Raw genomic sequence first — 144179 nt, forward strand, 5'->3', positions numbered from 1 at the left:
ACAGCTTAAATGACTTACTTCATTACAATTGCCTTGAGGGTAACCAAGTGAGGGGTGTTTAGGAAAAGATCTTTACAGTTTGAATGCATTCCTGGTATATGACAGGCATTGCTGTAAGAAGTTTATATTTTTTCTCTTAAATCCTACATATTTATTATTCCTATCTGAGCCCAACTTTGCCATGTTAAAAAAAAATGGGGTAACACTTCAAAATCCTGAGAATTAAATAAGACTTATAGTTGTTTTAAGTGGCTAATATCTGACTCTTTGAAATTCCATGGGACTGCAGCATGCCAGACTTCCTTGTCCTTCACTATTTCCCAGAGTTTGCTCAAACTCATGTCTACTGAGTTGGTGATGCCATGCAACTGCCTCATCCTCTTGCCCTTTTCTCCTGCCCTCAATCTTTCACAGCAACAGAGTCTTTCCCAATGAGTCAGCTCTTTGAATTAGGTGGCCATAAGTGTTGGAGCTTCAGCTTCAGCATCGGTCCTTGCAATGAATATTCAGGGTTGATTTCCTTTAGGATTGACTGGTTTGATTTCCTTTCTGTCCAAGGGACTCTTCAGAGTCTTCTCCAACACCACAGTTCAATAGCATCAATTCTTTGGCGCTCAGCCTTCTATATGGTCCAACTCTCACATCTGCACATGGACATCTATAAGACATTTGTTGACAAAGTGATGTCTCCTCTTTTTAATATGCTGTCTAAGGGTGAGCGCCAAAGAATTGATGCTTTTGAACTGTGGTGTTGGAGAAGACTCTTGAGAGTCCCTTGGACTGCAAGGAGATCCAACCAGTCCATTCTAAAGGAGATCAACCCTGGGATTTCTCTGGAAGGAATGATGCTAAAGCTGAAACTCCAGTACTTCGGCCACCTCATGAGAAGAGTTGACTCATTGGAAAAGACTCTGATGCTGGGAGGGATTGGGGGCAGGAGGAGAAGGGGACGACAGAGGATGAGATGGCTGGATGGCATCACGGACTCAGTGGACGTGAGTCTGAGTGAACTCCGGGAGTTGCTGATGGACAGGGAGGCCTGGCGTGTTGCGATTCATGGGGTCGCAAAGAGTCAGAGACGACTGAGCAACTGAACTGAACTGAACTGAGGTTTGTCATAGCTTTCTTCCCAAGGATGAAGCGTCTTACAGAAAGGAGGGTAATTTGGGACTTCCCTGGTGGTCTAGTGGCTAAAACTCTGTGCTCCCAATGCAGGGATCTGGGTTTGATCACTGGTCAGGAAACTAGATCCCACACGCCACAACAAAAGATGCCACGTGCCACAACTAAGACCGAATGCAGTCGATTGAATAAATATTTTTTTAAATGAGGGTAATAGATATTGCCCAAAAAGTTCATTTGAGATTTTCCATACAATGTTACAGAAAAACCTGAGTGAACTTTTTGGCCAACCTTTTCCTATGGGTCGAGCCCTGCGGTTTGTTCCATCACGTACTTCATCTCGCTCTTCAGCTCCATTTTAATGAGGAAAATGAGGTTAAACAGAAGTGACCAAAACTATTTCTCCCCAGTGGAAGAATCTTCACCAAGAACCAAGAGTACCAATATATATGGAGTGCTTACAATGGTCAGGCATTTTTCTTGGTTGCAGTGAACAAGACCGGTCTGTCTCAAAGAACTTTTTGGTGTAACTATCCAGAAACTGTTTGGAGGTGGGGGTGGGGCAACAGCTCACATAGAAGAAAATTCTATGGCACCGTTTTGGGCTATATATGGAAAGTTTAAGAGGCCTATTAGACATCCAAGGTGTTCAGTGGAGGAAGTGGGGAGATACTTCTGGAATGTAAGGCAGACATCTGGGCCAGAGATAAAATACTGTGTCATCAGCCTATAGGTAATATTTCAAAGCTACGGTGCCGAATGAGATTTCCTGAGAAAAAAATGGTAGGTGGAGAAGACTGTTAAGGGCAGAGAACCCCGAGGCCCTCCAGCATTTAGACATCTGACAGAAGAGAAATATTCAAGAACCGCAGAAGTGACCAATGAGGTAAGTAGAAAATCACATGAGTCCGGGGTCATGGAAGCCTAGAGAAAACTGTTTCAAGGAGGGAGTCATCACCAGCAAAGTTATTGTAAATTCAAATAAAATTTAGAGAACTGACCACCAGTTTTGGCACAAAAGTGGTCTTTCATTGAGCAGATATGTATTGAGTACCAACTCCACACTAGATACTGTTCAAGGGACTAGAGCTACACCTGTGAACAAAACGGGAAAATCCTTGTCTTCATGGGATCTACAATCTGTGAGGGGGGGAAAAGATAAATTATAGTATGCTAGCTGATTCTGAGCACTTAAAAGAAAACTAAATAAGCTGTGCTTAGTCGTTCAGTCATGTCTGACTCTTTGTGACCCCATGGACCATAGCCCACCAGGCTCCTCTGTCCATGGGGATTCTCAAGGCAAGAATACTGGAGTGGGTTGCCATGCCCTCCTCCAGAGGATCTTTCCAACCCAGGGATTGAACCCAGATCTCCCACACTGCAAGTGGATTCTTTATCATCTGAGCCACCACAGAAGCCCAAGAATACTGGAGTGAGCAGTCTATCCTTTCTCCAGTGGAACTTCCCCACCTAAGAATCGAATTGGGGTCTCCTGCATTGCAGGTGGATTCTTTACCAGCTGAGCTACCAGGGATGCCCAAGCAGGGCTTTTTCATTCTCAGAGTTGGGCACAACTTAGCGACTGAACAACAGCAAAGAATAGCAGGAGAGAGAGCTCCAGGCGTGGAGGGCAGGGTTGCAATTTAAATAAGAGTAATCAGGCTCTAGACCCGGAGCCTGTCCATTATTCCATTAATAACGAAGCTTTCCTTTGCTTCTGAACCTGACTTGGTCTTGTTCAACTGATATGAAGGACACTGGGACAAAAGACCTTGCTGAAGCCCTACTCGAAGATTCAGCCTCAGCAAATAGAATCTTCCCTATAGTGTTGGGAGAACTAGCCCTCCTAGTTGTCCATTGCTGGCAGTCGGACGAGGAGTGCACACAAGGAAGACCTTCAGAAGACAGCTGGGGAGCTGCACATGGGAAGGGCATCCCAGGAAGAGGATGCAGGAAGGACAGCGGCTCTGAGAATAGAGCTGGCAAGGATTAAAGAAATAAATAAAAATAAAGTAAAATAACAGCACAGAGGTGACTTGTGAAACCCTGAATGAGCAGAGGGAATGAGCGATGCATGTGGCTGGAGGAAGAGCATTTAAAGAGGGAAGAACGCGTGTGAAAGTGCCTGGCAACTTTAAAGACTCAGAAGGAGGCCAGAGTGGCTGCAGCAGAGTAAGTGAGGAAGAGGGTGACTGAATGGGGTAAGAGGGGAGTGGAGCCTTCATTGTGAGACAGGAAGCCCGGGTTTTGGGCTGAGGAGCACTTCAACTTCACAGCTGCTTCCATATTGAGCAGACACTATGGGGGCCGGGAAGAGGTGCGGAGCAAAGTCAAAAGCAAGGAAACTAGTTAGGAGGCAATTGCTGTAATTTAGCAGTGGGTAAAGAATCTGTTTGCAATGCAGGAGACATAAGAGACACGGGTTCGATCCCTGGGTAGGGAAGATCCCCTGGAGAAGGAAATGGCAATGCACTCCAGTATTCTTGCCTAGAAGATTCCATGGACAGAGGAGCCTAGTGGGTTATAGCCCATAGGGTCACAAAGAATCGGACGTAACTGAGAGACTAAGCATACAAGTGAAGAATAGCGGGGCTTGGGCCAGGAGGTATCGATAACTGAATGCAGTGAGAAGTGTAGAGACTGTTCACAAGGTAAAGCTGATGGGATTTGCTGATTAGCTGGATGAAGGCAATGGCAACCCACTCCAGTACTCTTGCCTGGCAAATCCCATGGACGGAGGAGCCTGGTAGGCTGCAGTCCATGGGGTCCCTAAGAGTCAGACATGACTGAGTGACTTCACTTTCACTTTTCACTTTCATGCATTGGAGAAGGAAATGGCAACCCACTCCAGTGTTCTTGCCTGGAGAATCCCAGGGACGGAAGAGCCTGGTGGGCTGCCGTCTATGGGGTCGCACAGAGTCGGACACGACTGAAACGACTTAGCAAGCCTGCAAATAAACTCAAGCAGGATGCTGCAATTATCTGCCTGAGTTACTGGAAGGATGGAGTTACCGTTGAGCTGGGGAGACACCAGGAAATTCTGGTTTTGGAACTGGGAGATCTACTGCTGGGAGGAAGAGGCTGGCCTTAGCGGAGGCACAGACAGTTCATCGCAAGTACGTGCGGGCAGGGGGAAGCAAGATCTCTCCTGGTAGTTCCTAATTTTTTTTTTCTTCCAGTGAAATAGCAATCAAGGTCATCAGCCAAGAAAGAATATGCAGGGAGGTGTTTGAAGTGTGAAGAGAGAAGCAGTTGTCAAGGGGAGGAAGGGAATGAAGAGACAGACCACTGTAATAAATTTAAAATTCATAGGCAGTATTAAGGGCCCACTTGACCTCAGCAGAGTTTTCTTCAGCCACATTAAGGTGCTCAAGTACAGGTCTGGAGTCAGAAGAGAGCTGGAATGACTGTGATTGATGGATTGAAGAGTACAGTGGAACAGGAGGGGAAGGACATTGAGTGTTCAAGGAATTCACTCCCTGCAATGCTTGGGTAAGAGCGGAAGTGAAAACAGTCACTGAGAGCTTCAGGGGAAATTGTGTCCCCAGGGGAGAGAGACAGGTTTCACTTAGAGCAAAACAAGCAAACGAAGCTTTCGAAAGGATGAGTATTGGGGGGATTTCTTACTCTTGCTAAATAAAGCTGTTTCAGTGGCTGTGGTGCAACTGGATTGGAGTGGGTGGGTCAAGGAGCAAGTGAGAAAACAGAAGTTGACAGAAAAGTGGATAACGCTTTCAAAAAGCTCTGTTGGAAAGGTGCTGTGAGTGTGCTTAGTTGCTCAGTCATGACCCAACTCTTTGAGACCCCATGGACTGCAACCCACCAGGCTCCTTTGTCCTTAAGGATTCTTCAGGCAAGAATACTGCAGTAGGTAGCCTATCCCTTCTCCAGGGTATCTTCCCAACCCAGGAATCGAACTGGAGTCTCATGCATTGCAGGCAGATTCTTTACCAGCTGAGCTACCAGTAAAGGTGCTGGAGTTAGCCAAATGATTGAAGGCAAAGTTTGTGTGTTTGAGATGAAGGGTATCACAGTGTACTTTTATACCAATGAAAGAAGGTAAAAATTAACAATGCAAGAAATAAATGGAGTAAAATGTGGGGATCTTTACAGCGGCAAAGCCCTTGAGGTCAGCAGGTGCTGGGATCCAAGGCATAAGTGGAAGAACTGACCTTAGAATTCAGTAAAGTGACAAAGAGGTAGGAGGTAGGAAGGCTGGCAGAAATTTGAAATGGGGAGATTAGTTAGCTCTTTCAATCTATTTATCTCTAAAAGTCTGGGGAGGTTATCATCTGAGAGGTAATGTGGGAAGGTTGGGTATTTGATGTCAGATAAGTAACACTATGAGAAATAGTCACGAGAGAGAGAAAGTGAACTTAACTAGGGAATTACAGGGCATCTCAGGTGGTTTTGCGGTAAAAGTATCTGCCTGCAATGCAGGAGACACAGGAGACGAGGGTTCGATCCCTGGAGTAGGAAATGGCAACTGGCTCCAGTAGTCTTGCCTGGGAAATCCCATGGAAAGAGTCTGACGGGCTACTGTTCATGGGGTCGCGAAAGAGTTGAATACGACTCAGCAACTAAACTAGCACCAGGGAATTAGAGGTTTGTTTGGCAGCAACAAGTGCCCGCCTGAGAGGTGTGGTCAAAAATCTGCAGTGAGATCAGTCAACATACTTGTGCACATCTTCCCATCAGGCCTTGCTGCTTGGGTACAGGTGCCAAGAAAGTGGGTCTCAAAGACCGAGGGCTGACAGGTAGGACGGAGGGGACAAGACACACAGGTTAGGGTGTGTCCAATAATGTGGTGCAAAACGCCATCATCTATGCTTCATAAGGAAGGAAGCGAGGATAAGAAAGGAGTCACGGACACTGATAAATGGTAGGGGAAAGGGACTGGAAGTCTAGATGAGGCTAAAGACTTGCTGGAGAGAAAGGACTGGGGTAAATGAATTCGAATGGTTGAAGATGATCAACTGAGGGGCTGGAGGATGAGATGATGATTTTGGAGATGGTGCATTATTTTCTCTCCCAGTTCAATAATAGTATTAACCAAATAAAACCTTATGATCAAGATGCTGCTGCTTTTGGCTACATTAAAAAAAGCATTTTCTGATTACATCTCTGTGTTGGTCATGGTTTATCTCATCAGGAGAGTTTGAGTATACTTGATTTGAACTTTACAACTGATCCCACTATAACATGACTGCTCTACCTCACAATACAGGGAAATCTGTACAGCATAAAGAGGAAATCTATAAAATTGACTCAACATTAGCATTGAGTGGCACATCTGTCTTAACTTTTCAAGCAAATTTATGTTACCAATATTAAAATAAGAAAATGCTCATTCTATAATTTAGTGGAAATTTTCCAATGGGTTCTATAATCACCAACAACTTTGAAGAGTAATAGGAATTTTCTGGGAGTATATACAAAAAAAGATTAATTCAAAGGGAAATATGTTGCCATTAGGGGTTTAGAAATAAACATAAAAAACATTCATGGGATTCTTGTGTGGTTCAGATTCCTTGCTTCCACTCTAGGAAGCGAGGATTCGATCCATGGATTTGATCCCTGAACTAGGACCCCATATGCAGGATAGCATAGCCAAAAAACCCAAAACACATTCATTATAAAATTTTTATTCCATTGCATTGTCATTTAAGATTATAAGAATACAAGCAAATATCACCCAGTGTCAGAAGATCTGCATTGTTTAGTGACAAATCAATATCTTCATGGACATTTTCAATTCATTTAGAAAAGGTCATGTCATTTATGTAATAATTAAGATAAGCTTTATCTCTCTATGGCTCAGATGATAAAGCGTCTGTCTACAATGCGGGAGACCTGGGTTCGATCCCTGGGTTGGGAAGATCCCCTGGAGAAGGAAATGGCAATCCACTCCAGTACTATTGCCTGGAAAATCCCATGGACAGAGGAGCTTCATAGGCTACAGTCCATGGGGTCGCAAAGAGTCGGACACAACTGAGCGACTTCACTTTCCTCTTTCCTTTATCTCTCTATACAGTAAATTTCCATTTACTTATACAATTCCATTTTCTCCAGCGGGAAGCTGTGCTGGGTCCAGCCCTACTTGCTTCATTGATACAGCAACATCAAACAAATAGTCATAACACTCACACCTGTTTAAAAAAATAAAAAGCAAAAAGCATTAAAAGCGTTTAGTCAGAGTTCTCCACTTCTAATAATCACATTTTTCCTCTGCATCACATGAACCCTGTTCCTAGTAATTTCACCCCCCTCAATTCTATGCAAAGGGTTTCTTATTTTGTCTCTAACATTATTAAAAAAAGGAATCACACCGTATCATGCCACCATACCATACACTTCTCAGGAAATAAAAGAGTTTAAAATATACTACTTACCTAAATTTAAATTTTTTATTATGTGCCATTTTCGTAAATAAATGTAGCAAATCATCCTAGCCCTCAACTGAGAGAACAAGAGCTGTTGCTCCTTCTTTATATCAGAGGGCACAGTAACTTGCCAAAAACCAGGAGGCCTGAAAATTATGTCTTAACAAAAGAATATATAATACAAAGAAAATGTCTAGAAATAATAATGATAAACTGTGAAGTTGGTTTAAAGTCAGATTAAACCAATTTGACCAGTGACACACCAAAAAAAGTCATACCAGTAAAAGAAGACCTGAAAGCTAATGCAGTCCGGTCTACTCTTTCACAGGAGCAGAGCCAGGGGTAGTCCTCCAACTAAAGGGTGACTGGCCCTGACGTTCCTTGGTTTACACTTACATGGTTTTAGCCTTCTCCCATGTCTCGCCCCAGACGTAGACTCCATGCCGTCTGACTAGCACTGCACAGGAGTCTGGGTAATCATTCATTGCCCGAGCCATGCGCTCTTTGAGGTCTTTCTCCTCAGGTGTGTTTTCAATAATAGGTACTACTAACATATCATCGTATCTGTAAGACAAAACATGCTCCTTTTTAAAACAAACGTATTCATATATAAAACTGGTCACTTTTTCAAATAATAAGCTAGACATTCTCTTTACATCCGAGAAGCCACTCCAAATTATGAACAAGATGTTGCATGTCAGTCTGTGTATCCTGCATGAACAACTATATCAAAAGACGCCTTGGGAATCTGGCAGGCATTGTTCTAATCTTAAGTAGAAGTGGCAGAAATTTGTACAGGACACCAAAACCTAACAAAGAAATAATCAAGATCATACAAGTATTTCCATGAAGCACAGAGAATCATAGTGTTTTGAACACAGGAAGGATTAACAACTGAACTACTTAAAGCAGGAATTTCCCAACAGTTCGCAACCATTTTATTCTATCTCTGCAGGACCTGAAAGTGTCTTGGATAGGCAAATAAATACATGTGTGGTTTATGGTCCTGGGATAGCAAAAACCTTTTGAGTGAACCATTAAGGGTATGATAACATTTTTAGAACGTTCTCACATCTGTGATGTTAGAACTTATTTTTACCTTATTTTTACTAAGTACATGTGATGAAATCAAAATACGCATTTTTCATTTTTTGTTTCTGTAATAATACTCAAGAAGTAATTTGTCACTGGTAAAGTTACCACTATTTCTGAGGTCATTTACAACCAATCAAAACTCCGACATATTTTCCTTGTAACATGAACTTCTCTTGCCTTGTTAATGTATCATCTGCTTTTTCACCTCCTTTGTAATGGCTACAGTTAACCAAAATAAGTTCTATCAATAAACTATCAGAAATTACTACTTTAGGGAAGGTACAGAATAAATAGCAGTCATGTGATAAAGAACTTGGCCAATCATTACCATTAACTGAACGAGGTTGCCCATTATTTCACTTAAGTAAAACAGAGGTAATTATAAAATATCCTTAAACATGGAAGGAAAAATTGCTAGTCCCAAGTCTTTCCTAGTATTGGCCATGAAAACCACAAACTTATATTTTTCTCTACCATACACCAAACAGTCAGAAATAGCTCCAGGTGCAAAATAATTCCACAGTAAAAGAAGACCTGAAAGCTAATCCAGTCCGATCTCCTCCTTTTACAGGAGCAGAGCCAGGGGTAGTCCTCCAACTAAACAGCGTTCTTTTCACCCTTCCACAGGCATTTGCCTTCAAAAGGGAGGACAGTTACATTTAACATGGTTACCTCACCAATAAGAATTAGGCATTTGAAAGTTATCATTATTTTTAAGATGCACTTAAAATTTTTAAAAAGTAGAGTAGAAAATGTAAAAACTCCATCCTTTTTCCGACTTCATCCACCTTTTTTTGCCCCTTCTTTTGACTGGATACTTAGGATTCTACCCAAAACCTGATTAAGTACCACTGCCCAGGAGCTGTGATAATGACCCTGTTACTGATTTCCCAGCCAGCCAGGCTCAAACAGAACTGCAAAAACATCTCAAAAAACTTTGTACTCTTTAAGTTCTGAAACATTCAACATAATATATAAAAAGTATATACACTGTGATGCATAACAAATGGCATCTTTGCATTCACGTCATTCTTTTTTCCACAAATTCCAAAGACTTTCTGCTGGGCTTTGCTCCTAAGCCTACCGTTTCACATGTTCTTCTGACCTATTTTTATTTCTTCACTGAAGCAATCAAATGCCGATGAAATTGGTAACACACAAATGCCTCACCTTCAAGACCCAGACGTGGAAAAGGTAGTACGCGGCTATGCTTTACTATGTACACTTTCATAATTTAAATATTTAACTTCTGTAAGTAGGTGTTTCTCAGTGCTGAGGAATGCTTTAGGCACACAATAAATATTAAGTAAAATCAAGTCAAATGAACTTCTCAGCACACTAGTTTAAACACGTACTGTCTATTACGTGCAGTAACAGTAACATACTGGCGTAAGAACACTTAAGTGAAACTGGCACCCTTTTCTTCTCAACAAGCCAAAGTGGATTCAGCCCCTTTAGGAAATTAAGAAGGGTGAAGGTTCAGGAACAAGAATGCCCAAACATTTAGATGAAATGCTGAGCCTGTCCCTGAGTCCCAGGAACATATTTCTTTGTGTCACTATATTCTAGATTGGTGAATAATGGCCACATTTTTGTGGGCTGGTAGATTTAGCTGATTTTGTCTGAAGGGCCTCTGTTCTATATTATCTATGCCCCTTTCCACACTGAAAAATATAAGCATATAGAGATCTACATTAAAATAATTATAAAATTTTTTTAAATGAAAATTTTACAGAAATACTACATGAAATCCAAGCGAAGCATAAACTTTAGTCAGAGCTGAAACTTCCTGAAGACAAAGTGAAGGTGAGGAGCGCTTATTCTCGGGTTGTTTCAATAGAGGAACACAGTCTTTCCATCTCTACAGAAATCTCAGCCCAGTCCTTTTCTTTTCACTCCAACAAACATTTCGTTATTCACGTTGGCAATAATTTACCAAGGCTGGGTTGGGAATGGGGAGAAGGAAGGGAGGCATCTAATTGGTGTCACTGAGAATAGATCTGGAAGTATAATATTAAGTAGGGTAATAACATCATATTAAATACATAAAAATATCAGGATCCCGTTTATCACAAGAAGGAGAAATACTGTTCAAATTATTTAAGCACACAAAAAAAGAGGGGGGGGGGCAGAAATACCTGTAATACCCTCCCGAGGTACATTTCTTTATTCCTTTGATCATCTCTTGATGTGTAATTTTAAACTCCTTTCCTGGGAAGACAAGGGTGGCCATGACAGCGGCTTTAGAATGGGTATGGATCACAGCGCCTGCTTCTGGGGTGCGGTGGGGGGAAGAATACAGTCACATGCTCAGTGAAAAGTAAATTATGCTTTTTAAAGAGTTTATATATATATATACACACACATATACACACATACACACACATATATTTATATATGGTTATAGACTTGTTTTTTTTGGCATCGAATAAAACGTTGGCAGTGGGTAGGAGAGGAGGAAGGGAGGTAGGAAAGAGAAGAGTCAGAAAGAAAAAAGAAGAAACATTAAACTTTATCCAGCAAGTGGACAATGTGCACAATACTTCATATATGCTCAAAAACATGTTTTAGATGGTCTAAAGTACAGCTATTATAATAATAGAGATCATTATCACAATACTATGACCACTCAATTAGGGATTCCTATGTCTCCTTTAAAGATGTTTTCTCTTTATATCATCACAACAACCATCTCTCCCATTTAATGGTCAAGGCTCAGAGACTGTTAAATAACTTATTCACAGTTATTTAACTACACTGTCCAACTCTAACAGTAGCTGAAAACTTGGGATTTGAACCCAGGTCAGTCTGACCCTTGATCAAGATAGGCTTTATGGTGTAGGCCACATCTTGGTGACATAAGGAATGATTGGGATTTTAAGATATAGATGCAATGGGTTTACCTAAAAAAGAATTTGTATACTATAAAACTCAGTAATGGCTATTTTTGCAACTGGAAGTTTATTTAGCTTTTTTTGCTAGGAAAGATTCTCCAGGCTGGCAGAATCTGCTGTTGAAGTTTCATCCTGTCAATAGTAGCTGGTAATGTCTGGGAACAGAACATAGCATGATTATTCACTGTGTACTGATTTCATTCAGGGGCTATACTAAAGCATGGTCTTTATGACTTCATTGCAATGGCTAAGTCAGTACTTCAGTTATACTTTCTTATTTTTACATTGTCCTTTAGGTTCAATCTTTCTAGGTTAGTTTTCTACCACAATTTCTGGGAATTAGTAATAAAATGTTTATTAATAATAAAATGTCATATAGTAAATTTTTCAGAAAAGAGAGGACCACTCCCACTGAAGTGAATAAAAGACCATGATTTTCCCTCCTTTGCAGTTTGATTAATTTCTACTACAAATTTGCAGAGGTATAGCTCTAAACTAAGAGTAGGAATTGGATTGTATATATAATAGTTAGTTGGTTAATCTGACAATCTAGTGGAGTCATACTCATCTACATTGTAATTCTGGCCCCCCCAATACTCACTAGCTGTTTATTTGGGGAAAACCTTCCCACAGCCTCTGTCCTTTCATGTATAAACTGAAGTACTAATGGACCTTCCACAGAGACGATGTGAGGACTAAATCAGTGAACACGTTTATAATTCTTGCACATAGCAGGCATTTAAGAAATATGAATTACAACAATAATTGCCATTATTTAGGGGGGAGTTTTATTGTTTAGCCACTGAGTCATGTCTGACTCTTTTACAGTCCCATGGAGTATAGCCTGCCAGGACTATAGTCCATGGGATTTTCCAGGGAAGAATACTGGAGTGGGTTGCCATTTCCCTCTCCAGGGGATCTTCCCTACCCATGGATTGAACTTGTATCTCCTGCATAAGCAGGAGGATTCTTTATCACTGAGCCAAACAGGAGAGCCCATTTAGGGGAGCCTACTCTGCAAATATTCGTTATGCTGAGCACATTTTCTACCGACCTCTCATTGTGTAAGCATTCATGAAAAGAGGAGTACACTGGCTTTTCTTAAGATTCTTAGATGGTGGAGGTCCGCTTATGTCCTTTTCATTGATGTCACAAACAAACATGTCTTCAGGCTATTTAGAGAAGGAAAAAGAAAAGGTTCATAAATATCAATGAGAAATGTCTTTTTTCTTGTCTATAGTATATACATACAGTGCTAATATATGTGTGCTGCTGCTGCTGCTACTAAGTCGCTTCAGTCATGTCTGACTCTGTGCGACCTCAAAGACGGCAGCCCACCAGGCTCCCCCGTCCCTGGGATTCTCCAGGCAAGAACACTGGAGTGGGTTGCCATTGCCTTCTCCAAGGCATGAAAGTGAAAAGTGAAAGTGAAGTCGCCCAGTCGTGTCCAACTCTTTGCAACCCCATGGACTGCAGCCTACCAAGGCTCCTCCGTCCATGGGATTTTCCAGGAAAGAGTACTGGAGTGGGGTGCCATTGCTTTCTCCATAATATATGTGCAACTCATTTTAAATATTTATATAGTTTCTCACTCAAAAATATATAACCATTTTGAGAAATAAAAAAATGTTTTCTACTAACCAAAATAATCTCAAGAGTTAAAAAAATCCACCTTTAGAATTTGAAGAAAAAAATTGATATGGAAAATTGAATATGCAAGTATAAGGTTATTTCATTAATTTCTCAGTTTTGCCATGTAATTTCACAACTATATTTCAGAGAGACTATATAATCACTATTTTAGGATGGGTATTATAATTTTTTTCATATTTCATAATATAAGAGGAAAAACAGAGAATAAAATTTTCTTATTCCTTGAGAATCTTACCTGGTACTCAGAAATGCTAATCTCGACGAGGCACATTATTTTTTAAGTTCTAAGGAATTATGTAGATCCACAGGTTTCTCCTACTAACACATGCATATTTCTGACTTGTAACTTTCATTTGCCAGGGTTTATTGTAAACTACCATATAAATTCTTTATTAATGAAGCATTATGCCTTAGAGAGAATTAAGTATGTACTTGTTTTAACTCTATTCTGGGTATTATTCTAGCGTTAATACAGAAGGGGTCCTCTCAAAATTTTGAAACAAAGTTTTATAACTTTGGAAGATATTTGCCATTATTAAATATGAGTCAATTTGGTCCATTTGGTCCAATCTGATTAACCTATTAGCCGACAAAGATGGTGTTATAATGCTGCAGTTATAATCATCTTTTATTATGATTTAAGACTGTACTATTCACTTTTGCCCTGTAGAGGCAGAAAGAAAGTTTAGAACACCTGGTGATATGCAGGATCATTACCACCTTAAAAAAATTTAGTAGTTACTTAACAAATGTTTGTTGATTAGTTATTTAAATTATCACAATATAATTTCCCTTCAAAACTAACATTTCTTTTAATATTAATTCCATTTCACAAAACAATAATCAGGTAGAGAAGAGCAGACATTTAGGTTTAAGAAGGATCCCTTTACCATACCTGTATCCGTTCCTTTTGCACTCCTGAAGGAGCAATGTAGATTTCATTGCTGGTGATACAAAATATAGAAATTGGTATTTATTTAACTCTATTGTTCTGCTTTTGCAAAAAAGAAAAGTGTATCCTTGAAGTCCAATCATTAATCATCTTTATAAATCAAGTCATACAAATAGCAGCTTTATTCAATTAATGGAACAGGTTGTAGAGAAAGAACAGCAAGAAAGAACAGCAAGCTACTTTAATGTCTTTATAATGCTGGTGACACAGTGAAATGTTGATAGTTCCTTCTGTCTTCTACATTTTCATATAAAGTTCTTTATTTCTTTTTATGGTGCAAAATTAATGGTAACCAGACTTTCATCTAGTTAGGATAAATACAAATCTGAAAACACAAGTCGTTAGCATCTTTAAGCGTCAATAAGCAGAGTTGATCTTGCTAGACATGGAACACAGTAATTCTAAAATCCAATCAGAGGAAAACATGCTCACTCAAAGTCTTGCAAGGAATCGGGTTTCATTTTGTTTGAAATGCTCTTATTACAAAACATGAAGTTCAGAGACCTCTGCTGGATGGCTGGTTAAATTACAGCTTTAACTCTGGGCTACTTTTTTGGGTGGAACAGTATGCTTCCTAGTTGAAAAACACTTCTATCTCGTGAAAATACATGGTAACAAAGCTAAAAAATTGCAGAAAGTTAAAAATGTAAAAGGCATGGTTACATCTGGAGATCTCTGTTATACAACACCTGTGCTAAGGGAGGATGCTACAGCATTACCACAAGGTGCTTTCAAATTTGATTTGGAAATTAATTTCAAAATCTCTAAATTCTCTCCACCCTCAACAAAGATCCTCTGGCTCATGTGTCAGTTTCAGTTGCTGCCAGAGGGTGTTGAAGAGCTGCCACATAATGCAAATGAAGGAAATATCAGCACCTGCATGCTCTAGCTTCCGCCACTGAGGCATGGACTAGGGGCACTAAATCAATATTAACTGTTTCTGAAGGAGACGCCCAGGGCTTCCTAGGTGACGCTAGTGGTAAACAACCTGCCTGCCAATGCAGGAGATGTATGAGACATGGGTTCAACCCCTGGGTAGGGAAGATCCCCTGGAGGAGGGCATGGCAACCCACTCCAGTATTCTTACCTACAGAATCGCATGGAGAGAGGAGCCTGGCGGGCTACAGCCCACAGGGTTGCAAAGGATCGGACAGGACTGAAGCAACTTAGCATGAACACACAAAAGAGACTCACAGACTTAAGAGAATGAACTTATGGTTGCTGGGGGTAAGGATGAGGGAAAGGATAGTTAGAGAGTTTGGACATGTACACACTACTGTATTTGAAATGGATAACCGACAAGAACCTACTGTATAGCACATGGATCTCTGCTCAACGCTATGTGGCAGCCTGGAGGGGAGGGGAGTTTGAAGGAGAATGGATACATGTATACTTATGGATGAGCCTATCTGCTGTCCACCTGAAACTATTACAACATTGTCAATTGGCTATACTCCAATATAAAATAGAGTTAAAAAAATATCAACCCTTTCCCACAGAAAATGAGGATGACTGGCTATATTGCATCAAGCTGCCAAAGTAGGGGTTACAAATAAACCTATAGACTTAGAATTGACAAAATGTAAGGAAGTTGCTTTAAGGTCTACTCATAAATTAAGGTCTAGAAAATAAATGCTGGATATGAAAGTGAAAGTGTTAGTTGATCAGTCGTGTCCGACTCTTTGTGATCCCACAAAACCGTAGCCCACCAGGCTCCTCTGTCCATGTAATTCTCCAGACAAGAATACTGGAGTGGGTAGCCATTCCCTTCTCCAGGGGACTCTTCTCAACCCAGGGATCAAATCCAGGTCTTTAGCATTGCAGGCTAACTCTTTACTATCTGAGTCACCAGGGAAGCCCAAAACGCCTGATAAAGGGAGTGAAATCCAAAGCACAGTAAGCTTTGTTCAAGCATTCATTTTCACAAAGTAGTCACTGCTTTAGAACTTTGTTGCCTAAGAAAATCATAGAGTGGCACTCCTCTGGAACCAGTGGCAATGCACAGGGATCGTACTGTCAAAAAGGACCCCTTATAAATACCAGAGATCCAAATCTTTTGTCCTCATGTAACATGAAGAACATGAAAGAGACTCTGGAATCATGTGTGGTACATAGTCTAATCACCTCTGCTGGTAAGTGGACTTGTAGGTCTTCTCATGCGGGAAGATATTTATGCAGCCCTGGGAAAAGACCCAGATAAAGTTCCCAACAGTCTGCTGTAAATAAGCCCTCAGTAGTGAAATGGTAACCCACTCCAGTGTTCTTGCCTGGAGAATCCTAGGGACGGGGGAGCCTGGTGAGCTGCTGTCTATGGGGTCGCTAGGAGTCGGACACGACTGAAGTGACTTAGCAGCAGCAGCAGCAGCAGTGAAAGCATGGAATCCTAACCACTGGACCGCCAGGGAATTCCCTGGTATGCTAAATCTGTTTTTATTACTACTTTTGTAAAATAGAAATCAGTTTAGATTTTGGTCAATTTTGATTAAACGATTAGCTAATAGATTTTAGAAAAAAATATATTTACACCTACAAGGAAGGAGATATCTGGATAAAAATACAGAGATGATAGAGCTTTTATTTTGGGAAGGACAAATGCTAAAGACTAAAAGTAAAGTATTTCTTGGGACTGTAAGCCACAAACAGAAAACATGTTGAGTTTCCAGGTACTACGTTTGGGAATTTATTTTCTCCACACTCTCTGCTCTTTCACTCTGTGGTGAGCAGGGGGACAAACCGCAAGGGTTCATAATGCATGTACATGTACTGCTTCTACTCGTATTTACTTAAAAAAATCCTTTAAATCTTACTATGCTTCAATTATCTTGTCTACAATATGGGACAATTAATTTTAATTTTAGTATCATACAACAGGATTAGTGTTTCTGACACATAAAAACATCATGCTGTGAAAATAGGAAATGTTAAATGTGAAAGGCAGGAGCCCAACCTAAACACAACGGCTGCTAAGTATCCTGGAATAGCCGTGACTATTGTTATTTTCTTGGTCCTCCATTTCTTCCTTCTGATTTAACACTCCTGTGTCTTTAGCTGTCTTCTCTTGTTTGGTACCACACGTCAGGAGCATATAAATTGGACTGATAGCAGCCAAACCTTGGAAATGTAAATAATTTCATTTTCTCCAAAGGCTTACGGCCACACTTACTGTGGAAACATAATCTATTGGGTTTGTCCTTCATGCCAAATATATCTGCTCTGAAGCATCAGAAAAAAACTTTCATTAACATGAGAATATTAATACCATTGATAAAATTATTGATATGGGTCTACAAAGTCTTTTAAATATTAGGGAGAAAATTCAACATTTTACTACAAATTACCCATTTTACTCTATGAAGCACAAATTTAGTAAGATCCCAAATGCAGTGACATACAATCGTGGCTGTTTTCACCTGTGACCTCTAGGCGGCGCTCCTCACCAATTAAGAATCTAATAACAGACATTTTACAAATACAATGCAACGTCCCCACAAATTGACTGTAATGCTACAAAGTCAATTAATTTTAAAATGTGCCCCTCAGGGCTTTAGCATAACCATACACAATTTTAGAGAATGGTTCTACATTTTAATTACAGTCTCTTATATCTTTATGATGAAAATATTTCTTCCTGAGATCTGCAATGGCCCCTTGCTTACATTCTATTTTTAATTTTGCTATTTTTTTTTAAAAGAGCCAATTGGAAAAAGTTATTTTAATTCAGTTAGGTAGAAAGCTCTGTTTCTTACATATGTATGTGTGTGTACGTGTTGTGTCTGACTCTTTGTGACCCCATGGACTGTAGCCCACCAAGCTCCTCTGTCCATGAAATTTTCCAGGAAAGAATACTGGAATGGGTTGCCATTTCCTATTAGTGGGGATCTTCCTGATCCAGGGATCTAACCCATATCTACTGTGTCTCCTGAATTGGCAGGCGGATTTTTTTTTTTACCACTGCACTGCCTCTTTGTGTGTGTGCACTTAGTCACGTCCACCTCTTTGTGGCCCCATGGACTGTAGGCTGCCAGGCTCCTCTGTCCATGGAATTTGTGGAATGCAATCTGCCAGGCTCTTCTGTCTATGGAATCTTCAGGCAAGAAATACTGGAGTGGGTTGCCATTTCCTACTCCAGGGGATCTTCTCGACCCAGGGATCGAACCTGAGTCTCATGCATTGGCAAGTGGATTCTTCACCACTGTGCCCACCTGGGAAGCCCTTATTCATACATGCACAAACTAGTATTTCTGACAATGCAATTAAAAAGCAGGTTACTAAAGGCAAGGTTTAGAATATGATTTATTATAAATAATACAGCTCAAAAACAAAATTACTAGGACTCAACTCCTAAATGAAAAAATGAAACAATTATAATAACAACAGATGTTGTTCTAGGACGTTGTTGTGAACAGGTCAACTTGAAAGTTTTGGCAAAATACTCTGAAAACCTGTGAAATACCGATTGACACATTAGCACTGGGTTGATGGTAGGAGGACCCATGTAATGGAGGTACCACGTACTACGTGGAACAGGACCTTTGCAGACCAAGAGCCTCCCTACATATGAACTCTGACAGCTGTTGAGTAAGGCCTCTCCTGCCATTTCCCACAGTTTAATTATATTTTATGAGTTTCTTGGTAATTTGAAGCAGATGAAGTTTCAATGGCATCATCTTGTGGGATGCCACAAAGTCCCTTTAGTCCAAAATGTTCTGATTATAGAAATTCCCCTGGTGGTTCAGTGATTAGGAAGGCATGCTTCCAACGCAAGGGGCCAGACTTCAATTCCTAGTTGGGGAACTAAGATAATTGCATGTTGTGAAGCCAAAAAAAAAAAAAAAAGAAAGTTTACTGATTACATTTTACATTCCATTCTTTTCCAAACAATGCAGCCTCCTTGGAGGTGTTACTCTATATATTCAATATCATATAAATATTGTAGTAGTCCAATTTTGTTAAAGAAAGTGAATTAGGATAAAGAAATAAATCAAGTTACTCAATTTAATATTCAGCCTCCAGACAATTAATATTCCTAAAACATTTCAGGAGGAAAAATATTAATCCTGTCCCAGAAACAATTAAGGGAATGAGATTCTACAACCTTTATTTTCATTGTAAGTAAGTTACTTATTTTTTCATCCTCTTAAAGGAATGACACTGAATAAATCTAATGAACAATTAAATACTATTTATTCCTTCTACTTCAAGTCAAATACCTCTTTGTTTTGTCCTGTGAGCACCATGGACCCGCAGGTATTAAGTCCATTAATAACGATACATGTAGTTGGAAAGGCATATTGCTATTTTTTACTCAAAATGTAATTTTTAGGATTTTTGGATGGTTAACAATCTGTATCTAAGTGACTCTGAAATATGTATCTGAACCTTTGTAACAAATCCTGTCTACCCAGAAGGGATCCTTTATAGTTCCAGACACGAACATATCCAGCAGCATGTTAGTTAACTTTGGTACTCCAAACACTGGGACCAAATTATCTGGATTACAAATTGTGGTTCTTAAGTCCACAGGTATTTATTATATATGCAACATCTAGAGAACACTTACTCCATTCAGTTATGCAAACACCTATTTCTCTATTTAGAAACTGAGAAACTGATCATCAGCTGTTCTTTGACATAATACATGTTAGGCTCTTGGTGGTCTACTTATATGGAGAATCAGCCAGAAACTTACCCATGCTTCAAGCTAATTCCTCCTCCAGTCCCAGTGACCCAGCCCAAATGGTAGAACTGCTTGCAAAGCTCTGGGATCAGGTATCTTGGATGTTCCTTGTCCTTAAAAAGAAGATAATGATTTCTAAATAGACATTATTTTATCAAGTAACTATTATAGTAAGTTACTTGATATCTTACTATAATATATATAATATATACTTACATACTTACTATAGTATATACTATATAATATATACTTACTATAATATATACTGCTGCTGCTACTGCTAAGTCACTTCAGTCGTGTCTGACTTTGTGCAACCCCATATCTGGCAGCCCACCAGGCTCCCCCATCCCTGGGATTCTCCAGGCAAGAACACGGGAGTGGGATGCCATTTCCTTCTCCAATGCATTAAAGGGAAAAGTGAAAGTGAAGTCGCTCAGTCGTGTCTGACTCTTAGCGAACCCATGGACTGCAGCCCACCAGGCTCATCTGTCCATGGGATTTTCCAGGCAAGAGTACCGGAGTGGGGTGCCATTGCCTTCTCTGATAATATATACTAGATATCTCTAGTAAAAAAAACAATTTAAGGAAGTTTAAGAAAATCTACCATAGAGAGGATACTGTGAGAGAGAAAATTATTACAAAATATACTTTGTTTTTAATGTTTGGAAAGTGGATCTGCCATATTGTTTGGCCACCTAGAATCATTCAGTTAAGGGCCACATAGTCCAATACTATGGAACAAGTTATAACAATGAGGTGGGGAAATACCATATTATATTGCAAAGTGTCTTACTGAAATGGTTGAAGTAAAATAAAATCTAGTGCTGAAAGAGGCACACTTCAGTCTACCCAGAAGATTTCTTTAAACAAAACATCGTATTTAAAACACCTCATTAAGGCATGATGTACATGATATATACTATGATAGTTATTTTTTCATCTTCTCTGTCTTGGTTCAATCTTTTTTTTTTCCTAAAAAAAAATGTCCTTTTTCCATAGTAATTATACTGTTTTCTATTATTACAAAATCCATGTATACTCATTATGGAATATAAGTCAAGAAAATGACATAAAAAGCACACAGAAGCAATCATAATTAATATTTTCTAGGCCCCATTCTATGAAGATATTTGGGATAACATCTTACTGTTTAAGATGTTATAGAAGTAATATATGAGATATAATTGACATATAACATTATGCTTCAGATGTACAACATGATGATCCCACATTTATACAGCTGGTGAAATTATCAGTACAATAAATCTAGCTGAAATAAAAGCCCCACTTTTATATATGTCTGGTGATTATTTGTTTAGAAAAAGAAAATAAAGCATTTCCCCCCTTTTGGTAAAGCTAAAATGCATGCAAACAAAAACAATAATAAAGAAATACCATGAATTCCATTTTGGCAGTAATGATTTACAACCCTTACCTTGAAAACAACTAAAACAGCTGAATTATTTTAAAAAACATTTCAAAATATATTGCTTAGCTGGCTGGAAAATAAGGTTTCACAGGGGCCACTGAAGAAAAGAGTGAGTCTACCTGGGAGGGAAGTGAGCTCCTATAACTTCCTTGAAAGCATCTGCAAAACTCTGGTGACCTAAGTGCTTCAATTTTGATAGCTATGCAAGTCACTAGAAGCACAAGATAAAACCTCAGGTATGCTCCAAACGGGGCATCCAATAAAAAATCCCAGCATACACATGGGACCCCAAGGGACTATACTCTCCAGATTAAAGTGAACAAGAAATAGACGCACTGTGCAGCAAAGCACAGTTAGCATATCTGCCTATAGAAATCTCAGCACTGGGAAAAGGGGAAAGAACATCTTTGAGTCCAAAGAGGGGTTATTATTGAACAGACTACATTTTTAGCTACTTATATGGGTATTTGAAATTATGGTATTTTCCCATATTCACTGTTAATATTATACATACTATTTTATTTTAGGTAAGTATTGCTAGTGATAATTTGATGGAGCAGACTTAAGAATATAAAATTAAGGATATGGGAAAGCTGACGTTTTTTAAAGTTCTGATTCAGCACAGGCTTCGGGGTTAATTGCTTACATGACCCGGGGCCTCAGTTTTGTTGTTGTTTAGTTGCTCAGTCATGTCTGGCTCTTTGGTGACCCCATGCACTGTAGCCCACCGGGCTCCTCTGTCCATGGGATTCTCCAGGCAAGAGTACTGGAGTAGGTTGCCATTTCCTTCTCTAGGGGATCGTCCCTACACAGAGATCAAACTGGTGTCTCCTGCATTGGCAGATGGATTTTTTACCACTGAGCCACCAGGGAAGCCCAGGCCTCAGTTTACTCATCCATTAAATGAGAACATGCTGAGGATTAAAATGACATATAATGGATATATCCAATCCCAAAGAAAGACAATGCCAAACACTGTTCAAACTACCACACAATTGCACTCATCTCACATGCTAGCAAAGTAATGTTCAAAATTCTCCAAACCAGGCTTCAACAGTACATGAACCGTAAACTTCCAGATGTTCAAGCTGGATTTAGAAAAGCCAGAGGAACACAAGATCAAATTGCCAACATCTGCTGGATCATAGAAAAAGCAAGGGAGTTCCAGAAAAACATCTACTTCTGCTTTATTGACTACGCCAAAGCCTTTGACTGCATAGAGCACAACAAACTATGGAAAATTCTTAAAGAGATGGAAATACCAGACCACCTGACCTGCCTCTTGAGAAATCTATATGCAGGTCAAGAAGCAACAGCTAGAACTAGACATGGAAGAACAGACTGGTTCCAAAAAGGGAAAGGAGTATATCAAGGCTGTATACTGTCATCCTGCTTATTTAACTTACATGCAGAGTATATCATGCAAAATGCTGGGCTGGGTGAAGCACAAGCTGGATTCAAGACTGCCAGGAGAAATATCAATAACCTCAGATATGCAGATGACACCACCCTTATGGCAGAAAGTGAAGAGGAACTAAAAGCCTCTTGATGAAAGTGAAAGAGGAGAGTGAAAAAGTTGGCTTAAAGCTCAACATTCAAAAAACGAAGATCATGGCATCCAGTCCCATCACTTCATGGCAAATAGATGGGGAAACAATGGAAACAGTGAGAGACTTTATTTTGGGGGGCTCCAAAATCACTGCAGATGGTGACTGCAGCCATGAAAGTAACAGACACTTGGTCCTTGCAAGAAAAGTTATGACCAACCTAGACAGCATATTAAAAAGCTGAGACATTACTTTGCCAACAAAGGTCCATCTGGTCAAAACTGAAAGAGTCAATTCCTAGGCAGATTGATAAGATCCAGGGGTCCTCAAGGAGAGAGGGGTCTGGAATTCTCAAGGAGAAGGAAAGGACAAACTTTGTGGGTTTTTTTTTCCCCCTCTACATTCCTTAGTCACATAAAAAAAATTTTTTTCTTTAAGCCGGGAACTGATGACTTCACAACTCAGTTTAAACTCTGTCAGTTCAGTTCATTCGCTCAGTCGTGTCCAACTCTTTGCGACCCCATGAATTGCAGCACGCCAGGCCTCCCTGTTCACCAACTCCTGGAGTTCTAGGAGTTCTCTGTACTAGGGATTATATAACCACAATGTATCCTGCTTGAGGACAGTTTCTCCTTCCTGAAAACCTTCTGGCTAATCCTGTTATCTTAAAATGTAAATTACGGAAGTGGGTCTAGTAAGATCTTTATAACCTTGAGACATTCTTTTGATTTATAAAAGTTATGACCAACCTAGATAGCATATTCAAAAGCAGAGATATTACTTTGCCGCCTAAGGTCCATCTAGTCAAGGCTATGGTTTTTCCAGTAGTCATGTATGGATGTGAGAGTTGGACTGTGAAAAAGGCTGAGCACTGAAGAATTGATGCTTTTGAAGTGTGGTGTTGGAGAAGACTCTTGAGAGTCCCTTGGACTGCAAGGAGATCCAACCAGTCCATTCTGAAGGAGATCAGCCCTGGGATTTCTTTGGAAGAAATGATGCTAAAGCTGAAACTCCAGTACTTTGGCCACCTCATGCGAAGAGTTGACTCATTGGAAAAAGACTTTGATGCTGGGAGGGATTGGGGCCAGGAGGAGAAGGGGACGACTGAGGATGAGATGGCTGGATGGCATCACTGACTTGATGAACATCAATCTGAGTGAACTCCAGAAGTTGGTGATGGACAGGGAGGCCTGGCATGGTGCGATTCATGGGGTCGCAAAGAGTTGGACACAACTGAGCGACTGAACTGAAATGAACAACTCATCAAAGTATATAATTCCCTCACTAACACTAACAAGGGGGGCACTCTCTGTCCCCCTTCTGATGTCTATGTCAGAAGCTTTCTTGGACCCTTTTCTTACTTTAATAAAACTCTGCTACACAAAAGCTCTTGAGTGATCAAGCCTGGTCCCTAGTCCCGAAGCTAAATCTTCTTCAGAGATCACAAATCCGATATCATTCACCATAAGCTATCAAAGCTATGGTTTTTCCAGTGGTCATGTGAGAGTTGGACTATAAAGAAAGCTGAACACCAAAGAATTGATGCTTTTGAACTGTGATATTGGAGAAGACTCTTGAGAGTCTCTTGGACTGCAAGGAGATCCAACCAGTCCATCCTAAAGGAAATCAGGCCTGAATATTCATTGGAAGGACTGACGCTGAAGCTGAAACTCCAATACTTTGGCCACCTGATATGGAAAACTGACTCACTGGAAAAAGACCCTGATGCTAGGTAAGATTGAAGGTGTGATGAGAAGGGAATGACAGAGGATGAGATGGTTGGATGTCATCACCAACTCTATGGACGAGTTTGAGTAAACTCCGGGAGTTGGTGATGGACAGGGAGGCCTGGCGTGCTGCAGTCCATGGGGTCACAGTGTCGGACATGATTGACTGAACTGAACTGAACAATGGACACAGCAGGCAGCACAATGTGTGTCACAATGTTCATTTCCTTTCCACTTTAATAAATGAAAAATTTCTGAATTAAAATATTAATAAAGCTATGTTGGTTTTTCTTATTTTTTCCTTTTTAAATCTAGCTAAAATTACTGAAGCCTTGTATAATTTGCTATTTCTTTTTTTAGGAATATAAATGATGTTTTAATTACATATTAAAATACAGCCAATGAGAAGACTCCTGCAGTTTTCAATCTTTAAAACCATCCATTTCCACAGCAAGTTGCAAACATTATAGGAAATAGACTGTTCTTAAGCCCTGCTCCCCACCCCCCACCCCCTTTTCCCTTTTGTCTTTCCAGTACTGAGGTATCAGAACCATTAGCCAGCTTTCTGCTACAGGAGTAACAATGATAAGGCCGCTGTTGTTAGTAAGGTTTCATTCAAATCCACAAAATTACAATTTCAAAAAAATAATCAGCAGCAGGAACCAAGAGAGGTATATTTACTAAATATGCAGTCATTTAAGTTGCCCAGAATGGTAAGAAAAGTAAAAACCAGAATACATATTTTAATAAGAATTGATAAGAAAGAAAAGATTTAGTTAGTATTTAGCTTTCCCCTGAATGTCAATAGTATCTTGTTTGTTATTGTCTGATTTTTCACTTAGAATAAGGGTTCTGAAAGATATATCTAAAGGTAGGTTGCAATCAACTTCTTTTAGTAGAGGTTCCATACAGTTAGGGGGCAACATTTAACAGTATTTTATATATATATATATATATATATATATATACACACACACACACATTTTAAATTATTTAATTGGAGGCTAATGATTTTACAATATTGTGGTGGTTTTTGCCATACTGTATGAATCAACCATGGGTGTACATGTGTCCCTCCGTCCTAAACTCCCCTCTCACCTCCCTCCCAACCCCACCCATCTGGGTTGTTTTGTATATATTAAAAACTAAGGCCTGAATAGTTTTTGAATCAATATTTCATTTCCCCAATTTTTCAATCTATTTATTGTTGTGACCCAAGAACGAAAGAGCAGATAAAACCATCAAGGGGCTTGGAATGCAGGAACAGAAAAGCCAGACCCTTATCATCCTTCCCTCCCCTGTGTTTTAACTATTAATGGATTTCAGGTCCTCCTGAGCAGTATAGCCTGTCTCCCCGACACCCCATAGGGAGAAGGTATTTGCCTTACTTTTAACCCCACCCAGTATAAGTGCCTAATCCAATCAGCAAATGACCTGCAAGTCCCCTATCCCACTCCTTGTACCCTGGGTATAAAAGTGGACTAAGGACCCTGTTCAACATCGGTTCTCCCTTGAGCTGGCCCGCTGTTCTAAGAGCGTCTCCCACTCTAATAAACTTTATTTAGCCCTCATGCTGTCTCATGTCTGGAAATTCTTTTCCAACCCAAGCCCAGACAATGATGGTTATTTTAAGGAAATCATCCTCGAATGTCACTGAGGTACCTGCTCACAGCCAGCCATGGCTCTAATCTCCTCCACTTTTTCTTTCAATTTAAGCATAATAGAGGCATGTATTTCTCAGGGGTTTTCCTCGGGGGGAGACTCTCTTACAATCATAAAATGAATACCTGTCAAAGGCATTTTAGCCCATCAACTAATGAGGGAATCAAAAAGATGGTAAAACTGTGTGTACAAAAGAGAATTCAAAACACAAATACATGAAATAATCAGGAATCCTGGATTTACAAATAAATAATAAAGAGAAACAGGACAATATCTACTAGAGCAATTAAGCTGAATCTCTATCAGTTCAGTTCAGTCGCTCAGTCGTGTCTGATTCTTTGCGACCTCACTGACTGCAGCACGCCAGGCCTCCCTGTCCATCACCAACTCCTGGAGCTTACTCAAACTCATGTCCATTGAGTTGGTGATGCCATCCAACCATCTCATCCTCTATCATCCCCTTCTTTTCCTGCCTTCAATCTTTCCCAGCATCAGGGTCTTTTCAAATGAGTCAGTTCTTCACATCGTGGCCAAAGTATTGGAGTTTCAACTTCAGCATTAGTCCTTCCAATGAATATTCAGGACTGATTTCCTTCAGCATGGACTGGTTGGATCTCCTTGCAGTCCAAGAGACTCTCAAGAGTCTTCTCCAACACCACAGTTCAGAAACATCAATTCTTCAGTGCTCAGCCTTCTGTATGGTCCAACTCTCACACCCATACATGACTATTGGAAAAAGCATAGCTCTGACCAGATGGAACTTTGTAGGCAAAGTAATGTCTGCTTTTTAATATGCTGTCTAGGTTGGTCATAGCTTTTCTTCCAAGGAGCAAACATCTTTTAATTTATGGGCTGCAGTCACCATCTGCAGTGATTTTGGAGCACAAGAAAATAAAGTCTCTCACTGTTTCCACTGTTTCCCCATCTATTTGCCATGAAGTGATGGGACTGGATGCCATGATCTTCGTTTTCTGAATATTGAGTTTTAAGCCAGCTTTTTCACTCTCCTCTTCACTTTCATCAAGAGGTTCTTTAGTTGCTCTTTGCTTTCTGCCATAAGGGTGGTGTCATCTGCATATCTGAGGTTATTGATATTTCTCCTGGCAATCTTGATTCCAGCTTGTGCTTCATCCAGCCCAGCATTTTGCATGATGTACTCTAAATATAAGTTAAATAAGCAAGGTGACAATATACAGCCTTGATGTACTCCTTTCCCAATTTGGAGCCAGTCCACTGTTTCGTGTCTGGTTCTAACTGTCGCTTCTTAACTTGCATACAGATTTCTCAGGAGGCAGGTAAGGCTGTCTGGTATTTCCATCTCTTGAAGAATTTTCCAGTTTGTTGTGACCCACCCAGTCAAATGCTCTGACATAGTGAATAAAGAAGTAGTAGATGCTTTTCTGAAACTCTCTTGCCTTTTCCATGACCCAACAGATGTTGGCAATTTGATCTCACCTTCCTCTGCCTTTTCTAAACCTGGCTTGAACATCCGGAAGTTATCGGTTCACTTACTGTTTAAGCGTCTCACTGAAGAGATTCACACACTCCTTCTGAAGGCTGGACATTCCCTTGGAGATTTTTGCAAGACTGAAGACCCATTCACTTTACTTCCCCACTGCATCTCCCTCTCCATTCTGCCTTTCAACTTTAGTTCCTCCTGGCTTCTTTTTCTCCAAACTATAAAATTGGGGCATCCAGACCCCAATAAGATGGTTATTTTGAGGTGCAAGCATGCCATCTTCTCAGGCTGCCGGCTCCCAAACTGAAGTCTCTTCCTTGCCTCAACACCTTGTCTCTCAATTCATTGGCCTATTGTGCAGCAAACAGAGTGAGCTTGAACACATTAACACAAGGAGCCTGGCTTTAACTCTGATATCCTCTAGCTGATTGCCCTATGTGAGTCAGTGACTCTTTCTGGGTATTGAGTTCCTTATATTAATAACCTGGATGAGTGATTCCTAGACTTCTGAATTTCAAGACCAATAGCTTTCGTTGCTGTTGTTCTTTAAATTTTAGGGACTGACATAAGATTGCCAAGTTACAACGTTAGTTATATTTAATCATCATCACATTCTTCAAAAAAGAAAGTGCATGTTTAACATAAAAACAGTAGGAAGGATAATGTCAGGATAAAAGGTAGTCCTTTCAATTGAATGCAGTTAATTTTGTAGAATTCACTTTTCCATCATCCTAGCTTTTCTTACTTTATAATAGTGAAGTTACTCAGTTGTGTCCAACTCTTTGTGACCCCATGGACACCAGGCTCTTCCATCCATGGGATTTTCTAGGCAAGAGTACTAGAGTAGGTTGCCATTTCCTTCTCCAAGGGATTTCTCGACCCAGGGATCGAACCCAGGTCTCCCACATTGTAGACAGATGCTTTACCGTCTGAGCCACCAGGGAAGTCCAATATAATAGTAGAGTGTAAAGCTCTCATGGACTCATATTTGGCCAGGATGAAGGTAATTTTTCCTTATTTGGCTTCTTTGCCTACAACTTCTCCATTTCCCTCCAGCTTACCCTTCACTCTATTTTTAGTACTAATACACTACTTTGATCACTTAAACTCCCTTCCTCAAATCATTTAATGCTCAGATACCATGTCCTGGGTCTGTTAATTAAGTCCTTCTGCTTTTTTTGCTCCCATTTAACTTTCAAATATTTTCATTTTTTTACATAAATCTCTCAGTTCTAGTCCACCTACATAGTAATCAACCTCCAGGATGGCCCTTAATGATGACCCCAGTTTCCTGGTTTCCACATCCTGGTGTAAAGTTCCATTCCAAAATTGTATGGGGCTGGTCTGTGTGAAGACCCACTGAGAAGTGACAGTCTGTCACTTCCGATATCAGGTTACTGAAGACTACAGCTTCCATCTTCTCTGCTCTCCTTTGGATCAGCAGCTGCCATGTTATAGGGTATCAGCTATGCAGCAGGCCATACAAGGAAGAACTGAGGCTTGGGCCAATAAAATGGGAGGAACAGAGGCCTGCCAGTAACTTTGTGAGCCCGGAAGCACATCCCGGCTGCAGTCAAGGTTTGAATGCCTGCAGCTCTAGTTGACAGCTTGACTGCCGTCTCATGAGAAACTTTAAGCCAGAACCCTGAGCTAAATTCTCTTGCATTCCTAATTGTCAGAAACTATGTGAGACAATGATTGTGTGTTAAGTTTTGGGATACTTGCTATGCAGCAATAGATGACTCAAGACACATTATCTTGACAGCCAAGAATACATCTTTTTCTCTTTGCACTGTTATTGTTCATGCTGGATCTCCAATTATCCCAACTCTAGCTGTCAAATTCTTGCTTATCAGCCTTCATACCCACTTCCCCTATGATTCCTTCTTTCATCTTCTCAGGCAGAAGTGATCTTTCCTCAAACTCTGTGTCATGGCAACTGCCCTTTGTACCTTTTTTGTGTACCTATTGAATAGCCCTCTCATTCATTCACTTCACAAACCTTTACTGAAGGCTCCATAGAAATAAATAGGAGTAAGATGAAATCCTTCCCCTTGAGGGCTCAAACTCTAGTAAAAGTTGCAAAATCACAAAACAACGTATAAAACAAGATGGTCCAGGGCATTATGCGAGTAGAAGCTACTGCTGGGAGGGAGCAGGAGTTGGGAAAGACCAGAGAGGAAGGGATGCTGAGCTAAGTTTTAATAAAGGATGTGGCGGAGTATGCAGGTATGTGAAGAGGAGAAAGAGTGTTTCAGTCAGAGAGAACTCTTAAGCACCAGCAACCAGAATTAGGTTCTGCAGGATGGAGGCAGGTAGGGATCAAGACTGTAAGGGTCTTTCATGCCATGCACTGGGGTTTGGACTTTATGTTACAGATGGTTGCTAACTGCTGAGTCATTTTAAGTAGAAGATGACTGGATCACATCTTGTTTTTGAAACATTTCTATAGCGGTAATACAGAAGAAAGGCTGAAGGATGACCAAGGTAGCAAAAGACCAGACCAGACCAGAAGGCTGTGCGAAAGTTTCAAAATGAAATTTTAATGTGTGATGGTGGAGATGGATTTGGAAGATAAAGAGTTAAAAAGGATAGGCTTTGGGTAAGAAAACCTGAAAAAAAAGAGGCTTCAAGGAATTCTAAGTTTTCAGTTGGCTGAGTTGCTAAGTGGATAGTGATACCAGCTTTAAGTATTCCTTGCCTGTCTACCACACATGAAGCACTTCTGGGAATTCAGCCCTGAACAAAACACAGTCATTGCATTAATGGAATTTATACCCCAGAGACAGTTTTTTAAAAAGCTATGTTGACTGAAGAAAAAAAAAAAGGCACAACCTCAAAGTTAAGTTTCAGTTCAGTTCAGCGGCTCAGTCGCGTTTGCGACCCCAGGAACCGCAGCACACCAGACCTCCCCATCATCAACTGCCAGTCTACCCAAACCCATGTCCATTGAGTCGGTGATGCCATCCACCAACCATCTCATCCTCTGTCGTCCCCTTCTCCTCCTGCCCTCAATCCTTCTCAGCTTAGCATAAAGTTAAGTTTAACTGGGGGCAAAATGAGGACTATAGGCAGGGAGACAGCCTCTCAGTTCTGAGGAACTGATCCAAAGTGGTGAGAAGGGAGGTCAGTAGATAATTTTAGTGAAGGAGAGTTACATGGAATCAAGCCCACATTTTGGCCAAGGGTTGATGTTAATCACCCGGTTGACGCTAGTCACGCGGCACAGATGTTTCAATTATTTTAGTGCTTTTCTAGATAGGAGAAAAATGCAAGAAACTAATACTTATAAAATGTTCTCTTGAAAACAACTGTCTGACAGCCTGCTCTGCCAGGTTTTCCTACAGTATCTCATTCCTGATCTCTCTCTACTCCTTTCAGGGTGTGTTGAAAGTCAGTAACTCCAGCAGGTATTAATCTAATCTTTGTAGAAGCAGGCAGGGGGCGAGTTTCTAAATGGCAGTGAAATGAGGAATAAACAAACTGTAGTACGTGGGAAGAAGAAAACAAATAAGAGACTTTGCTAATCTGTGTTATGTTACTTATTCACACAAGAATAGTGGTTGCCAAGAATTTCCCAATAAAACCTGCTAGGCTGTGACCCACGTTACTACTTTTTAATTGGGCCCTTCAGCCCCAGGAGAAATAAAGGAGCGAGTTTCGGGGGGGGGGGGGTGCTTTCCCTCTCTGCCTCTTAATTAAGCAAGGCTTCTCACGTTGCAATTGTTTATTCCTCTAGATTTCCTCCGTAACCAAGGCCAAGCCCTTAATTATCACCCTGAGCACGTGGGTGTTCCAGAATAAAAGGTATGCGCAGCCCGAGGGTGGATTTTCCTCTTCTGTTTAAGGAAAAACCCTTTTTAAGATCATTCCATAATCAATCTAATCCGAGGCAGTCAAAGAGCAACTGCGCAGAGTAAAAGTGCTGGCTACAGTCCGAAGACCTGGCTCCGCGGACGTTTTCCCACTGCCTACTGAGCGGCAAACGAAGAGCGCAGGAAAACAGCTGCAGAGGACAGTCCTAGCTCCAGTTCCACTCCAGAGCTTCGAGTTTCCCCGAAGGTCTTTTATGTTAAATGGTTTTGAAAAACACATTAAAGACGCCCAATGCTCCCCCTCAGTTATTTTTCCCTTTTCAACGTTTGGTGCCCAGCCCTCGCCGCCGAAAAATCCCAGCGCTGGAAGCAAAGCTCGCCGAGTAGGCAGGGGCCTCAGGTCCACACGCGGGGAGCAAGGGGCGGCGCACGGTGGTCGCGTCCGGTCCGGCGCAAAGCCCCACCAGGCGGGCGCCTCGCTTCCTGGGAATAGAGGGCACCGGCGGCCCCGCCCCTACCTGCACGCGGCACTGCCGTGAGCAACAGTCTCCCTCTGGAGCGTGAGAGCCAGACATGGCCGGGACTAGCACTACCCGCGCCTGGTAACCTTCGCACGGCTCGAGTGCTCCTGGCGCTTCGCCTGGGCCAACGCAACGAGGCCCGAACTAAAATCAGGCGGCTCTGAGGGCAGCCTGGGGGCGGGGCGGACAAGATGAAAGGCGGGTCTTAGAGGGCCTCTCTGACCCAACCGCGCAGCCGCTTGGTTGGGAGGCGGGGCCAACCAGGTTGGAGGAGGGGCTAGAACTCGACTCAGAGGCGCGCAGGCCTCTAGGGGGGCGTGTCCCCGGGTGGGAGGCGGGGTATGGGCGGGCCTTGATGACTGGGCGATCAGGCTGTGCTGAGGGCAGCCCAGGAGAAGGCCGGGAAGATGGCGGCCTCCTGGAGGCTAGGCTGTGACCCGCGCCTGCTGCGTTGCCTTTTGGGCTTTGGCAGTCGCAGAAGCCCAGAGCTGGTTAAGGGGGCTGCTAGGTGGTCTGTCGGCCGTGGAGCTAGTTGGAGATGGTTTCACAGTACGCAGTGGCTGCGGGGTGAGTGGCCGGGGCTTGCTCAGCTTCTCTGTACCTGAGCAATGGGCCTGGGGCAGGGGCTTTTTGATCGAAGGCCTGCATCTGGGTGTGGAGGCGCCCGGAGCTCACCGTTCCCTAATCCTTTTTGTGGGAGAGGGTCTGCTGGCGTGGTCTAGTGCATGCCGCAAAGGGTTTTTTTGGAAGCTAGGAGAACTTGACTCCATCTCTGGCCGCCTGGCTTCTTCGTGACCTTGCCTTGGAATTTGGGTTCTGAGGCCTGTCTCAGGCCCCTTCCCAGTCATATTTCAGGTGTCTTTAGAGTTGGCTAATTGCCCAAGTTTGCTGACATTCAGACGTCATCGTTAGCTGCTTTTATTCATTTTCCTGACCTGTCTCAGTTAGGAGACCTTCGAGGCCCCTGGGATTGCTCTACGCCAGGACTGATAAAGGACCCCATTTGTTAATGTCTAGACATCATCAGACATAGGTCCGGAAGAATGTTTTAAGCAAAACATGAGCTTGAAAGAGTGAAAATTTAGGAGGGGAATCTTACGAAGGTGTCGACTTAAAGACACAACGAAAGAGTTGTGAGTTTTAAGTTTTATTCTAGGTCTTACTGAGTTTTATAGCCCGGGAGACAGCCACTCAGCCCTGAGGAACTACTCTGCAGAGGTGGGAGTTGAGGGGGGGTGGGGGGTAAGCCAGATTGCATATGAGTCTTTTTGGTTAGGAAATGCATGCAGTCAAGCGTATACCTTAGCAAAGATTACCGCCAATCATAACAGATATGTCGTTAATGATTTTAATATTTATTATCTTAGTGTTTTTCTATGGATGGGGAGATGTAAGAATCTAGGGTTATTTAAATTCTTCCTGAGATGTGCTTTGAACCATCCTAGAGCCTGTTTATCCAAAGCATAGTGCTTCATCTTGAATTCCTCTCAGGTCTCACTGTTGCTGGGCAACTGCAGTGAGTTGTGAATTAACCCCTGTGGAACTGGGCAGTCGTTGAAATTCCTTAAATTTATTATAGAAAGTTGTCATTAAATAAAACACAATTCTCCCAGTATGTAATAGTTTGCAATGTAGTGTGCCAGGCATTATTTTTCTTGACAAAAGGGGCGAGTGCATACTGAGCCTGATGTATAATTATTACCTGCTGATCATTCAGTCCCTCCATACCATGAATTGTAATATAAAAAATTTGGCGTAGGCATTTGCCTACATATTCTGAGCTACTTGAGGCCCAAGGAAAAAAAAAAAAGTTACATGAAGTTAATGGCATGGTGAGTGCACTGAGACTTTAAGATTTAAGGGAACAATTAAACTCCTTCAGCTTAATGTTTCATAAAATCCCTCTTGTAGCAGTGGCTTTTTTAAACTGTGTTTTAGCATTCCCTGTCCTCTCTTCCCCCAGTTTGTTAAATAATGAACTTTCCTACAGCTGCCAGAGATTCTGTCTGGGGTAGAGCTCAGCAATCTACATTTTACAAACAACCTTTGGTGAATTTTCGTGTACAAAACATCAACGTTTGGTGTTTGATGGGCTACACTTTGAGATTTGCTGTCTTAGAAAATCATGGAACATTAAAAGCTCACTCTTAGGAATAACTGAGAAAGAATGTTCTTATTAAACAGATACTTTTGAGAATCTTTGAATATTTCAAACTCTCTACTGAGAAAGGGGGCAAGTGTTGCATACTCAAAAATGTGCATGCCGTTTCAGGGATTTTGCTTAGACCCAACTTGACAGTGCTTATTTGAGGCGTCATGAAATTTTACCTACCCCCCAACACACTGCGAACAACTTGTCTAGATATCTGCTTGAACTTCATCTGTAAAGAATCCTAGGAAAGCTGTCTTAGCTTCCTGGTGCCTCCTTCTTTGATGGATACAGGGCCCGCCTCAGTGATCTAGGATTCTTTCCCTATTTCAAGATCAGTTGTTCAGTGGTGGTCCTCAGGTGTTTACCTGGTGAGCCAGTGGTTAAAGGACTTCCCCCATGGCTCAGAGGCAAAGAATCCACCTGCAGTGCAGGAGCTGCAGAAGACAGATTCGATCCCTGGGTCGGGAAGATCCTCTGGAGGAGGTCATGGCAACCCATTCTAGTATTCTTGCCTGGAGAATCCCATGGATAGAGGAGCCTAGTGGGCTACAGTCCATAGGGTCACAAAGAGTTGGACACGACTGAAGCGACTTAGCATCTACACACATACACTCACCAGTGGTTTAGACTACGCTTCCACTGCACGAGGTGTGGGTTCGATCCCTAGTAAGGGAACTAAGATCCCACATTCTGTGCAGTGTGGCCAAAAAAATAAATGAATTTTAAAAAATGCCAAAGTCATTTAAATTTTTTTGAAAAAAGGTCAGGTGTTTAGCAATTCTGATCTCTTTTTCAACCTTAATTCCCACTTGCCATGCAACAACATATTCACAGGTTCTGGGGTTAGGACATCTTGGGGGTGGTGGGGCACAGGCATTATTACTGTATGTTATTGGATAGCCGTAGGTTATTTGGAAATCTTATATATTTTTCCTAATGCTAAGTCAAAATTTGTCTCCTGACTTTTCACATATTTTTGTTTTGCCATGATAAATATACATGACAATCCTTGAACTATTTGCTTTACAGAGCATGGATTACGAGGTGTTTGTTGGTTTTTCTCGAGCTTGATAGAAATTATAGTTTCATAAAACTAAACAACTATTTGGTAGTCTATAGAGTATGAATTTGACACAATTATTGAATTATTTCCTCTTTCACTTAACTGTCAAGGATTTAAAAATCAGTCGGTTGTGAAGTCACTTGGCGTTTTGGTTTCTTTAAAAGGTGTTTGTTGGTAGCATATTTATGAACTATAGCATATGCTGTGTGCTTGGCCCTTCTTAGAATTCCTTATTCACTTCTCACAACTACCTAGTAAAGTTCGCATTATCTGCATTTTTATTGGGCAGAAGATACTAAGGCTCAGAGGAACTCAGTGGTACTCCCAAAGCCACCCAGCTATACTGGTAATGACCTGAACAGGAGCCATGTATTTTTTCACTTCTGTTTAACAAATCCTTAACTGTTTCAGTCTCTGAACTGCAGTGTGTACTGAGAGGGCAGAGACTTATTCACCACACTATTACTGAGTGAAGAAATGAGCCCTAGTTGCAAGGTACCTGGTAGCTGCTAAGAAAGCAGTTGTCCTGCTGAAGGAACAGGTTCTGTGTATTCAGGCACATGGCCCATCTAGTCATGCTTCTGGAGATGGAATCCTGTGTTCCGTGTAGGCTTTATCCTTAAAGTATGGGGAGGTAAACAACAGCAGCATGGTTTCAGGAGTGTGTGTAGGGAGCCCAGAGGGGCTAAGTTCAGGATGATAAGGGAGAACATAAGAAGGCTTCCTGGAGGTGGCAGTCCTTCCAGGCTGGAAGAGCTGCAGACATAAAGACCCAGAGGCTAACTGTGATATTTACAGAAGTGGCAAAGCATTTGTAAACCATTTTTCATCACACCCTAGGCGTTTAACTTTGAAGAGTTTCCATTGCTGCCCTTTCAGAGAAAATGGCTTAGTTTGGAATTAATTAATAATTAGTAAGATGTTAATATTGTTGGTTTTAAGTTGTCTCTGAGGAATGACGTGTTGAATGTAAAATAACATGAGAGGAGGAAAATAAATGAGCTTCGGTCTTTGTCGTGCTTCGCCCAATATCTGACTATAGGCCTTGCGTATATAGATGTTAAATAAACATATCTGGGGAAGCTAAAAATCTCAGAAGTTATATTTTAAAAAAAACAGCTCTACAGTACTGCACATTTGCAGCTAGTGAACCAGTCTGTGTCATTTTAGGAGAAAATTAAATTTATTGACAACATTTAAAAACTAGAAACCTCAGATAAACAGTCTAAGTTTTTGTCTTCCTTTGAAAATTTAAAGTTAGGACCTGTATGGTGACAGACGATTGAGACTGAGTAATGACTGTTCTCTTCAGGTAGGAAATTACATACTTTCTAGTTGACCGTTTTCTCTTCTCTGTTACGTCTCAGCCAGCAAGACTGAATGTCCTTTGAAATTTGTCATCACCTCTAGTTGTTGTTCTTTTCTTGCACTCTTATCTCTATGGAAAGCGGAAAACGAGAGATAGGTTAGGAAAAATGGGAGAGGGCTCTGTGTGTGTGTGTGTGTGTGTGTGTGTGTGTGTGTGTGTATAAAGGAGGAAATTTATCATTATTTAATATGAAAATGAAGCATGACTGGAGCTGTAGAAACTTACAAGATACTGATGGTAGTAGTTAGTTTAGTCGCTAAGTCGTGTCTGACTCTTGCGACCCCATGGTCAGGCTCCTCTGTCCATGGGATTCTCCAGGCATGAATACTGGAATGGGTTGCCATTTCCTTCTCCAGGGGGTTTTCCCAACCCAGGAATCGAACCCAGGTCTCCTGCATTGCAGGCAGATTCTTTACCGACTGAGATATGAGGGAAGCCCAAGGTACTGATAACCCACTTCTTTCTCCTGTTTCCTCTAAGCATCTGAGTTTTTGATGGTGGTTCTATAATAAGGGAGAGGACTTCTTTGTTAAGAGTCAATGGTGTGGCATGTTGACCTATAACAGACTACCAGACATTTCTTGACCAAAGATGGGTTTATTCGGGATCTGCAGAGAAGAGCAGTTTGGGGTCTGCAACCATGGGGAGCCACATTCTAATCCCCACAAGCTCAGGAAGGAGAACACTTAATACAGAGGGACAGAGGAGGTAGGAGGCTACAGTAAGCAAAGAGTCCACGGCTTTTCATTGGCTGAGTCCTCGCCAGGAAAGAAGAGGAATCAGTCTTCTTCCTTTTGGGCTTTGCAGTTATCACAGCGTGTGAGACATCCCCCTTCTGGTCTCCCAGCTCTATTTCATTGAAGTTTCTGTTTATTAATTTTTACAGTTATTTTTGCCAAAGTATAAATACTGTTTTAGGCCGGGCTCTAAGTAGATCTTTCTACACTGATATTGATGAGACTGTTACTGTTCTTTGAGTTCTTTAAGCATGGAAACAGAAACATACAAACTTGCTGAACTATAGGATTTCTTAGAAGGGTGCAACACCAGAGTGCCTGGGCCATATCCATTTCTTGTAGGGCTCCCATTGTCTGCTCTCTTTCTCTGATTTACGTTGGTTTTCTCCACACACTTGTCAATCTACTTACTCATGGTTTTTCTTTTTCTATCATGTCAACTTGCCTTGCCTTAACGCCGATGCAGGTCCTTAGATTCGTTGCTCTTTCAGTTTAGTTCAAGCACACACCACCATTTTTGTGATCTAACTCCAGATTCCCTGGGCAGAGAAGCTGATGACCCAATGTAGGTCAGTTGTAGTATAGAACACAGGGTTGATTCCATCAAAGACTGCAGTTTGGACATTTCCTTTAAAAGGGAAGTGTGAGTTGGGAATCAATGATGTCTGTTATTCTGACCACTTGATTAGAGTAGAGTAGTGAAGTCCCTCATTTTAATTGTTTTGGGTTTAAGTATTGACTAGAGAAAATGGATGATCAATTAAACAAGGCAGAATAGGCTACTCAATAGTTGAGATCTGTGGTCATCTAAGGTGAACTCCGGGAGTTAGTGATGGACAGGGAGGCCTGGCATGCTGCGATTCGTGGGGTTGCAAAGAGTCGGACATAACTGAGCGAGTGAACTAACTAACTAAGGAAAATAGAAAGGGGATGAATGAGATCTTAGTAGAAGCAGCAGCAGGATAATCTGGTAAGATTTGAATTATCAGGAAGTACTTAGTATGCATTGCTTTAAAACTTTTCATTCACGATATTAAAGTGGGATATTCCAAGGAGCCATTACATACTGAACATTCACTATTTGCTGGGCTTCATTTTAGATTCTTTTTGAATTTCCCTGGTGGTTTGGTGGTTAACGCTCTGCACACCAGTATAGGGAGCACAGGTTCAATCCCTGGTTGGAGAAGTAAGATCCTGCAGGCCACACAGTGCGGCCTGAAAAAAGATTCTATACCTCTGTCACTTCTAATCATAAGACCCATGCAAAGGTTAGTTGTTTTTTATGGGTGAAGAGATAGTCCATGAGGTTTAGTGGTTTGTCCAAGGTTGGTAAGTGAATGAATGCTTTGGAACTATGCACGTAATAATATACAGAGGAAGAAAAGAGGTCCTTGCTTGTTGGATATCTTGGAGTAGACTGACTTTGACTAATCATGAAGTTGGGAACTGAATATTTGTGTCCTCCCCAAATTCATACATTGTAACCTAATGGGCAATGAGAGGGTAATTAGGAGGTGGGGGCCTTTGGCAGGGGCCTGGGTCAGAGTGAGAGGAGCCTTCATGAATGGGGTCTAGTGCCCTTATAAAAGAGACTCCAGAGAGCAGCCTTGCCTCTCCCACCATGTGAAGACACCACAGGAAGATGCTCTCTGTGAACCGGGAAGTGGGCCCTCATCAGCCACCATCCCGGATTGGCCAGCATCATGATCTTGGACTCTCCAGCCTCCAGAATCGTCAGAAATAAATGTTGTTTATAAGCCACCAGCCTCAGGTATTTTCTCATAGCAGTCCAAATGGACTAGGGCAGTGGGCTCATCAACTCAGGGCACGTGTTCACAAAAAAGGGTTACAGCCGAACAGAATCGGGTCTCTGCCAGCCAGAAAAAAGTTGGAAAAGTGGGTTTGGGAATAAAACGTAGCATTTATTGAGAGCTTGCCATGTACCATTCCCCTTTTTCAGCCCTTTATGTGAATTCACTCAGAACTTATGACAGCTAATGCTGTGCTCTGGTGATAAAAATCTAGTTTAACCCAGGCTGCCTGACACCAAAGCTGGTTCTTTCCCTAACCACAGCCTTCTTCAGTGCCAAGTAATAACTTGACTAGACATCAGCAGAACAGTGGCAACATGCTGAAGTTCTGTTCACTCTGTATGTTTTAGCGAACACCTGCTTTTTTCTTTTTTTTAAATAAGTGAGGCATTTGAGTAATATCTACATTGTGAAATGTTTTGTCAGGAACAGGTGTGATGTCTTAAGTTTTTTATTTTAAATAACTTAAGATACTAACATTCTAGACTTATAAAGGATATTAGGACCATTCAAGAGTTAAAAAGTATATGTCAGTGTCCTCTCTGTAAGTTTCTAAGATGGTCCACTCTTGAATATATACCTTGTTGTTGTCTTGAGCATCAATTTGCCTTTATGACAAAATGTGTAAATCCCCAAACTGTTAGTCATATGTTCATTCTTCCACTACACTCTGGAGTGGTGATTTCTTTTTGCCTTTGTTCCAAGATTGCAAAATTAACTGGGATTCATGTAGAATTTAAAATTTCTAGTTTAATCCCAGAAAGACCAGTGCTGCAAGCTGAAACCTCTTCTGAGGTGTTTGGTTTATTTCACTCAGGAAATGGTTCTTCAGCCACACTGACATACGTTCAAATCACTGGGTGGGTACTAAGTATATGAAGGAATCAGCAGGTTCTGTAAACAAAGTGGACTGTATTGTGCCTCTTTATTTTTTGTACTTGGTAAGCAGTCCATTTACTGTAGCTGGTAGTCTACCAGATATTTTCCTGCAATCACGGTCTTTCTTGTATTAGCAAAACATTTCTAGGGAAGAATTAAGGTTGGTGAATATATAATTCAGGAGCATTTCTTTATAATTCAGGGAATCTGTTGGCATTGAATTTTTCTAGAGGGGCATAAATCTATTTGAAAACTGAAAAACTCTATCAAACTTCTTCAGAAAAAAGCAAAATTTTGTATGTGATTCCAGGGAACTTGTAGATCTCCCTGTAATTTATCTATAATGCCACCTGGTCTCCAACCTGTTACCATGAACATTTTGGTTAATTCCTATAGAAAATAATTGTGCTACTTTGCAAGGGTATTTGCCATATCTGAGAACAAGAAAGCTGGTAGGCAAGAATATTGGAGTGGGTTGCCATGCTCTCCTCCTGGGCATCTTCATGACCCAGGGATCGAACCCAGGTCCCCTGCATTGCAGGCTGATTGATTGTTTACTGACTAAGCCCCCACGGAAACCCAAGAATACTGGAGTGGGTAGCCTATCCCTTCTCCAGGGCATCTTCCCAATCCAGGAATCAAACTGCGGTCTCTTGCATTGCAGGCAGATTCTTAACCAGCTGAGCTACCAGGAAAGCCCCTCTCTGCTCATAACTGTTCGTTCAAATGGAGTGACCTGCCTGTGGTTTGAAATTTTTCTTGTTACTTAATGCCACCCTCCTAAATCTTCTTAATACGGTCCTGTCAGGGAATGGATAACACTCTAAAAATGGGTAATTTGAGTGGAGTTTAGTAAGTGACCATTTTTGTGAACTTAGGGTATAGAGATGGCACGGTACTAAGGGGCTTTTTGAATAAGGTGCTGTGATCACCCTTAGCTTGAAGAGGCATGGGCAGGGAGCACTTCTGGAACTGGGAAGTGGGGAGCCTTTGTGATCTCTGATGGAGCTGTGCCCTTTGGTTAAAGGATCCAGCCAGGTCAGGCGACCCTGCAAGGAGGGAGCTGAGGAAATAACCTGACCTCACTCTCCTCTCTCCTTTTCAGTCTCCTTATGCTGCCTGTTGGTGGAACCCAGCTGGTGGCCAAAGCAAGGAAGCCTGTTAGTGTAGCCTGTTTAGTAGTGCTGGGGAGGGTTGATGAGTAGATCTGTAAGGGCAGATGGGAGACACCTTGCAGGCCCACCTGACTGACACCCACTAGTCGTTACACTTTATGCCTCAGGTTTAACACTGATGCCATCAAGTACTGGCTCGTGTGTATGTGTGTGGCAGGTCTTATGCTAAGAGGGGAAGAGAGTGAGTGTAGTTTCTACACTTGGAAGAACCAAACAAGGTTTCCCTGGACTGTTTCCCTGGGCCAATGCTTTGCCAAGAGCAAGCACAGGCTCTTCATAACTGACCTGATTTTTAATAGGATTTTTCTGTCTATATTTGAATAGCTGAATAGGAATCAAGGCTATGTAAGCTTTTAGGGCACTTTTTATAGGAAGAAGAATGTTGTTTTTGGAGCAGAGGCATCTAATTTGGATTTCTGTTTTGTTTTGTTTTGTTTTTTTTAAGCTGGTACTCCTAAATCAAGTCATCCTTGATTCCTGACTTTCCCATGCCACATCTGAAAACCAGAAACTCTCATTGGCTCTACTTTTTAAATGTAATCTGACCACTCCTCACCACTTGTTCCACCAACTAGCCTGGCCAGGCTTCTACCACCTCTATTCCAGTTTATTGCAGGAGTCCCAGTAGATGTCCCCACCACACCCTTGGCCCAGTACAGACTGTTCTCCCTGCAGCTTTCAGAGTGTCACTTTTAAATTATAAACCAGATCATGTTACTCTTCTGCTGAAAACCCTCCAAGAGCTTCTCATAAATCTCAGAAGAAAATCTGAAGCCCTGACTGTGGTTCACAAGGCCCAGTATGATACAAACCCTCCACCTCTATGACTTCGGCTCTGACCGTGCCTCTGCTCACACTGGGTCCACTCTAGCACACCGACTCCCTTGGTGAATTCTGAACGTACCAAGTATGCTCATTCTTGTGCTTGTGCTTTCCTCTGTTCAGAAGGCCCTTCCGACAGAGATGTGCATGGCTTCTTCCATTCAGTTCTGCTCACTTTGTCAGAGGAAGGCTTCTCTGATGAACCAGGAAAATAGTCCTCCCCTGCAACTGGGGCCCCTTACTGTTATGCTCTGAGCCCGTATCTCCGAACCGACCGAGAGAGCAAGTCCACCACAGTATTGCAAACGCAAGAAGGGAGTTTGTTTATTTCTAGCGCGCTAGGGCCCAAGTCTCATCCCACACAAGGGAATCTGACAAGAGCCCTGAACAAAGGAGTATGGCGGCTTATATACAGGCAGTTTTTTGTCTCAGTTACAGGAGTAGCTGGCGTTACATGATTGGCCAGGCAGGATGAGCGCATATCCTGTCTCTTTCTGGTAAACATGACTCAGGTCCTAGAGACCATCGTTTGGTCCCTAACATTCCCCCCTGTCCTTAGATCATATAGAGGAATCTTCCTCTCGGTCTTGAGACACAGTTTGATATTGTTGTCGAAGCACAAACAGCTGTACTGTATTTATGCATTCCTTTACAAAGGCTACAAGTCTATTGATAATACATGGGCCGAAGTAAGCATTAGTAAAAGTACTAGCAGGGGTCCCAGCAAGGTGGAGATTAGGGTAGTCAGCCAAGGGGATTGTTGAAACCAAGATTCAAACCATCCCTGTTGAGCCTCACGGTCTCGTTTACGTTGGGCTAGTCCTTCTCTCACTTTGGCCATAGATTTTTTAACTATTTGTGTATGATCCGCATAGAAACAGCACTCTTTTTCTAGGGCAGCACAGAGTCCCCCTTGTTGCAGAAAGAGCAGATCTAATCTCCTGTTTGCTTTTTTTTGGATTGAACCTTATTCTGACTTGTGCATAATTGCAACTTTCACAGCTAAAAGTTGGATCTCCGAGGACCCTAGGGAGGGGCTTGGCGAATGAAAAATTAAGTAAATCTCGATTTCCTACTTTCCAGCGTCAAGGTCCATCATTAGAAGTAACACAATCCCAAGTTTTACAATGAGTCTTGTGCCCCGCCACAGGTCTTTCAGTCATGTCTGGGTGCGCCTGGGCATGCCCAGAACCCTTGTTTTTGGAGATAACCCCTAGCCCAAGGCACATTTACCATCGGCTTAAGGTCAAAGTACAAGTCTGGCCACCATGTGTTTGGTGGATGTATTGCGGTAGTGGAGTTTAGCACCTTTCGTGTTAGTCCATTTTGCAGCTTTTAGGTGATTTTGACGGGTTGATGTGGGTTCACGCTGGCAACTCCGGAGCAGAGTAACTGGTTCATCCACAAGATGGCCCAGTCGAGTTGTCCTGGTCCTGTTGGCGCCTTTGAAGCTTTAGCCTCAGGGGGTTGGACGGGTGCAGAGATGCTTTTTATTTTTTTTTAGCGTCTTCCTGCTCTGCTGAAGCAGCTGGGCGTACGTGGTTGCAATGCACCCAAAGCCCAATACCGTCAACCTTTAGGGCAGTTGGGGTGGTAAGAAGAACAACATAAGGACCCTTTCATTTGGGTTTTAGTGCCTTGGTTTGGTGCCTTTTGACCCATACCCAGTCTCCTGGGCCAATGTCATGTGAGGGAATAGTTTCCTTATTTTGACCCACATGTATTTTTCGGAGCAGTTTCTAGACACGAGAGTGCACCTTGCTTAAGGCCATCATGGCCTCTTGGAATTGCCCCAACGTGGGAGGCGGTAGTTTCTTTTCTTTAAATATTGGACATACAGGGGGAGATCTCCCATACAGAATTTTAAATGGGGTCAGATTAAGTTGATAAGGAGTATTACGCGCACGGAAGAGGGCGAAAGGAAGGAGGGTCACCCAGTCCCCGCCAGTCTCTATAGCCAATTTAGTTAAAGTTTTTTAGAGTCCGATTTATTTTTTTATTTGCCCTGAGCTCTGTGGACTATATTTACAATGTAACTTCTATTTAGTCCCCAGGGCTAGGGCAAGGCTCTGAACTATTTGACTCACAAAAGCAGGTCTATTATCAGAGCCGATGGTCACTGGCAGGCCAAACCTGGGAACTATTTTTTTTTTTTTTTAATCTTCTTTTGCCACTATCATCGCGGTTTTTTCCTTTGTAGGAAAAGCTTCCACCCACCCTGAGAAGGTATCCACCAACACTAACAAGTACCGGTAACCATATTTGCCTGGCCTTACCTCGGTGAAATCTATTTTCCATTGTTGCCCTGGTCCTTCTCCCTATATCTCAGTCCTGCATGTTGTCCTTTTTGTGGCCTCATCTGTTGACACGCCTTACAAGCATGCACTATGTTCTTTACAGTTGTCTGGTGCTGGGGAAATCGCAAGCGCGCAGTTTGAAAGAGCATCAGAGTCTTTTTTTTTTTTTTTTTCAGATGAGTAGACAAGTGTAAATGCTCACATAGTTGCTGTCCCAACTGAGCAGGGAGTATCAAGTAGCCGTCTGAGTCTTGGTACCATCCATCTTTATCTTTTTGAAGGTTGGTGTGTTTTTGGATCCAAGCAAAGTCTGTGGATGAATACTCAGGGGTTGGGGGCAGAGTTCTCATACCTGAAGGTGGAAGTCCGATCGCCAACACAGGGGTGATGAAATCTTCATCAGCTACTTTTTGAGCTGCCAGGTCTGTGGCACGATTCCCTCGTGCCATGGGGCTGTCACCCTTCTGATCTCCAGGTACGTGTACTATTGACACAGCCTGAGGCATCTGTACAGCCTCTAAAAGTCTATGGATTTTAGGCAAGTTTTTAATTTCTTTTTTTTTTTAGCTGTCAAAAACCCCCGTTCCCGATATATTGGGCCCTGGATGTGTACCGTGCCAAAAGCATAGTGACTGTCAGTGAAAATAGTTATTATTGTTATTTTTTTGGCTCTCTCTAATGCTTGAATCAGGGCAATTATCTCTGCCTTTTGTGCTGAGGTATCCGGGGGAAGGGCCTCTGCCCATATTGTCTGTCCAGAGTCATCTACTACTGCGGCTCCCGCCCGTCTCTGTCCATCTTTTATATAACTGCTGCCGTCTGTGAACCATTTTAGCTCACTGTTATCCAGTGGAGTATCGGTTAAGTCTTTTTGCATTGCTGTTACCCCAGCCAGTATCTCATCACAATCATGGAGGGGGCTATTTTTTTCCGGATTGGGCAAAAGAGTGGCCGGATTTAGAGTGCAGGGCATTTGGAAATGAATCCGTGGGGTGTCAAGTAGCAAGGCCTGGTAGTGCGTCAAGCGGGCATTAGAAATCCATTTACCTGGGGGTTGCTTTAAAACTCTCTCTATGGCATGAGGAGTGTAGACCAAGAGTCTCTGTCTATAAGTCAGTTTATCAGCATTGTGGACTAAGAGCGCGGTGGCCGTGATGATACGGAGGCAAGGTGGCCATCCGGCTGCCACTGGGTCCAGTCTCTTGGAAAGGTAAGCTACAGGTCGCTTCCATGGTCCCCATCTCTGTGTTAGTACCCCCTTTTTTATCCCCCGCTTTTTATCTACAAATAATTGGAAAGGCTTAGATGGATCAGGGAGGGCAAGGGCAGGAGCTTCTAGCAAGGCTCTCCTGAGCTCTTGGAAGGCCTCTTTTATTGGCTCAGTCCATTCCCAGTCCTTGTTTTCTTCGGTCCCTTCATATAGGGGCCTGGCCTTTTTTGCAAACCCCAAGATCTATAACCGGCAATATCCCACAGTTCCCAGAAATTTTCTCACTTGTCTAGGGTTAGCCGGCTCAGGGATCTGGAGGATGGTTTTTTTTATAGCCTGTGTTAGCCACCTCTGGCCCTGTTTTATCTTATAACCGAGGTATGTAACCTCTTGCTTGGCAATCTGGGCCTTTTTGGCACTGGCCCTGTAACCTAAAGTCCCCAAGGTTTGGAGAAGGTCACCTGTTGCCTCTTGGCACTCTTTTTCTGTAGCCGCTGCCAGCATAAGGTCATCAACATATTGTAATAAAACAATGGTAGGGTGTTCAACTCGATACTCACGGAGGTCTTCGTCCAGGGCCTCATTAAATAACGTGGGCGAGTTTTTGAAACCCTGTGGTAAGCGAGTCCATGTCAGCTGCACAGGGGTCTGACTACCATCTTCCTGCCATTCGAAGGCAAAGATCTCTTGGCTTGCGGGGGCAAGAGGCAAACTGAAAAAGGCATCTTTTAAATCTAAGACAGTGTACCAAATGTAGTTTGGAGGCAAGTTGCTTAGCAATGTATAAGGGTTAGGAACCATCGGATGAATATCACTCACCCGTTTGTTGACTTCTCATAGATCTTGAACCGGCCTAAAATCAGTCCCCCCAGGCTTTTTTACAGGCAACAGGGGAGTGTTTCATGGGGACCGGCACCTTTTCAGGACCCCAGCATCTATGAGGCGTTGTATATGAGGAGTAATTCCTTGTCGAGCCTCTTGACTCATGGGGTACTGTCGTACCCTCACCGGGGAAGCACTGGCTTTCAGTTCTACAATGATAGGGGGCCTCTGTTTGGCCAGTCCCATTTCTGCTGTTTCAGCCCAGGCCTGAGGGTATCTTTGAACCCATGGTTGTACTTCGGGGCTTATTGTCGCTGGGGCCTCTGGCAAGTAGAGTCTGTATTTATCTTTTAATGCCAGACACAGGACCTGAAGAGGATGCCCGGTCCCATCTAAAACCGACACTTGTCCGTGGTCGAAATGAATTTGGGCATTTACTTTAGACAGTAAATCTCTTTCTAACAAGGGCGCTGGACACTCAGGTATCACCAGAAAAGAATGGGTCACCTGGTGGGCCCCCAAGTTCACATGCCGTTTTGTAGTCCATCCATATCGTTTAGTCCCGGTTGCTCCCTGCACCCAGCTACTTTTTTTAGACATGGGTCCATCTTTTTGGTTTAAGACTGAGTATTCGGCTCCCGTGTCCACCATGAAGTTAACCGGTTTCCCCTCCACATTTATAGTTACCCAGGACTCGGGGAGGGGCTTCGAGCCCTGACCCCCCTAGTCGCTATCCTCACCCGCGTAGAGGATATGACTGTCTGGAGAGGGAATCTCGTTCTTGGGGTTCTTGGGCCCCTTTTTTAGATTTTTTTGGGGGCATTTATCTTTTTAACGTCCAAACTCTTTACAAAACGCACATTGGTTTTTTCCAAGCTTACGCCTTGTCATTTTTTCTTTAGTTTTTGAGTCCAATTTTTTTCCCTTTCTGGAACCTGTTTTTGTTTTCAACCCCAGCAAAAAATATCTGGGCCAGCTCTTTTTGATTTTTACGGTTTTCTTCAGCTCTAAATTTTTTTTCTTTTCTTTTAATGCGGTCCTCTCTCTCTTCTGGGGTCTCTCCATGATTAAAAACTCTCTCAGCTGCCCTCACTAGATCTTGCAAGGATTGTTTATTTAACCTCTCTATCTTTTGTAACTTTTTTCTAATATCGGGGGCTGCTTGATTTACAAATGCTAACATAACTGCCGCTCGTGACTCATCTGCCTGTGGGACCATAGGGGTATACTGTCTAAAAGCTTTCATTATCCTTTTCAGGAAGGCTGCTGGGCTCTCATTTGGCTGTTGTCTCACTGGATTTATTTTGGCCAAATTAGTTGGCTTTTTGGCGGCCCCTCTAAGGCCAGCCATGAGAGTGTGACGGTACACTTGGAGACGCTCCTTACCTTCAGCGCGTTCGAAGTCCCAGTTGGGTCGCACCAAGGGGAACCCCTCCTCAATGAGGTTAGGCTGTATGGTGGGCCTCCCATCCACCCCTGGCACATTTTTCCGGGCTTCTGACGGGATCCGTTCGTGCTCCTCTGTAGTAAAAAGTACCTGTAACAGTTGCTGACAATCATCCCAAGTAGGATTGTGAGTAAACAGGATAGACTCTAGAAGATCAATAAGACCCTGTGGTTTTTCAGAGAAGGAGGGAGTCTGGGTTTTTTAATTGTACAAATCACTAGTGGAGAAGGGCCAATACTGATATGTCCGTTCTCCACCCTCTCTGGCTGGCCCCGCCCGGACCGGAAACGCATGAATGGTGGAGGAGGGAACCTCCGGGTCTTCCTCTGCTATGCCGGCCATTTTTTTTTTTTTTTTTGCCTTTTTCCGAGTTCCCTAGGCGGGGCCCCTTTTTCTGGGAGGAGCTGAAGGCTTGGTTCTCTTTTTGGCTTTTCCCGATGAAACCTGTGGAACCTGTGGAAGCAAGGGCGGGGAAGAGGGAAGGGAAGTGAGGGGCTGAGAAACAAAAGGTTTTAGCCAGGCCAGGGGGTTTTCCACCAGGTCCTGTCAGACCACAATGTATGGAGTTTGGTCTGGCTGGGTGTCCTGAAGGGTAGGGGGTGAGCTCCTTCTCTCTGACCGCTGGAATAGTAGGCAGGCTGAAGGTGCCTTCTCGTGGCCAGCTGACATCAAAAGCAGGCCACTCGGCAGAACAAAAAGTTACTAACTTGCTTTTTTTCACCAGCAATGATAGATTCTGTGCTCTAGACTTGAAATCAGAGAAGTGGTTAATCATAAGAGATAAAGGAGTAGAAGTTGTTTGTCCCATGATCACAGAAAAGTACACTGGGAGCCAACAGAGCACACAAAGAGCAACGCAGACACCACAAATAGGCAAACAACGACAATGCACTCAATCTTACCTGCAGGATGTTCACAGAGCCAGCTGCCTCCCCAGCACGAAACTGGGCCCCGGCCTTACGCTGGACTTAATCCAGTAACCAGAGCCAGCTGCCTCCCCAGCACGAAACCAGGCCCTGGCCTTACGCTGACTTGCCTCTGCACTTTACAGCCAGATGCCTCCCCAGTACGATACCGGGCCTCGGACTTAATCTGGGCTTCTGCAACGTTAGCACCGGTGCTCAGAGCTCTTATCTCCTAACGAGGTTACTCCCTTCTACCAGGAGAGTTGTCCTCCCCGGCGGGACGGAGATCCCGGATGAGCCCCCAGATGTTATGCTCGGAGCCTGTATCTCCGAACCGACCGAGAGAGCAAGTCCACCACAGTATTGCAAACGCAAGAAGGAAGTTTGTTTATTTCTAGCGCGCTAGGGCCCAAGTCTCATCCCACACAAGGGAATCTGACAAGAGCCCCGAACAAAGGAGTATGGCTGCTTATATACAGGCAGTTCTTTGTCTCAGTTACAGGAGTAGCTGGCGTTACATGATTGGCCAGGCAGGATGAGCACATATCCTGTCTCTTTCTGGTAAACGTGACTCAGGTCCTAGAGACCGTCGTTTGGTCCCTAACACTTACCTTCCTTACATTTCTTAAAAGGATCTGGTCCTTTACATGACTTTTCAGTTTCAGAACAAGTATTCTAAGTCAGTAAAGGAGAACAGGTAATATGTTCATGGATATATTCACTTTGTATTTAAAATCCCATTATTTTAGCTTTATGGTTGTGACCATCTCAAAGCACGTGCAGTTTTTCTTTTCTTTTTGTCAGTTATATCCTTGTGGACATAGCTATGCCTGTGGCACTGCAAACAAGTTCAGTATTTTTATTGTGTTTATTTCTTTTACTCAAAATATTTTCATGCCTTTTCATTGGTGTTTATAGAATGTCAAACCCATTACCCATGTAGTAAAGTGTACTGGGAGGTACTGGGGCTATGTACTGTTAGGTAGTAGTCCCAGCATACTTTTTTGAACTTCCTCGACCCACTTTTCATTTTCATTATGTCCTACTCTTTAGCCAAACTAAGCTATGTTTCTTTCCTCTTTGTTTGCATATGATGTTTCCCTATCCTGGAATATCTCTGTTGGCCCCTCACCATGTTTTATTTGCCTGGCAGATTTTTTTTTAATTTAATGTTATTTTTTCATTGTAAAATATATATATATAATTTACTATTTTAACTATTTTTAGTATATGTGCTGCCGAAGCGAGCACTATTTTAACTATTTTTAAATGTATAGTTCCAGGACACTGAGAGCTTTCACACTGTTGTCTGGCCATTACTGTGGTCTCCAAAACTTTTTCATCATCCCAAACTGAAACTTTGTACCCACTGAACAGTAACTCCCCGTTCCCTCTCCACCCAGCCCTTGGTAACCACTGTTCTACCTCCTCTCTGAATTTGCCTGTTCTACGTAGGTACCTCATTAAAGATGCAGTCATGAAATATTTGTCTTTTTGTGTCTGGCTTATTTCACTTAGTATAATGTCTTCAAGTTTCATCCATGTTATTGCAGGTATCTGAATTTCATCCGTTTTGGAGGCCGAATCACATTTTATTGGCTGTATATACCACATTTTGTTTATCCATTCACATATCAATGGACACTTGGGGGGTTTGCAGTTTTTGGCCGCTGTGAATAGTGCTGCTATGAACACGGTTGTGCAAACACCTGTTCTTATTCCTGCTTTCATTTCTTTTGGGTATATAGCCATAAGTGAGATTGCCTCATCAAATAAATGATCATTCAACGTTTAATGTTTTGAGGAACCATTGGGTGGTTTCTACACAGAAGCTGCATAGTTTTACTTGTTTTACTTTCCCTCCGGTAGTGCACAAGGGCTCTTAATTTCTCCACAAACAGTTGTTTTCTGCATTTTTGATAATAGCCATTCTAATGAGGATGAAGCGGTACTAGCACACAAATCAAGATTTCCTTTCCTGATCAGCTAGAATCTCGTCTCTCAGCCCTTTGGCATCTGACAGCACGGTCATCTACTACTGTCTACCACTAGTATGTTTGTCTTGATGTCCCATTTAAACTATAATCCTTTGAGGTCAGGATTCTGGTCTTCTGTGGGTTGAGGGCTGGGACAGCAGGAGCTCTGTAAGCATTTCTTGAGTGCCTCGTTTGCCCTTTCGCTTTAGTAGGCAGCATTAAGAGCACTGCAGGAGGTACAACATCTGCCAGTGGCATTAATGAGAATTAGGTTTTCACATGTGCAGTACAGTTAAAGAGTTCGAGAGTTAGTGCACTTTAGCAATGAGGACAAGGCTGGATAAGGTAAAGAGTAGAAAGGGAACCTTCAAGTTTAGGTTGGGAAGGTGTGTGAGAGGAACCTGTGAATCTGTCTCTCCTTACCTGAATGAATTGTGAAGTAAGATATTGTCGTTTGTGTATGTGGGCGGGGGTCGCTTCAGTCATGTCCAACTCTTTGCGACCCTGTGGACTGTAGACCACCAGGCTCCTCTGTCCATGGGACTCTCCAGGCAGGAATACTGGAGTGGGTTCCCATGCCTTCCTCCAGGGGATCTTCCCAACCCAGAGATCAAACCCGTGGCTCTTGTGTCTCTGCATTGGCAGGCAGATTCTTTACCACTGACCACCTGTGAAGCCCAGGACATCATCACATAGCCAACTGCATGCCTTCAGAGTTCATCCTCTTAACCATCTCTGTGCTGCCTATTAACTGGTCACATTTTTTGAGACTTAACTTTTTGCCAGGCCCCACTATAATGACTTGACCTGTGTAACCTCACTTAAACCTATCTTATTAAATAATAGCTTATTTTAATACAGTAGTGCATGTGTATAGTTTAAATAGGCAAATGGTACTGAAAGGCTTATGGCAACACGGTGGATCTCTGACCCATCTTTTCCTACTCCTTCAGTCATCTTCCTCAGAAGCAACAAGTTTTGTCTCCTAACCGTCCTCTGGCATCTGCTCATCTCCCTATGTTAAATACTGTCTATGGATGACTTCTAATCAGTCATCCCCCTGTTTTCTCTCTCCCATTCTCCCAATATAGTTATTTTTCAATTCTTAATTAAATCTATGTTGACACCAGCCAAGTATGCTTAACTGAGAATTGTCATGTATCATCCCATATTATGAGTTACCTTTCTTACTTGACTGGCGTGTGAAATGAGTGCAGTCATGCTGTAGTTTGAGCATTCGTTGGCATTGCCTTTCTTTGGGATTGGAATGAAAACTGACCTTTTCCAGCCCTGTGGTCACTCCTGAGTTTTCCAGATTTGCTTCTATATTGAATACAGCCCTTTCACAGCATCATCTTTTAGCATTTGAAATAGCTCAACTGGAATTCCATCACCTCCACTAGCTTTGTTTGTAGTGATGCTTCCGAAGGCCCACTTGACTTCACACTCCAGGATGTCTGGCTCTAGGTGAGTGATCACATCATCGTGGTTATCTGGGTGTGAAGATCTTTTTTGTATAGTTCTTCTGTACCTCTTAATATCTTCTGCTTTTGTTAGGTCCGTACCATTTCTATCCTTTTTTGTACCCCTCTTTGCATGAAATGTTCCGTTGGTATCTCTGATTTTCTTGAAGAGATCTCTAGTCTTTCCTATTCTATTATTTTCCTCTATTTCTTTGCATTGATCACTGGAGAAGGCTTTCTTATCTCCATGCTATTCTTTGGAACTCTCCTTTCAAATGGGTGTATCTTTCCTTTTCTCCATTGCCTTTAGCTTCTCTTTCTTTCTTAGCTATTTGTAAGGCCTCATCAGACAATCAGTTAGCCTTTTTGCATTTCTTTTTCTTGGGGATGGTCTTGCTCACTGCCTCATGTACAATGTCACAAAACTCCTTCCATAGTTCTTCAAGCACTCTGTCTATCAGATCTAATCCCTTGAATCTATTTGTCATTTCCACTGTATAATCATAGGGATTTGATTTAGGTCATGCCTGAATGGTCTGGTGGTTTTCCCTACTTTCTTCAGTATGAGTCTGAATTTGGCAATAAGGAATTCATGATCTGAGCCACAGTCAGCTCCCGGTCTTGTTTTTGCTGACTATAGAGCTTCTCCATCTTTGGCTACAAAAATGTAATCAATCTGATTTCAGTATTGACCATCTGGTGATGTCCATGTGTAGAGTCTTCTCTTGTGTTGTTGGAAGATGGTGTTTGCTATGACCAGTGCGTTCTCTTGGCAAAACTCTGTTAGCCTTTGAGCTGCTTCGTTTTGTACTCTAAGGCCAAATTTGCCTGTTACTCCAGGTATCAAAATCTTGACTTCCTACTTTTGCATTCAAGTCCCCTATAATGAAAAGGACATCTTTTTGGGGGTGTTAGTTCTAGAAGGTCTTGTAGGTCTTCATAGAACTGTTCAACTTCAGCTTCTTGCATTCCTGGTCGGAGTTATTGCAATGCTATTCAATAGCTATTGATCTATTTCAGCAGGGCTATTCAATAGCTATTGAGCTGTTTCAACACTAGCAAAGTAATACTCAAAATTTTCCAAGCCAGGCTTCAAAAGTACATGAACCATGAAATTCCAGATGTTCAAGCTGGATTTAGAAATGGCAGAGGAACCAGAGATCAAATTGCCAACATCCGTTGTGTTATCGAAAAAGCAAGAGTTCCAGAAAACCATCTACTTCTGCTTTATGACTATGCCAAAGCCTTTGGCTGAGTAGATCACAACAAACTGGAAAATTCTTAAAGATGGGAATACTAGACCACCTGACCTGCCTCCTGAAAAATCTGTATGCAGGTCCAGAAGCAACAGCTAGAACTAGACATGGAAGAACAGACTGGTTCCAAATCAGGAAAGGAGTACATAAAGGCTGTATATTGTCACCTTGCTTATTTAACTTATATGCAGAGTATATCATGCAAAATGCTGGGCTGGATAAAGCACAAGCTGGAAGCACGATTGCTGGGAGAAATATCAATAACCTCAGATATGTAGATGATACCACCCTTATGGCAGAAAGTGAAGAGGAAATAAAGAACCTCTTGATGAATGTGAAAGCGAAGAGTGAAAAACTCAATATTCAGAAAACTAAGAACCAGGAAGACATGGCGTCCAGTCCCATCACTTCATGGCAAATAGATGGGGAAACAGTGGAAACAGTGAGAGACTTTACTTTCTTGTACTCCAAAATCACTGCAGATGGTGACTACAGCCCATAAATTAAAAGATGCTTGCTCCTTGGAAGAAAAGCTATGACCAACCTAGACAGCATATTAAAAAGCAGACACATTACTTTGCCAACAAAGGTCTGTCTAGTCAAAGCTGTGCTTTTTCCAGTAGTCATGATGGATGTAAGAGTTGGACTATAAAGAAAGCTGAGCGCCAAAGAATTGATGCTTTTGAACTGTGATGTTGGAGAAGACTCTTGAGAGTCTCTTGAACTGCAAGGAAATCCAACCAGTCAATCCTAAAGGAAGTCAGTCCTGAATATTCATTGGAAGGATTGATGCTGAAGCTGAAACCCCAATACTTTGGCCACCTGATGCGAAGAACTGACTCATTTGAAAAGACCTTGATGCTGGGAAAGATTGAAGGTAGGAAGAGAAGGAGACGACAGGATGAGGTGGTTAAATGGCATCACCAACTCGATGGACATGAGTTTGCGTGAGCTCTGGGAGTTGGTGATGGACAGGGAGGCCTGGCGTGCTGCATTCCATGGGGTCACAAAGAGTTGGACACTACTGAGCTACTTGGACTGCAAGGAGATCCAACCAGTCCATTCTGAAGGAATCCTAAAGCTGAAACACTAATACTTTGGCCACCTCATGCGAAGAGTTGACTCATTGGAAAAGACTCTGATGCTGGGAGGGATTGGGGGCAGGAGGAGAAGGGGGCGACCAAAGATGAGATGGCTGGATGGCATCACTGACTCAATGGACGTGAGTCTGAGTGAACTCCTGGAGATGGTGATGGACAGGGAGGCCTGGTGTGCTGCGATTCATGTGGTCGCAAGGAGTCGGACACGACTGAACGACTGAACTGAACTGAGCTACTGAACTGACCTTTTCTGCTTTTTAAAAAAATCTTTCCCTTTAAACTTTTTTTCTTTAGTTTTTCTGTTTAACTTGCCTATTTGTCCGACACCATGTAATACCTACTTAACACAGTTTCTGGTATTGTCAGTCACATCAGCTGATGTCTCAGTTAATGTACTTCCGTAGTTTCTGTATTTCTCTAGGCGTGTAGGTTCAACCAGTCTCCCAAAGGTCTTCTCTTTTACTTCTACAGAGGAAACAACCTCCAGGCTTCTGCTGAAGGATGGTGATGTTACTCAGCACTTAAATAGCATTCACCCAAGTCTTCAAAGGGCCAGTGTTTCCAAAGGTCTCCGTACTGCCAGTTCTTGGACCTTTGGGAAATTCTCATATAAACCAGGTTGATTATCTCAGTTTTTTCCACTTTGGTTTAGCATTCAGCTTTCTTAGACTTTCTTGGTCAATCATTTGTCTTACTATCAACATTATTCAGTTCTCTGCTTCCAGCAGTGTTGTTCTATTGTTCTTTCTTGTCTCCCTGTTTTTGTGAGTTTGTGTCTAAAAGTAACAAGGAACAAAGAAACAAAAAAGTGTATATAATAAAACCATCAACTAGAGACAGGTACTGTTGTCATTTTGGAGTGAATCCTTTCGGTCTTTGTGTACATACAAGTTAAATAGGTAGAAATTGGATTATGCCGTGTGTGTGTGTGTGTGTGTGTGTGTGTGTGTGTGCACACGCGTGCAGTCACTAAGTCGTGTCTGACTCTTTGCAACCCCATGGCCTGCTGCACTGCTTTCCTGTCCTTTACTTAGGCCATGTGTACTGTTTGAGGGACATCTTTCATGCTTGTTACTTTTGATACTATATTCAGACAAACTAGTATGTTTTCTGTTGTTGCTCATTGACATTTTCAGTCTATTCTTATATCAAAATAAGTATTTGAACAAAGATCCATGTGACATCTTTACCTTTCTTTATTCAAAACTGCTGTGTTAATACTTTGTGCCCTGGTACTGATTTTGAAATTCCTTGTACTTCATATGGCCTTTTTTCAATCCAGCCTGCAGGTGGCAGAATTGCTTTATCTAAGCAGAAATTTGAAAGGTTAATTTTATTTAATGAGTTCTTGCATTAGAAAGAGAAGTGATTAAATGAAAAGCTTTCTCTCTATTAGGAAATAAGCAAATTAAAGAACAGAGAGCTGTGCTAATAAAGTACTGGGTAATTTATTTCTTCGATTTGTCTGTCTTTGTGATTTCTGTGTTTGGATTATAGTCGCATTATGAAACAGAGCATGACCCTATGTAAATTGTGGAATTTCCTTAATTGTTAGAGTAATGGAGCTTAGATCTGCTTCATATTAGCCACAAAGCTATTTGTTCTGCCTTTGTATTTTAAGAGTTTGCTCATATTAATCTTTTTTTTTCAATCTAGAGACCTTTTAGAATTGATGTGTAGATCTTCACTTTAAAACTTCTTTAATAGGTTTTGCTGATCTATGAGTGTTTTAAAATTAAAGACATGCCTTAGAGAATAAGAAATTAGATTAATGCACTATATTTGAAGTTGAAAACTGAATTATGCTTTAGAAAGATCGGAAGATCAGATTTGAAGAAATAAGGAATTGTTTAGAAAAGCTGCTATAGATTCAGTGAGTGATCGATTGCTCGTATGCTCAAATGCCTGATGCAGGTAAAGCAGCAATATACTAAGAAAAAACGTGTTCTAAAAATAAAAAATATATACTAAAAAATGACAGTGCCATTCTGTTGAGGCAGAAAATGAGACTAAAACAGTTGTGATGAGACTCTAAAATCAGTATATTTAAATGTAAACTGGAAATGTACATTACTCTAGTTACCTTAAAATATTTTAAGTATTGTCTTTAACTGCTATAGCAGGGCAGACTTATCAGCCAATATATATACTTTTTAGCTTGATAAACAACACTAAAATGACTACAAGAGAGTTAGTCTTAACAAAATATGGGGTATTTTTTGAGTACTAATTGAAATAACCTGTATGACCAGGGGAATAAAAAACCACATTTCCTTTATTATTACTATAGTTGTGCCCAGTTATAAATAGGAACTGTAGTTGGTGCCCATTTCAAGGCCTCCTCAGTTTGCTAGGAGAAAGGTAGAATGTACTGCTATTGAAATGAGAAGGGAAGTGATATATAACTTCCAATGGAATTAAGCAATGTTATGTACAGGTTGAAATTCAAGGAGTCTAGAAAAGCCCATACTATCTTCAAAAGAATTGATGGCAGCTATCAGATATTAGTTATGTACAGCCCTTCATTCAAAACTGAAATTATGACTATATAATTACCTTCCCACGGAAAAAAATATATTTGGAAAAGATGTGTATAATATTCAGGGAGAATGAGGATATACTAAAATGAAATATTCATTTTCATTAATAAATTAATACTTCCTTCTTAAAATGATTTTCTAGTGTGAGAGTCTGAGGATAGATAGATTGGTCAGATTAATCAGAAAACACATTGCACATTTTACTCTCCATAAGTCAGTATAATCAATCAGGAGATAGTACTGAATAATGGAAATGTCCAGAATGTCTTTGTTTTTTTGTCACCTTCATTTCAGAGAAGGATAATAATCTATTACAGAATTTTTATGTTTTATTGTCATTATTCAGAGAAGCAATTCCAATTCACCCATGAAGGGTGGCTGTAGGAGGAATGATGTTTTTATTTTTAAAATATGAAAATTTTTGTGGTTCTTCATGTGGGAATTCATAAAATAATGTGAAATTTTCATAATAAAGTACTTAATGTCAGAAGTAATGGGAAATGTGATAGTCTCATAGGTGAGAGATTATAATAGAGAATCGTAAAATAAAGACTAGTTGTATCATGGCACCTAGATCCAAGGTATAAAAATATGGAAGAGAGACTTTGTTCTGAGAAAATCGAGTTCGTGTTTGTCATACATCAGAATCTGGACATAGAATCATTGCAGCTCATTTAGTTTGCCTCCTTGTATTGAAACTATATGATGTATAAATTTGCTGTGTACGTGGTTGTGAAATATTCCATGTCATAATGTCAGGCTTGAACTTTTAATAGAGAGGGATTGTTAGGCTATTTGACTAGACACAGGAAGAATACTCACATTTGAATTTCTGAGTGAATAGGCTATAAATAACCGATGACTAATTAATTGATGGTCCATATTGGTAAGGATCATCAATTACTGATGAGTGGTAATAGAGTGTAGGAGAGTACAGCCTGGAGAGTTAGGCAGAATTCAGATCCCTCGATCGAGGGCTATATTTTTCTCTTTGATGAAATGGGTGTGTTGACTTAGAATTTGGTTTGGGCTCTATCACTGTTGGGGTATTATTACGAGTGATGATTCTACGTTTGTATCCTTATAGTTTAGTACCAGTTGAGAAAGAGGCAATAAGTCAGACGAGTGGAGATCAGAGTTAACAGTTTTAATGCTGATGATTTTGTTCAATTGGAAAATGTGACTTAAGTCTGTGGCCTTCTGCAGTTGGACTCCTCAGTACAGCCCCTGTGTAGACTTTGGCCTTTTGTTTGAGAGAGAGTTTGTGTATAGAAACTTCACATCTTGAGTAACTTCCCAGCACCCACTGGGCCTGCTCACAGGAACAGAGAGAGTTGGACTTGCTCTCTGCTGTGAAGGGCAGGTCCATTTATGCCTAGTGCACAGAAGAACTGCAGGGAAGATGCAGGCTCGCCATAGGCAGGCAGGTCTTACATTGAGGACACTGAGGCAGCTGTATGTGTTCAGGTCCTTTTCCCAGTCCTTTAGAGGGGAGTGAATGAAAAGTGCAGGGAGGACAGAAGCTTCCTTCTGGATATTTCAGAGATGGAACTCCTTTACCATGAAGCCATGGGAACTCCCCATCTGAAATTACATTAAAATTATTTGTTTCTCAAAGAAAATGTTTAACTTCATTTAATATTAGTATTAAATTTCCTTATTTCCAACCCCAAAACATCAATGGGGGGAAAAAGTGCTGTTCTACTCTTTTCCACATTTGAAGTATGCTAGATGTGATATGTTTTGCTTTTTTATGTCAGAGAGTTAAATAATCTAAGAAGAGAATAAGTTTTGTGGAGGATTACAGGGAATGTAGTTTGTTACTGTGGCTGCTGCTAAAGAAGCACTAGAGTGGGCAACAGTTATTAGTATAAACTTCCTGTAAATTGTAATATAACAACTGTGTGCTCTGGTCCTGGAAGGTGGAACTCTAGGGAAGCACATCTGGCATATACATGAAGTGTCTTCTTTTTTGATACCTGAGGGAAAAGTAGCTCTGCTTTATTGAGAGGTCACCCTGGCTTGAGTGTATCTTTTGGATCCTAAATCAAATTCTGGTATAGAACACAATCTCAGACTGATTTAATTACATAAGTTCTCTTGCCAGATCATCCGCAACAAGGCAAACCTCTCCTTTTCACACTTAGCAGCAAGAACCCTTGATTCTTGAAGAGTATGTAATGTTAATGAAAGTAAAAACACAACCAGTTTCTTAAAGTTTAATCTTGATTATTCTGTTGTAAATCTAATCTTAATTATTGTGTTGTAGGTTCTCAGAAACCAGTTTATTTTCTTTTTATTTGCCTTTTCCTTTGGTTGTTTTACCTGTAAATATTTTTTTTGTAGTGACAAAAGAGGAAGGAGAAAAAGATGAAACATAAGTCGACTTTTTTTTTTTTTAATCTTGTAAGCACCTGGCTTGAAAATATGCATAGAGGACTTGGGGGAACGATGAAAAAGGAATTGAAAATATTCTGGAAAAGATTACTGAACACTTAGTTTGAACAGTTGGGTGTCTTTCAGACTGGAATATTTTTTTCCCCAGATTGAATTTCATATTAATTTACTTGAACTTTTTGTTGATGCCTCATGAGGTGTATTACTTATTGTGTTTAATCTTTCCTTTGTTCAATTTCAGCTGACCCTATTAAGATACTCATGCCATCACTGTCTCCTACAATGGAAGAAGGGAACATTGTGAAATGGCTAAAAAAGGAGGGTAAGTAGTGCGTTACTAATACCGGTGTTATTTGATCATTTTTGTTTTTTCCTAATCTGGTTTACACAATACATGATATACATGAAATGATTGGTTCTTATGCTTGTTAACCTTTCTTGTTTAAGTAAAAATTTCTTGCGGTAATGTAGCAAAGGTTTTATGGGGCTAGCCTGTATCTTTTCCCAAGCAGAGAATGATCAGCTATTTTAAGGCTTCTTTGCAAGTTTTAGTTCTTAACACTTCCTTTAGTTTCAGCATCATAAAATTGTCAATTCCCTAAAGTTAGTTTGTTACTTTATAATGACTCTGTGTATGTGTGTTTTCCTGTAGCCAGGCAATCTGATTATAAACTTCATTGGAAAGAACACATAAATAAAAATACTAAAAAAAATTTATAGAAGGGCAGCAGAGCAGAGTTGTAGATCTGCTAGCTTTTGAAACGTGTTATTAAGCTTTTGTAAGTAAAACTGTGGTATTGGTGCATAGAAAGACATACTGCTAGAACTGAATAGAAAATGAGGAAATAGACACAGACGCACACCATTGTTTAGTGTTTAAATAGTGAAGGAAGGTGATACTACATTTTGTCCTTGCACTGTGCCAGGGATAAATTACAAATGTCTCAGTCACTTAATATACAAAAATGAAACCGGACAAGTACTAGGGGAAAAAAGCTGGTGAATTCCTCTGGAAATAGATAATTACCCTAACTACAACTCAAACTCCAGATGCAATAAAGGAGCTACAGATAATTTGATAGTAAAAATAATAACTGTAGTATAGCTGAAAACATAATAAATAGAGTAAAAAAGTGACAGATTGGAGAAGGGTGTTGCAGTTTTTAACCACAGAGGGTTAAGATTTCTAAAAAGTACAGAATAAGAAAACTGTCAACTTAGCAAGAAAATGGGCAAGATATAGGAGTAGATGATTTGCAGAAAAAGAACTACAAATTGCCTTTAAACACGTGAAAAGCTACTTAATATTTTGTACTAATAAATACACAGACTAATGCTACACTGATTTATTATTTCTTACCAATCACTTTAATAGAAATTGAAAAGTTTGACAAGTTATCCTGTTGATGAGACTAGAGGGAATGGGAGGAGGCAGGCACTCTCAAACACTGATGGAGGAAATGCAAAATGGTATAAGCCCTTGTTCAGCTGCTCAGTCATGTCTGACTCTTTGCAACCCCCATGGACTGCAGCACGCCAGGCTTCCCTGTCCTTCTCTGTCTCCTGGAGTTTGCTCAAACTCATGTCCATTAAGTCAGTGATGCTAGGGAAGAAAATTTGTCAATACCTAGAAACACTACATTTATATTTACCCTTTGGCCAGGCAGTTCTATTTCTAGGGATCCTATCTCAAGGCAAAAATAAGAAAAGACTCACATGTGAGGTGATTTATTACAGCAGTGTTTGTAATAGCAAAAGGTGGAAACAGTCCAGCAGTGGTCAACACAGAGTTTGATGAATAACATAGACTATATCCACAGCTCTAAGAGGAATGAAGAGTATCTCTGATACTATTGTAGCTTGATCTTCAGGGCAGAAAAGCAAGGTGGAAACTGGTAGATACAGTATGTATTATTCACGAAAAAAAGAGATAGGAGTACTAATATTTGGAAATTTTAAAACAGACGAAAAAATTAACAACAAAAAAAAGTGGTTATCTGTAGTGCAGTTGAGGAAACAGTGTAGTGAGTGGAGGGAGTAGAAGCTAGATTTCTCTGAATGTATCTTGTTTGTCTCCTTAACTTTAGAACACATACATATTTTGCATAATTTTAACACAATTTAATTTTAAAAGACTCCTAACCGTGGAAACCAGATGAAGCAGAAGGGCCTAATTATATACTGACTAACTGATACAACACCCATGCAGAGAGGGGCTATTTCAAATGTCAGTAAACTTGACTGTATATACCTGCTAAATTGTAACTGAAAGACAATGACATCTCTAAAAATATAAACTGTTTAGAGTAATTGTATTATAGTGGTTATGTTGGTTGTCTTTGTTACTCTAAGGTTTTTTAAAATGTGTTTTATGGGATAAAGCAGATGAGTGATTAAGCTGATATTATTGGGAACCCAGCCTTTGGATGAGTTTTAAAGGAAAACATATGAAAGATAGCTAGGGTTAAGGAAAGATCCTGTGATGGTTAATTTTATAGCTCTTTTCCGTGGCAGGGCCTGGAAAAACAACAAACCTGCTAGTGATGAGTACCCCTAACAATGAGACTATAGTCTCTAAATGCCATTTCCTGCTGAAGTTAACCAGAGCTTCTTGGAAAATAGCTGCTTCCAGGTCTGTGGCAGGCAGTGTACAAGATGGAATGTGAAAGTGAAAGTCACTCAGTCATGTCTGACTCTTATGACCTCATGGACTGTATAGTCCATGGAATTCTCCAGGCCAGAATACTAGAGTTCTCTTCTCCAGGGGATCTTCCCAACCCAGGGATTGAACCCAGGTCTCCCGCATAGCAGGCAGATTCTTTACCAGCTGAGCCACCAGGAAAGCCCAGGAATGCTGGAGTGAGTAGCCTATCCCTTCTCCAGTGAATCTTCCCTACCCAGGAATCGAATTGGGGTTTCCTGCTTGAACATATTGTCAATTTAGAAAGCAAAGCAGTTATCAAAAACTCCTGAAAGTGAAGTCACTCAGTCATCTCTGACTCTTCGCCATCCCATGGACTGTAACCTACCAGGCTCCTCTGTCCATGGGATTTTCCAGGGAAGAATACTGGGGTGGGTTACCGTTTCCTTCTTCAGGGGATCTTCCCGACCCAGGGATCGAACCTGGTTCTCCTACACTGCAGACAGACTCTTTACTGTCTGAGCTACTGGGGAAACCTTTCAAACTAAATTCCCCCAAAACTCCTGAGGGCATCTTAATGGACTCAGGACTCAAAAATGGGCCAATTTGAGAATCAGTAAGAATAGTATCTATGGTATATTTTGAAACACATTAAATATATTTGAATTCAAAGCTTTCAGTAATTCTCCTTTAGGGAATACCAGTAAAGTAACTCGTTTTGAAAACTGACGATGAGTGGAAAGACTCAAGTATTGTCCTTGCCTTTCTTCTACGAACTGTAGCTCAGAATAACCATGTGCCAAGAAATTTCTAATTAGTGGCATATTTCCCAATTCTTAAAAGATGGAGGAATGATAGAATGTCACCGTGTCACAATTTTGCAAACGCTAATGAATTAAGGGATATTGCCAGTGACCATCAATGCTCTGCTGTTATCACAAAAAGAGAGAAAACCAGCTAGTACACCCCACCAGCTATAAGATTGTCTTGCCAGAAACTTGAGCCAAATGTGATCAAGCTTATAGTTGTAACACCAATTTCCAGGAGATATAGGGGATGTATTCAGTGACACCATGAGGAATGTGTCAGCATAATCCAGTTCCAATGCAGGGACCTTATTTTGTTTATGATTCAAGTAACTAAAACATTTGGGGACATTTGAAAATTACATGTTTAATGAGATTAAGGCATGAATCATTTTAGAGGTTTAATGATCCTGTGATGATCATTTAAAAAAGTTTATCTCTAAGAGATATGAGTTGAAATACTTACTTATGAAATGACAGTATGTCTGGCATTAACTTCAAAATACCTCTGGTGGGAGGGTGAGCAAAGTTGTTCATGAGTCAACTGACAGTTGTAAAAGTTTCTAAGCTGGTTTATTAACTCTCTCTATCACTTCTGAGATTTTTGTGCTAATCTTTTCTAAAGTTGTACAGTCTGTAGCCTTTGGGATATAACTTGGAGTGAGAAACTACTCTTTCCTCAGTTTTTTATAAGTTCAATGTGAATTTTGAATCTTGTTAGTATGACAGTATTTGTTATAATAGTACCTAAGCTGTATTAATCTCTTACTTATATAGAAACCATTTTGCCAGATTTTTTAGAATGTGTTTACTGAAGTAACATTGGTTTATAGCACTGTGTATTTCATGTGCACACACTCAGATTTCTTCTCTGTGTGCTGCGCTTTGCTCACCACCAAAACCTTACGTCTCCATCTGGCAACACGTGGGCGATCCTCTTTACCCATTTCGTCCTCTCCGCCTTCCCCTCCCCATCCCCTGATTACTGGGTAACCACTATTCTGCTGTCTGTGGCTTTGTGTTTGTCTTGATTTGTTGATTCTTTGTTTTGTTTGTTATATTCTTTGTATGAGTAGAATCATATTTATCTTTCTTTGCATTATTTCATTTAGCATAATACCCTCAAGGTCCATCATCCTTGCTGTTGCAAATAGCAAACTTTTCCTCTTTTTTTATGACTGAGTAGTATTCCATTGAATAATGTATTTATGTATATATCTCACATCTTTATCCATTTATCTGTTGATGATCACGTAGGTTGTTTTTATACAATGTAAGTATTACAATAATTCTTGTAAATAATTATTTTGCCAGATTTTCAATACTTAGTATGGTGCTTAAAAAAATAAGACTAAGTATATGGAGGCCAAAGAGATGAGGATGCTTCAGTGCTCATGGTACAAAAGAACAGAGGAAACATCACTGTGGAGCAAGTTGGAGGAGGAGATTTTTATTTTCCTGGCAGCTGGCTTCCTTCCCTTTCGTTTCTGTTGTCGTTGCCGTGTACCGGGCACTGACTGTGGAATGGCTTCTTTAGCCATCTCCCTGCGCTTTACCCCTCCTGCAGCATGCTAAACTTTTGGAGAGCTGAATTTCCATTAAGGTTTGTTGAACAGATGTATAGAGATATTGACCATATGAGTTCCCCATAGCCATTATTATGCCTCAGATTGAGAAATGTTAAGCCAAGCATTAAACATGTAAAGAGAAGAGGAAAGAGTGAGCTGAGAATGAAGGACATGGTCTGGGAGGACTGACCCCAGAGGGTAGCCCTGAAAGGACTTCTGGGGTCTCTATGTGATTCAGTGGGCACAGATGTCATCCTGACAAATGCTGGTATTGAATGGTCCAGCCTAGTGCTTACCAAGTGGTATAGAGAGAGTTTAGGCAGTGGGCAGGAGTTCAGAGTATGACAGGGCTGTGCTGTGATTCTGGGAAATGAGCCATTCATGGCAGTGACGACAAGTGTTGGGGTTGGGAAGAAGGCTGCAAGTGGAAGTACAAGCTTGGAAGTACGAGGGAAAAGTACCCGGTTCTTGTGGTTAAGAGGCAGGACCTTGATGCTGGAAAGGCAATAAGACAAATGATAGACTGGGCCTTGCAGGAGGAGTTTGGATCTGTGGACTGGGCCAGTATAGGAGATGGGAGGTGTGACACAGGAGGCTCTTTTGTGACCCCATGGACTGTAGCCTGCTAGGCTCCACTGTCCATGAGATTTCCCGTGCAAGCCTACTGGAATGGATTGCCAGTTCCTTCTCGAGGGCATCTTCCCAACCCAGCAGTACAACCCAGGTCTCCTGCATTGCAGGCAAATTCCTTACCACCAAGCCACCTGGGAAGCTCTCTAAAGCCATATGCTTTACAGACAAATATATTTGTTTGACTTGGAATTTAAAATGCCTACTCTGTTGAAAATGTTCTCTCATAGGCCTCTTCTCGTGAGGCTTTGGGGGTTCAGATTTGTAGTATTTGCATTTTCTGGGAATGCGCAAGTAGGGGTGAAGCAGTCCTGGGCTGATAATCTTCCTGGGTTACTTGGCAGATGCCATTATTATGGAAAACATAGTCTCTAAGCCAGTTCACACAAGATTCCGAGATAAAGTCCCACTTTAGCCACAAATTCACAATTCCATACTTAGTAATTGACATGGAAGCTGCCTTTTAGGAGCAAAAGTTATTAGACATAACAAGCAGCAGAATTAGACCTCCAAGAACTTCAGTTAATTGGAATTACTGCATATATCAAAACATACGTTTGAAATGATAAAACGTTTAAGAGAAGGAATTGAAACTATGTAAAAAGACAAACACAATCCAGACAGATTTGAAAAGGACAAGTAGAACTTCTAGGAATGGAAAATATTGTCTCCAAAATTAGAAAATATAACACTCAGATTTGGGTTAAAGTGTAGATGTGACTGACCAAAGTTTTCGTGAAGTCCAACCTGAGAAAATTAGTCTGCATGCAGCAGTGAGATAAAGCAGTAGAAAATATAAAAGAGAAGCTGAGACCTGAAGAACAGAATGAGAATCCTATACTAACCCAATAGGAAGAATTCTACAAGGACAAAGAGAGAGAATGAGGAAGAGGTAATAACAACAACAACAAAAACTGACAGAGACTTTTCTAGAATTTGAGAAAGACAAATAAATGTCATATAAATGAAAGAACCAGTGCTTCATTAGGAAGCATTGTGAGCCATTGGCTCTGCAGGGTTGCTGCCACCTTTTAAAATAATTATCAGTATCTAAGAAAGTTCCACCTTTATTAATAATGCAGTCAGTTGGAATCTATTTTTAAGTTTCTTTTTTCCTGATGAATTACAGAGCTTTGGCTATTTCCATATTCAGCATGACAGAGTGTTGGTGTCATTAAATAATGATTCAGACACAGACCAGCCTTTTAAGATTATTATAAAAAGATTAAATTTCTTCACACTTTGAGACCTGAGAGGCAAGTATTAATAGATAAGAGGGTTCTTTGGACCACATTTATCTCTTGGTCGTTCAGCTCACTGGCAGTCTGATAAGTTATTCACAGCCATTAGAATATGGTGAGTATGATGAAGAGCCAGGAGACAAATGGTTTCATCATTCTGTTCTTTTTTAATTTTGATTACACATGCTGTTTTCATATAGGACAAGCCAGGATGTACTTGAAGCACTTGGAGGCTGTTTCCTTGATGGTTGCTTTTAAAATTCTGTGTTCTACCAACTGAGGAGAAATGTTTACCAGTATACATAAGTAACAGAGAGAAGTCTAAATCCTTGGTTCTCCATAATCCACTGGCTTCTTGTTTAAGGTCATCACCTTTATGAATTTTTTTGGTGTGTGTGAGCATAATTTAGTTCTTTCTGTATTGCACACATGGGTAGGGTTATATATGGCTTAGTGTGTTTAGTGCTTGATACACGACTTGGTTCTATCATCGTGTGTTAGAAACATTTACATTCTGTAAGAAAACTTTCTATATACTTCTTATCTCACTAGCTACATTTAAAAAAATTTTTTATCTTGAGATCTTTATTGTATGGTTACTGTTTAAAACACTGAGTTTAAACTTTCAGACATTTAAGAGGATTGAAATTTTTTTCATGAAAAAGAACAATGTATCTAATTTTGAATCTAATTTATTTTTAAGCTGAGGCTAATGATCTGATAACCTTTGGTGGATGGCAGTTGGGTCTTACAAACTAACATTTCTTGAAAATAGGAGACTGTAATTTACAACTGTTAACATGTATGGTGGGGGGAGGCGGGGTAAGCCAAGCCAATAAGAGTGGTATGGAAAATACTCTGGCCTGGATTTGTCCTTTGGGGTTCCCACTGTGCCGTGAAATATCTGGGAGTGAGTTGAACTAGACGATAGCTAAGATAAATCCTTGACTTCAGAATTCTGTGATAACTCAGTTTCCTTTTCTTTTTTGAAGTCATAGTGTTTCATAACCTCCTCAGGAATCTCCTGATTATCGTCTGAAATCTGCCTCATACATGGAGGGTAGGGAGAAATGGAAGAAAGAGGCTCCAGTTTGATAACGTGACAAGTTTAATAAGCAAGGGGACTTTCATGAGAGGCCACAGGCCAGGCTGAACCCCGCACCACCAGCTAGAATCTTAAAAGTATACAGAGGCCTACGCTGGGCTCAGTCACATACACTGTCCAGGTGATCTCAGCACCAGAATTCTATCTCATGGCTATGTCCGTGGGCAGCTTCTAGGGCTGGGAAGGCAAGCAGAGTGCACATTTCACATGGAGTGGGTGAGGGACTTACATTCGCTCTTGTACAGCCAAGTGGTCACAGCTCCTGATAGCCATTATCATCACACGGAAACATGTAATAATACCGCATATAAATTATTCCCATCTTTGTTGGTCTAATGAGTGTTAGAAAAGTAGTGTTACAATGAATATTACAATACTTAATTTCAGTCTGAGGATTAAGTACTGAATATGCATCATTAAGTTAGTAGAGAAAACAGTTCAAAAATGCTAGGTAACATGTACAATTTCAAAATCTGCTGAAAGGTGAATTGTACTACAATTCCACATTTTTATTTCAAGCTTGTTATTTGATGGGGGAAGTGTGTATCAGATATTTTTATTTAAAGTGTATACATTATTTTTTCATCAATTTAAAGGTCAAATCATGGGGTTGCAAAGAGCTGGACATGACTGAACGGAACTAAACTGTAAGGTCAAATCTGTTAAAACAACCAAAAGGAAGAAAATATTCTTCTTCCCTCCTATTGTGAGAGCATATTTAAGAGTATGAAAAACATTGTTTTCTTTCTTGAGATATTTAAGAGCATATCCTGAAACACTGGAACAAAACTAGGCTGAGATACTAACAATTTTGTGCAGTACTTAGCCACATCTGGAACCCACGTGGAACTTGCATCATCAGCCACGTTACTGCTGCCATGCTTGGGGTTTGTTATCTGTCAGAAACTGTCATTTTATGTGGGCTTTGCTTCTGTCATGTGACTGGGAATCTTGAATATTTCAAACAATTTTTGAGCAAACCTTAGACTGTACCTAACTAATATAGTGTATAGAATTCAGAAATAAAACTGTCTTGGATGAGTTGATCACTGAATCATTATTACCAGTTGCTACTGGAAAGTAAAATGGGTATCTGGCTTTTATTGTAGATGGCTTCGGTTTCTGTTTTTTTTCTGGGGATTTGTATACATGTTTGGATGCTAAAATGGAAAAAATTTTAAATGTGTGTTTCACACATAACTTCAATGTTGTTTCAGTATACTACTATTTTAACAGCTTTTGAGGTATAATATACACACTGTAGTCTTCACCTATTTTAAATGCAGAATTCAGTGATTTTTAGTGAATATATAGAGTTCTGAAACTGTCATCAAAATCCAGTTTTAGAACATTTCTATCACCTCCAAAAACATCCCTAATGCTTGATTACAGTTACTTCTTTCTCTTATCACTATCTTGATCTGCTTTTGTCTCTAAAAATTTGCCTTCTCTGGGCATTTAGTGTAAATAGATTCATGTTTTATGAAGCCTTTTGTGACTGGCTTCTTTGATTTAGCGTGATTTTGCAGTTCATCCATGTTGTAGCATGTATCAGCAATTCATTCCTTGTATTGCTGAATCACCTTTCATCATTATGAAGAGCATTTCACATTTATTGTTAATATTTCTACTATGTCAGAATTCTAGAGTTGGTGAGTGGAATTACAGATTATGTCATTCAGCAGAGCTTTCTGTGGAGATGGACGGGTTCTGTGTCTGCAGTGTCCAGTGTAATAGGCACTAGCCACGTGTGTGGTGAGCACTGCAGTAAAAATGTGAGAGCCAGAGGGATATAAGGGCGGTTAGCTTTGCCTAGCAGTTTCCTTCTCAAACAACTACTCATGCCTTCAGCCCTCAGAGTAGGACTTCAGATGGCCTAGGAGCTGAGTTGCCTGGGCCATGGGGCATACAAATGGTATCTTTTCCTGTGTGGTGGGAGGAGTTGGCAAATCCTGACTAGGCTCCCCTTCTCTGTCCTTCTACGCTGCTTGGGCACTGACTGGATGGGACTTCTTGGCCTGCTTGTTAGTCTTCTTCCTCAGTCAGCCTAGAAACTTCTTGAAGCAGGTCTATCTTGTTATTATTTACCATCGGGCCTTGGGCAGTATCATTCACATAGGGCAGCTAGTAAATATTTGTGTTGATAAACAGTTATTTTTGCCTCTCATCATAGTTGTCATCCTGGTTCAGGTTAACACCAAGAGGAGGTGTTTTCTTTCATGTTCATGTAGATGTGACTTACTTGGTCTGCCGCTACCACCACACACACCTTCTAAGTAAAGACTTTCATTCTTCACATTCGGCAGAACAGAATTATTTTGCGAAAGTCATAGAATGTGCTTAGCTGATACGGATCACCACTAACTGTCTGGTCTGGACACACCCAGAATCTGAAAGAGAAAGGGACGCCTGCCTGGTGTACTCCAGTCCTCAGCCGCCCGCCGGGACAAAGGCTCAGCATGATGACGATGCTGGCTTCGGTGCTGGGGAGCGGCCCCCGGGCGGGCCTCTGCTCTGGCCCCTCCTGGGGCCCGCACTCTCGCTCCGGGCCCGCTCCACCTCGGCTGCTGACCCGCACCGTGAGGCGATGGCGCAGGGACACGCGGGAACACGGCGAGGCCACGGCTCCTTCTGCAGCCAGGCAGCCCTCCTCCTCGCCGTCTGTCGCCTCGCGCCGGCCCTGATGCTCTGTACCAGCCTCTCAAGCTTCTCCTCTAGACTCTGAACTCGTTGTGGACAGAGCCACATCTTACTGTTGTGTTTACACCCTGTGCTAACTGATGAATGCCTTATGTACTAAACGAGTGTTGAATTATCTGTCTAAAATAAGAGTACGCACGCTGTAGGGAACTAGAATGAATCTTGGTTCTCAATGGTCATTCATAACATACCTAACTTCTTAATCTAAAGATGTTGTGAAGTGCTTTTTGAAGAGGTATGTGAAGAGTTAACACTGGCAGTTTCATGACTTTTTTTCCCTAATGGCTGTACATTCAAAATCTTCCTTAGAGTCAGAGAGAGATTAATAAGTAACTTGGTCAAAATTACCAACCAGTAAGTGTCAGGGCTTGGAATAAACCTGTGTCTGTGTTGGAAGAGCTCTTTGTAACTCCTGTGCCTTGCAGGCTGTCCAAGTTATAGCACTAAATTGTTGACCAAGGCTGAAACTGAGTATATTTGGAATCCTCATGGCTCAAAATTTTTCTTTGGCGTTCACTTTATCTTTGATTATTGATGTGTATGTAGAACCTTAGTTGTGTGATATTAGGGGTAATTGCTATGCCTTGCATAATAATACAATGTTTTAAACCTTGCTGTGGTTTCTGGGGAAAGTTCGCCACATAATTAGATGCTTCTCTCTGTTTCTTTACATTTTATCTCCCTTTCATGACTCTCATATAACTAATATGTATGTCTGTTTTTTGTGAATGAGTGTACATTTAATTAAAATAAGGAGACAGGATACATGAGTTTTTAAATGTCAGAAACATGCTACAGATCAAATGTAGAACTGAAAGAAATGGTTCCACTTTGTTTAAAGGACAGTTTGATGTATACCTTATAAGGAAATGAGAATTTGTGATATTACTTCAGTTTTTTCCTGAAATGTTTTAATCTCACACTCATTATGTAAGAAACGCTGCGGGAAGAAAGAGCCACCCCTATGGACCGTTGATCAGGGCCTTTATTGGGCAGTTGCTCTCGGGCAGAACTCCCGGGGGCGGGTGAGCAAGGAAGTGAAGGGAGTCTGCGAGGTATGAGGGGTGGGGAAAGGTTTTATAGCCAGGGCCGGGCTCCCATATAAGGAAGAAAGCGCGGGCTCAGCGGTGATTGGTGTCCAAGGGCTCCGTGTCGGCACCTGATTGGACGGCTTGGTTGTCGGCCCGCCTCCGGGACTTGTCTGCGGCACTTTTCCGGGGCGTGCCTCAACACGCCCGGGCAAGCCTCAACATGTCCGGGCATGCCTCAACATGCCCGAACTTGCCCGACCTTGCCCGACCTTTCACATTATGTGTGAGGCACTACCTGGAGTCCTGGGGAATGAGGCAGAGTATGAAACACCTGAGATGCATCCTATTCCTATTGTGAAGTTCATAGTTTGGTAAATAGAGGAAAACCCATTTTTAAAAAATGATAGCAGGAGCATAACTTTTCATGGAGAAGGCAATGGCACCCCACTCCAGTACTCTTGCCTGGAAAATCCCATGGGCAGAGGGGCCTGGTAGGCTGCAGTCCATGGGTTCGCTAAGAGTCAGACACGACTGAGCAACTTCACTTTGACTTTTCACTTTCATGCATTGGAGAAGGAAATGGCAATCCACTCCAGTGTTCTTGCCTGGAGAATCCCAGGGACGGGGGAGCCTGGTGGGCTGCCGTCTATGGGGTCGCACAGAGTCGGACACGACTGAAGTGACTTAGCAGCAGCAGCATTTCATAGTGCAACTTGTGATTAGTTACAACTACTCTAGGGATTCAGGATAGGAACAAAATGATCTGGGTTGATCTATTTGCTGAGATACAATTTGTGAACAATTTTCAAAGGGTGTTTGGAATTTGAAACAGGCAAGCACAAATGACAAAACACTATTTTATAGTTTTCCTTTGGGCAGAATTTCTTCCCTAGGTGTCTAAAAGAAGGATTTAAGTGCTAGGTTGCCTCTTTCAGTTGTTTTTTCCACGGTTACAACAGAAACGTATTAGGATGTGATTCCTTTCTGTTTGCAATGTAGCCTGTCCTAACTGCCCTGAAATGTGTCAGATAAAGAAGTAATGTGAGATTGTATAATCTGGCACAGTAGCTTTCCCTGAGTGACAGCCAAGATTCCTTTTTGGGTCTGATTCCTGCCTACTTCACCAGCCTAATCTCTCATCACTTCTCTCAGGTACTGTTGGCCAGATCCTTTGAAGTTCCCTGTTCTCTTTTGCCTCTGGGGCTTTGGGTATGCTGTGCTTTCTGCCTGGATCACTTGCCCTTTACTAGATTGCCTCCTCATCTTGTCAGGCTCAGATTTTTTTTAAAAAAAAAGCCTTCTCTCATCTACCAAAAACTGCATTAGATGCCCCTCTTGAATGTTGCCATAGCATCCTGATTTCACCTAATCCCACTGTAATTTCCACTTAATTTGTCACAAGATAGTAAGGAAGCTTCATGAGGTCAGAAACCTTAACCATTTCCCCTCACTGTTGAATCCTCAGTGCCATAATATATTTTCAATAAATATTGGTTAAACAGGAAAATCTCTCTGGGGTTAGACAAAGAGCACCTATTAGGTGTTCAGTAAATATCTAACAGTTTATTTCATTAAAATAGTTTGTATTGGTTGTTCTGAACTATTTTAACTGAGGTATATTATAGCCATCTTTGTGAAAATCTTGGTATTCAGTGAAGGAGTTTTAGTACAGTGAACTTCTAGAGCATATTTGTTGTTTCTGCGTTTTAGATTTTCCTTCATGTTCTTTTATTGAGTATGCCTATTCATGTTGCTATGCCAGCTATTTTTGGTGGGTAGCCAAGGGGGTGTGTTTCTGTGTTTTGTATTTTTCTTTCTCCTTTTATTCTATTTTTGTTTTAGGTCTGTTTCTTATAAGCAACATTTACGCAGATTTGTTTTGTTTTGTTTTGATAATCTCTTACTTTTAGTAGGTGGTTTTAATCCATTTATATTAATTGCAGTTACTGGTATGTTTGAACTTCTGCCATTTTTGTGTTTTCAGGTTTTAGTCTTTGTTTTTTTCTTTTCATGCGTCTGTCTTTAATTAAATAATACATTTTGTTATTTTCTATGTTTCCTGCTTTTATGAATGCTATAGGTTGTACTTCCATTTTTATATTTCTTGGCATATACCATTAAGTTTTTAGGATACATATTTAATTATATTTTGCCAGTGGAATGTAGAATTATCCAGTATTTTTTTCTCCTGTGTATATCAAAGTTCTGTATGTTTTATCAAGCCGAAAATAACCTTACCCACCTTGCTGTTTTTTCAGTGTTTGAGTTGTGAACTCTTAGCCCCTCGGAAGCTTCCTTGTGAACGATCGCTGGTTAGCGCGCTCTCGTTTCCTATGCTGCTTGCGTTGCATAGGCCCTGTGGCCCCTCTGTCTGCTTTTCTATTCGATAAACTGCATTTTGTAGTAGCTCATCAATAAGTGGTAAATTTTCTTAGCTTTTATGTATCTAAAGAATACTTTTCCTTCATTCTTGAATGGTGGTCTGGCTGCATATAAAATTCTAGACAGTTATTTTTCCTCAGCTTTTTGAAGATATTACTCCATTGTCTTCTGACCTCTATTGCAGCTGCTGAGAAGTGTGCTCTCAGTCTGTCATTCCATTGAGGTAATCTATTTTTTTTCCCTCTGATAGCATTTAAGATTGTGTTTCTATTGTTGATTGTATGCAACTTCTATACAGTGTGTATCTACAATGTGGAGTCACATGTATGCAGTAATTCTTTTTATCAATGTGTTACCTGCACAAAGTGTAAACTCAGTTAATTTTTATATGCACATGTATCCAGGTTACCAGCACCTAGTCACAATGCAGAATATTTCCAGCAAGTTCCAAGACTCCCTATATCCCCTCCTAGTCAATACATCATAGATCACCACACTGTAAACTCATTTAGTACTCTTTCATTTTGAAGATGCATATCTCTTTTCAGCTCTAGGAAATTCTCAGCAATTATCTCTTCAGTTACTGTTTCTCCACTATCTCTCCCATCTCTTTCCTGGGAACTCCTTTGGACAAATGCTGCAGCCTCAATTTATGTCCTTAGCTGCTCTTTTCTACTAAACTTTTTGTATGCTCATATTAAGTTCCAGGTAGTTCATCGAAGCTGTCTTTAATTTACTAAATCATTCTTTCACTACCTCACCTTAGAACATATCCATTGACTGTTTTGTTTTTTTTTAATATATATATAAAATTTCATTCACTATATTTTTCATTTCTAAAATTTCCAGTTTAGTTTTTTTTTTCCTTTCAACCTGATAGTTTTGTTTCTGCACATTATTTTTCTTTTTCAATCTCTTGTTCTTGTGATGGATCTTTTACCTTTGTTTCTGCTTCTAAACATCCTTAAGATACTTACTTTAAAATCTGTGGTGGGTTGCACTAAACAGATTGCATCTGAAATGGATTTCTGAGTCGATTCCTGATTTCTGTGGTTTTCCTTCTTGGCATTAAATTTCTTCATGTTTTGGAACTTCGTTTTGCCACTTACTTTTGAGGGGAATGTTTTTGTTTTAGTTTCAGTGTCTTCCCACCTGTTCCTGAGTCTCCCCTCCCCCACCCCTCAATCCAGGGATGTTGCTAGGTCTCGTTGATCCTTGGTATACCGGCAGATGCACTGATGGAACCAGAGGGCGGCTTGGCTCTGTTCCTGGTCTTCAGGTAGTTTTTGTTCCCTTATTAGTACCTTATTAGACCCACACTTCTGATTTAAAGCCATAGTTCTAGTCAGAGGTTTGGGTTCACTGATTTATCAGTCTCCTGTTATAAGTAGAGCCCTGCTCCAGCCCTAGCCTTAAGGAGAGAATTGATGTGCTTTTAGTTCCCTTTGCGCCAAAGAAAACCACTATACATCACCCTTCCTCTGTACCACCTGCTTTTAGATCCAGAAGCCAGCAGGTCAGGTTCTGCTCAGCATTTTTGAATATCCATACCATTTCTGTTGCACAGAAACATTTCTTATTTGACCTTAGCTGTGTCTTTGATTTTCTCTCGTCATGCTTCATATGTTTTTATTCATTTTTGCTCTGTGCCAGCAGGGTTTCTGAACTTGCTTAAGATGTTAAAGAGGTGTTATTAATTGTAAAACTGTTGGAATAATAGTCAAAATATATTCAAAAGAAAGGACTGTGGGGTCTGGAATTGATTTGTTCAGAGGAGGATATGCATCCCCTACTATTTTCTATAAAATGTGATTTAATATTTGCTCAACAATCTCTGTAATCACTTTTTTATTATAAGAGATATAGCTTATGTCATTATTGGGCTTTTGGAAAATGTGAGAAAGCATACTTGTACACATAAACAAACACACAGAAACATACACACAGTGTGAGAATTATTTGTCATTCCACAGCCCAGAAATAGCTGTTGAGTATTTTAATACTTACTATCATATTTTAAACACTTTACACCCACCAACTCACATAACTAATATTCATATTTAAAAAACAAAACAAACCCAGTCTTGTTTTGTAGGTGAAGCTGTGAGTGCTGGAGATGCCTTATGTGAAATAGAGACTGACAAAGCTGTGGTAACCTTAGATGCAAGTGATGATGGCATCTTGGCCAAAATAGTGGTAAGTTTTTATTTTGATTGTCTTCAACAGGATGAAGGTTTCCTAACTGTCAAGTTCTTTAAAATTGAGTTAGTGTTTATTTGTACCTCTTTGTATATGTTGTTGTGGTTGTGTGTTTTATTATATCTACATAATACATTTTAAGTTCAGACATTTAAAATATTTCACTGTTAGGTCTAATAATAATCAGTGATGATCAGACAACATAGAACTATTTCAGCTATGATAAAGATGCTCAGTATTGGAGGTTCTTTAGTGGAAAATGAGAAGTGTTCTGACCTGAGGGATGAGAGAACTGTTTGAGGTGAAATTTAAAGACAAAGAGAACAATAGTTAAAGCTTGAGCTTGCAGTTTCCAAGTTTGTAGTTGGTAAATTTTTTTTTAAAGAAATGTTTTACTGTAATCTTATGAAAACGAGAAATCTGATCTTCATCTATCCTCGGACTCCCAGGCCTGAAAGGTGTATAAAGTCAGCTCATCTCCTTTCTCTAGACAAGAAGTTTGAAGTTGTCCTGTGCAGAGTCTTGCATGTGGGTTTCATAGCCACACTAAGTTTCCTGATACTTCCTCATCCTTACAGTTTTATTCATCCTTTATTATTTTTACAGTTGTTTAAAATATAATTGCATAAAAATGTATCTGTGATTATGTGCTCAGTCGTGTCTGACTCTTTGTGACCCTATGGACTATAATCCACCAGGCTCCTCCATCAGTGAGATTTCCCAGGCAAGAATACTGGAGTGGGTTGGCATTTCTTCTTACAGGGGATTTTCCTGACCTAGGGATCAAACCCATGTCTCTCCTGCATGGGCAGGTAGATTCTTTACCACTGCACTACCTGGGAAGCCCTAAAAAGATATGTGTATGGAATATTCCACATTCTTGCATGTTGTTGACACTCATATCTTTTGATAGCATATTTTCTGTTACATGAGCAAAAGAAAATATGCTGTGGGTCTAGTAAAACCAAAGACATTTCCTTTTAGGTCTAAGTTTTAATATACTGTAGTAGTTTTGAAAACTTCTCTCAACAGTCTTTGCTTTATAACTAATTAAAAATATGAAGCTGTTACTTGGAAAACTTTGGTTGTATTATTACATGCTGAAGTTAGTGTAACCCTTCAACAAAAATGTGTAGCAATACAAGAGAGATTACTTAATTAACAGAAGGAAATATCATGTAGCCATTAAAAAGTAATTCCTAGGAAAAAATGTGATTTCATTATAAGTTAAAAAAAATTCAAAATATTTTGGAAAAATGCTTTTATAATTATATATAGATGGTGATTACAGTCTTACAGAACTTTAAATAAAAATATAAATATAGACAAGATTAGAATAAAGTGTTATAAAAGTTTGAGGTTTGTCTTTAGGTAGTAGAACTAAATGATTCTCCTGCTCTTTTTTTCCTGTTTTTCTCTATATTCTTAATTTTCTATAATAAGCATTTTCTTGTAATGGAATATTAGAGTTTATATGAAAAGTAAGTGAAATAAAATGCATGAAGCCTGTCTGCGGTTACATGGTATACTCACTGATAGAGCGTGTTTGTTTCTTACCTTTTAGGACAGTTAATGGATAGTGTGGTATAGCAGCTAAGAGCATAGGCTCTGGAACCACACTGTTATCTGATCCATATAGATGATCAGTTCTGCCAGTTATTAGTTATGTCATGACTGGCAAATTCTTTAGCCTTCCTAGTAAAGTGGAGGTAGCTGTAATACCCTAGGTTATGTGGTAATAGTAGAGATTGAGATAATGCATATATGCTCATTACAAGGCCTATCACCCACCAAGTGTTGGTAACCATCACTGTTCCCATTATTATTACACTTACTCATTCAGTCTTGGTGACCATATTCCCATTTCAGCCTGCATATTTATCTCATAATTGGTGTTGGTTTTTGTGACTAGACATTATTAAGTGTCCATTCATGCCTCTGCAGCGTGATTTGTGCAGACACGCTGCACATCTCTTAGTAGTCCCTGGATGTGGTCTCACTCCTGAGCCACCAGCTCACCTCCACTTGGACCATGGATATAATGCCTTCTTTTGTACATTCTATCCAGAGACTGTACTTTGGAATGTCACACTTAATATTTTTTGCATTCTAATTTGTCAAATTCCTTTCAGTTGACATCTTCCCTATTGATAGCCATTGTTGAAAATACTTCCTAGGAGGAAGTATGAATGGAAGACTAAAAGTTCAGTACCTTTATAACTAGAAAAAAGTAAGTGTTCTTACCAAAAATAGTTTATTTCACTAATTTATGGAGCATTTGTAAAGGAAAAATGTTTGAATTAGCACATGTAGTAAGCCCACCTGTGTGTGCTTTTGGCAAGCTGTGTCTTTGGCCTCAGTTCTGGATTGTTTGGCTATGAAAGTCTTCCAGGATTGATAGCATTTTTCACTCAAGTACTTAGTAATACATTTCAAATTAATAATGATGCCTTAGGTCAGGCGTATCTGTTCATCTGGGCCCCAAAGTTCTGAAAAGGTGGTGTGAGGTGGTATGATTGATAACAGCTTTAGTGGTACAAATAGCAGTTTCCTTGCCAAAGGCTGTATGTATATGCTTTAGAGCTCTGTGGCTTTATTATTATTCCACATGCATTTTGGATAATAGGAATGGGAGTATATTCATATCACAGTGCATGCAATTTTATAGGGGGAAAAATGGAAGGAAGATTAAGGTGGTATTACTGATATTTTTAAAGCCTTTTACCGCCCCCCCTCCATTCTTAACCTTTCCATTCGCAAGTTACACCTTTGTCTTTCATTCTGGAATAATTCTCACATTAGTACCCATAATAAAATGATTTTTATAGGAATACATGTAAGAGAATCTTACTTTCAGAATCAAGGAGTTGGTTAATTGAGCTTATTAAAAGGCAGGTAATGATATAAAACTCCAGTTTTTAGTTTGCCCACATGTTTGAAAGATTAAGAATTATAATCTGTTTTGCTCTTCATAGGGATTTATTTCCATAGTCTTAGAGAGTTTTTTATTTTCTCCCCCACCCCGATTTTATTCCTTTCTTAGTAATCATAATTTTTACATCTGAATTCCATTTTAAATATAAAATATTAATTATTGTATTTCATTTAGAGCCAGAAAAAAAGCTTGAAAAGTGAAGTCGCTCAGTCGTGTCCGACTCTTTGTGACCCCATGGACTGTAGCCTACTAGGCTCCTTCGTCCATGGGATTTTCCAGGCAAGAATACTGGATTCTTATTCTTGATGGGAAATGGGTTGCCATTCCTTCTCCAGGAGATCTTCCCAACCCAGGGGCTGAACCCAGGTCTCCTGTATTGTAAGCGGATGCTTTACTGTCTGAGCCAGCAGGGAAGTCCTGGTGGTTCATTTAGAGCCAGAAGAAAAGCTTAGACATTCTTAATATTAATAAAGAATAAGTGCTGCCAGTATAGATAATTTTATGATTTATTTCCAATTAAGTTAATGGGAGAGTTGTTAAAGTCTCATTTAATCACACTAGTAAATTGTCATCTAAAAACCTTAAAGTGTTACACATGTATCAGTTCATAAGTTTAGTCTTTAATTTATTATTCAGCAAATTAGATAGCAGATGTTTTAAGTGGTAAAGTAATAAAATGGAGGGGATTCCCTGGTGGCTCATTGATAAAGAATCTGTCTGCTAATGCAGGAGACCCAGGTTCGATCCCTGGGTTGGAAAGTTTCCCTGGAGAAGGAAATGGCAACCCTCTCCAGTATTCTTGCCTAGGAAATCCCATGGACAGAGGAGCCTGGAGGGCTGCAGTCTGTGGGGTCGTGAAGAGGTGAACATGACTTAGTGATTAAATAACAATAAAATAGAATATTAAGATGACTTTTGCTGAAGAGTTTAAGATTGGCTTCAGATATATTTAGGGTTACTGTATAATTTGTCATACAGGTCAGGATGCTTTTGAGAGTGAAGAGAATGTAAGCTGTTAGGACATATTTAAACATAATTTTTTAAAATTTTAGTTTATTGACTGCCAATACAGTCATTGATTTTTATTTGGGGGTAGGCTGTTACTCTTCAAAACAATTTTCAAAAATAGAATTTTTTCTAAATTTTGACCTCTATATATATTAAAACATTTTTAAAATTCCTTTATTGATCATCCGAATATTGCAAAAAGTAGTGCTCAGTGGTGTCCAACTCTCTGTGGCCCCATGGACTGTGTGGCCTGCCAGGCTTCTCTTGTCCATGGTATTTCCCAGGCAAGAGTACTGGAGCAGGTTGCCATTTTCTACTGCAGGGGTTCTTCCCGACCCAGAGATTGAACCTGTGTCTCTTGCATCTCCTGCATTGGCAGGTGGATTCTTTTACTCGAACCACCTGAGAAACCTATTACAAAAACAACAGATCGTAATTATTTTGGGTACTGTTCCTCTGATTCAATTTCTTCGCTATATCTCACTCCAGTAAAGAATGGATCTTTTCACTGTGGTTTTATTTTATTGTTAGGTTCCCTCTTACCCTCCCTCATATTTTGTTAAATTGCTTGCAGTCTTCTTCAAAATTACCTTTTGTAGTTTGAAAATTATCAGTTGAAATTTGAAGTTGTCAGACCTTGCAGTTGATTCTTCTTCATAGACTGTATTTTTAATTGAGAAAATATCCTCTCAAAGCCCAGAGCATATCCTAGTAAATGGGAAATAGTCTCAGTTCTAATTTTTTTAATACTGAAATGGATAAATGACATTAAAGTAATAAATGAGTCTGTGTTTCCCATGAACTAAAAATTAAATCATTTATCATGTGCTCTTCTTTTTTAGGCTTCCTTGTAAAAACAGCACCGTCTTGAGGTGCGAGGTGATCGTTTTGATCATGTGAATGTAATTGACGGACACAGTACTGATCATATTGACTGTTGTCTCTAGTGTCACACTGCGTTTGACTCCTGACTTACTAGCCCTGTGATCTAGAGCAAGTTATTTAGCCTTTCCTTCGCAGCCTCAGTTTCCTTATCTATATGTGGGAATAATAATAGCACTTCAAAAGGTTTTTAAGAGAATTAAATGAGTGAATACTGTGCAAGAACAGTGCCCAGCACTTGAGTGGCAGGCACACTGGTATTCAAGGACTTAAGTGTTTCTTCTGCCCTTTACATTTTAGTCTGTTGTTCATTTGTTTTCTCCTTTGTTGTATCTTACGTATCTTCCTTTTAAACCACTGTTCATTGTGCATGTAAGTTAAATATGTATACCTTAAAGAACAAAAATTTCAAACTGTATAATGGTTCAAACTATGTTGGGAAAATCTGAACTGGTTTTAAACCAACTTTTAAGTCAGTCGTGTGACTCAGCTCATTTCTACTAACCATTGTGTGTGCTCCTTCAGTCCTCACTTAGCAACTCTCAAGCTGTTCTGTTTTAAAGAAGACTAAATATTTTTTTAACTTACTGATTATTTTTTAATGTCAAATCAAAACAGACAGTATTTATGAGCACCTTTAATGGAGTGGAGCCCCTCAAACAGTTTCTCTCCTGGGAAGTACTACTGTAGATATTTTGTGTCTTCAGTATCTCATATCCTTGGGTAGACAGGTGAGCTAATTAGAGGGGCTGTCTTTTAGCACTTTTGCAGATAATACATTTCAGCTTGTGGGGATGTCTCTGGTAAAGAGAACTCATACTAGGGGTCTGGGCCTACGGATAGAATTCAGACTCTGTGTGTACATGTATATCGAGAAATAGTTCGTCATAGGCCTCACCACCGCAGTGTCTCACATGCTGCTATTTGCACTGTAGTGCTGCCAGCCTCGTGGCTGGGCCTTTTTGTATGAATTTTCAACCTTTAGCAATGAGAGGTTCCTGCTTGATCCATGTTGAGTATATTTTTTGTTTTAAAAATAACCCTAATCCTAACCCTAACTTGGTAAGGTCCTTAACATAGGTCTCAGCTATGATTTTTTGATGCAAAAATAAACAAGTGGGAATACATCAAACAGAAAAGCTTTATACAGCAAAGGAAACCACAGCAAAATGCAAAGGCAACCTACAGAATGGGAGAAAATATATGTAAGTCATATATCTGATAAGGGGCTGATATCCAAAATACATAAAGAAGTCATACAACTCAATAGAAAAAAACAAGCAATCCAATTTAAAAATGAGCAGGAGATCTGAATAGACATTTTTCCAAGGAAGACATGCAGATGGCCAACAGTTACATGAAAGGATGCTCAACATCATTAATCATCAGAGAAATGCAAACCTAACCACAATGAGGTGTTACCTCACAGCTGTTAGAATAGCTGCTACCAAAAAGATAAGAAACAAGTGTTGGTGAGGATGTGGAGAAAAGAGAACTCCTGTGTACTCTTGGTGGGAATGTAAACTGTTGGTGGTGCAGCCACTATGGGAAGCAGTATGGAGGCTCCTAAAATTTAAAAATAGAACTATCATATGATCTAGCAATTCCACTTCTGATATTTACCCAAAGAAAAAGAAAACACTAACTCAAAAAGATACCTGCACTCCCATGTTTACTCCAGGATTATTTACAACAGCCAAGATACAGAAACTACCTAAGTGTCCATCAGTGAGTGATTGGATGAAGAAACTAGAGTATAAATACACAGTGGAATACTAAGAATGAAATCTTGCTATTTGTAACAACACAGATAGAACTTGAGGGCAAAAAGTTGAAAAAAAAATGGAGAGAAGTAAATAAATATGTCCATCTATATGTACATAAGGTATGAATTTAAATAAATATATATATGTTATACAAAAAAAATCATAACTTGGAGAAAGACACCACTATAATCATAATAATAGCATCTTTCCCATCTATGTAGCATTTCCTAGATGTCTGGCACTATTCTAAGTGTCTTATATATAACTCATTTATTTCATATAATATCTCTATGAAGTAGTTACTATTATTATTTCTATTTTACAGATGAAGAAGCAGGCAGGGTGAGATAAACCTCACCAAGGTCACATAACTAGTCAGTAGCAGGGCCAGCACTGAAACCCAAAGAACCTGTAAAAAATTGGGAGGGGACCCTATTAATTTAAATGACAGACTCTAGATCCAATATTTGAGCATTATTGAGCTGTTTTAGCAGAACTAAGTGTAAAACTCTTTCTTTTAGTATTAAGAAATCAGTGATACAAGAGTAGGAGAGACTTTTGATCAAGTAAGTCAAGTGCCTGGGCCAAGACCTGGGCCTCTGAGGCATCATTAAGCTCCAGATACTGTCCTAGAGCTGAGCACATCCACAGTCCTAACTCGGAGCAGTAACAAAGGCTCATTTGGTTTCTCAACACAGCTTTGAAAAGAGCATAATTTATTCTTTTGTTACGAAGTCTTCATCAGTTTTAAATATTTGCTGACTACAACATAAGCAAATATATGCAGGAAACTAGCACACCTCTAAAAGATCTCTTACGGCACTAAGGGAATAGAAAAAGAGAAGTGGTCTTTAAGTTTGTATAGGGACTTTAGTGAAAGTGAAGTCGCACAGTCGTGTCCAACTCTTTGCGACCACGTAGACTGTAGCCCACCAGGCTCCTCCGTCCATGGGATTCTCCAGGCAAGAATACTGGAGTGGGTTGCCATTTCCTTCTCCAGGGGATCTTCCCGACCGAGGGATTGAACCCAGGTCTCCTGCATTGCAGGCAGATGCTTTAACCTCTGAGCCACCAGGGACTTTAGTGTGGCTTTAAATGGAACTATAATGGACATTGTTTTATTTTACTTTCTATTAATATATTCAAATTGTGTGGTAATATACCATTGTTCATTTCATTTGGGTTTCATGTTCCATCATGTCATTTTTTTAATGGAAAAATATGAATAGTTAAAAATAAAATTTACTTAACACATAGATATGGTGAAAAGGAAAATGATACTAAATGCTCATTATTGCCTACTTCTGAAGATATCAATAGGTAGGGTATATACGGAAGCATTTATATGATTTATTTCAATAAATGAAACAGAAGGTGAGGTGTCAGTTTCAGATTCAGTATAATATCTGATTTCAGAAACCTGTTGATATCTCTAGGATAAACCTTCCCTTTTTTTAAACATGCTTTTTATTTGAGTGGTGTTCTTTGAACTTGGATATTGATCCTGTTTCTGGTTCAGTTTTTGTTAGGAATTAACATCAAATGGACTTCATATCACTTAATGCTTTCTATCAATTTTTTAAGAAAATTGGTCATTTTACTTTGTGATTTTGAGTTAGTAGTTCGTAAGCAAGCAAATAGACATTTTTAAAAGAAGAAAAAATGTTAAGCTATTAATAATCTTAACTCATCTTTTTGACATAGTTAAAAAAAAAATAAGCAGTCCAAAGAAGTAAAACTTTTTAGTAAGTGACAAACAAGCAAATTGTTCTTGGATTGCTTAACATTTTTCCTCAGCTGCTATTCATTAAACATCTTTATTTAGTTTTATATACCAGTTTTTTATATGTATTTTGCTCCATCAGTAATTAGTAAATTTAGGAAGCTTCCTAACTCTCAAAACTTATTATTTTAATAGTGCACATACTAATAAGCATGAAAATTAGGGTTACTTAGAAATGTCAACCCCATTCTGTCACACTTTTACTTATAATTACTGTATTAGTGAACATCCTACAGTATATTATTCATTAAAGTATGTCTCTAATGAACCTTATTTAAAGTAATTGAAAGATAATAATAGAAAATTTTAAAGGAATGACATTTTCTTCTAGTATTGAACTTATAATATCATCTGAAGGTTCTCCAGGGACTTCTTTTAATAATTAAATAAGAATCAACCTTTTCTTTGTAAATTAACCCTGCCAAAATGCTTAATATATATTTGCATTAAAAAATCATCTTGCCTTTATTTATGTATTTGACATTATCTGTGAAAGAATGGTTAGCTGAGACACTGCTGTGTGTCTCATATACTGACAGAAAATTCATGAGGTTTTACTTTATGTCTTAGATTTTGTAATTATACATACAAGGGAAAAAGAAATGTGGAAAGGACACTTACTATGGACTTCCCTGGTGGCTCAGATGATAAAGAATCTGCCTGCAATGCAGGAGACCTCGGTTCGATCCCTGGGTTGGGAAGATCTGCTGGAGAAGGGAATGGCTTCCCACTCCAGTATTCTGGCCTGGAGAATCCCATGGACAGAGAAGCCTGACGGGCTACAGTCCATGGAGTCACAGAGAGTTGTGCTCAACTGAGACTAGGCGCACACGTGCGCGTGCGTGCACACACACACAGTTATTGTTAACCAAAGTAATTAACCAATTCCATCCATACAATGGGACATTTTTTTCCAGAGACTAAGTTTACTGAAAAGATTTTACTTTTAGTGCATATGACTTATTTGAAGGAGTTAATCTCTTATGAGGTGGAATTCCTAAGCCATTGTGGAAACTATCTGGGAAAGACAAATAGTTAAGGTATGTACTACAACTCTTATTTTAGATTTGTACCGAATGACATCAAAAGGAAGATGGTAATGGTAGCTCTTACGTATTTGAAGCCTGTCAGAAAGAGGAGACGTTCTCTGCTGGTTTTTTTTTTTTTAATTTCAGGAGTTAGCGTTAGTAACGAAGGTGGAGAGTGGTGAAGGAAGGGATGAGTGAGGGAACTTAGGCAAGGAACATGGTGAGTGGAAGGGAGGAGGTAGGCTAGCTCAGATGTAGGTTTTAGCTCATTTTAAGAGAGATTTCTAACAGGTACAGAGTTATGCAAAGAATAAACTACTTCACGAAATCATGAATCTTTCTCTGCAATTATTTTCTTTTTTAAATATAGGTGGCGGAAGGATCTAAAAATATACGGTTGGGTTCACTGATTGGTTTGCTAGTTGAAGAAGGAGAAGATTGGAAACATGTTGAAATTCCTAAAGATACAGGTCCTCCACCACCAGCTGCAAAACCATCAGTGCCTCCCCCCTCACCAGAACCACAGATTGCTACCCCTGCCAAGAAGGAACACCCACCAGGAAAACTCCAGTAAGTATGTTTATTTGAATAAATGACAGTGAAATTCACTCAATCGTGTCCAACTCTTTGAGACCCCATGGACTGTAGCCTGCCATGCTCCTCTCTCCATGGAATTCTCCAGGCAAGAATACTGGAGTGGGTTGCCATTCCCTTCTCCAGAATGGTACATTCTTAAATCTATTTTCTGATCTAAATGTGAACATGGTAAGTATTAGTTGCTCAGTTGTGTCCGACTCTTGTCCGTGTCTGACTCGTGTCCGACACCATGGACTGTAGCCTGCCAGGCTACTCTGTCTACGGGATTCTCCAGGCAAGAATACTGGAGTGGGTAGCCATTTCCTTCTCCAGGGAATCTTCCTGACTCAGGGATTGAACCCAAGTCTCCTACATTGCAAGCAGATACTTTACCATCCGAGCCACAAGGGACACTTATTTGAATAATGTTTGTGGATTGTTTTTTTTTTTAAAGATTATGAAACTTTTGGAATATTTTAATCATTATCCTATTTAAAACATCTTTGTAGATTAAGTAAGAAGTTGCTGACCTTCCCTTTCTTTTCTTAGGAAACTGAGGTCTAGGAATGATTATTTTACCATCATCATTTATTCCACAGACAGATAATATTGAATACTTAAATATTCCAAGTACTATGAAGGCCCTATACATCCTGTGGAGAGCAAAACAAATATTTAGTGTCTGCATTGAATTCCTGAGTTAGGTTTTAAGATTCCAGAATGGAATTCAGTGTACCAAACTTCATTGTGTTCCTATTTATGGACTCCTAATTACTGTAATGTGAATTCCAATTTCAAATGTATAACTTATATAAAATGGAATTAGAATTTTAACACACATTTCTAACTACCCTGCATTTGAGTTTCTGACAAGTACTAGAGCTCAATATACAATATATATGTGGAATATATATTGTATATAATATATTATACAATATATAATGGAATGTTAGTCTTAACAAGGGAAGAAATGCTGACACAATATGGATGAATCTTGAAGATATGTAGGTAAAATAAACCAGTCACAAAAAGACAAATAATGAATGATTTCACTTAACAAGTTACCTAGAGTAGTCAAATTAGTAAAGACAGAGAGCAACGTGATGGTTGCCAGGGGCTGGTGGGAGGAAGGAATGGAGAGTTATTAATTGGTGTGGAGTTTCATTTTGGGAGGATGATAAAGTTCTGGAGATGGATGGTGGTGATGGCTGCAGAGTGTTGCTACTGTACTTAAATCCACTCAATAAAAACGCCTATAAATGCTTCAAATGGTAAATTTTACACATATCTTACTATAATAAAAACTACATGAAGGAGCAATATAGTTTCTCATAATATTTCAGAATAGTAATTAAATTTGTATGAAAATGTCTTATTAGTAAAATAAACCAGATTATTATGGATTAACTTATTTGACTGTCACTGTCTATAGAAGTTGTTTTAGGTTCATTATACGTTTTTAGTTTTCTAATTATCAGCAAAGCTGTTGACATTTAGAATCAAATGTGTTAATTGGTTCCTTTAATTTTATATTTTCTTCTTAGGTTCCGTTTAAGTCCAGCTGCCCGCAATATTCTGGAAAAGCACGCACTGGATGCTAACCAGGGCACAGCCACTGGCCCTCGGGGGATATTCACTAAAGAGTATGTGTGTGCTTTTTGTAATACCCAGGTCCAGTATTTATCATGATCATTGCTGAAAGTGTTTAAAGAAGGACTTATTCAGTGTAAGATTTAAAAGGAAATTCACTGCACTTTTGTACTTTTAATTGCTTTTGTCAGCATAAAATTGTATTTTATGCAAAGGTTGTTTTTTTGAATAATTGCAGCGTTACTGAAGAACAGTTCTAATTTGATAACTAAGCCAGAACCGTAGAAATGATGATAAATGGAGAAAATTAGTGTGCAGAGTGGTGAATCTTTGCATTGTTTTAAGTTCGTATGAGCTAATGATGTAATCACATGTGTATGATCAAAGCAATTTCCATCTCATTTTAGATTTTCTTTTCTATTCCATTCATCAGTCTATCCATGAATTAGTACCTCTTTTTTTTTTTTTTTGGAACCACACTCCTAATTAGAAATATTTTACAGTAAGTTTTAAAATCTGATCAGTTCAGTTCAGTTGTCTCTGACTCTTTGTGACCCCAAGGACAGCAGCACACCAGGCTTCCCTGTCCATCACCAACTCCCAGAGCTTGCTCAAATTCATGTGCATTGAGTCGATGATGCCATCCAACCATCTCATCCTCTGTCATCCCCTTCTCCTCCTGCCTTCAATCTTTCCCAGCCTCAGGGTCTTTTCCAGTGAGTCAGTTCTTTGCATCAGGTGGCCAAAGTATTAGAGTTTCAGCTTCAGCATCAGTCCTTCCAATGAATATTCAGGACAGATTTCCTTTAGGATGGACTGGTTGGATCTCCTTGCTGTCCAAGGGACTCTCAAGAGTCTTCTCCAGCACCATGGTTCAAAAGCATCAATTCTTTGGCATCCAGCTTTCTTTATAGTCCAACTCTCAGATCCATACATGACTACTAGAAAAACCATAGCTTTGACTAGACAGGCCTTTGTTGGTAAAGTAATGTCTCTGCTTTTTAGTATGCAATTTAGGTTGGTCATAGCTTTTTTCCCAAGGAGCAAGTGTCTTTTAACTTCATGGCTGCAGTCACCATATGCAGTGATTTTGGAGCCCCCCAAAATAAAGTCTCTCACTGTTTCCATTGTTTCCCCATTCTATTTGCCATGAAGTGATGGGACCAGATGCCATGATCTTCGTTTTCTGAATGTTGAGTTTTAAGCTAACTTTTTCACTCTCTTTCACTTTCATCAAGAGGCTTTTTAGTTCTTCTTTGCTTTCTGCCATAAGGATGGTGTCATCTGCATATCTGAGATTATTAATATTTCTCTCGGCAGTCTTGATTCCAGCTTGTGCTTCATCCAGCCCAGCATTTCACATGATGTACTCTGCATATAAGTTAAATAAAATCTGATAGCACTCTCTTTTCTCTTATTTGTCAATAAACCAGTTTTCTTTTTTTTTTCTTCCAAATGGTTTTTAAATAATTTATCTAGCCCCACTGGTGGGGTTAGGCAGGAAGACTATGATATTTTTATTGGGACTATATCATATTAAATTAATTTTAAGTTTTCTGAGTTTCAAGAACATATTGAAATAGATGGGACCTGCTCTATCAAAAATTAGTCTAGTGAGACAGACAAAGATTAATCAAATAGGCATATGAACTAATGTGAAATTGCTGTAGTAGTGTATGCTACATTCCTATTAGAGTAATATTAAATTTTCAAATTGAGTTAGCATTTTGAAGTAATACACTCTTCCCAGTTTATCTAATGTTGATGAGAAGTGATCAGTAATGTTGGCTAAAATTTTTACAAGTTGAGATAGAGCAAAGTTATTAAATTATTAAGTGGCAATGCCTGACCAGGTGACTTTCCTTTCTTTTCATTGGATTATTTTACTTCTCATTAAAGCGCTGGTTTATTGATGAATATTTCTTTTAATGAAAGTAGTATAGCTTTAATTTTCAGATATCCTGTTATCTGTACTTCAGCCTTACTGATTTGTTTTTAAAGCACATAATGTGAAGTTTGTGTCATACTCACATGAGTTGGAAATCAGCTATTCTGACCCCTGGCTGAAAGGCAGCAGTCAGCCATTAGTTAAACAACTTACAAGTTTCACTTAACCATTAAAAATTAAAATAAAGAATCCTGATAGGTAGTTAAGCCTAGGTTTTTGCCCACATCAATCCTTATTTAATATCTACTGCTACTGCTAAGTCGCTTCAGTCGTGTCCAACTCTGTGCGACCCCATAGACGGCAGCCCACCAGGCTCCCCGGTCCCTGGGATTCTCCAGGCAAGAACACCGGAGTGGGTTGCCATTTCCTTCTCCAGTGCATGAAAGTGAAAAGTGAAAGTGAAGTCGCTCAGTCGTGTCCGACTTTTAGCGACCCCATGGACTGCAGCCTACCAGGCTCCTCCATCCATGGGATTTTCCAGGCAAGAGTACTGGAGTGGGGTGCCATTGCCTTCTACTTGTATGTTAATTTTGTTAATCTTCTACCAACCTATACCTTAATAATAAAAAGTCTCTGTAAAAATGGGTCAAAACAGCTTTCTTTATAACATGATACACTTGCCTATATATCTGAAGAAGATAAAGAGTCTATGTGTAATTCATTAATTGTTGAAGACTTAATGAAATGCCAAATAATAATAGGTGTACCATAGAAAAATCAATTTTGCAAATTTGTAAAAGATACATTGGAGCAGAAGAAGACTTGAGGTAAGGAGATAAGTTAAGAGGCTCATAAAGTAGTCCAGGTAGGAGAGAATGAGTACCTGAACATGGGTGAGAATGTAAATGATGGAGACAGCATTATAAGGAGAAAACCCAGCAATCTGTTGAGAATGGAGCAGGAGAGCAGCAACTCAAGGTGTGTACTTAGGATCCTGGGCCAGGTGATGTCTTGGCCCCATGAAACAAGGGATTGGTGGAACCACTTGTCTTGATGGAGTAACTTATGAATAATGTGTTTGGTTTGAAGCTTATTGTCAGTGCCAACAAGCCAGATTGCAGATATCAGGGTCACTGAGGTGAAGATGCGTCTCTGGAGACAGTTCAGAACTAGAGATGTAAGTTTGATAATAAACTGGTAAAGTTATGACTGAGATAATAAATAGGAAAACATTTTAAAAGGCACAAATTTCTGTGTTGGAAGGTATCTAGGAGATGAATGTGAGTCAAGGAGGAAGGGATCTGAGAAAAGGCTCTTGAAGCTTAGAGGGCAGAGCAGTGGTATGAGTGCAGTGGGATAAAGAAGTAGAATTTTCTTCTTCTTTCCCTTCTCTCCGTATGTGCTTAATACATAAATGATGAATAAAGATCTTTTTTAAACCCAAGTTGAAAGTCATCATAGTAGGTCTAACATTTCCTAAGGAGGACAGAATGGTGTTATCTTATTGGGTACCCTAAAGGAAACACTGTTGCAGAGTTATGTTTTTGATATCTTTGCCGTCTTTGTCTCCTTGTTACCTGATCCTTTCCCTGCCCTTATTCTTTAAACCTCTACCATAAGAGAGTCAAAACCTTCAGTCTTCAAACTGTGACATATTACAAAAGATTTTATGGGAAAAATGGATCCTTAAAGCATGCTTGTATACCACTAAAGATGCCTGTGTTTTGAGTTAAACACTGAAGTGAGCTTTGGAAAAAATTTTGTCTTCATGTCATCTACAGAAAGGTTTACTTGTGGTAAGACTGAGAAATTGCAGGCTTTGGCATAAGCTGCCCCCAAATGCCTTAGTACACATTGTTGAGGTGCATCCTTTCTCCTTACGCTGTCAACTAAAAATTCAAGTAGAAGAGAAAAGAGGGAGTTACTTCTGATCCATTGTGTTTATGAAGAAAATCAAAGTGTCATGGTTGCTGTTTTAATGTTGCATTAAGCAGACATATTGCCCAGAATATATATTGTGCAAAAGCACATAGACTTGACTTGGCCTATACATGTAACATAATTTTAAGAAAAGAAGTGCCAAGGACGCTGTTGGAGGCAGAACACACTTACATTCTTGGCCTGCAGCCTAGCTTCTTTGGTGTATCTGTGTCTTGAATCATAGCTGTAGCTAATGCTTGTATTCATGTCACAGTGTCACAGATGCAGTATAGTAGGCATGACAGTCGTGTCGTATGTTTTCAGTAATATTTCTTTTTAGAACTAATTCTTAGCACGCCCAGATGAATTAAGGGATCTGGTAGAGAAGGTTCTACCCTAAGTGAATGCCCAAAGCTTCCTCTGCCTTTCTGCAGAAGTGGGTGATGTATCAGTTTTTCTCTTAATTTTTTTAATGTCCACCTAATTCTTCAAGCTTAGACTGACTATTTAATGGACAGAAAGCATTAAAGTAATTCTCTGCATGGCAGAAACAATTATTGGCTGTTATTAACCAATGATTAACATTCATCCTTTATGATGTATATAAATATAAACTTAGCAACAAAAGTTTACTGTGAGCCTGTGGCCAGAATTTATTTTCTGCTACTTGTTTATGATTAATGACTCTTAGAGATGAACCTAAACTGCCTTTTCTTGATGAAAATAGTAAGTAATAGTTATGCTGATTGTGAAATAAAAGTATATCTATTTAGTCTGACCAACCTTTTTTTTTAAGTAGATGTACTTAGGCATTATTTTAGATTTTTTTTAGTTTCTTCGAATTGTTGTTGTTGTTGCTTTGTTTGTTTTTAACCGATTACTGAGGGTGCACTAGTGATCCCTGAATGAGAAAATCAGTGTGTTTTGTATATGCCATTGTGATGCTGAACTTTAGTTTAATACCCAGATTAATAATAGATTTTGTTAGAGACATATTTAATTACCTTAGGTGATGAAAGGGGACTAGTAATGTTAGACTGTGACTTGTAAGAACTCTTAAAAGCAAAATATCTTTTGTTAAAGGCATTTTTTAAAATCAATAAAAGGTCTATTTTATATCAGTGCTCACACTTTTATCTATGTGGCCAAAGTTTTGACTCATGACATATATCCCTAGTGAATATAGGGCAGTCATTTGTTTCATCTATAAATTGTCACAATCAACTGGAAAAATGGCACTTCTGGTTATAAATACCATAAGTAAGTTAAAGTGAGTGAAAGTCATTTAGTCGTGTCCGACTCTTTGCGACCCCATGGACTATACAGTCTGTGGAATTTTTCCAGGCCAGAATACTGGAGTGGGTAGCCGTTTCCTTCTCCAGGGGATCTTCCCAACCCAGGGATGGATCCCAGGTCTCCCACATTGCAGGCAGATTCTTTCCCAGCTGAGCCACGAGGGCAGCCCAAGAATACTGGAGTGGGTAGCCTACCCCTTCTCCAGTGGATCTTCCTGACCCAGAAATTGAACCGGGGTCTCCTGCATTGCAGGCGGATTCTTCACAAACTGAACTATCCGGGTAAATTAAAAGTTAACTTCTAAACAGGAGTAAGCTTGTGGTCAAAACCCTTAAGAGTACATAAGCTCATTCCCTGGGACACTCAGTTTTTCTGTCATCACCACCACGGTGTGGCTCAACCTCGGAGCACCAGCATTGCCTCCAGTTATGTTCCTGTTAATTTTGTGTGTCGGATGAAGGGCCTTTGTCAGGAGGTCCTACTTTTAGCTCCATATATAGACGAGGTAGATAAAGCATTTCTTCATCCAGTCCCAGCACACACGCATGCTCAGTCACTCAGTCGTGTCTGACTGTTTACAACCCTATGGTCTGTAGCCCACAGGCTCCTCAGTTCCAGAATTGCTGTCAGTCTGAGGTTGGCTTATTTCATTCTATTCTAGTCTTTTCTCAAGAGAACAGTTTGTTCTGACTCTGCCTTAGTTTAGTTGACATCCTCTGCATAGGTATTAGAAGAGTAGTAGAAAATACAGAGGCTTTGGAGTTGGTCAAACCAAGGTTTGTTCCCAGCCCTGGCAGCTCCTGGCTGCCTGCCTCTTCAGCTTCATCTGTAAAGCCTCTCTGCTGTGTCCGTTGCACTCCTTCTACACAGGGCTTTGTTCTTAGAAGCCCTAATTTCCCTGCCTTTGCACTTGGCTATTCTCTGCCTCGTAACATGCTTTTCCCAGCTATTCTTGAGACTTGTTTTTTCATGTCCTTCAGAGAAATAATATGTCTTCAGGCCTCCCCTGACCATCCTGTTTTAAAATAACACCTCCTCTCACCCATGACTTTCAACCTCATTACTCTGCTTTATTTTCTTCACTTGCTATCTCTTCATTTGTTTACTTGATTAATGTGTTGACTCTCCTATAGAATAACACTCCTTGATGGGACGTGTCCATGTATTTTCAACACCTAGGATAATAGTAGGTGCTTGACAAGTACTAACTTGGAATGGAACCTGTTTGTTTTTTTGTTTGTTTGTTTTAGCTTTTACTGGAGTATAGTGGATGTACAACGTCGTGTTAGTTTCAGGTGTACAGCAAGATGAATCAGTGAGACATATACACATATCTAGTCTTTTTTAGACTCCTCTCCCACATAGTCCATTACAGTAGAGTTTGCTGTGTTCTAACCTCTTTGAACCTACTTATTTATAAATAAGGGAGGGAGTAGTATCCTCTCACATGGGTGGTGTAAGATTACGTAATTAACATAACCGCAATACGTACACAGGAGGCTCATTTTTCCACTTTTATTCCCTCTTTCCTAACCTAAAGGTAGAGGATGATTTGAAACTTCTTTATCAGTCTGACATCTTATCTTAAATGTCAGTTCTTTAACTTTGAAGCAAGTAAGTTACTTGCACTTAATATTAAGTTCATGGATCCCTTTCTGGACCTGATATACAAAGCATGGATTCTCCTTCTTTAAAAATGTGCGTGTACACTTTGGGAGATCCCTCCCTTGATGTCCCCCAGGCAGGAGCATTCCTATCTGTGTCACTTTTCTATTGCTGCATGACAGATTGCAACAAACTTAGTAGCTGTTTAAAACAACACCCACTTACTGTCTGACGGTGCTGTGGATCAGAAATCCTGGCCCAGCATGGCTGGGGTTCTGACCCATGGTCTCACAAGACTGAAATCAAGGTGTCAGCCAGGAGTAGGGTCTCATCTGCAGATTGGAGCCCTCTTCCAGGCTCACATGGTTGTTAGTAGGATTCAGGTCCTTGGGTAGTAGAACTCTTACCCTTGTTTATTTGCTAGCTCTCATCCAGAGATTGCTCTCACCTCCTGGAGGCCTCCTTCAGATCTTTTCCATGTGATCATCTCCATAGACAATTCCTAAATGCCTGCTTGTTTCTCCAAGGCAAGTAAAAGAATTTTTCTCCATTCAGATTTCTTCTTTTAGGAATTTTCTCTTCCTTTTAAAGACTGAACCATGGATAGGTTGCCTTTTGATTAACTCAGTGTCACTGATTTAGGGCCTTAATGGATATGTCTACAAAATCCATCACTTTGTCCTCAAAGGCAGCCTAATCATGGGAGTGACATCCATCATGTTCACAGGCCCAGCTACACTCAGGAGAGATGATGTGGGGGGTATACACCAGGAACAGCAATATTGGGCAGTCTCAGAGTTAACATTCTTCCTACCATGTGATAATACCAGATCACTAACTGCATTTAAGACATTTCAGAAATATAAATTGCCTTTGGATTTGTGTCACCCTGAAGCCATTTTTAGATTATGTAAAATCTTCTTTGTTTAAAAAAATTAAGTTTAAAACATTTTTAATGTAGGACATTTTTAAGTACTATTGAATTGTCAGATTAAAATTTTCAAAAAAGCTGTTTTGTGTAAGGAAATGCATGACTTTATGCCACTATAACTTAGAATGCATTGAGAGCTTGACATGGTAGTCTAACTATATATCCTTTTAATAAACAAAGACACCTTTGTTTTGCAGAATAATACAAAAGCAAGTCTGTTACTTGTTTAGTTATTTTTCATTCTAAATGCTTTTATGGGTTAGGTTTATTACATTAGATTGTGCTGATAACATTTGGGCATAATTTTAAGTCATATGATTTCCTGGCCATAAACAGTCAAATTTGCTCCAGTGCTTTAGTAAATATCCTAATGAAAGTCATATGTACAGTAAGCTTAACACTCTGTGAATGCTATGTGAAAATTATTTCACAAGTACTAAGAATGAGGGTATGGCTTACTTTATGAATTGCTTATCTGCCAAAAGACACCTCCCTCCCGAAAAAAATACTCATTTCCTTTATCTTCCCTTCACATGTAGCCTCCATTTTCTGAACTTTCTTGGATTCCTGGTTGCTAATCATGGTTATCTAACTCCGTTATCTCCAGGGATGCTCTCAAACTGGTCCAGTTGAAACAGACGGGCAAGATCACTGAACCCAGACCCACCCCAGCCCTGCCAGCCGCTCCCACAGCGCCTTTGCCCCCACAGGCTGCAGCCACACCATCTTATCCCCGGCCAATGATCCCTCCTGTATCCACTCCCGGACAACCTAATGTAGAGGTAATGTCATCTGAACAGATTTTTATTTTTCAGATTTAACTGAGAGAAAAAATAAGAACCATTACTCTTATGGGTTCTTTTACCAGTGCATTATGAGCTACTGATAGCAGCTCAAAGTGATAAAGACACAAATACTCTGTTTCGCATATTTCAGTAAACAAAATTTGTTTATACAGTGCTCACTTCCAAAGAGAATTATGCTTCAATTTAAATTTGCCACAAGTTCCACAGTGTGCGTGCCATGTATCTGCCCTATAATAATGATACTTGCCGTGTCTTTTTTCCTTGGGTGTGCTACTAGTTATTAATAGCTGACATCAGCTCCCTTTTGTGGATATGTTTTATTTTTGACTAACAATGTTAAAAAAACCTTGTTTTAGTGAAAAACCTGTAGAGATTGTATAGCTCATCATTCTCTCCCTCTTGGATACATGCCCTTTTTTGTTTTCGAATTACTCCGTTTTACCTCTCTGTCTCCCTTTCTTAGTACTCTTTATGTCATTTGCTTGCCATCAGAAGAAATGCAGGATAATCATGCTTGTTTAACGTTGAATGAGCACTGAAAAAAATAAAGCTACAGTGCCTTTTCTGATGGAGAAATATATTCAAATGTACTATTGGGAAAGAATTAAAAACAGTGCAAGTTTCATGAGAAACAGATTTTTGAAATGTATGTTAATGATTCATGTCTACATACACAACAGTTTATGAGGAATCAGATCTTATTTCTTTAAAAAATAAGTTGGTTAAATTTGGCAGATAAACTTTAAAATTCTTTTAGTATATAAACATTATTTATTTTATTTGATCAAATGTTTTGCTAGCATAAAATGTTTGATTCTCTTAGCATTTGTAAAAAAACGTCAGCTGTACTTTTGACTTTTTATTATCCTAAGTGATTGTAATCCTGCCCCAGAATGAAGAACAAAAAAGGAATTATCCGTAATTTAAGGTCCATCATGTTTTTGTTAGAGGTTCAAGAAACGGAATTGAAAAGCAACGGTAAAGTTATAAGAAGACCTTCTTATCTCATGCGTACTTTATGAGTTTATTGAAAATAAGATATCATGTGATTTGTTTTATTCTTAACTACAAACCAAAATAGAAATAATTTGGGAGATTAGTATTTTGGATTATCTTTTTCTCATGTATGCCATTTTAATAAGTAAGAATTCCCTGTAGTTGTGTTGTTGATACGTTGATTGCTTTGAGTTTTAAGAAGTGACGTTTGTAACAAAAGCTACTTACAGGCTTACAGGTAATATCTCAGTAAGCACACCCATTAGGGGATTATTTATGATTTAGTATGTTTCCTTTTCTTTTTTTAAAGAAAATGTGGTCTTTACTCCTGACAGCCACTTTTGGCTGTGTTATGTCTTTATTGCAGCTCAAGGGCTCTCTGTTGTGGCGCACAGGCTTTCCAGTATTAAACTTTATTTTCTTAAGTTAGGTCATTGAGACCGGATTTCAGTTATACAGTTTATTTGCTTGTTTTTTTCAGTTCTGTTTGTGATTTAATGGACACGTTATCATTCTTTGCAGGGCACATTCACTGAAATCCCAGCTAGCAATATTAGAAGGGTTATTGCCAAGAGATTAACTGAATCTAAAAGTACTATACCTCATGCATATGCTACTACTGATTGTGACCTTGGAGCTGTCCTAAAAGCTAGACAAAATCTGGTCAGAGGTTAGTAAAACTGAGTTTATTTAATGTCATACACATGCGAAACTGTTATGATATCCTTTGTTTATAAAATGTACATTGTGTATCTTCTTAGTTCAGTTTCATCATCTGGGCATATTTTAGTATTAGAAAAGAATTCTCTTTTCCTATAAGAAATAAATGGATTCCATAGTATTGAATACATCATACTTATTGGAACGATATCTGAAGAAGCAATTCTTAACATTTTAGAACATAAAAATATCCAAAACTGATTAAGAATATTTTAAAGATATCTTAAGATATCACTCTTCTTTATACATTTTAATTTTTAGTTCATATTTAAAATGTACTTTCATGATATTAAATTTGTATTGTTCCTCTCCCCAGTCAACTAAAACTAAAGTTGCTGAGAGACATAAACTTTTTAGTATAAACTGATGTTATTTTCTGTGTTTTTGATAGCAGTCATTCTCATGGGTGTATCTCCTTCATTTTTGAAAGATATTTTTGCTGGGTGTAGAATTTTAAGTAAACAGGTATGGTTTTTTTTTTTTATTTTTTTTTTTCAGTAATTTTAAAGGTATCATCCCATTATCTTCTGACCTACAGAATATTGGCTGCCATTCTTTTTCTTTGTTCTCCTATGATGTTTTAGCAGCATGACTGTTTCGTGCTTAAAGCTTTTTATTTCCCTTTTTGTTTTTTGACCTATTGCATTTATCCTGTCTGGGTTTCTCTTAGCTTATCTGTTTTGTGATTTGTGTATTTAATTAATTTGAAAACTTCTAGATACAGTTATTTGTAACTATATCTTCTGCTTCATATTTTTTTCTCCTGTGAGCTCTAATTATAAATATTAGACATAATTCTAAAGCTTAGATATAACCTCCATTCCTTAATGGGCTCAAGAAAGTTATGATTTTGTAGTTGATCTTGCTTTTCCTCTCACCCTATTCAGATGGGCACAGCTTTCTCTTATGGCTGTCTACATCCTAAATGAAAGCAGGCCTGGTAAATCAGTTTAGCTATAGGCTTTCAAACCTGACAGATTCTAACAGTCCACGGAACCAAATGGAAAGCTATTTTAGACAGCGTGATCAATAGTCAGAAAGTTAACCCTGGAAGCTCCCCTTGGTCTCAAATTAAACTTGCTTAGTTTTGTATGACATAGAGGTTATTGTGGCAATAATTTTCCTAGTTCCTTCCTCTCATGAGACAAGAAGCAGTACTATTTCAGTGAAGGTATGGATTCATATAGCATCTGCATTGCCCAGATTTGGTTTATCCTTTCAATTAGGAATTTTCTGTTGAGTCTTCAAAGAGCCCACATGATCCATGCATCTCCACTCCTCTTTCTTATATGAGGTTATAATCTATAACATTCTGTAAGCATGTTTCACACTGTTTTGTAACAATATGCAAATGAGAGTGTTTGATATTCCCTCACAGTGTATGTCCTACTCAGTTCAGTTCAGTTGCTCAGTAGGATCTGACTCTTTGCGACCCTGTGGACTGTAGCACGTCAGGTCTCCCTGTCCATCACCAGCTCCTGGAGTTTACTCAAACTCATGTTCATTGAGTTGGTGATGCCATCCAACCATCTCATCCTTTGTCTTCCTCTTCTCCTGCCTTCAGTCTTTCCCAGCATCAGGGTCTTTTCGAATGCGTCAGTTCTTCACATCAGGTGGCCAAAGTATTGGAATTTCAGCATCAGTCCTTCCAGTGAATATTCAGGACTGATTTCCTTTAGGATGGACCGGTTCTATCTCCTTGCAGTCCAAGGGACTCTCAAGAGTCTTTTCCAACACCGCAGTTCAAAAGCATCAATTCTTTGGCACTCAGCTTTCTTTATAGTCCAACTCTCACATCCATACATGATTACTGGAAAAACCATAGCTTTGACTAGACGGACGTTTATTGGCAAAGTAATGTCTCTGCTTTTTAATATGCTGTTTAGGTTGGTCATAGCTTTTCTTCCAAGAAGCAAATGTCTCAATTTCATGGCTACAGTCACCATCTGCAGTGATTTTGAAGCCCCCCAAAATGAAGTCTCTCACTGTTTCCATTTTTTCCCTGTCTATTTGCCATGAAGTGATGGGACCAGATGCCATGATCTTAAACTTTCTGAATGTTGAGTTTTAAGCCAACTTTTTCACTCTCCTCTTTCACTTTCATCAAGAGGCTCTTTAGTTCTTCACTTTCTGCCCTAAGGGTGGTATCATCTGCATATCTGAGGTTATTGATGTTTCTCCCAGCAATCTTGATTCCACTTTGTGTCAAACGTCCAGATTTTCATTTGATGTACTCTGCAAACAAGTTAAATAAGCAGGGTGACAGTATACAGCCTTGATATACTCCTTTCCCAATTTGTAACCCGTCTGTTCCATGTCCAGTTCTAACTGTTGTTTCTTGACCTGCATACAGATTTCTCAAGAGGCAGATCAGGTGGTGTGGTATTCCCATCTCTTTAAGAATTTTCCACAGTTATGTCCTACTCTGTTCTTAATAAAATGTTAGCAATGGTATCCTTTCTATATGTTTGAAAGGAATTTGGGGAAAACATCTTCTTTCCACATACTAGATTAGGGATGCCTATCAGAAATATAAATGAAAATGTCATGTGAGAAAATGTGTGTTTGAGATGAAACTCGAGATACAGAAGGATTTAAGATAAAATTTGAAGGAATCATTGTCATATAAATGGTGTCTGACTGAAAGAGAGTGAGCAGATTGTGGAATAAAACCAGGAGAGTCTAACACAAATAGCAGAAAGAGAATGTGTTTCAAGATGAAAAAAGTGGTCAAATATAGGAGTATGATGAGGGTGGGAAATCAGGTAAGGACTGCCCACTAGGGCCCTAGATTTGGAAATCATCAGCTGGTAGGTGATTTGGGAAGTCTTCACTGGGGACACCTATGGATAGTAGGTAAAGTGAGAAGGATGCTGAGATACTTGAGCAATAAGCACAGTGAATTGATAAAAGTCTCTCAGCACTTTTATATCTTTTATATCCATTTATTTTTCTGCTCCTAAAAGAGTTTTAAACAAAGATGTCTGTAGTTCTGGAAATCTGAACTAAAAGAGCTGTGTATTAGAAAAGCAGCTGACAGTTACTATGACAGTTTGGCAGTACTTCGGTTTATGGTAATACATTTAATCCCTTTCTGAAATCTTAGCATGCCTTTGGAATGAACTGTTGTTCGTGTAAAATTCCATGATACTGTAGTAACTGGATTTGTGTATCCTCCACATACCATGACTAGATATTGATCTTAAAGTCTTTTTTCTAGAAGCCCATGCAATAAAGAATCAAATATAGTTTCCATTTTCCAACACTTTCATATGCACTGGTAAAGCAGAGGTATAAACCCAATGCCTTTGTTATGATCAGCCCTTTGGAAAGGGAGGGGACCCCAGCTTTATCTTAAAATCATTATGTATACTGGAAGAACATTGGTTTAATTGAATTCACCATAAAACTAGTGAGAGACCTCGTATCATTCATTACATTAGGATCCATGCCAACATTGCTTCATCTTTGGCATTTACTATATCCTGTTTGGCTGAGTTAAAAACCAGCTCTTATTTAATGTAGTAATTTTAAATGTTTTTCATTGCATGCCTTGTCGGTAAAAAGAAATTTCTGAAAATCCCCCCCCGCCCCGCCCCTGTGTGTGTGTATATATGTATACATATATTATATATATATATATATATATATATATATATGTGCTTATTTTTTTAAGGTGATTGTTCTAATATAATCAGTGTATTATAAAGAGTACACAGGATATGGACTTGAAAAGGATTTGGAAGAAAATGAATCGTCTTGTAAACTTCCTGACTGTACATGCTGTGGACGGACAGACCATTTGTTATTTTAGAGACACAGGACTTGGTTCTTTTTTTTTCTGATTATGGTTGTCATGTATCTTTCAAGTACTTGTGTATGATATCTGAGCAATTTAAAAGAATTGTAATCAGGACTGGGAGTAAACATTTACATTCGTGGTTAATATTATTTGTCCAAAACCTCATATAATGCAAATTTTTCTACTCAAGGAAATCTTATGACTAAGCAGACAAAGACCTGTAATATATATTTTTTTACCATTGTTTGTCAGTACAGTTCATAGTTTAAGTTTGAAATCATAATTGTTCATTTTAAAGTTTTATTTTGAATATTAACCATCACATGCTTATTTTTCTTTCAGATGACATTAAAGTATCAGTAAACGATTTTATCATCAAGGCAGCAGCTGTTACACTTAAAGTAAGTAGTAAAGCCCAGATAATTTTGGCTTCTAAAGTAGTCTCTAATATTTTGGGCCAGACATTCTTCATTTGTGAGGATTTGTTTTGATTTATTTTCTTCTTTCATTTCGTTATTATCTATGAAGAATTTAAAATCCTCTGGAGGTTGGGGCTTTATTATTTGGACATAGTGGCATCGTTGTGTAAAAGAGTTGAGCCTTGAAAGATGAAGAAGTGAAATGAGTAGTTGAACAGTGATGAAATGGAAATCAGTGTAGCAGAACTATGAGAAACCTAAGTGGAAATTCATCTTAAGAGAGTGGTCAGGAGTAAAATTAGAGAGATGGGGTGGAAGCAGATTGTGGATTGCTGTGCTTATATGACATGCTGGGAAGCTTGGATGTAACTTGGCAGAAAGCGATGAATTTTTTGTAAAGAAATTAGCAGTTGCTTTCCATTTTTCAGCATCATTTTCTCTTGTGATAGTTCACAGCATTATCAACACACACTGTTTCCAGGCATTTGGTAATTTCTTCCATTTTTTCATCCTCAGTGTAGTTGTATGTATATTAAATATGTACATGCTCATATGTAGTATATGTTGCTGTTTTAGTTGCTAAGTCATGTCTGGCTCTTTGTGACCCAATGGATTGTAGCCTGCCAGACTCCTCTGTCCATGGGATTTCCCAGGCAAGAGTACTGGAGTGGGTTGCCACATTACCATTTCCTTCTCCAGGGGATCTTCCCGACCCAGGGATCAAACCCATGTCTCCTGCATGAGCAAGCAGATTCCTTACCACTGAGCCACCAGCGAAGCCCCATATGTAGTATATAGCATATGTTAATGAAGCCTAGGAAATCTCTCTTAAATAAGGAAGTCACTTATTAAGGGTCTAATATCTCCCAGGGCTACTCTAAGAAGTCAGGTTCCCTTATACCGCAGGAATAATGTGGTTGAATGTCACTACCCCTCTACCCTCTTCTCTTCTTCTCAAAGTCATGTCAGTCATCATATGAGGCAGGAAGGCTCACAAACATTAAATACTCCCTAGCAGTTAGGTGTGGAGAAGGCAGTGGCACCACACTCCAGTACTCTTGCCTGGAAAATCCCATGGACAGAGGAGTCTGGTAGGCTGCAGTCCATGGGGTTGCGAAGAGTCGGACACGACTGAGCGACTTCACTTTGACTTTTCACTTTCATGCATTGGAGAAGGAAATGGCAACCCACTCCAGTATTCTTGCCTAGAGAATCCCAGGGATGGGGGAGCCTGGGGGGCTGCCATCTATGAGGTCACACAGAGTCGGACATGACTGAAGCGACTTAGCAGCAGCAGCAGCAGCAGCAATTAGGTTTAAGAAAAAAAGGCTTTTTCTTAACCATGATATAAAGAGATCAAAACATGTATGTATCATCAGAATTTCCTTAACCTTGCTTCAAAAAAGATAGTGTGTTTATTCTTCCCAAACATAAAAGTTATTTAATATAGGGGTACAACCCACTTTCTTCAAATCAAATTTGTATTTCTTTCCTTCAGTCTAGCTATATTCACTTTTAAAAATGCATGACATAAATTATTTTTCTCTAATAACCTTAGTCTAAAGCTCCTTCTTTAATAGCATGTTTTTTTCTACTTATGCTTTCTAGCAAATGCCTAGTGTTAATGCAAGCTGGGATGGAGAGGGTGCAAAGCAGCTGCCCTGTGTTGACATTTCAGTGGCTGTGGCGACAGACAGAGGTCTCATTACACCAGTCATAAAAGATGCTGCTGCTAAGGGTCTACAGGAGATTGCTGACTCTGTAAAGGTAGGTCTTAAGCAATACTATACTTGCAAAATGATCCAGTCACACTGTGAGATAGATGTGTGTGTGTGAGAAAGAGAGATTTTTGTTATTTTGAAATGATTATCGATGATGTAGACATGTTTTTAAGTTTTGATCCAAATACAACCCATTTTAAGATTATTTTGCATTCAAACATTCAGAAATAACATGCATATTTAGGGCCAGCTGCATTCAAGCTACAGATGACTGCTTTATTTCCCAAAGTCCATAATTTGACCCTAAATATAATATTTTAGATAGATTTTAAAGTTAAAGCTGAAACTATATTTTTATTCAAGTGCTCACTTTTCACAGGAGTTTATTCTTAAAAGTTTATTCATTTCCTCTCTAGGGTTGAGACCACTGAAAGTACTTAGTATTCCAGAAGCAAAATTTTTGTTTTTTTCCCCTGGGCGCTAATATGGAAGAATCAGCTCTCACCAAAATTACTGCATTGAATAGGCAAGGAACATACACAGTAGGTCAGCTTTGACAGCCTTGATTAATTTCCAAGGGTAGTTTTTCACAGAAGTATCCAGGTCTTGAAGTGTTACCTTTGAAAATTTCAGATTCATTTAGATAAGTGATTCTTTTTCCGTTTAACAAGGACCTGAGATATATGTGTGTGTGTGTGTGTGTGTGTGTGTGTGTGTGTGTGTGTGTGTATAACAAGTTATAAGGGGGATTAAAAAGTAGAATATAAGACTTCTTTATGGAGCTGTATAAATTTGTAGACCTACTTACCCCAGATAAATAAATGAATGGAAAGTGTAAGTTGCTCAGTCATGTCCTACTCTTTGCAACGTCCATGGAATTCTCTAGGCCAGAATACTAGAGTGGGTAGCCTTTCCCTTATCCAGAGGATCTTCCCAACCTAAGGATGGAACCCAGGTCTCCTGCACTGCAGACAGGTTCTTTACCAGCTGAGCCACCAGAGAAGCCCAAGAATACTGGAGTGGGTAGCCTGTCCCTTCTCTAGCAGATCTCCCCAACCCAGGACTTGAACGATGCTCTGCTGCATTGCAGGCAGATTCTTGACCAGCTGAGCTACCAGTGAAGCCCCAGTGAATGGAAGGTAATCTAATTTAAAATGCATAGTCTTGGATCTTAGAGTTAAATATAATTAAAGGTGACCTTAGTGGAATTTGCGTACTTAGATCTTTGTTCCCTCCTCTTTGGAAAGATTTGCAGAGTGTTTTTATATTTAAAAAAGGAACATTTTTAAAATTGAAGGGTGGTATTCAAAAGTTAAAGTAATAAAAGTTGGATTACTTAGATGCTGCACACCTTTTTTTCATGAACAGTTTTCAGCAGCAGTGAAATACATGTAATTTTAGTGTTTTTGTGACATTCCTATGAGATTGAACAGTAGAATTAGAATTTCCTTTAACTATAGAGTTAAAAATTAACTGTTATGGGGAGATTTCTTTGATTCTAACCAGTTTATCAATTTTAGTCCTATAATATGATTCTTAAAGCAGCTATGTTAGCATTCGCTGTTCATTGCATACTAAAAGAAACTAAGTTGAGGTGGTTAGGAAGCAGTGTCACCTGCCTGCCAGCAGTGGGAAGGGCCCTCCCAGCCCTTGGGAATGTCCCAGGGCCTCTGTTGGTCCTTGAGCATTTCCTGTAACTCCTAGCAGCTCCTGGGTCTGTTTGCTCTGGCTATTTGTCTGAGCTTCCCATTCTGCCTGCCTCTCTCCCACTTCAAGGTCGGTGATTAACACTCCACTAGGGCTGCCGTCTATGGGGTCGCACAGAGTCGGACACGACTGAAGCGACTTAGCAGCAGTAGCAGCAGGGCTTCCCTCATAGCTCAGTTGGTAAAGAATCCGCCTGCAGTGCAGGAGACCCCGGTTTGATTCCTGGGTTGGGAATATCCCCTGGAGAAGGGATAGGCTACCCACTCCAGTATTCTGGCCTGGAGAATTCCATGGATTGTATAGTCCGTGGGGTCTCTAAGAGTTGGACACAACTGAGCGACTTTCACTTCCTTATCTTATAATGTACCAGACAGTAGGCTAAGCGCTTCACTCAATCTTAATAGCTTTATATCATAGTTGGAACCTTAACTTCAAATTGAAGAAACTGAGATTTAGCACTTTTAAGAAATTTGCCCACAGTGTTGCATCTAGAAAGCACTAGAAGTTGTTTAAACCCAGGCATTTCTCAGTTCAAATGCCACTTTCTTAGGCCTTCTGTGGCTTCCATAGCTAAAGTAGGTTCCTGAATAAACAATTACCCTGTTTATTGTCTTCGTATGGTTTATAAGTCTTTGAATTTACCTTGTTTATTTATTTGTCGACCCCTCTATGTTCCTGACACTCTGATGTTGACTGTCTTGTTCATTGCCATATATCTAATTCTGGATGGTACTTAGAAGATAATAGTTGCTCAGTTGAATAGTTGAATTTATATATTCAACTAGTTGAATTTATTTAAATTAAACTGTTTCAAATAGTTGAATTTATTTAAAAGAAAGGTTTCAATAAAAATTATTCTGTTGGAAGTAGTTTTTCAAGGAATTTATTAGACTGTGAATATCTATCCATGGACTCCAAGTTAAGAACGCCTCCTCTGAGTACTTCTTGACGCTTAAGAATCACAAGGTTGTCAGTGTGTGGGACTAAAGGCATGCCTCAGCAAAGTTCAGGTTTATATTTCCTAAATAAAGTAATACAGTAACAAGTTTAAACTCCATGCTATTCTTCATTAATTACAGTAGTTTTAAGAGACCAAAGCAAAGTTTACCTCATTCAGTTCAGTTCAGTCGCTCAGTTGTGTCCGACTCTTTGCAACCCCATGAATCGCAGCACGCCAGGCCTCCCTGTCCATCACAGACTCCTGGAGTTCACTCAGACTCACATCCATCGAGTCCGTGATGCCATCCAACCATCTCATCCTCTGTCATCCCCTTCTCCTCCTGCCCCCAATCCCTCCCAGCATCAGGGTCTTTTCCAATGAGTCAACTCTTCGCATGAGGTGGCCAAAGTACTGGAGTTTCAGCTTTACCATCATTCCTTGCAAAGAAATCCCAGGGTTGATCTCCTTTAGAATGGATCTCCTTGCAGTCCAAGGGACTCTCAAGAGTCTTCTCCAACACCACAGTTCAAAAGCATCAATTCTTCGGCACTGAGCCTTCTTCACAGTGCAACTCTCACATCCATACATGACTACTGGAAAAACCATAGCCTTGACTAGACGGACCTTAGTCGGCAAAGTAATGTCTCTGCTTTTGAATATACTATCTAGGTTGGTCCTAACTTTTCTTCCAAGGAGTAAGGGTCTTTTAATTTCATGGCTGCAGTCACCATCTGCAGTGATTTTGGAGCCCGAAAAAAAAAAGTTTGACACTGTTTCCACTGTTTCCCCATCTATTTCCCATGAAGTGATGGAACCGGATGCCATGATCTTCATTTTCTGAATGTTGAGCTTTAAGCCAACTTTTTCGCTCTCCTCTTTGACTTTCATCAAGAGGCATTTTAGTTCCTCTTCACTTTCTGCCATAAGGGTGATGTCATCTGCATATCTGACAGATGATATGATATTGATATTTCTCCCAGTTATTGATATTTCTCCCGGCAATCTTGATTCCAGCTTGTGTTTCTTCCAGTCCAGCATTTCTCATTAGTAGCCAATAAATTTTTTGAATGAATTAGTAAGGCATGTGATATATTTTGGGCTTCCCTGGTTGCTTAGCAGTAAAGAATCCACCTGCAATGCAGGAGACACGGTTTCGATCCCTGAGTTGGGAAGATTCTCTGAAGGAGGGCATGGCAACCCACTCCAGTATTCTTGCCAGGAGAATCCGCATGGACAGAGGAGCCTGGTGGGCTACGATCCATAGGGTCACAAAGAATCAGACATGAATGAAATGAATTAGCATGCACACACGAGGTAATTTTAGAAATAGTTGCTAGTTAGCTTGTATTATGTCCTGTCAACTGGATGGTTCAGGGAACACGTGCTTTGATTTTTAAGTTCACATTACCAGGAAATACCAATGAGGATTAGTTACTTTTAGAACCAGTGATACTCATCAGAATCTATCCTTATTCCATGCTCTCTTGAGTTCGTTGACATGAATATCCTACTGATACGTTTTGGGTTTATAGAGATTTTTTAAAAGTACATTATGTATGCTTGCAGTCTGTTTTATTTTTTTTTAATAATAAATGTTTTTTATTTCTTTTAGCCTGGTAACTTATCAGGATGTGTTGTGATCATCTGCCTTTAGAGAAAAGCTTTTAAAGTTCATATGATATATGCTTGTTGTTCAGATCATGTGAAGTTATATTGCTTAAGGCAGGAAAAAAATGCATTTGCCGCTTGTTCTATTTGTGATATTCCAAGTACAAGTCTAAATACATCTCTTAATTTTCGTTCCGGATCTATATAGTTTTGTAAGTGACTGTGTACTAATAACATAAACCTGTAATTTCTATATAGTTTTGTAAGTGACTGTGTACTAATAACATAAACCTGTAATTGATGCGTTTGGCAGTAAGTCACAATGATGTGTTGAGATCATTTTTAGGTTTTTACAGAATGTTTTATTTTTCAAAAATTGAATCATCTATGATTTAAAATTAAATAGCGATCAGTGGTAATTGTAAATGTATCTTTGTTATCTATATAATACATCATATTGAATAAGCCCTAGATTTGTATCATCAACCCAATGACAATAGCTTCATTTATCCCTGCTCTCTAAAATAATTCTTTATTATTCACATGTAATGATTCAGTCTCTGTCCCCTTGCTTTTGAAGCATTGAAAAATAAAAACTAAGAGAAGTATGGTTAATTGCAAGTACAAGTAGAGAATAATTCAACTGCTTTTGACTTTCAGAGTATTATCTGTCTTTCCCTCTGTACGTTTTTAGACCTCAACTTTAGGGTGACATGAAATGACTGCATTTCTACATCCCTTGTAGCAGTGTAGACTAGGTCATTCAGGAAATGCTTTAGCTATAGGATCAAAAACAACAACAAAAAGTCCATTTTCTAGGGCTTTGTAATTCCACTTCTGAGAAATCATGTGAAATAATTCAAAAGAAACAAATTAACCAAATTACACCACTAGGAAAATGACTGAATTGTGGCAGATGTGATCTTTAGAATGTTAAACAGACATTTAAAAAATCAGTTATAAAGAATGACAACACTGAAGCTGCTTGTAATATTGTGAAGTAAATATAAAATTCTGGGTCTCTTTAAACAACTATTTGAAATTAGTTTGTTATGGGTAAAAGAGAAGCAAATGCCGAAAGATGAAAGTTGATGTGCTGGTTGTGAGACTGTTGCCACTGAATAATTTATTTAAAAGGTACTAAATTAACAGAAAGAGCTCTTCTCATACTTTGTCTTGCAAGAAAAAAAGTCCATAGGCAAAGCAGAAAATTGCCTTGTATATATAAAGAATACTCAAACATTCTGCATAGTATACAAGATAATTCCAATATTTGAACAGTTTTTAAAGGGAAATGATTTTTCTAGAGTTTTGATTCACAGATTTATAGCTTCTTGGATTAACTGTGCTCTAACTTACTCATTTTTAAGTGTGTTAGAGAAAATTATATATATATAATTTTAAAATGTATATGTACATGCATATGTATGTATACTCTCTTATAAAGTCAAGGCCTATCAAAGATGAGAGTGTACCCTATAAAAATATTTAAAGTGACAAAATCAGCTATATAATGTAGTGTTGGTTATCATGCTCTGCTTATATTTTTCTCAGGCTCTATCAAAGAAAGCCAGAGATGGAAAATTGTTACCTGAAGAATACCAAGGAGGATCTTTTAGGTAAAATTTAAACTCTTAATTATTGGTAGCATGAAACAGACATAAGATTTATAAAGTACTTGTCAACCTGTTTTATTTTCTGAAACTTTTTTTAAAAATTTAAGCTAAATATACTTTAGACAAGAGAATATGTGAAAATGTTCTTCAGACTAGTTAGGCTTTCGTATTAGAGCTAGTAGAAAGCCATTAGGGTTAGCTGGTTAGCCCATTCAGATGTTCATAGAATGACATTCAGGTTCTGACATATAGTAAGTAGGTTTATAAACCTCAACTATTTTTTTTTCTACTTGTGATTTATTTTAAGGTTCCTTGGGGTTAGGTCCCTTGGGGTAAAATATTAACACTCTGACTCTTGAGTTATCATCAGGTCTATTCTTGTTTAAGTGTAATAACTTACATACAGTAAAGTACACTGAATGTAGCTGGAATGTTTTACAAAGTGAAGAAATCTGTGTAACCGACCAAAGCAAGATTATGAACGTTACCTCCATGTCATAAGCTTCCCTTTATCTCTCCTAATTCTGACCCCCTAGAGGGTAACCACAATTCTGAAAGTTATTACCAACATTTTTGTTTTGCCAGTGTTGATCTTTATATAAATACATATTCTTCAGTGTCTGACTTCTTTCATTCAGCATTAATGTCTGTGAGATGAGCTATGTTGTGTGAAAGTCATTTGCTCATTCTTGCACTGTGGCATTGTGTAGTATTCTGCATAAATATGCTAGTGTCCATTTCACTGTTGCTGGGCATTTGTGTTGTTCACAGTTTCGTGCTCTTACAAATGCTGATGCCATGAACATTCTTGTCGGTGTCTTATGGTGACTATATGTATGTATTTTTTTTTGTATAAACCTGAAAGTAGAATTGCTGGGTTTATGTCTTAAGTAGATTCTGCCAGATAGCTTTTCAAAATGGTTCTACCATTTTTTGCTTCCATTAACAGTGTATGAGAATTTCTGTTGCTTCATATTCTTGTTAACTCGGTATTGTTAGGTTTTAGTCAGTCTTGGGGTTGTAGCCCACCAGGCTCCTCTGTCCAAGGGATTCTCCAGGCAAGAATACTGGAGTGGGTTGCCATTCCCTCCTCCAGGGAATCTTCCTGACCCAGGGATCGAACCTGTGTCTCATACATCTCCTGCTTTACCACTGATACCACCTGGGAAGCCCAAGGGAAATGAAAATTAATGATGTTGAATACTGTCTTCATTTATCTGTCAGCCATTTGGGTATCTGGTTACTTATCAAATAAAACACCTGCTAAAGTTTGTGTCTATTTTTTAAAATGTGTTATAGGAGTTTCTTTTTCCTGATACACAGACTTTTTAGGATACATATTATTTCAAATACCTTTCCCACTTTGTACCTTGCCTTTGAAACTTGCCTGATGGTGTTTTTTAATGAACAGAAGTTCTGAGTTAATAAAATCCTATTTACCAGTATTTTTCTTTGTTGTTAGTACTCTTTTTTTTTTAAAGGTCAAAGTTCTCTTTTTTTCCCCATGTGGATAATTAATTGACTAAATGTCAGTTATTGAAACCATTACTACTCTATAGCATTGAGAAGGTAACCATGTTTGGTTCTTTTCTGTATTCTCTCTCCTTTTCAGTTGGTCTGTTTGTCCTTTGCTTGCTTAATGCAAGCTAATTGTAATTTTTGATCTGTGACAGTGAAAGTCTTCCAGTTTTGTTCACCATCAAGATTGTCTTTCCTGGCTTTGTATTTCCAAATAAAATTTTAAATCAGCTTGTCTTTTTTCATACACACATGCAGTGACCTTGCTAGGATTTTTGTTGGGATTGCATTGAATTGTTTGATCGATTTAAGTTTAAGGAGAATTGACATCCTTATAGCACTGAGTCTTCTAGTGAATGAACATGGTATATACCAGTGTTTACTTAGTTATTTGATTTCTTTCAGCTGTATTTTGTAATTTTTTGTTTACGGATCAGATATATGTTTATTAGATTTAGATTTTTTTATACTATTATAAATGGCATTGTATTAATTTTTTCTAATGAAAGCAACCTGTATATAGATACAGATTTTTACATTGATTTATCTAGTGGTTTAGCTAAATTCACTTACCTTACTCGTTTATCTGTGGATGCTTAGATTTTCTTTGTACACAGTCAGTTCATCTTCAAACAAGGTTTTATTTCTTTTTTCTAACCCTTATACTCTTCTAGTTCTTTTTTTCTTTCTATTTTTCTTGCCATATTTCTCTGCCTGGGGCTTACAGTTCAGTGCTGAGTATCTGTTTATATTAGATACAGTATTTCTGTGTTGTTACTTGCTTTCTTTTTGATACTATAGTAAATGGTATTCTTTGGTCTTTGAGTAACTGGGCACAGTTTTTCAGTAAAGTAAAAATGTATGACTCAGGGAAAGGGTTCTTTGGTTAAAGACATACCACGTTCAGAGCTTTTTGTTTTCCCCTAGTATTTCCAACTTGGGGATGTTTGGCATCGATGAATTTACTGCCGTGATCAACCCTCCTCAGGCCTGCATTTTGGCGGTAGGGAGATTCCGACCTGTGCTGAAGCTCACTCAAGATGAAGAGGGGAATGCCCAGCTGCAGCAGCGTCAGCTCATAACGGTCACCATGTCCAGTGACAGCCGGGTGGTAGACGATGAACTGGCCACCAGGTTTCTGGAAAGTTTTAAAGCAAACCTGGAGAATCCTCTCCGACTTGCCTGATCCTCAAAGATAAGAAGTTGGTCTTTGGCTTAGTTAATTGTATTGCTGTTACTGAGAAACATACACTATAGGAAAACAATTAGGTATTTAAGTATGGAGTGGGTGAAATGTGTATTTATTTAAGATGAAAGAGTTTGACCTGCGTTGTCTTCATTTTCATTTGGGTTTGATGTTATGGAAGTAAATAATAAACTGTAGCTAAAAGAAGAGTGAGAACATTTGGTTAGTCAGATGCATCCTTAGTTTAACCACTGGTGCTGTACTAAAGGGATGTTAAGCTAGATGTGAATTAAATTAGATGTTTGGCTCAGTGGAGCATTTTAGGATATTTGAGGATGTATGATAAACTGTAAAATCAAAAAATTTTAGAACTCTACTTGTGTTGGAATTAGAAGTGGTCTTCAAAGAGATACCCATTATTGTATCAGTGGGACCTCAGTTTTACAAGCACTGCTCTAGACATACTTGAACAATTTAATATGTACAGAAGTTTATTCTGGATACTAGTAAATAAATAAGAATCACACTGCATTAGGGGTTGTGGCAACATTATTGAATTTTTTATGTATATAAAGCCATATGTTTTAAAGTGGTTTTTAGCAGTCTTATTTTACACTTCCATGACACTGTGAACTTAAAGAAGAAGAATTTTTTAAAAAATTAATGATGAAAAAAGAGACCAAAATATTTGTTTTGATAATGAATTATAGTTAAAATATCTAAAACTTCAGAAATAAACTGCTCGCTTACCTTCATACTGAGTTGGAATATATTAAATCATGTAATTTCCTGCCAAACATTTTAATTTAGTGTCATTTGAATACAATGTGTTGTTAATACATTTTAATCAAGTTTATATTGTGCAATAAACTATAAGAAAATATAAACATTTCTATTGTATTTTAAACATTAGGGCACAGAAGTTTAGTACCTTGAAATAGATTAGTAATTTCCCTGGAACAGCTTCAGTGAGATCCTACAGAAGGAGAGAATAAATTTAAAATTACAGTTAACCCGTGAACAACTCAGGTGGATAATGGTGGCCCGTGTAGTTGAAAATCTGTGTTTAAGTTTACAGTCGATCCTCATATCCCTGGTTCTGCATCCGGGAAGTCAACCAAATGGGGATTGGGTTATAGTAGGTACTTACTGAAAAAATTCCATGTGTTAAGTGGACGTGCACAGTTCAAACTCATGTTGTTCTGGGGTCACCTGTAATATGACATTAGGAAAATAATGGATGTGGAATGTAAAACTTCAGAAAGAGGAGAAGAGAAAACCTGTCAAGCAGGTGAGAACTATCCTTTTTATTCCATTGGTAATATGAAAGTTTGACTACTTCTTGTAAAGGTTAGAACTTCTTTTAACAACTCTGCTACACTTGACAGACTAACTAAACCTGGAATTGGATGGATTTAATTTACCAGTGACTCCCAGTTACTTGTGGTATAAGTTGTATGTTATGACGTGATGAACTACTTATGCTATAACAAAAGAGCTTTCTAAAATAATTAGAGCCCCAATGTATCAATTGCTAAGATGCTTAATCCACTTACTCAGCCATTCTTTAAAAATAGTCTTCAAAACTTTTGTCATATTAACAGTTATACTAAAAATTGTAAGCAAATGCTATTTTCAAAATAACTTTCATAAGTCACATTATTTTCAGTTCATTTTAACTGAAAAAAATTTTTTTTCTTCTAATTTTTATGTCTGAAGAATAGAGCATGAGGCAGCCATAAGTGACCCTTGGCCTAGAGTTTTGCTTTGCCAATGGACTAACACTCTTCTGTAGTCATGCCTGATCAGTAGCCACTACACTGATCAGTAGTCACATCTGTTTCCTGGTAGATGAAGTGGGTGATACTTGGCCCCGCCTGCCTTTCAGAGCTGTCCTGCCTTCCACAGGAGAGATGCTCCATAAATTCAAGACATTTTAATTCTTTATGGACATCACAGCCAAACTTTTCCTATAATCAGTTGCTTCTCATGGCTTGAGTTCTCAGCTGTTGGTATAGATGCTCATTCATTCTGACTAACAGTGTTTTCTCTAATATATCTATACTGCCTTGGTTTATGGAAGGGTCAGAGAAATAACACTGATTTGAGAAAGAGGTGTGGTGTCCTTACAGAGAAAGCGATGGCACCCTACTCCAGTACTCTTGCCTGGAAAATCCCATGGACAGAGGAGTCTGGTAGGCTGCAGTCCACGGGGTCGCTAAGAGTCGGACACGACTGAGTGGCTTCACTTTCACTTTTCACTTTCATGCATTGGAGAAGGAAATGGCAACCCACTCCAGTGTTCCTACCTGGAGAATCCCAGGGATGGGGGAGCCTGGTGGGCTGCCGTCTGTGGGGTCGCACAGAGTTGGACAGGACTGAGGTGACGCAGCAGCAGCAGCAGCAGCAGCAGCAGCAGCGTGGTGTCCTTAATTGGGATGGTTACAGAGAATGAACTGAGTGCTATAGGAGCAGGCTATTTTAAATTTATTTATAGTACTGACAGGATGTGAAAATGAAACTTTATACATGTTTTGTTTTGTTTTCCTTTCTAATTTAAATAAGGGTAATGACCAAAATGTTGAGAAGACTGGTAAAGGGAAAGGCAACACATATTCCAGTTAACACTTGGGCATGAAAATATCAGTGAATATTAGAATAGATAAGTCAAAATGGCCCTGCTTCTCCCTGACTGCAACTTGTACTTAGCATTTTCAGGCACAGTGTGCTCACTGACTGTTTTCTGGCAGATTAAAATCTTTAGTATGCTGCTAGCCAGACTCTTTTGAAACATTGCTAAGAAATTGATATGTACTGGTCTGAGTGTACATATCAAATGGAACTTCTGCTTTTAGATTTTTTTTTTTCCTTTTGGCATTTTGGACTTAATTTCACAGTAAATTGTAAAGGCCAGATATTTGGGCATTATGCTAAAAGTAAAACTAGTTTCCTAACCGTTATTCAAAGATAGGTGGTGCTGTGAGTTAATATACTGAGAGTATGGGAGAAAAATAAAAATAATAATTCTTAGTTTTCAAGGAAAATGTATCCTCGTTACACATTGCATCATGGTCAAGTGAAGTGATGAGATAAAAGAATGAAGTGTGTTGCAGGTAAGAATTAACCATTATTTTAAATGTGACGCGGAAACTTGTTGACTTTTGGAAAAGGAAGTAACAGTGTAGAATCACTTTCAAGTTAATTTGGCCACAATATATAAGATCCATTGATTAGATTCTCTGCCAGGTCAGGGGCTTTAATGAACGGAGAACTCAAGAATATTTGACGTGTTCATTTGCGGTGGGATGTTATGAATATTTCCTAAAGGAAATCAACCCTGAATATTCATTGTAAGAGCTGATGCTAAAGCTCCAATACTTTGGCCACCTGATACAAGAGCCAACTCATTGGAAAAGACCCTGGTGCTAGGAAGAATTGAGGGCGAGAGGAGAAGGGGCTGACAGGATGAGATAGTTGGATGGCATCACTGACTCAATGGACATGAGTTTGAGCAAGCTCAAACTCAGGGAAGCCTGATGTGCTGCAATCCATGGGGTCACAAAGTTGAACATGACTTAGTGACTAAACAATAACAGCATTATGAATATGTGGGGTAGGTGTGTGCTGTCAGGTAATGCAGTAACAGTGATGCAGTTTCCCAGTCCAAAACAGAACCTTCCATGGCCCTCATCACCAGTGAACAAATGGTTAAGATTCTGATAAGTTACATACAGCAAATGCTATATTTCAGGAAACATTTTGACTTTATAAATGGGAAATGCAGCAATCTTCTATTAAAATCATTTAAAATACTTTTGTGGATTTTTAAAATTGTTTTCTAGCATTTGTATTGATCTCAAGAGAAAGAGACTGCTGGGTTTTAAGGATTTGTGGTTTGGCTACTTGTAATATTGAAGACACTGTTTCATTGAAATTTAAGGTATAAAGATGTATTTTGAAAAACCATTAGCCTCTATTAGTAGCAGTCTTTGACTTCTTTGATCATATAAAATTTACTTTGACATTTTATCACTTAGCAGTCTTTTTTAATTTATTTGTCAGCACCAGTGTTAGCTGCAGTGCATGGGCTCTTTGGTCTTCATTGCAGCAGGCAGTATCTAGTCGCAGCATGCGAACTCTGTAATTGTGGCATGTAGAATCTAGTTCCCTGACCAGGGTTTGAACCCTGAACTGGGAGCTTGAAGTTTTAGCCACTGGACAACCGGGGAAGTTCCTTACCTATATTTTTTGCAACAAATCCAGGCAGCCTTTTCCTTCCTAGCAAAGTGTTAATAGCTACTTTTTAAACCTCTAATATAACATATGTATGGTATATACAGTTAAGAGAAACTCGGACTTTTTCATTAAAAGTTGAGAAACTATTAGCAAAATCATTGCTTATTCCTGATTTTTACCTAGAGTAATTTATTTTTTCTGAGATTTCTTAGTTTATGAAATTATTACTCCTATAATTTAAAAAAATGGGTCTTTAAAAGACAAGGCGATTGTGGTCATATTAAGTTATATTAGTCATAGCACTTTATAAAGCATAAAGTATTATATAAATATGTTAACTTTTTAATCCCATGAATTACACTTGTTCTACTGGCATTATAGCTATAAGGTGTGTGAGTGTGCTTAGTTGCTCAGTCGTGTTGGACTCTTTGTGACCCCGTGGACTGTAGCCCATCAGGCTCCTCTGTCCATGGGGATTCTCCAGGCAAGAATACTGCAGTGGGTTGCCATTTCCTTCTCCAGGGAATCTTCCCAACCCAGGGATCCAACCCAGGTCTCCCACATTGCAGGCGGATTCTTTACCGTTGGAGACACCAGGGAAGGTGGTACTTAATAAATTACCATCCTTCTCGGCGGAGCTACTGGTCTTTAGTACATCATCTCCCACATTTGCATCCTTAAATCAAAAATTATTTTAAGCCTAGTTTTCAACTTTATCTGTAAATTACTGTGCTGTTGGTAAAAAACCTCATTTCTGTGCCTCAGAATTCTCTTACCTATAAAGTGAAGAAATAAGAGGGAAATGAATCACATTTATGGTTATTTATCTTCTTTAATCTTCTCAGTTTTATGAGGTAGGTATATGCTACTTTATGACCATCATTGCAAGGCAGACTAGGGAAACAAACTCAGGGATTACGTGAGTGGCACACAGCTCAGAAGTGCCACAACTGGGATTTGAACCTAGGTCTTTGCAGTGCCAAAATTCAAGCTCCCCATACTGCAGTATATAACCTTCTAGGTTGTATTATTTCAGCTGGGATAGTTCTGTATTCAGATACCATTTTACATTTGCAGCAGTTGTTTTCCAGCAGACAGCAAAATTATAGGAGCAGGTAAAAATCAAGTTTTACTTTTCCAGTTTGGTATTTCTAATGCTAAATATCAAGTTAGTTCGTTCTTTCAATGTATTAATTCAAAGTGAATGTTAGCAAAGTTGAGGCCAGCTCTCTTCATCTTCCAGCACCATGTAGCTCTTCCCATGTTGCAGAGCTCTCACGGTTAACTAGGTTTCATTACTTATTAAATAACATACTATTTGTGGGTATTTCATTTTGACACCAAAGTTAAATTATTATCTATTATTGATGAATTAGCAAGAATATACTTTATCTCAACTGTTACTTAAATACTAATCAAAATAAGAGTTCCAAGGTTTTCTCTTTATATGGATGCTAAGATTTATAAATGTAGCTGCTCTTGAGAGCAAACTGTTAAATTTTTTCAATTTTAGTCATTTTTTTTTTTAGAGAAAACTTGGAGTCATTATTCCTTTCAGCTGAGAGTATATGAGCCTATGAATGGGGCAAAACTGAAAACTTAGTATTTAGTGTGTACAGGTCTTTTGTGTATTTTCTTGTATCATTTGAGAAATTCTCTACAGGACTTTTATTTTCTAGGCGAAGTGAAATGAACTGAAAGTCTCTCAGTAGTGTCTGACTCTTTGTGACTCCATGGATAATACAGTCCATGGTATTCTCCAGGCCAGAATACTGGAGTGCGTAGCTGTTCCCTTCTCCAGGGGATCTTCCCAACTCAGGGATCGAACCCAGCTCTCCTGCATTGCAGGCAGATTCTTTACCAGCGGAGCCACAGGGGAAGCCCATTTTCTAGGTAGATACTCCAATATAATTTTCTAATTACCTAGTTAATTTCATTCCCACTAAGATAAGATCTTTTCTTCAAACTATACATATGCTCACCCTGAGCTATTGTAATAGCTAGCTTATTGTGTTTCAGTCGTTGGTCTCAGTTTTTAAATGTAAATATTGTTAACTCAAGTTTCATCACAATCTCATAAAGTCAATATGCATATTATCAGCATTTCACTAAAGACATGTTGAGTAACTTCAGTGACAGGATTCAAGACAGGCAGCTTGGTCCCAGAGCCTCGTAAGAGACTCCTCTTTCAAAAAATATCAATTTAGTAGTAAATCCTGGAGGTTAGCTCCTTAAAGACTTATGAGTTGGGGAAATGCCTGTTAGCGTAGTGAAAACGAACTTCTCGGTAGCACCTGCTACAGCACTGTAGAAGTAAGAATATTACAAAAATAAATCTGTAGCTAAAGCCACAGCAATCTTACTGTCCTCTGGATTTTAACAGTAATGAATGATATATTCCTTTAACCTTCTGATTCATGAGTGGTGCTAGATGGATTAATAATTAAGGGTTCACCAGAAAAACACCTCGGGTTCTTAATTAGAGGGCAACTTATTAGCTGAGGACCAAAAAAAATTCTTTAGTTTTGCTATGAGCTAACAAGCTATGGAAAAAGAAATGTCTAATAATTTTTTTAACTTAATAAATGTCTTTGTGGTTGAAAGTACATGTTCTTTCTGTGCAGATACCAGAGGCTGGTACATAGAAATATGCTTGATTTTCCCCGGCTTGTTTTGCAAGTGTATCTTGAATGTGTTTTTCCTTGAAGTGTGTCTCCTCTCCACCCTTCATCCTTATCATCACCAATGCAGTTATTAATTTGTAAAATATAACACAAGGCTCATATCTTGTAGGGTCTCAGGCTGATTGAGTTTCTCCCGCTCGTCATCCCTCACCATCCCTCAGTGTGTCAGTCTGACCTTTACCTACCAAACACATTCCTGTTTTAAGGACCTGGGGAATCTTGTTGGAGCAGTTCTGTACCTAGGTTTCAAGAACATACCGATTAAATAAAAGTATTACCATTTGTCAGGACTAGGCCATAATATTGTGTTTTCTCTAAGATGTTCTGAGGCCAGTTTCCCTTTGTGATGGTAGCATTGACTCATCTTTTATTAGAGGTCAGAAAGATCTTTTTGTGCTTTTATATTTTCAATATCATAAGACATTCAAAAGCAGTTTACCTGAAGACCCCTTATCTGCATCAGTTGTGTTTTTTTCATAATTGAAAAACTGCACTTTAATTGGATGACTCTAGCAGAAATTTCTGCAACCTGGTACTCATAAAAATAACAGATATTTGGTGGACTTTTGCTTCTCTGTATTTAAAGAAGAATTAAGAAATTAGGTGGATAAGATTGTGACAGATGGAAAAATACTCGTGTGTTGAATAGATTCATGGACTAGGACACACAAGCAGCTTGGACAAGCAGAAATCTGATTTGATTAGGGACACATTTTGTTGAAAGAAAGCTTTAAATTTCATTGCAGTTTCCCCCAGCACTGAAGGAAACTTCTTAGTGGTGAGTGTTAGCTATTGGCATTGGCCTGAAGTTTCAAAACAATAAGATTACCAAGCAACGGAATTTTTAAAATGTCTGTACATCTTTCTGATGCATGAGTGCTGCATGCTAAGTCGCTTTAGTCATGTACGACTCTTTGTGACCCCATGGGCTGTAACCCTCCAGTTACAATCCTCTGTTCATGGGGATTCTCCAAGCAAGAATACTGGAGTAGGCTGCCACTCCCTACTCCAGGGGATCTTCCCGACCCAGGGGTGGAACCCCACATCTCTTTTGTCTCCTGCATTAGCAGGCAGGTTCTTTACCACTAGTGGCAGCTTGGTTTGATAATTGCATTTTATTTCACCTTTAGAAAGATATGTTTAAACCATAAGCAGTGACAAATGTGTGAGAAGTCTTGATATTTGTGTACACTTTGCTTGATGAAAGGTACCCGATGTGTTCCAAATTTGACAAAAAGATCAAACTCCTGGTTTACTACTTCGACGCCTCTACCCACCTGTCCTCTGCTCCCAAGGAGACATTAATGTGGATTCAAGGGGAAGGACGTTTGTTAGGCCGTGGTGTCCAGACTGCCTGCCATCAGTTAGAATTCTCCCTTGTTTTTCCACATGGCAGGTGTGGTCAGGTCAGCCTAAAGCTGTCCCTGCTTGGAAGACAGCCTCCTTAGGAAGGGCCGAATTAGGCAGATTCAGTTAGTTATTGGGTTTGCATCTTCGGGAAAATCTCTTTTCCTTTTGACTTGTGTTCTGGTACAATTCACTGTGTACTTCTTGACTGGGGAATGGTAAACTGAAGGGCTGAGATAAGGGCATGGACCTATAGGATAGAAGGCACAGAAGCCGTTCAACCTGTTTTTGTTCTCGGCTTAGGCCACAGTGTCCTGGTAAATATTTGAACATCCAGCTCTCTGGAAAACATGTATATACATATATAATCAAAAGTGAGTCTATTAGAAATTTTACTGATACATAAAAGATAATATAAACAATTTGCAAATTTAATAGAATATACAGTGTCATTAAATACAAATGCAGTTCAGTTCGGTTGCTCAGTCGTGTCCGACTCTTTGCAAATGCAGCATGGAATGCAGCATGTCAGGCCTCCCTGTCCATCACCAACTCGCCTGTCCATCACCAACTCCCGGAGCTTGCTCAAATTCATGCCCATCGAGTCAGTGATGCTATCCAACCATCTCATTCTCTGTCGTTCCTTTCTCCGGCCTTCAATCTTTTCCAGCATAAGGGTCTTTTCTATTGAGTCAGTTTTTCACATCAGGTGGCCAAAGTATTGGAGTTTCAGCATCAGTCCTTCCAGTGAACATTCAGGACTGATTTCCTTTAGGATTGACTGGTTTGATCTCCTTGCAGCCCAAGAGAATCTCAAGAGTCTTCTCCAACACCACAGTTCAAAAGTATCATTTCTTCAGTGCTCAGCTTTCTTTATGGTCTAACTCTCACATCCACACATGACTACTGGAAAAACCATAGCTTTGACTAGGCGGACCTTTGTTGACAAAGTAATGTCTGTGCTTTTCAAAGTGCTGTCTAGGTGGGTCATAGCTTTTCTTCCAAGGAGCAAGCATCTTAATTTCATGGCTACAGTCACCATCTGCAGTGATTTTAGAGCCCAAGAAAATGAAGTCTGTCACTGTTTGCATTGTTTCCCTATCTATTTGCCATGAAGAGATGCGACCAGATGCCATGATCTTCACTTTTTGAACGCTGAGCGTTAAGCCAGCTTTTTCACTCTCCTCTTTCACTTTCAGCAAGAGGCTCTTTAGTTCCTCTTTGCTTTCTGCCATACAGGTGGTGTCATCTGCATATCTGAGGTTAGTGATATATCTCCTGGCAATCTTGTTTCCAGCTTGTGTTTCAAATACAGTACATATATAAATACAGTCAGAATTCAATAAAAGTATACAGTTGACACACAGAACATACAGTACTCTTTATTGTGAATTTTACATAGCTCACTGATCTCAACGAATGCTTTCATTGAATGCAGTTGATGAGTAAGTGGTTCCCAACATGAATGTTGGTTGATGTTTTTCTTAACATGAAAGAGTAAGGTGAGGGACTTCCCTTGTGGTCCAGTGGTTAGAACTCCATGCTTCCACTGCAGGAGGTATGTGTGATCTCACATGCCGCATGGCATGGCCAAAAGAAAAAATGAGTTAAGGTGATAGTTAAAACAACAAAGATGTCATATTTTGGAATTTGTCAATAAAGAGAGTAACATGTTTTCTAAAATCAGACAATTTTTAAATACTTACTAGCATTTCCTCAAATTTTGTGCTATTCACAATGTACCGGCTACAACCATGACATATTTTAAAGTTTCATCTGCATTATTTGCATTTTTCTATCACTTTCTTAAGTCTAGAGACAGCAATATATCAATTTCCAGTTTTCTAGCATTTGCTGATCTCCACGATAAAATGTTCTAATCTCAAGCTACCAATGTGTTGTCACTGACAGTGGAGTTGGGAAGAAACGTGTGGCTCTGCGCCATTTCATTGCATTTCCCACCAGTGTATAGACAACAGATGTAGAAACCTCAAGAACATAGGGAACAGTTAAATGTAGTAAGTGATTAGGACATAATGAACTTTGCATATTAGCTATGGTTTTGATATAATTTACTAGTGGCTTGGTGTTAAAAAAAAGTCCATCTGCCAATGCAGGAGACCCAAGAGACACGGGTTCACTCTCTGGGTCAGGAAGATCCCCTGGTGTGTGAAATGGCAACTCAGTCCAGTATTCTTGCCTGGGAAGTCCCATGGCATTCATGCGGTCGCAAAGAGTCAGATACGACTGAGCCGCACGCACACATTTAATAGTATGCTTATATAATCTAACTTTGATAAGTGTTTGCAAAAGTGCCTGAAAATTATAAACACTCGGCTTTGGCAAGCTGGTACAAGCCGTCTTCAGCACATCACTGACCTTACACTTTCCAACTCGAATCCGTGGTTCCCTAATACCAAGAATGCTGGGGACAAGAGAAGACATGCCGGTATGCCATACTTATTAAAGTACAGAGTCCAGGGCCCCACCCCTGGAGATAAGTCTGAGATGAGACTTGAAACTATAGAACGAAACCATACCTCCCCGGGTGGTTGTGATGTGTGACCAGATTTAAGAACCATTCCTCTGGCAAGAGTGCTTACAGTTCAAGCCAGCTCACCAGGATCCATCACGTCAGGGTTTGCAGCAAGGAGTCCCATTAACAGTCGTGTCTGCCTTTGCCTCACTTTGTTCTCTGCTCATTGATTCTTCCCCTTTAGAATCTTCTGGTGGAGTGAGGAGAAAGCATGGAGGCCAAGGAGAATGAGTTCTTGTGTTTAGGATCCTGGGGCTCAGCCACTTTTCCTACTACTGTTAACACAGGGAATCTTGGCTGGCACCCCTGTGGATCATACAGAAGTAGAATCTACCCCACTTTCTCAGTTCCTGACTAGAAATCAGACTCTTAGAAAATACTGGAAAAGCAGAACTAGATATGAAAGGCTGTGGGCTAATTAGTTGGAACTAAGATCTTTGGCTGGCTACTGACTCATGAGTAAGTTCTGTCGTCTATAGCCCACATTTTCATGTCTTTGTTTAGTAAACCTTAGCAGCAAAGCTTGATTGGCTCTTGTGTTGGTGTGTAGGCTGTTCAACAAATGTAAGAGAACAGTAGCTTCCATCCTTCTCTGAAATTAATTCGTGAAAACCTGAAATGAGAACACAGGAAGTGGGGAATGATGTCATCTTTTCAAAAGGACTTTTGCTTTATGAAAAGCAGAAAGCCACCTAAAAAATACCCTTCAGATAATTTTTAATGGTGCTTGCAAAATCCTCACTGATATATTGTATTAGAAATACTCCTATTGCGTTAACCAGACTAAACCTATATTCATTGTGCAGTACCCAGAAGCTGTCTTCTTGTGTGTGTGTATGTGTGTGTGTGTGCACATTCAGTCGTGTACAACTCTTTGCAATCCCATGAGCTGTAGCCCTCTAGGCTCCTCTGTCCATGAAATTTTCCAGACAAGAATACTGGAGTGGGTTGCCATTTCCTTCTCCAGGGGATCTTCCCAACCCAGGGATCCAACCTGCCTCTCGTGTCTCCCGACGCTGGCAGGTGGATTCTTTTACCACTAGCACCACCTGGGAAGCCCCTATCTTCTTATAACTGTGCAATAGAAAATATGGGCCAATTGGGACAGAGTTGGGGAGAGAATTGGGGAATTACATACTATCCTAAGTGTCTTTGGCGACAGTCAAAACACTAAAACCTTTTTCTTTGCTAGACTGAGAGTAATTTGCAGGCAACAGGCATGAGCCAGCAATTTTGAAACTGCTTTTGTCCCTGTAACACATTCTGGCCAAAGAAATTACTCACGAGAATTAAGGAACCTTAGCTTGAGTGAAAGTTTTAAATTCTTGAAATATCCATCATAAAGCATATATATAGGAGAAAAATCTATGGGTTGTGGAGCAGAGAGGCCAATGCGTGAAATCAGATAACCCTAAAGTTGCATAGACTCAAAATTCTATTGTTTATTTAATCATTTTACCCAGAATTTGTCATGGAAAATTTAGAAAGCCAGGGCCCGGGTACAGAGGGGGGGATCTCTCAGGGTTCATTAGAAGTCAGATCATTTTCCTGAGCAATTTCCAAGTCTTCTGACGAGCATTAAGTACATTAATGCAGATGAGCTATGCTACAGATAGAAGCAAAAATAGATGATTAGGGCATTACTTGAGTTTTTATTTTTATTTTTTTTAAGTAATGACATTGCTATCTAAAAGCTTCCTTAAGCTCTATGAATGTATAATTTCAAAGGGAGAATGTCTAACTTGATATGACAGGCAGGCTGCTGTTGGACGTGGAGAACAGAGGTTGGAAAGAAGCAAGCAAACCATGAGATTTGTTTTACTAATTTTCTAGTAGTGCTTCACGTCTGTGCCGAGACCGTTTACTCGTGTTTTCTCCAACCTTAGCTGCTCTGACTTGGAAACCTGTAATAGTCTGCAGGAGCATGCTCATGACACAAAGGGAACCGGCAGATCTGACCCCTTTCATGTCCCCTGCCTCCTCCCCTGGGCTCCCCAGGTGGTGCTAGTGGTAGAGAGCCCACCTACCAATGCAGGAGACGTAAGAGACCCAGGTTCCATCCCTGGGTCGGGAAGATATCTGGAGGAAGGCGTGGCAACCCGCTCCAGTATTCTTGTCTGGAGAATCCAATGGACAGAGGAGCCTGGTGGGCCACAGGCCATGGGGTTGTGGAGTCAGACATGACTGAAGCAACTTAGCACACAGCATGCACATACCTCTTCCCCTAGCCCTGTCTATCTGACATGTCACGTGTGAGGCTTACTGACTCGTGTCTCTGCCCCTGGGCACCCACTATCTTCCCATCTGCAAATGCCATTTACATTGCTCTTTGCCACCTGGATCCCTCATATCATGACCTTATGCAGAGAGATCCTGTTCCAGAGAGGCTTCCAGGATGATCACCACCCTGTAACCCTCTGCAGACCAGACTACAAAACAAGCACCACTGTTGTAGTCACTGCTCTAGGTCTCTTGGAGAGGTAGGCTGGTCACTGCAGGTCACTGCTGTAGGTCTCTTGGAGAGGTAGGCTGATGCCCTAAACTGGCACTAATCCCTGACTAGCCTTTGCATACTCTGTTTGGTGTCCCTGGGGCCAAGAAGCAATGCCAGATGGAGCTAATACGGCACAGAATCTGACTTTCAAGAGACAGAGCCCTTCCTGGCCTGGCCATGACTAAGCCTCTCCCTTAATCATGTCCCTCTGCTGCATCCGAGTGGATCCGTCTGTTGTTCGGCCTCCCCCAAAATGACCACTACTTGCCTTTTAAAATAAGGTTCAGATCAAGCATCATCACTTCTTGGCTCTGGGATGTATTCTGGAATCTTCTAGATAGAGTCAAACAGCCCTCTGCACACCTACAAATGCCTTGTGGATCTTCCCTTACGACACTTCAAGCTTTATCTAATCATGACCTTTCTTATTTGCCATATTGTGAGCTTCCTAAAAGCAGACCATGTTTGTCCAACTCTTATCTCCCGCACCCAGCAAAAATGCCTGACACGTAGTAATTCTTCAGCTAGTGGTTGAATGAATGAATGACCTGTTGCATGCCTGGGAATTAAAATGAATGAATATGAAGAGAGGAAAGAAAGAAAAAAGATTGTCTCTGAGCTCAACTCTTAAAGAATTCTAACACCATCCTGTGACCTGTGTGAGTGACCCTCGCCTGTGATTGATGCGGGCTGGCAGTCTGACAACATGTGACTCAAGTATTCCTAGGAATATAAAGCCTTGAGAGAGGGCAAACATACCAGTCAGGAAGAGCTTGAAATAAAAATTATCGTTAAACAAACACTGAGGGAGAGCTGTCTTTGGTAAGAAATAATGCCATAAGAATGCCTCAGGATTCAGAACAAATAAATCTAGATAAAGAAGAGATTGTATCAAAAGGAAACCTATTTTATTAAATGGAAAGGTAAGAAGGGTGAGTCATAGCTCTCCTGGGTTAACAAAGTCCAGTAGGTAAATCAATGACATGGTAGTAAAGAATCTACAGCTGCTTAATACAGTGTGCTTTTAGCTCGGGGGAAGAGAGGTGTTTCATTCAGCTTGACAGCATGTATGCCACACAGCCATTTGGTTGATAAGGTCAAAAAAAGTATCAATATACTTTCCAAGTTGATGGTAGTACATATCAATGACCACTTAACAGCCTAAAGCTGCATAAAACAGCATAATTGTGTTGGTTTCCCCCAAAAGGTCATGTGTAACTCGTGGATGTGCTGTGTTGCATAAGGACAGCTGCAACCAGAGTTATATGTCGTTTCCAGCCCAGCCCCACCCTGCTCCAAAAGGATTAATGATGGAAAAAACCTGAAGGGCACAGAACCAAACAACATTCATTTTAATGAAACTGTTCTGTAGTCATTAAGCATTGAAAGAGGCTGAATTCAGGATCTCGGGCCGTAGTGCTTTATAGAATCAAGATAGTATTATAAATTCTCATCAGTATCATTCTGCAGTGAATTGGCAAGAGCTTTCCTGGTAGAGAGTCTTATAGGGTTTGGGGTTCTTACTGTCTCTGTTTTTAAAAATGGTCAAGCATGTTGCCTTTTCCTCTGCAAAGATCTTGCTGGACTGGTGTTGGGCTCAGTGAAAGGCACTTGCTTTTGAGGAACCTATAGCTGGGAGTCCAGAACAGGGCAGTCAGAACCTCAGTGGCTTTGTTTGAAAGACCGCTAGAGGCAGCTTATTTTTCTAAACTAGTCTTGAAAGTGGCTCTCTTTGGTCTGGCCTCTTGTGTTCCCTCATCCGATATCATTTGACTATTTCAATGCAGGTGGCAAAGAGATCCCAAGCTGATCGATTTTTTCTTTTTTAATGATTTTGCCAGGATCATCCCAATTTATACCATTGTCATGAAGTGCTTATTTGTCTATGGTGATGTGTACACTAATGCAGAAAATCTGGCAGGTGGTAGGTAGAGAGAGCAGGCACTGGCTACCTTTCCTCTTGGCTCTTTGTTCATGCTGTTGACTTTCAGGTAAACCATCATCTTCACACTTCTTCTCTCACCTAAGCATGTGAAGAGGAGGTTGAGACCTCTGATCTCCCTGTTACCCTGTATCCATGGTAGTTCCAAGCACTTACCTTAGAGCCAGACTGCCTGAGTCCCTACCCCAACTCCACCACTGCTGTGTGACACATGCTCAACCTCTCTAACTTGTTCCCATCTGAAAAACCCAAGGTCATCATTATACCTTCCTCATAGGGTTCTGGAGAGGATTAAATGACTTAATATTTGTGAAGTACTTGAGTGTTAGGTACTGTTATTTTTAGGCCCATTTGCCATGCAGATTCTCAGATCTTCACCCTTGCAATTCCAAACATAGAATTTATAGCCGAAAGAGGTAGGGCTGGTTGTTGCCCTTTTTTAATAAAGGAGAAAACTTAAATCCGAAGAAAAGACAGAACTTTTCCCAAAGTCACATGGCTGTTAGGGATAGAGGGAGGTCAAGCATTTGAGCTCTGCCAACTGAGGCATCTTTTTGTGGTCCATGGTTTGTGGACAGTGAGAGGATCCGATTTCCATATAGCAAGCTGGCTGTTTCTCAGATGAACTAGTCTTTTCTGCTTAGGCTTTCTGAATGGGCATAAAGGGGATGACTTTATAGTTTTAAGAATATAATGCCTGAGTCAGTGTGCAAACTCAGGAGGAGACACAGGATTTCAGAGGATGAAATTACAAATAGCCAGGGGCCAGAATGCCCCTACTTAGAGGGCCCTGGGACTCTGGTGGGAACTGATGACTTTACGGTGACCAAGGGGGGCTGCACAGGAGGAGGGGGAAGTGGATTTGCAAGCCAGGACTTAGAAAAGAGACCTGTGGTTTATAAACCTATTCAGTTGGGCAGCCAGGCAGTAAAATGGGCATCTTTTATTATATAATCCTCTCTCACACAGTCCCAACATAATATTCTCACCATCCCTCCCCCAAGATCCTAACTGTCCTTATCAACCAGACAGAGTAGGGCCCCTCTTGACTGCCTCTTCTGCCTCCTCCCCTCTTTGGCTTCTTCTTGATCACCCTTAACGTCCATTTCATTGTGACTGAACCTCAGCCTAAAGATCAGGATGAAGCAGTGTGAACCGCCATGATAGGAAAGAAAGAAAAGTCACCCTTTGGATAACACTAGTCCACAGGCTTAAGTTGCCATGGTTACAAAGGTTATACTTTTGTGTAGGGGGAGGAGAGGGAGGAGGGCAGCTGTCAACCTTGCTGGTCAAGTGGTCTCCCAGAGCCAGGGACCCAGGGTCACCCCAGGACGAGGAGGAGAGCTCCTCTCCAAGTCTGCAAAGCACACGCTTGCTTTATTTTTTCCTATTTAAAAATTTTTATTTATTTAAAACAGACTTTTGGACTCAGTGGGAGAAGGAGAGGGTGGGATGATTTGAGTGAATAGCATTGAAACATATACATTACCATATGTAAAATAGATGCCCAGTGCGAGTTTGCTATATGATGCAGGACACCCAAAGCCAGAGCTCTGTGACAACCTGGAGAGATCGGGTGGGGAGGGAGGTGGACACATGTATACCTATGGCCGATTCATATTGATGTATGGCAAAAACCATCACAATATTGTAAAGTAGTTATTTTTGTTGCATCAAGATAAATTCTTCAGTCACCTGAAGGGTGAGGATAACTTCCTATTTATCTCTTGGGTTCTCAGGAACTGGCAGTTACCACATGTTGTCAGTTAATTTACTTAATTGAATCTTTATGCCTCCCTGAGCTCTGCAGGTTGGAAAGTAAGTGTAGTAGTTTCTTCTAGGACTGCGCCTGCTGACCTTTGAAATAGCTGAGGGTGGCCCTGGTGTTGGCTTCCGGCAAGAGGCATGGACCTCCTTCCCTCTGCGGTCTGGCCACCTCCAGTAGACCTGTCTCCCCTTTTGCTTCTAACTAGGATGTTGCAGTTAATGCTGGTGTGAAAATGATTAGCCTGAGAAAGCCCAGCAGGATGTGAGTAAATTAAAGAGTTGGGTTTTTTCCCCTGGGTTTTTAAGCAAAGGGAACCTACAAAACTAAATAAAAAGTACCAACATTAATGAATATAGGGGCAAGTCCAAAGCCGAGATAGCATTTTTGCTCTAAGTAATCCACAAACGGAATTTCCTCCCTTTAGAAAAAAAAAAAGCAAGCAAACTATTAGAAACTACTGTTTCACCATTCTCTCTGCCTATTTTTCCACTTTCTTCTGGGGTAAAGTGGAAAGGGGGTGGGGACTCTTGGAAGCTAACCAGGGAGAATACTGTCATTGGGTTAGATGGTTCAGAAAATTTATGATTAGATACTCAGAGCCTTTATTAAAGGGGAAGCAACTTGCTGCAATTGATATGGGTCAGAGGACTTGAATACACGGCCGAAGTGATACAATAAGGATGAGACTACACTGAGGGAATATACTACTATGTTACTAAAAAGTCTGGAGACCCCAATTTCTTAGAGGGAGAGGGCCAAGCTTTGGAGTTGCCTGCCTCAAGCATTAGAAAACATGTTATCTGCTGACTCTTGTCCAGAGCTATAGAACTGGCTGTCTCAGCAGCCCAAAGTCTAGGTCCCTGTTTGTTGAAAGAGGTCAGCCAGCATTCTGACCCTATTCAGGTTCCTGATTACTTTGAATTAGGTGGCCTGGAAAGCCCCAGAGATTTCACATCTGATATCTGGAAGTCAGTTGAAAGAGAAGCTTAGCAACCCGATCCCCAGAGACAGTATAAAAGTCGGCACCTTCTAGCAGTGGGTTCTGGGTCTCTGGAGTTTGTGTGTCTGCATAAGGCCAGCCCCATGGGGAGTCATGCACTTCCATGTGGGGCAGGGCACACGGCATCATCTGACACTGAGCAGCGTAGTTTCTGAGATGTGCCTGCCGGAGAGAGACGCTACTTCCTTTATTGTTGTTGCTTTGAAACACAGTTTTCTTTTATTTTGCTCTCGCCATGGAGACTGTAATAAATAAAGAGAAGCGTGATTTCTTAATGGTCTCCATCTTCAGATGTGCTTTTCTGCCCGATTACCTCAGAGCATGCAGCTCATGGGAATAAAAGAGGGGAGAGGAAAGATGAGCTTTGGCAGGAATAGGCAACACATTCAGGGCTGGAAACCAGTGTACTCTCAGGCCAGGTTCTGACATTTGGTGTGTTTCTGTTTGCATAAGGATATGATATATACATTATGCAATTAGAAGCAATTTCTTTTTGAAAATTGAGTTAAATCCAATTTTTTGTATGTTTTGGCTATCCTAAAGAGGGGTTGGTTTTCAGTTACTTCAGTGTGGTGTCTCACAGACTCATTCTAGTGGAATCCAGTTAGATGGTCCGAACACTTTTCTTCCAGAGATTGACATGTGTTTTGATTTACACTGTGCCTGGATGGACCGTACATACCCTTCATTCCTATGGAGGACGTAAGTTGCAACAGAAAACTTGGGATAGCAGCATCCTTGCTAAGCTATTGAAGGAAAAAAAATATGGAAGGATTTTTCTGATTAATTCCCAAATCTAATACTGCCTTTCAGATTCTAGGTACCATTTCAAGTAGTTAGCCCAGTGTGATTCTCAATTCTGGGTCTACAACAGCCTCACTTGAATGGAACGTTAATCCCATTCATCTTATTCTCCCCACCCCATCACTCCCAGAGAGTCCAGTGTGTCTTGGGTGGGGACCTTGGGATGGATAACAGGTGCCTTTGAGCCTCAGCCATGGTTGAGAAACTGAGTTTAAAAATGTAGTTTTTTTTTTTTTTAAGGGTAATTTGTTTTAATGACAAATAATAAAGAAACCTAAGGATACAAAAAGGAGATGCTTATAGAAACAACCAAATGTAAAGCAATTGCCCTTCAATTAAAAAAGAAAATAAGTTTTTAAAAAGACAACTAAATAATGTCCATGATCATAAGGCACCTTGCTTTTATAATCTGCTGCCTTATCTCATGGGCTAATTTGGCTTTACAACAAAGTAAGTGCTATAAAACTATAAAATTCAATTTTGTTATTGAAATCAAAACCATGGGAAAAAGCCACCTCCAACTATTACAGGAAAAGAGTGCCATTTCACTGGGCTATATCTGGCTTCACATACCAAGGTGATATGTATTAGTCTGCAGGTAAGGAATTGTTAATTATCTGGATAGTGGTTGGCTCATTCCTGGTAAATATAGTCTCAGTTGGATATGGACGCAAGCTTTATAAGGATTGTTCAGTATGTATACAACAGATAAGCTGATAACAACCACTTAACCATGTGCTGCGTACTCTTTAATGCTTTATTTATATCACCTTCCAACATCTCTACAAGGAGGTATTGTTATTCCTGTTTTACAAGTGAGAAACTACGTACAGACATTTGTCCACATTCACTCGGCTAGTTGACAGGAGTTTGGAACTCAGATCTGTACGGCCCCCAAACTACGCTGCAAGCGCCGCACACAGGTCTCACCCCTGCCCTGTGGAGTTGGCCATACTGCAACAATAAAGACCGTGGAGCTGACAGCTCTGCAGCTGCTTCAGAGAGACGTAGAGAGTTATGCACAAAGAGGTGTGCCTAAGATATGTTATAGCAAAAGGCCAAATATTTTTGTAAAAGTGGCAGGGATGACTGAAGAGCTTTTTTAAGCATTATTAAGTATGTGCAGTGGAGCATTACCATCTGTTAAATCTGGGTGGTTTTATTGATCTCTCTATTTTGCTGTATGTTTGAAATATTTCATTATTAATCATTCTTAGGCAAAAGGAAATGGAAGAAAGCAGATAAGTTCTTCTGCATTGTGAGTTATTCAGGTAGTTTTTGCATAAACTGGAGGGCGATAATTGCTGATATGACCTCAAAAGAGATAAGGGAGCGAAAGGAATGTTTGCTAATTAGCTACCAAGAAGAGAGAAATGTGAGAAATAATTAAATCACCTGGTTCGGTGTGCTCCTCCAATGCATCCTCCTTGAGTGTCTCTTCCAACTTAATGACTCAGAGCAATCAGCCAACGCTACACTCGGGAGAAGAGAGATTTTGTTAAGCTTTGAGTTTGATGCCAGTGATGCGTGCATTGTTTTCACAAATTACATTAGTGCTCATGAACTGGAATTGCTGCACTTCAGACACTCAGAATTATGGGCCAACTATCTCTAGTGGTTGCCTGGTTTTGGAGTGAACCTCAAAGGCGAGCCTTGGCTAGGAAAGATTTTTCCATATTCCAGCAGCTTTTGTTCAAAGCATGTTTTATTTATACTTCCTTCCAAGTTCAATGTGACACGGATGGTTGTGCTTTGATTTTTTTTTTCTTTTTGGGGGTTCATGGAAATCATAAATGAAGTTTAATTGTTTAATCTTGCCCTTCAGAGCGGCTGACACATCTCAGCCAATGTTTGTTGTATGTGCAAAATATATGGAAGGGAGGAAAGAGTCAGTTAAAGCCAAAAGGAGTAACAGAAAGGAAATACTTGAGAACAGAAACCAATAAAATAGAAAGTAGAAATGAATAAAATAAATCAGTTTTTTAAAAGATTAATAGCGTTTTTAATCCCCTAGCAAGATTTATCAAGGGAAAAAAAACCCACACAAATTACCAATATTAGGGAAAATATTATATATATATACACACACACACATAAGGAAGGAGTAGCTATTTCAATGGCTGTGGGACATTAATGTGGATGTCTTGTTAGTCAGAGCCGTTGATTTGATTTTAAGAAAGCTCATCATTGTCGTTTATTCTTTAAGTTGTGTCTGACTCTAGTGACCCCATGAACTGTGGCCTGCTAGGCTCCTCTGTCCATGGGATTCTCCAGGCAAGAATACTGGAGCGGTTACCATTTCCTTCTCCATTTAAGAAAGCGACTTATATAAATAAGCTATGACAGAGGGCGTTCATCCAAGTTTTAATGAGACAGCCTAACTCTCCTGCTAAATTAATACATCTACTTTGAGACTTTAATCTCCAGGAGAAGTGGCAACAGAAAGGACAGTTGAAGAAACACTCCTTGTACACATTCACGATGTTTATTTTTACAAAATCAACACTGTAATATAATTCCACTTTTATCTAAAACAAAATGTATAAATGCAATTAACACTAGAAGAGTATACAAACCAGAATATTCATAATGACTAATTTTCTCCTGAAGATAATATTTTAGATTATTTTTATTGGATTTTACTTTTCCTTGTTTTCTCACTTCTCTGTATCAAGCCTATATAACCAGTTTAGAATGAGAAGTGAAAGTTGCTTAGTTATGTCTGACTCTGTGACTCCATGGACTATAGCCCACCAGGCTCCTCTGGGATCTTCCCAACCCAGACATCAAAACCAGGTCTTCCGCATTGCAGGCGGATTCTTTACCAGCTGAGCCACAAGGGAAGCCCTGGTTTTGTTTTCTTTGGCTACAGACATGTGGGATCTTTGCTCCTCGACCAGGGATCGGACCCACATCCCTTATGTTAGAAGGTGAAGTCTTAATCCCTAGACTGCCAGAAGAAAAGACAATAAATGTTTCAGGATCAAGAGAAAAAAATGAATATACACCAATGTTTAAGGGTCAAGAGAAGAAGAAAAATGAATATGCACCTACATGCGACAGCTGGACCATTTCTAGTGATGGAATGTCTCAGGTTTCCATTTGCTCCATTAGCAAATGAGGAACACAGCACCTCTGTGAGAACAGCCACTGAGGTGGCCAGGAGTGACTTCTGGCTGTCCTGCAGCTTCTGCAGTGAAGAGTCTAGACAAATCTTCCTCCCCAAGGAAGGCTTTGAGGAGTGGAAGCTTCAGGAGGAAAGGGCAGCCGTCCACAAGCAAGTTTCCAACCACCTTACCTCGAGCAGCATAAGGGCAGGACGAAGTGTAGCTGGTAAAACATCCCACGCAGAGCAGGGGCTCAGCAGAGTTGAATGGCGGCGACGTCCTGGCTCTTCCAAGACACTGTAGAGCAGATATTTATGGATTCACAGAAAGTCACTCAGAGATGTAATAGGCAGCCAGCTCAGCATCTCCTGGGAGCCTTTGAAAATGCAGCTTTCTGCATTTTCTTCGTCACTCAGGGAGATTTGGGTTGTGTTTAAAGCATTCCAGCTGATTCCTACAGTCTGGTTTGTAGGATCTACTGTAAGACAAACTTTGACAGACAGGAGAACTGAGTCAGTGGAACTGAGTTTTTCTTTTTTTATGCTGGGTATTCTACACGACTGCTGTCCTTCATCAAGTGTCCTCCTTCAGAAGTGCCGTGCCTATCCCATTGCCTTTGCTGAAAACATCGCTGTGACTCACTTTTTCGAACTGCTTTCAGAACACAAGGCATTCTTTTAACCACCTTCCAAAGTATGGTGGCAACACACTGTACAGAGGAGAAAGGAGTGCTAAAGTAATTTGTTCTATATTTTTGAAGTATTTATTTGACTGAGAAAGGTGTTACATTGACAGAATGACAAAAACTCCTGTTTTATTCAAAAACACTTTCAAAACTTATTTCTAATAAACTGAATGTAACATATATATATGCAAAAACTTTAAATGTCTAGATGTTGATTATATGACCATTAAAAATTAGCAACTAGAATAGTTAATCCTGGTACTCATCCTTTCTGTTGAAGTCTATTTGATTTATAACATTATATTACTCTCAAGTGTGTAACATAGTGATTTGATACTTTTATAGATTACACTCCATTTAAAATTATTATAAACTGGTTATATTCCCTGTACTGCACATTATATCTTTGTGTTTTATTTATTTTATACCAAATAGCTTGTGCCTTTTGACCGCCTTCCTCTGTCCTGGCCCTCCTCCTCACTCCTCTCCCCTCTGTAACCACTACTTTGTTCTCTGTCTGTGAGTATTTCTGTTTTGTTTCATTTGTTTGTTTTAACTTTTTAGATTTCACACTTAAGTGAAAACACGGAGGATTTGTCTTTCTCTGACTTCAGCATAATACCCTCCAGGTTCACCCTCAGGATAAACCTGGAGGGTATTATGTTGTAGTAGATGGCAAATTTTTCATTCCTTTTCATGACTGAGTAACATTCACAGCAAAACTGAGCAGAAAGTGTAGAGATTGTCCTTGCCCCTCCTGCCCCCACACATGCACACTTTCCCCCGTTGACAGCATCTCCCACCAGAGTGGTACATTTATTGAACTGACACAACATTACCACCTAGTCTATAGTTTATATTCAGGTTCATTCTTGGTCATGTACATTATATGTGTTTGGACAACTGTGTAATGACATGTATTCATCATTATAGTATCAGGCAGAGTATTTCCACTGCCCTAAAAATCGTCTATGCTCCACCTAGTCATTAGCCATTTTTAACTCTAAAACAGTGTCACTAGTATTTTTCCAAAGAATTTTTTTAGTGTATTTCTATTTTTGTGTGCATTTTTTTCCTTAAAATTTCTGAGATCGTCAAATTGTAATTTCTGGCTAATTTAAAATTCTTGACGTATTCAATTGACTCTCATTTGTAGTAAAAAAAAATTTTTTTTAATTGAGCAAATAAGTTACAGATGCTGGTAAGATCAGGATGATTTATGTTAGATGAAAGATATTCTCAAAACTATTTTTCTATATTGAAATAGCTAAATATTTCAACTTGAATACTTTAGATACTACCTTTCAGCTTCAGTTTGAAGTAACTTTTTTTGTCAAATATTTTTAAAGGCAAAATTTACCATAAAGATTGCTTGTATTAGGACTTTGCTGATGGTCCCGTAGCTAAGACTCCTCACTCCCAATACAGGGGGCCCGAGTTCAATCCCTGGTCAGGGCCGCAGCTAAGACCTGGTGCAGCCACATAAATATATAAGTAAATTAAAATAAATATTTTGGAAAAAAAAAAACTTTGCGTGTATTTATTATTATTTTTAATGCTTCATCAAATTTAAATGGTGAAAAATCACATGGTTTTTACTTTTACTTCACTCCAGCAGACATTATCCAATTATCTACTAAAAAATAGATGCTCTATCAAATTATTCTTCCTACATGTTATGATACTCCAAACTCAATTACCAATTTTCCAAATCAAATCTCATGTACTGTTTGAATGCTCATTATTTTACTCATTTAGTTCCATCTTTCTTTTAATAAGAAGATGTGTCAATGTCTCCTCGTTGGCAAGCTTTCCCTTATTCCTGGCATTTCCCCCTTAAATTCCAAAAGCTGCACTTTGAGGGCTTTCCATTTATGGCATACTTTAAAGATTTCCAACTGATTTTAAATGAAATTCAACCAAGTTTTAGAGCTCTCATTTCTAAACAAATAAACAGAAGTTTGATACATTTTTGGACACTAGTCTTAATCACCATCAAAAGATCCTACTTCTTAATTCTGTAATATTAGGGGGTTTGGTTTCAACATCCAAATTTTGGAGGACTCATTCCATTTGCTTTCCAATATTAATAGCTCTTTGAAAAAGAGCTAAATACTGCTCTCTTTTGGGCTTTCCAGGTGGCTCAAGTGATAAAGAATCTGTCTGCCAATGTCATGCAGGACAGGCAGGCAGGCAGCATAGGTTCAATCCATGGATGGAGAAGATCCCCCAGAGGAGGAAATGGCATCCCACTCCAGTATTCTTGCCTGGAAAATCCCATGGATAGAGGAGCCTGGCAGGCTACAGTCCATAGGGTCGCAAGGAATCAGACATGACTTGGTGACTGAGCGCGCACAGCATACACAGGTTGATAAACAAAATAAAAATCGAAAGACCTAAAAAATGTTTTACATCTGATTCATTATGAGCAGCAAGGAAGTAAAACTCATATTACTGTGCCAGTGTTTGAGGGTTTTTTCATTTTCAACATTACACTTGTCACAAAATTTGGTAGTTTAGTTTTTGTATCTGTGTACATATAGTTTGATAGCTCTAGCTTCTTTTTTTAAATTGGTAAAATACTGTGACTTGTTTGTATAAAATTATGGCTTATGTGTTTACTCATAAGTTGTGATTTGACTCTATAGGCTGTTTTTATTTAATAAGAACACTGTTTTTACTATATGACTATGCTTCACCAAAATTTGCTTTTATATTAATGGAAAAGCAAATAAATTTGTCATCACTGGTAAACATTTCACTTGAATTTATAGAAACATTCAAAAAAACCTCAAGTGTTTCACTATGAACAGGATAAACTTCCAAAACTTTCCTTGAAAGTGAAAGTCACTCAATCATGTCCATCTCTTTGTGACCCCATTGACTATAGAGTCTGTGGAATTCTCCAGGCCAGAACACTGGAGTGGGTAGCCATTCCTTTCTCCGGGGGATCTTCCCAACCCAGGGATTGAACCCAGGTCTCCAGCATTGCAGGTACATTCTTTACCAGCTGAGCCACCAGGAAATTTGGATTTCAAAAAGCAAATTAATATCAGAAAACAACTGATTTTTCTATATGAAGTATCAAGTGACAGTGGTGGGTAAAATTGGAATTATTTAACTATTTGCAAAGTTCCCACTTTTCCCCTTTTGGTTTCAAAACACTAATTTTAAATGTGCACAAGAAATCTGAAAGTAAAAATAAGTGAAATTAATTTAGAAAAATATTCAATCAATTTAAGTGGAAAAACCATGCTTCATAAAGTGATGTATAAATGTACATTCTGTCATTTATAGAAGCTAGAGCTGCAGTCATTATCTACAGACACATTGTTTAAATATCCACTTAGCTCAAGAGGGAGGGAATATATAGTTATAACTGAGTCACAGTGTTGTATGGCAGGAACCAACACAGCATTGTAAAGCAACTATCTTCCCATTAAAAATTTTTAAAATATCCACTTATGATTAAGTAGGTGACGATGCTTCTTCTGCAGCAGATTTGTACCTTCTGGTTTTCAAGTAATTGTGATATCACTATGACACCCTAATTAAAAGGGATATTACCCTTAGTAGTGAGGATTGTCAACAAAGGTCCATCTAGTCATGGCTATGGTTTTTCCAGGAGTCATGTATGGATGTGAGAGTTGGACTATAAAGAAAGCTGAGCGCAGAAGAATTGATGCTTTTGAACTGTGGTGTTAGAGAAGACTCTTGAGAGTCCCTTGGACTGCAAGGAGATCCAACCAGTCCATCCTAAAGGAAATCAGTCCTGAATGTTCACTGGAAGGTCTGATGTTGAAGCTGAAACTGCAATACTTTGGCCACCTAATGTGAAGAGCTGACTCATTTGAAAAGACCCTGATGCTGGGAAAGATTGAAGGCAGGAGGAGAAGGAGACGACAGAGGATGAGATGGTTGGATGGCATCACTGACTCCATGGACATGAGTGTGGGTGAACTCCGGGAGTTGGTGATAGACAGGGAGGCCTGGTGTGCTGCAGTTCATGGGATCGCAAAGAGTTGGACATGACTGAGTGACTGAACTGAACTGAATGAGGGATTTGATAGTAAATGTCAAACATATTTGTGTACGTTACACTTATCAATTCTCTTCAAACATAGAAGCATAGTATTTAATTGTTCGCTAAATGTATGAAGTGAAGTGAAGTGAAGTCGCTCAGTTGTGTCCGACTCTTTGTGACCCCGTGGACTGTAGCCCACCAGGCTCCTCCGTCCATGGGATTCTCTAGGCAAGAATACTGGAGTGGGTTGCCATTTCCTTCTCCAGGGGATCTTCCCAACCTAGAGATTGAACCCAGGTCTCCTGCATTGCGGGCATATGCTTTAACCTCTGAACTACCAGGGAAGCCCCACTAAATGTATACTTTCAGTTTAGTTTTGAAAAAAAATTGGCTCATTGTGCCTACAAGATTTATTGTAAAATAAGTGCAAAATAAGATGGTCATAGATTTATACTGAGTGATGACAAAAACCGCAGTGCAAGACTATTTTGACTTCTCCCCGTGTACTGTCCAGTAGGATGGGGCAGTGTCTGTTTGGGGCATGCATTTCATAAATATGTAACCTATGATTTCCATTTTCCTCTGCCCCCAGTGAATGGTGGTTTGGCATTATCATCAATTTCACAGACTGTGGCAAGACCATACAAAATTAGCTGCTGGTGTTTGCATGGATTTAGCAGTGGATAAAATACCCTACTCTACCAGGCTACTCCAGAAGAATCTGGAATAGATTCTCCTGCCAGTTTGTTAAATTTGCCCCCAGATTCACCTTTGTGTGTCCACTAGCATGAACTGCATAAGGAAATGCAAATGAGCCCCTACCTGGGGAAATCTGAGGCCAGGAGGGAAATAACCTGCAGGAGAAGAAGGGGATGGCAATTAAAGAAGGGATCGCTACATCAAGTGGCCGGCAGGGTGGCGGCGGCAGCAGATGAGTGACTCATCACACTGGAGACCAGAAGGAAGTAAATTGTTCCCAAATTCTGTCTGAGCTCATGAGTAAGAGGCTTAATTATGCTGAGTGGAAGCATGATCCCACTTGCATGAAATTCTACAAATTTCATGAAAAAAGATCAGAGCATTTGTTGCCCCCAGGGAGTGTGGACAGAGGTGATTGGGAGGAGGCATGAGGAAATTTTCTGGGGTGATGTTAATATACTACAGCCTCGTAAGTTTGGATTAAACAGTTGTATGTATTTGTCAAATCTCAATGAATGTCCATGTTAGATTTGTGCGTTTCATTGTGTATAAATTTCATCTTAAAGTAACAAGTTAAAAATATGCATGGCGAAATATTTAGGGTGAGAGCTGGATTATAAAGAAGGCAGAATGCCAAAGAATTGATGCCTTCAAACTCTGGTGTTGGAGAAGACTCCTGAAAGTCTCTTGGACAGCAAGGAGATCAAACCAATCAGTCTTAAGGGAAATCAACGCTGAATATTCATTGGAAGGACTGATGTTGAAACTGAAACTGCGGTATTTTGGTCATCCAGTGCTGACAGCTCATTGGAAAAGTCTCTGATGCTGGGAAGGATTGAGGGCAGAAGGAGAAGAGGGCTTCAGAGGATGAGATTGCATCACCAGTGCAATAAACATGAACTTGGGCAAACTCTAGGAGATGGTGAGGGACAGGGAGCCTGGTGTGCTGCAGTCCGTGGGGTCGCAAAGCGTCAGACACGACTGGGTGACTGAACAACAACAATGTTTTGGCATCTGCAATTTACAAAATAAGATAGATTGATGGATGGAAAGAATAGATGGATGGGATAAACTAAGCATAACAACATGTCAATGGTAGAACCTAGGTGGTAGATATGCAGTGTTCACCAGGAAATTATTTCTACTTTACTGTTTGCTTGAAAGTGTTCATAGTAAAATGGGGGATGAAACAGCCTCCCTGTGTACAGTGGTAGAAAGGGTCACTTTCATCTGTTCAATCCTATCAGTATTCACAGACAACAATTCTCACTGGTAATATTGTTTATGAATATGTGTGGATGTCAGTATAAATGTAGGCAATATTACATTACTGTGATTACAAGTAGAGTGTCAGGGCCAGTATTGGTAGATCCTGTGATATCTTTTCATTTTGTAAATGAATATCTTATGATAAATAAAATTTTTGTTCTCTCTGTGTAAGTGAAAGTCACTCAGTCGTGTCTGACTCTTTGTGACCCCATGGACTATACAGTCCATGGAATTCTCCAGGCCAGAATACTGGAATGGGTAGCCTTTCCCTTCTCCAGGGGATCTTCCCAACCCAGGGATCGAACCCAGATCTCCCACATTGCAGGCGGATTCTTTACCAGCTGAGAAAATAAACACACACACATATATATATATATATATATCTCAAGCATATACATATGCATATGATATATGTATTTAAAGGATATACACCAAAAAGTTAGCCATAGTTATCTTTGGATAGTAAATTATGGGTGATTTTTAAATATATCTTCTTATTTTGCCCATAGTTTTAAAAATTTTCTCCAATGAACATCTATTTCTTGTGCCATGCTGTTAAGTTTTCAAAGATGTTCTTTATTAAATGCTTTTTAATAAAAGCAAGCAAAATTTTTTTCATATGGATATAAATACTTTATTTTGACTTTTTAATTAATCACCTCTTGAATTACGTTTCTGTGGAGTATACTTGGACATTTTTTCAAATGATGGTAAAATACACATAACATAAAAATTACCATTTTAACCATTTTAAGTGTGCTGTTCAATGATATTAAGTACATTTTCATTATTGTGCAACCATCACCATCATCCATCTTCGGAATGCTTTTCATTGTGCAAAACTGAAACTCTCTACTGATTAAACAACTCCCTATTCCCCTGTCTTTCTCCAGCTTTTTGCAACCATCAACTCTGCTTTATGTCTCTGTGCATTTTGAATACTCAAAATATCTCATTTAAATGGATTCATATAGTATTTGTCCTTTTGTGACTGACTTATTTCACTCAGCATAATGTCTCCAAGATCCATCTATGTTGTAGTGTGTGTCAGAATTTCCTTCCTTTGTAAGACTGAATAATATTCTATTGCACGTTATATCACTTTTTTTTATTACCAGTTCATTCATCCATGAACACAATGCTTCCACCTTTTGACTGTTGATAGTAATGTTGCTATGCACATGGGGGTACAGATATCTTCTTGAGCCTCTGCTTTCAATTGTTTTAGGTATGTACCCAAAAGTGAAATCACTAAATCATATGGTAATTCTGTGTTTAACTTTTTGGGGAACTGCCATGACAGATTCCGGAGGGGCTGCACCATCTTACATTCCCATCCACAAGGTTGCCATGTCTCCACATCCTTGCCAACAGTTGTTATTTTCTATTTTGTTTTAATTTTGTAGTAGCATCCTAGTGGATGTGAAGTGGTATCTCATTGTGGTTTTGGTTTGCATTTGCCCAACGATACTAGTGATTTTGAACATCTTCTCGTGTACTTATTGGCCATTTTTGTATCTTCTTTAGAGAAATATCTATTCAAGTCCTCTGCCTATTCTTTTATTTGAATTGTTTGTTATTCAATTGTAGGCATTTTTTCTATATTCTTCATCTTAACCCCTTATCTGGTATATGATTTACAAATGTTGTTTCCCATTCTGCAGTCGCCTTCTCACTCTGTGTCCTTTGATACACAGAAGTTTTAAATTTGGATGTAGTCCAATTTATTTTTTCCTTTGTTGTCTGATGCCTTTAGTGTTGTATCTAAGAAATCATTGCCAAATCCAGTGTCACGAAGCTTTTCTTCTATGTTTTGTTCTAAGAGCTTTATAGTTTGCTCTTACATTTATTATATTTAGGTCATATATCATTTTGAGTTTTTCTTTAATAGGTGATATAAGAAAAGGTGCAACTTCATTCTTTTGCATGTGGAAACCTAGTTTTCCCAGTAATGTGTATTGAAAACACTGTTCTTCTCCGCCTATACAGTCTGGGCACCCTTGTCAAAAGTCATTTGACATATTTCTATTCTATTAAATTGGCCAACTGTCTGTAAGCCTGAACCACACTGTTGATTACTGAGTTTGAAATCAGAAATTGTGAAGCCTCTAGCATTGTTCTTTTCCAAATTTGTTTCAGCTCTCTAGGGTCCTTTGAGATTCCATAGGAATTTTAAGATGGATTTTTCTACTTTTGGAAAATACATCATTGGGGTTTTAAGAGTGATTTCATTGCATCTATAGATTAGTTTGGATAGTATTGACATCTTAACAATGTTAAGTCTTCTAATCTGTGAACACTGTCTTTTTACTTACTTGTGTCTTTAATTTCTTTCAATAACATTTTGTAATTTTCAGTGTATAAATCTTTGGCCCCCTTGGTTAAGTTTATTTCTAAGTATTTTATTGTTTTCAATGCTATTGCAAATGAAATTATTTTTTTTCTTTTGAATATTTTTTAGTGTATAAAAATGAAACTGATTTTTGTGAGGGATTTGGGGGTATTTTTTCTCCTTTTTTGGAGTTGAATATGTTCTATATTTTGACATGAGTGCATTACACTGTCGTACACCTATATAAAAATTCACCAATCTGGCCAGCTAAGATTTTTGTGCTTTTCTGCATGTAAATTAATCCTAAACAAATGGAAATTTATTATGATATATTCCAAACATCAAAATAAATGTGTAGGATTATCCTTCCACAGAACACTTTAAAAACCAAGCCAGCTGAAGTCTTAAGTGTAGACAGGTTCTTTATCACTCTATCCCATCCCAAGTAACCTCCAATCTGAAATTGCTGGGTATTATTCTCTTTATGCTTATTATAATGAAAAGTTCACCTTATCAGTTCTCTTCTCAAATCTGGAAATCCTTGTTACTTTTCTATTTGAAAATTTAAGGTCAACTTATTAAGCTCAGTGATAAAAGCTATCAGAAGAATATTTTCCTGAAGATTATTTTTTCTTAGGAAAAAAAGAGAGAGAGAGAGAGAGAGAGGGAAAAAAAAAAGCAAGACCCTCTCCACGTAGCCTCAAGTGTTGTTCAGTCAAGTCTGCAGATGGGCATGGGCTGTTGGTCATTTTCTGAGCCAGCAGAATTGTTACCTGGTCCATTCTCCTCAGCCTCTTGCTCCAGGTCACACTTCTACTGGCACAAAGCCTCTCTGGCCTCCACATGTTGGCAGCACCTCCTGCAGCTGGATCTCAGATGTGTCGCGATCATGATTTGTCTTAAATCACTGATTCCCGCTTAATTTTTTCCACTCGTTCTTCTGCTCATTTCTTTTATTTGAACATTTTCTTGTTTCCTGAAGCAGGCTTGAATCACTATAAAGTTTCCTTTTGGAATTTTCGTTGTGCCCCACAGATTTTATATCATTGTGTTTTTATTTTCGTCTCTAGGCATTTTTTTAAATTTCTTCTTTGATTTGTTCAACGACACTTTAATTGTTTAGCAGCATTTTGTTTGGCTTCTACGTGTTGTTTTGAAGTTTTTTTTTTTTCTATAGTTGATTTCTACTCTGACAGTTTTGTGGTCAGAAAAGATGCTTGATATGGTTTCAATTTTCTTAAATTTACTGAGGGTTGTTTTGTGGCCTAACACATGTGACTTAGCACTCCTGAGAAACCTGTATGTGGATCAAGAAGCAACAGTTAGAACCTTACATGGAACAACA

The 144179-nt window shown here is 39.6% G+C and overlaps 2 protein-coding genes across 4 annotated transcripts; one reads left to right on the forward strand and one right to left on the reverse strand.

Annotated features, from left to right (window-relative positions):
* Positions 1–6874: 6874 nt before the first annotated feature.
* APIP (APAF1 interacting protein) lies at positions 6875–32055 on the reverse strand. 2 transcript variants are annotated; one of them, XM_068989206.1, is made up of 7 exons: positions 31934–32055; positions 19789–19889; positions 14043–14091; positions 12549–12666; positions 10739–10871; positions 7902–8069; positions 6875–7271 (listed from the first exon to the last, which is right to left on the reverse strand). In XM_068989206.1, the coding sequence occupies exons 1-7, from the start codon at positions 31988–31990 to the stop codon at positions 7172–7174; spliced, it is 726 nt and encodes a 241-aa protein (XP_068845307.1). In that variant the 5' UTR covers positions 31991–32055; the 3' UTR covers positions 6875–7171. The 2 variants fall into 2 exon arrangements, with proteins under 2 accessions (XP_068845307.1, XP_068845306.1); XM_068989205.1 differs by having other exon boundaries at positions 10739–10874.
* Positions 32056–32343: 288 nt separating this feature from the next.
* On the forward strand, positions 32344–112758 carry PDHX (pyruvate dehydrogenase complex component X). Of its 2 annotated transcripts, XM_068988749.1 has the most exons (11): positions 32344–32503; positions 59599–59679; positions 75557–75657; positions 85433–85632; positions 87183–87281; positions 95476–95650; positions 97193–97340; positions 101535–101593; positions 103220–103378; positions 109142–109206; positions 111649–112758. In XM_068988749.1, exons 1-11 carry the CDS (start codon positions 32344–32346, stop codon positions 111905–111907), a joined length of 1506 nt encoding a protein of 501 aa, XP_068844850.1. In that variant the 3' UTR covers positions 111908–112758. The 2 variants fall into 2 exon arrangements, with proteins under 2 accessions (XP_068844850.1, XP_068844851.1); XM_068988750.1 differs by lacking the exons at positions 85433–85632; positions 87183–87281; positions 95476–95650; positions 97193–97340; positions 101535–101593.
* Positions 112759–144179: the final 31421 nt, after the last annotated feature.

Source organism: Capricornis sumatraensis, chromosome 16, assembly GCF_032405125.1.
Source record: "Capricornis sumatraensis isolate serow.1 chromosome 16, serow.2, whole genome shotgun sequence".
Lineage (NCBI taxonomy): Eukaryota > Metazoa > Chordata > Mammalia > Artiodactyla > Bovidae > Capricornis > Capricornis sumatraensis.

Coding starts and splice junctions, on each gene's coding strand:
- APIP (XM_068989205.1), bottom strand. CDS start 31,990: ATGTCTGGCTCTCACGCTCCAGAGGGAGACTGTTGCTCACGGCAGTGC. Junction 19,890..31,933: donor CACGGCAGTGCCGCGTGCAG/GTAGGGGCGGGG, acceptor CTTCTTTTTAAG/GACAAGGAACATCCAAGATA. Junction 10,875..12,548: donor GAATGCTTACACAATGAGAG/GTCGGTAGAAAA, acceptor ACCGCACCCCAG/AAGCAGGCGCTGTGATCCAT.
- PDHX (XM_068988749.1), top strand. CDS start 32,344: ATGGCGGCCTCCTGGAGGCTAGGCTGTGACCCGCGCCTGCTGCGTTGC. Junction 32,504..59,598: donor CAGTACGCAGTGGCTGCGGG/GTGAGTGGCCGG, acceptor GTTCAATTTCAG/CTGACCCTATTAAGATACTC. Junction 103,379..109,141: donor AGATTGCTGACTCTGTAAAG/GTAGGTCTTAAG, acceptor TATTTTTCTCAG/GCTCTATCAAAGAAAGCCAG.